The following is a 119,954-nucleotide window of genomic DNA, read 5'->3' as shown; positions in this document are numbered from 1 at the left end:
TGATCAGACACTCGGCATCTCCAGTCTTTCATTTCCTGCTGTTCAGGAAATTGCTTAGAACATCTTGATGTCCTTCTTGTTCTTCCTGGACAGGGGCTTTGGAGGAGTTTTTTCCCCACTATGTAATGTCATATCTACTTCAGAGTTTAAAAAAATCTTAACACATTTAGTAACTTGAACTTTTGTCAAGTTTTATTATAAAACTACTTGTTAAAACATACTGAAGAGTCTGAATTTCTGTCTAGCTCATTTTTGATGGGGAAGTAATAATACAGCACAGTGCTAGATAAAGTCTTAATGAGAGTCTACAAAATCCAGTTAGCAAATTCTATATAAACTTGAGTTACTGAGATTGCTAAAACAGGTAAGTCAGGTAAATTGGTTAGCCTAACTTCTTAAAGATTTATTTATTTCAGTTTTCACAAGATGTTCTGTTCGTACCCTGATAACATGTATAATAATATGCTTTATAATGTAATATTTAATGTTAAAATTTAAGTAATTCCTAATTTAACTGAGAGCCTGTGGGAAGCCTCTTTGCATTTAAGAACATCCCTATCTTGATTGTCTCATGCGCCTAGGACTCTTCTATCTCTTTGTATGTTAGGAACTTTAGTCTTGGTGATGACTAGAGCTTTTTTTGAATAAGGAAAAGAGCATTTTGGAATACATAGTTATTCTTGCTGAACCTGACCTTTCCAAAGATTTTATAGATGCGAACTAATTCTTATGGGATATTCATGTAATTATGTCCATCACTAAAGGTAGTTTATATAAAGTAACCCAGAACGTTTGTTGAAGAACTTAAAACTTTACCCGACTTGTATGTTACTTTGTAACCAGGTAATATCCTTCTAGCTTGGATTTCTTTACTTTCAGAGGATGTATGAACCTCTTACTATATTTGAAGTTTTGTATGCATATTTTTGCAGACAGGTCACATTGTTTTCTCCCAAGCATCCAGATGGTTCCCTGAAGTTAGAGAACTGCCATTATATATTGTATTTTATAGGGTAACATTTTGACTTACTGTCAGGTAGACCAGTCCCTGAGTTTTAAAAAAGTAGTTTCTTGATTTTCTAAGGTGGATCTGCCCTGGTTTGGGCCACCATTTTTAGTATAAAGTGATGATAGTTGTCATGGCCTATTTGAGGTAGACTTCCTTTTCCATTGTACATTTTGAAGAGAAACGTCCAGTATTACTTCGTTTCTAAACATGAAACAGGATTAAATTTAAAATGAAATCTGAGGTTTCCATCAGTATCTAATGTCATTACCTGATACCAAACATCTGTTCTTATCTGTACTTTTAATGTGAATACACTGCCATATGAATAATGCAATGTCTGTGACCTGTTCTCCTCTTGGGTTCTTATAATATGGGGATTTTAACTTGTAGATATTTGAGTATTGTTCTGATTACAAATAATTTTCTGTCTTGTAAACAGAGTCCTGTTTTTTAGGTTATCCATCTTGACATAGAGAAAAACATTGTGTTGCTCTTAGCAAAGGTAGGGTGGGGTAGGGCAATTAGACTGGACATACTTCTATAACTTTTTAGATATCCAAAGCACTTTTACACTATTTACAAACTCACTGTAAAGAAAAGCTGATTACAATCACAATCTTTTTCTCTAACAACTATCAGGAATCAGAAATATCATATTTGCTTAAATTAAGAATTGGAATGTTAGAATAGTAGGGGGCCAGCTATTATTCCTTCCCAAATATCTATATGGTATATTGCTTCTTATCTATGTGGGAAAGAAAACAGAATGAAAGAACATTCCAATAAGCTTAGCTGTGATCAATGACCAATCCGTTTGTGGTTCAGCTTTTTTAATTAAGAAGATGTATTAACCTCAGAGATGGGCTTTTGCTGTGATAGTCAATAAATAGATGTTTCCAACACCACACTAGTCCGATGTGGGGCATGAGACCCAATGGGTTAGTAGACTGCCTTAAAAACACAAATAGGGCTGTTTGTAGATTGTTTTAAATGTTGTATGGCCTGATTGTACAAGGGACTAGAATCTCTTTGATGAGTGTTACAGGCTCACTTTGTAAAGAAAATTGCTCTCCAGTGGAGAAGCCATCAAGGTACTTCTCAGTGCTCAGCAGTTACACTGTATGCTGCTGTCACTGTTGGGCACAACTATGCAGGATACACCCAGAGGAAATTTGGGCCACATGCTTTTTGTTAGCTGAGTCAAGTGTTAAATGAGCCAAATGGAGTATTTGCTGACTAGGAAGTCATTAGCAGTTAGCAGCATCTAACCCAAATAGACAACATGAAGACCAAATTGTTACATTTTCTGAGTAAAATTGTTTAAGTACTTTTACTTTTTGTGCTCGTAATAGACAAGCTATTAGAAACACATAGATGCTCCTATATCCTCTTCCAGAAAAAGGAAAAAAGTCAAGATACATTCTTTTACACCTATCAGGGTGTAAAGAAGTCTAAGAACTGAATTTTGTTAAATTGCTCAATTCAACTTCTGAATAACTTTGGGACAAATCCTTATTTCCTTTTGGTTTACAGAGCTTTTAAGGATTCTATATAAAGGCTAATGGACTTCCTAAAGGAGGGGAAATCCAGTCTTCTGGCTCTCGGTAGCTTCCTTCACGTCCTGTTACCTGGTTTTCCAATTAGCCTTTAAATTTTGGTGTTTAGTATGACTCATGCCAAAATTTTACTGATGGGTGAGAATAGAGGGGAGCAGAATCCTTTTCCATAGATATTTCATAACTAAGAAGGGTGACAAAAGAAACCCTAGCTTCATAAACTAGGACTTACAGAATGGGTAGGTTAGCCTTGGCATAGGAACATCTTTTCTTAGGGAATAATGCATAAGCTGGTAGCCAGCAGATTGAATTCAAGTGATGGGATGTTAGGGCCATCACAGCCTCAGCAGGGTACTTTCCCTAATCTATTCCCTTGGTCCTAACAGGGACCAAGGGAATGTCTCATTCCAGACATGAGACCCTAGTTCCCTTCTTTCTCTTTTCAAAGAACTTACGGAAAAGGAGAATTTTTTTTAAGTCTATTTAATTTTTTCCCTTTTTTCTCAAAGATTTTCATTTATTTGACACAGAGAGAAAGAACATAAGCAGGAATAGCAGGCAAAGGGAGAGGGAGAAGCAGGCTTCCCAAGGAGCAGGAAGCCTGATGCAGGACTTGATCCCAGGACTCTGGGATCATGACCTGAGGTGAAGGCAGTTGCCCAACCAACTGAGCCACCCAGGTGCCCCTATTTTATTTAATTTTTAAATTGCTTTATTTCATCATGATGAGAATACTCTCTAATCCCATCACTTATTTCCCCCATCTCCCCACCACCTCCCCTCTGGTAACCATCTGTTCTCTGTAGTTATGAGTCTGTTTCTTGGATTGTCTTTTAACTTTTGCTCTTTTTTTATTTTCATGTTTTAAATTTAAATTCAATTAATAAACATATAATGTATTATTTGTTTCAGAGGTGGAGGTCAGTGATTCATCAGTCTTCTATAATACCCAGTGCTCATTACATCATGTGCCCTTCTTAATGTCCATCACCCAGCCACCCCATGCCCTCACCCTTCCCCTCCAGCAACCCTCAGTTTGTTTCCTAAGATTAAGAGTCTCTTGTGGTTTGTCTCCCTGACTTCATCTTGTTTTATTTTTTCCTCTCTTCCCCTATGATCCTCTGTTTTTAAAAAATTTTGTTCAAGTTCCACATATGAGTGCAATCATATCATAATTTTCTCTAACTTAATTCTGCTCAGCATAATACCCTCTAGTTCCACCCACATTGTAGCAAATAGCAAGATTTTTTTTTTTTAAAGATTTTATTTATGTATTTGACAGCGAGAGAGACAGCGAGGGTGGGAACATTAGCAGGGGAAGCAGGAGCGGAAGAAGCAGGCTTCCTGCTGATCGAGGAACCCAAGGTGGGACTCGATCCCAGGACCCCAGGATCATGACCTGAGCAGAAGGCAGACACTCAACGACTGAGCCACCCAGGTGCCCCAAGATTTCATTTTTTGATGGCTGAGTAGTATTCCATTTTGTTTCTTAAATTCCACATATGAGTGAGATCATAAGGTATTTGTCTTTCTCTGACTTATTTTGCTTAGCATTATACTGTAGCTCCATCCATGCAAAAGTAAGCAAAAGTAAGATTTCTTTTTATGATTTTATTTTTATGGTTGAGTAATATTCTATTGAATATATATGCCATGTCTTTTTTTTTAAATTTTAAATTTTTAAATTAACGTATAATGTATTATTAGCCCCAGAGGTACAGGTCTGTGAAACATCAGGCTTACACATTTCACAGCACTCACCATACCACATACTCTCCCCAGTGTCCATAACCCAACCACCCTCTCCCTACCTCCCTCCCCCTGGCAACCCTCAGTTTGTTTTGTGAGATTAAGAGTCTCTTGTGGTTTATCTCCCTCCCGATCCCATCTTGTTTCATTTTTTCCTTCCCTACTCCCCAAACTCCCCACTTTGCCTCTCAAACTCCTCATATCAGGGAGAGCATATGATAATTGTCTTTCTCTGATTGGCTTATTTTGCTAAGCCCAATACCCTGTAGTTCCATCCACATCATTGCAAATGGCAGGATTTCATTTCTTTTGATTGCTGCATAGTATTCCATTGTATATATATACAACATCTTCTTTATCCATTCATCTGTTGATGGACATCTAGGTTCTTCCATTGTTTGGCTATTGTGGACATTACTGCTATAAACATTCAGGTGCATGTGCCCCTTTGGATCACAACGTTTGTATCTTTAGGGTAAATACCCAGTAGTGCGATTGCTGGTTATAGGGTAGCTCTATTTTCAACTTTTCAAGGAACCTTCATGCTGTTTTCCAGAGTAGCTGCACCAGCTTGCATTCCCACCAACAGTGTAGGAGGGTTCCCCTTTCTCTGCATCCTCGCCAGCATCTGTCGTTTCCTGACTTGTTAATTTTAGCCATTCTGACTGGTGTGAGGTGGTATCTCATTGTGGTTTTGATTTGTATTTCCCTGATGCCAAGTGATGTGGAGCACTTTTTCATGTGTCTGTTGGCCATCTGGATGTCTTCTTTGCCGAAATGTCTGTTCATGTCCTCTGCCCATTTCTTGATTGGATTATTTGTTCTTTGGGTGTTGAGTTTGATGAGTTCTTCATAGATTTTGGATACTAGCCCTTTATCTGATATGTTGTTTGCAAATATCTTCTCCCATTCTGTCAGTTGTCTTTTGGTTTTGTTGGCTGTTTCCTTTGCTGTGCAAAACTTTCGATCTTGTTAAAAGTCCCAATAGTTCATTTTTGCCCTTGTTTTCCTTGCCTTTGGTGATGTTCCTAGGAAGAAGTTGCTGTGGCTGACTGAGGTCGAAGAGGTTGCTGCCTGTGTTCTCCTCAAGGATTTTAATGGATTCCTGTCTCACATTGAGGTCTTTCATCCATTTTGAGTCGAATTTTGTATGTGGTGTAAGGAAATGGTCCAGTTTCATTCTTCTGCATGTGGCTGTCGAATTTTCCCAACACCATTTGTTGAAGAGACGTTTTTCCACTGGACATTCTTTCCTGCTTTGTCAAAGATTAGTTGACCACAGAGTTGAGGGTCTGTTTCTGGGCTCTCTTGTCCTGTTCCATTGATCTATATGTCTGTTTTTGTGCCAGGACCATACTGTCTTGAGGATGACAGCCTTGTAATAGAGCTTGAAGTCTGGAATTGTGATGCCACCAACTTTGGCTTTCTTTTTCAACATTCCTCTGGCCATTCAAGGTCTTTTCTGGTTCCATATAAATTTTAGAATTATTTGTTCCATTTCTTTGAAAAAAATTGATGGTATTTTGATAGGGATTGCATTAAATGTGTAGATTGCTTTCGGTAGCATAGACACTTCTTTCACAGTATTTGTTCTTCTAATCCATGAGCATGGAACATTTTTCCATTTATTTGTGTCTTCCTCAATTTCTTCTGTAAGTGCTTTATAGTTTTCTGAGTACAGGTTCTTTGCCTCTTTGGTTAGGTTTATTCCTAGGTATCTTATGGTTTTGGGTGCAATTGTAAATGGGATTGACTCCTTGATTTCCCTTTCTTCTGTCCTGTTGTTGGTGTAAAGAAATGCAACTGATTTCTGTGCATTGATTTTATATCCTGACACTTTACTGAATTCCTGTACAAGTTCTAGGAGATTTGGAGTGGAATCTTTGGGGTTTTTCCACATAAAGTATCATATCATCTGCAAAGAGTGGTAGTTTAACTTCTTCTTTGCCGATTTGGATGCCTTTTATTTCTTTTTGTTGTCTGATTGCTGAGGCTAGGACTTCTAGTACTATGTTGAATATAAATGGTGATAATGGACATTCCTGCTGTGTTCCTGACCTTAGTGGAAAAGCTGTCAGTTTTTCTCCATTGAGAATGATATTTGCTGTGGATTTTTCATAGATGGCTTTGATGATATTGAGGTATGTACCCTCTATCCCTACGCTTTGAAGAGTTTTGATGAAGAAAGGATGCTGTACTTTGTCAGATGCTTTTTCAGCATCTATTGAGAGTATCATATGGTTCTTGTCCTTTCTTTTATTAATGTATCTTATCACATTGATTGACTTGTGGATGTTGAACCAGGCTTGCAGCCCTGGAATAAATCCCACTTGGCCATGGTGAATAATCCTTTTAATGTGCTGTTGGATCCTATTGGCTAGTATTTTGGTGAGAATTTTCGCATCTGTGTTCATCAAAGATACTGGTCTGTAGTTCTCTTTTTTGATGGCATCTTTGTCTGTTTTTTGGGATCAAGGTGATGCTGGCCTCATAAAATGAGTTTGGAAGTTTTCCTTCCATTTCTATTTTTTAGAACAGTTTCAGAAGAACACGTATTAATTCTTTAAATGTTTGGTAGAATTCCCCTGGGAAGCCATCTGGCCCTGGGCTTTTGTTTGTTTGGAGATTTTTGAAGACTGTTCAAATCTCCTTACTGGTTATGGGTCTGTTCAGGTTTTCTATGTCTTCCTGGTTCAGTTTTGGTAGTTTATACGTCTCTAGGGATGCATCCATTTCTTCCAGATTGTTAAATTTGCTGGCATATTGTTGCTCATAATATGTTCTTACAATTGTTTGTATTTCTTTGGTGTTGGTTGTGATCTCTCCTCTCTCATTCATGATTTTATTTATTTGGGTCCTTTCTCTTTTCTTTTTGATAAGTCTGGCCAGGGATTTATCAATCTTATTCTTTTGAAGAACCAGCTCCTAGTTTCGTTGATTTGTTCTACTGGGTTTTTTTGTTTCTATTTCATTGATTTCTGCTCTGATCTTTATGATTTCTTTTCTCCTGCTGGGCTTAGGCTTTCTTTGCTGTTCTTTCTCCAGCTCCTTTAGGTGTAGGGTTAGATTGTGTGTTTGAGACCTTTCTTGTTTCTAGAGAAAGGCTTGTATCGCTATGTATTTTGACTGCCTTTGCTGTATCTCATAGATTTTGAACAGTTGTGTTTTCATTATCATTTGTTTCCATGAATTTTTTCAATTCTTCAATTTCCTGGTTGACCCATTCATTCTTTAGTAGGATGCTCTTTAGTCCATGTATTTGGGTTCTTTCCAAATTTCCTCTTGTGATTGAGTTCTAGCTTCAGAGCATTGTGGTCTGACAATATGCAGGGAATGATCCCAAACTTTTGGTACTGGTTGAGACCTGATTTGTGACCCAGGATGTGATCTATTCTGGAGAATGTTCCATGTGCACTAGAGAAGAAGGTGTATTCTGTTGCTTTGGGATGGAATGTTCTGAATATATCTGTGACATCCATCTGGTCCAGTGTGTCATTTAAGGCCTTTATTTCCTTGTTGATTTTTTACTTGGATGATGTGTCCATTTCTGTGAGGGGGGTGTTAAAGTCCCCTACTATTATTGTATTACTGTTTATGTGTTTTTTTTAATTTTGTTATTAATTGGTTTATATGGTTGGCTGTTCCCATGTTAGAGGCATAGATATTTAAAATTGTTAGATCTTGTTGGACAGACCCTTTAAGTATGATATAGTGTCCTTCCTCCTCTCTCTCTCTCTCTCTCTCTTTTTTTTTCTCTCCTCTCTTATTATAGTCTTTGGCTTAAAATCTAATTTATCTGATATAAGCTTTGCCACCTCATCTTTTTCTGTCCATTAGCATGGTAAATTGTTTTCCACTCCCTCACTTTAAGTTTGGAGGTGTCTTTGGGTCTGAAATGAGTTTCTTATAGACAGCATATCGATGGGTCTTGGTTTTTATCCATTCTAATACCCTGTGTCTTTTGATTGGGGCATTTAGCCCATTTACATTCAGGGTAACTATCGAAAGATATGAATTTAGTGCCATTGTATTGCCTGTAAGGTGACTGATACTGTATATTGTCTCTGTTCCTTTCTGTCTGTTACTTTTAGGCTCTCTCTTTGCTTAGAGGACCCCTTTCAATATTTCCTATAGGGCTGGTTTGGTGTTTGCAAATTCTTTTAATTTTTGTTTGTACTGGAAGCTTTTTATTTTTCCTTCTATTTTCACTGACAGCCTAGCTGGATATAGTATTCTTGGCTGCATGTTTTTCTCATTTAGTGCTATGAATATATCAAGCCAGTCCCTGCCAGGTCTCTGTGGATAGGTCTACTGCCAATCTAATATTTCTGCCATTGTATATTACAGACCTCTTGTCCCGGGCTGCTTTCAGGATTTTCTCTTTGTCACTGAAAATTTTAAGTTTTACTATTAGATGATGGGGGTGTGGATCTATTTTTATTGATTTTGAGGGGAGTTCTCTATGCCTTCTGGATTTTGATACTTGTTCCCTTCCCCAAATTAGGGAAGTTCTCTGCTATAATTTATTCCAATATACCTTCTGCCCCCCTTTTTCTTCTCCTGGGAACCCAATTATTCTAATATTGTTTCGTCTTATGGTATCACTTATCTTTCAAATTCTCCCCTCATGGTCCAGTCATTGTTTATCTCTCTTTTTCTCAGCTTCTTCATTCTCCATCATTCGGTCTTCTATATCACTAACTCTCTCTTCTGCCTCATTTATCCCAGCAATAAGAGCCTTCAGTTTTGAATGCACCTCATTACTAGCATTTTTTAGTTATTTTAGTTATTTGACAGAGATACAGTGAGAGAGGGAACACAAATGGGGAATGGGAGTGGGAGAGGGAGAGGCAGGCTGCCCACTGAGCAGGGGGCCCAATGTGGGGCTTGATCCCAGGACCCTGGGATCATCACCTAAGCTGCTAGCAGATGCTTAACAACTGAGCCACCCAGGCACCACTGCCTCCCAAAATTTTAAAGAAAGAAAAACTTATATATATACAAAAATATGGGCAAACATGATGTAGGGATGGAATATGACTGTAAAGATGAAAATTTAAAAAGATTTTTAAAAAAGATTTTATTTATTTGACGGAGAAAGAGAGATCACAAGTAGGCAGAGAGGCATGCAGAGGGGGTGGGGGAAGCAGGCTCCTTGCTGAGCAGAGAGCCTGATGTGGGGCTTGATACCAGGACCCTGAGACCATGATCTAAGCTGAAGGCAGAGGCTTAACCCACTAAGCTATCCAGGCACCCCAAAAATTAAAAAAGATTTTGAAAAATGAATTGATAAGTTCGTTGAAAGAAGGGGGGAAAAAAGGAGAGAATGTGATCAGGCTGGAGACTAGAACAAAGCCACAATCTATATTTAGGATATATTTTGGTCTGTTAGAAGAAACTGTATCCCAAAATTTTAAAGAAAGAAAAACTTTTATGTATAGAAATTATAAAGTTAAATACAATGAAAGGATAGAATATGACTATAACAATGAAAATTTGAAAAAAGATTTTTTAAAAGGTATGGATAAGATAAAATAGTTCAAAAAAGTTAAAATAGGAAAGAGGAAAAACTAAAGAATAAGAAAAAAATAAAATTTAAAAAATTTACTTTGAAAGACTAAAGAATCATGGGCAAAAAGCCATGATTTCTATGTGCAGTATTCCCATGGCTCTTAAGTTTTGCAGTTCTCATTGAACGCTGAACTTGGTCTTGGCTGGATGTTCTTGTTGATCTTCTGAGAGAGGGGCCTGTTGCAGTGATTCTCAAATGTCTTTGCCTGAGGCGGAACTGCACCACCCTTGCCAGGGGCCAGGCTAAGAAATCTGTTTAGGTTTGCTCTTGGAGCTTTTGTTCCCTGAATGCTTTCCATACAGCTTTGGAGAATGGAATGAAAATGGTGGCCTCCCTATCTCCAGCCCAGAGGAGAAAAGCACTCAATCACTCCCGTGTCCCTGGTCTCTGGCCGCACTCCACGTTCACCTGGCCTGTGATGGAACGTTTCTATCTCTGGTGCTGTTTGGAGTCTCCAAACCCAGCAGATTCCTGCTGTGAGCTCCTGTGCCACCTTCCTCTGGGGGAAGAAGGTGAGTCTCCCCAGATCTGCCACTTGTGGGGTCCCTGCTCGAAGAACAGTGGTCCGACTATGCCTTGGATCATGGTTTAAGGTAACCCCAAGCTGAAAGTCCACTCCTCAGCTATCTCTGTAACTGTTTCCCCACTCCAATACCTGGGTGCTCTGCCACACTCAGGCACCCCCAGTCTTTCTGTGATGCAAGGGACCTGAGACCACGCTGTCCCTGGGAGGGCTCCACCCCCACTTAGCTTCTGGAGCTACCTCCCTCAGTGGAGCAGACTTCTAAAGTTCCGATTTTGTCCTCTGCTACTCTACTGCTTGCTGGGAGCTGGCCCCTCCCCCCACAGTCTATCTTCCCCTTTGTCACCTTGGATTCATTTCTCTGTACATCCTGCCTTCCAGGAAGTGGTCACTTTTCTGTTCCTAGAATTGCTGCTATTCTTTTCTTTGATCTCTTGTTGAGTTTGTAGGTGTTCAGAATGGTTTGATAACTATCTAGATGAATGCCTGAGACCTGATGAAATTTAGGTCTCCTACTTCTCTGCCATCTTGCTTCTCCCCAGCATACCCTATTTTTCTTGTTATTTATCACCAATTCAAAGTTCCTTAGTCATAATTTAGAGTTACATACCTATGTAAAGACAAAGTATGAATCAATAGGTGGTACTTCTGGACAAATAGTATAGCTTGGTTGAGGCATTTTTTTCTTCAAGGAGCTCAAGGTGGCTTAGAGTAGGTTGTGGATGCTTTCGTCACCTCCTGCTTCATAAGGTTCATGCTGCAGACATAGGATTTATCCTATAAGCTCTTGGAGTCAGACGTCAGAAAAAAGATTCAGTCAAAGTGATTGAATTGTTCATACTAGAGAATGTCCACTGTCCTTAGGAATGGGCAACCAAAAAATTAAGCTACCTGGATAAGAGCACAGGTTTTGAAGTCTGGTGGTCATGGATTTGAGACCCGGCTCAGATGCTTCCTAGTTTTGTGACCATAACTATTCTCTCTGAACCCTCTGTTTCTCATCTGTAGGTGATGATAATACCCCAGTAGTGAGGAGTAAATGGAAAACAACATTTACACAATGTTTAATATGGTGTTTAATATGGTATATTAATATGGTATATTATTTAATGTGGCATGATTAAGCATTGATAAATGTTATCATTGTTAACTGATGACAACCAAATAGAGATTGCCACAGGTTGCCTTTTTTAATCTTAAAGGTCTGTGATTTATTTTTTTTTCCCCAAAACATACCTTCCTACAGGAATAGCCTTGGGGCACCATGTGGTGTGTTTCCCACTGACTGAGGTTACGTTGAGTTTAAATCTTGAACTATGTGTTCTGGTTTCATCTGAGTCCCTGCCTCACTGACTCCAAAATAAAGCACTATCTCCTCTGTGCTTCAGTTCTGTCCTCTTGTTCAAATTGTGCATAAATGTGTTCATCTTATCAATCTCCCTTTGTGAAAGTTGTTACAAAAATGTAGTAAGAACACCAGTGTATGATATTTCTCATATTTTGCTTATTAATGAAGTCTGAGAACTCTCAAGTTAACCCTCAATGTAGCAAATACAGCAATCATAAAAATTAAAAACAATCACAAGGCCTGTCTGCCGTAAGCATTTTTAGTAGTATGGGAAATTACAGTGTCTATTTAACAGTGAACATTTTATCAGGGAACAAATTGATGCCTAAGGTGGTGGGCTGCTGTTTTAGGTTATTTTTCAGCATTAGGTCAGTTCAGTCAGACTGATAGCAAATTGTCTTTTGTGATTTAATTTCAGATTATATTGTTTAGATATTTGGTGGGTTTAGACAACCTCCTTGCAAAGTTTAAATAGAACTTTATCTTTGTATATATTTTTCTCCCCTCGAAAAGATAGTTTCTGTGGTATTCAGGGGTACCCAATAGGAATAAACACATTTCCATTGTGTTATCAATCCCTTCATCTGGTGTAATATGAGTTGAAGTGGTGGAGGCCACTTGTGGGGTATTTGGAAATTTTCTTCATGTGAGCACAAGAGCATCACTCATGTTGACTATCATGATATCAATTTTATGAAGACTCAAAGGGTAGAATGAGGTTTTGTAAGATTTCAGTTGAACCTATGACTATTTTTTCAGACTGCTGGCTTTTTTTTTTTTTTTTAATCCTTCTATAGATATTTAAAGTACCAGATAGATGGCTGCTTCAGGCTATGTATATAATGTTTGTTTGTGAATACCTTGAAAAGAAAATGGTGGTGTGTATGGGCCTGGTTGGGCTTCCTAAGACTTATCTCATTTCCTTTTATTGATAAATTACTACTAAACCAAGGAACTACTTTAGTTACGGTATAAATTTATACTGGCATGGTATTCATATGGTTCAGTTGGAGGAACTAGGAATGGATGGTACTGACAAGGAACAATTCCTACCACAGAACCTGAAGTTCACCCTGTAAGATCTAGGAGTCAAAGTCAATGGGAAAAAAATCCAACCAAACTGATTATTAGGTTGGTTTTGTGCTATAAAGTTCAGCCTTTTCTTTTGCTTTGTTCAACATGAATTGAAGCACAAAAGGCATACATCATGTGACATAAACTTGATACACTGGAATGATGGCTTAAAACCCAAACAACAAGTTATTTAAGGGAAAGAAATCAGACTTTTGTTGGTTTCCAATTTTGACATAGTCACTATTGATTCTCTTTCAGTTATCTCCATGCTTTCCCATTCCATTTCTTTTCTTATCCTTTCTTTTCTTTTTAAGATTTTATTTGTTTATTTGAGAGAGAGAGAGAGCACAAGCAGGGTTAGGGGCAGAGAGAGAGGGAGAAGCAGACTCCCCTCTGAGCAAGGAGCCGGACCTGGGGCTCAATTCCAGGATCCCAGGATCATGACCTGAGCTGAAGGCAGATGCTTAACTGAGCCACCCAAACACCCATCTGACATTCCATTTTTGTTCTTTAATAACTTCATACCTGCTTTCTTCATTCACCCTGGGGAGTGGCTAGGAGAGCTCTTCCTTACTTTCAGTTTATTTCTTTTTATCATTTCCCCCAACACATTTCTTTGTGTGTCTAAAGCTTCTTTTTCTCTTGATGCCATTGTATTCCTGGATGGCTTTTCATTTGGCCAGAGTGATGGAGGTGAATGGTGAGGGAGAAGTAGGAAGTCCTCAGGTTCTCTCTCATCTTTTGCCTATAAAATTGAAGTATGTGTGTGTAATGGGAGAAGTTGATAGAGTAGTCTGTCCTCCAATTGTGAACTAGGTATAGTCCTTGGTTGCCTTAGTCTATATCACCTTTTCCATATCTTTATCCTGAGAGTCAAAAGCATCTCAGGACCCACTTCTATTTTCAGGTGATTAAAGGATGGCTTATATTATTTCTCCTGTTTTTACAACTGTCTTCAATGAGGACAAATACCTATGTTCAAGACTCACTGATATCCTTAACATAAAACTCACTTAGTTTTGTAGATCTTGTCTCATCTCTCAACTGTTTACTTCCATGACCATTCATGATTACATGTCCCTCTTCACTTGGTAAGATCTTGTATTTGGAGGTCTTCTTATCTGAGATTATCTCATTTTATATGTTCCCACTTCATTTTCCACTTTCTGACATGTGGGCTCTTTTAACTGCTTGGTCCAAACCATCTTATGACTGTTGGCTGCCTTCTTACCATGACTATAAGGACAGCTGCCCCATGAAAACATAGGTGTCCACATCTCTAAAATTTCTTCCAAAGATTCCAAACCAGTGCCCAAGTTTATATCACTCTTGTTTCAGAACCAATGAGGGATAGGGAAGAAATAACTGACATTTTGAGCATCTAATATCTATCAAACACTGTGGTAAGCACTGTAAACACATCCAATTTAATCGACATAACAGTCCTATAAAATGTAAATATTAATCACCCTATATGACAGAAATGGAAGCTGAGAAACGAAGTAACATGTCTTCAAGTATGGCTAGGTAAGTGGCCAAGCTAAGATTTAAACTCAGGTTTATCCAAAACCAATGTCCTATTTTGATGCAGCATAACTTATTTATTTTTTAATGCAGTAACATTTATTCTTAGAGTTTTTTAATTTTTTAATCAATGTCACACATGCACATGGTTTTCACAAGATGTGTTGTTATGAGAAACTTTTTCCTTTACTCCAATTCCTCTTCCCCAGTGGCAAGATTTTCAGCTTTCAGCCGATTCTTTTGGTATTCACTTCTGTATCTCTTGATGCCGTAATATGGTTGTGTTGCTCCTACTTTAATTCTCAGTTTTAAGCATTATCCACTGACTCCCCATCTTGGAAGATGTGGATTTATCCTGTCTTCCCCCCTCCCCAGCCCCTACTATAAACATGCAAACTTCTTTATCTTTGCACCTTCTTATATAGTTGATATCATAATATTGATTAGGTTAAAGCAATTAGCTCAGACAATTTAACCCCAACTTTCATATTCCTTTGGGACCTAATTCCTTTTTTTTTTCTTTTTTTTTTTTAACTTAATGTTTGTCAACTGTGGGCTTCACTGTAGGGTGATCTGATGGCTCCGTTTTGTTGAGATTCTCTAGGTTTTTTCCTTTGCCTGACTGGAGGGTAAATAAATGCCTGCTGGTCAGCCTCCTGAGGTTTGTGAGTCTCTGTGTCCAGCGCATATGTTCATTTCATCTCTCTCCTTTCAGGATGATACCCCTATTCTCAACTCTGTCTGGTGCCTGTCAGTTCAGAGGCCTCTATTTTACCCTGGAGAATAAGCTCCCTTCATTTACTGAGGGCGGGAAGGGAAGTGGATTGGCCCCATAGAATAGGGGAGGAAAATAATAGGGTTTTAAGTGCCTTTAAGAAAAAGCTTTATTAACATATAATTCATAGGCTATAAAAATCACCCTCTTAAAGTATACAGTCCAGTGTTTTCTCATATATTCACAAAGTTGTGCAGCCATCACCAGCATGTAATTTTAGAATATTTCATTACCTTGAAAAGAAACCCCTTAGTAGTCATTCCTCGCCACCCCCCAAAAAAAAACTTCCTTCCAGCCCTTAGCAACCACTAATCTACTTTCTATGTGTCTCTTTGTCTCTTTTTCCCCTCTCTTTTGGCCTCTTGTAGATATTGCATGTAAATGGAACCATAAAATATGTGGTCTTTTGTGACTGGCTTTTTTCACTGAGTATAACATTTTCAAAATTCATTTGCGTTGTTACACATATCAGTACTTCATTCTTTTGTGTTGCCATTTATGGACATACCATGTTTTGTTTTATCTTTTTGTCAGTTGATATTTGAGTTGTTCCCACTCTTGGCTATTATGGATAATGTTGCTATGAACAATCATGTACGGGTTTTTGTGGGGACATATATTTTCATTTTTCTAGGTGTATACCTAAGAGTGGGATTGTTGAGTCATATGGTAACTTTAGGTTTAATGTTTGGAGAAGCTATCAAACATTTTTCCAAAGTGACTACACCACTGCACATATACCTAGGAATAAAACTGCTGGGTCATACAGTAACTATGTTTTAACATTTTGAGAAACTACCAAACTTTTTCAAAATGGCTGTATCGTTTTTCAATCCCACCAACAATGTATGAGGGCTCCAGTTTTTCCATTTCTAACACTTGCGTGTTTTCTATTTTAGCCATCCTAGTGGTTTACAAAACCATGTCTCATTAAGCTTTTTGATTTGCATTTCTCTAATGGTTAATGATATTAAACTTTTTTTCATGTGCATATTGGCCATATATTCTTTGGAGATATGTCTATTCAGATCCTCTGCCCATTTAAAAATTGGTTTGTTTTTTCATTGTTGATTTGTAGGAATTTCTTATAGATTTGGGATACTGTCTCCTATGAGATACTTGATTTGCAAATATTTTCTTCCAAACTGTGGGTTGTCTTTTAATTTTTTTTTTTTTAGTCTTTTAATTTTATTGATGGTGTTCTTTGAAGAATAGAAATTTTGGGAACGCCTGGGTGGCTCAGCTGGTTGAGGATTGGACTCTTGGTTTCTGCTAAGGTCGTGATTTCAGGGTGGTAAGATTGAGCCCCGTATGAGGCTCTCTGCTGGGTATGGAGTCTCCTTGCGATTCTTTCTCCCTCCCTCTCCCTTCCCTCTGCTCCTTGCCCACTCTTGTGTATGCTCTCTCTCTTTCTCTCTCCAATAAATACATAAATAAATAAAATCTTAAAGAAAATGTTTTTCATTTACGAAATCTTATCTATTTTTTCTTTGGTTGCTTATGCTTTTGGTATCATATTTGAGAAACAATTGCCTAACACAAGGTTATTAAGTTATAATCCAGCATTTTCTTCTAAGAGTTTTATAGTTTCAGCTCTTATGTTTAGACCTGTGATCCATTTTGAGTTAACTTTTGTGTATGATGTAAGGTAGGAATCAACTTACTGCTTTTTCTGTGGATATCCAAAGTTTTCACAGAATCGTTTGTTAAAAAGATTGTTCTTTCCCCCATTGAATTGTCTTGGCACTTCAGTTGAAAAGCAGTTGACCATAAACATAAGGGTTTATTTCTGGACTCTAAATTTGATTCTGTTTATTTATATGTCTATCCTTTTGCAGTACCACACTGATTTTGTTACCAGATCCCCAGCACCGGGTTCTTGAGTCTCTATGTCACATAAATGAACACCGAACTCAAGAGAAAGAAAGCAGGCAGGGTTTATTAGAGAGAGCTTGCATACAAAGGAGCCAACAAGAAGAGGAATTTCACTCCCCAAAGGGGTAGTGAGCTAGGCTTATAAAGGCAGTTTTCCAAAGGGTGAGAGGCTGGGAGTGGGGAAGTGCCCTTCAGTCCCATGGTCATTATCTTGTGGTCCTTACTTTTTAGTGGACCCACGACAGTCACAGGATGCTTTTCTTCATTGTCAATGTTCTTTAGGGCTCCTGGAAAATAGAAATACTTTGCAAGCAGGCTTTAAATTGTTACTTCTAATTTTGATCTGACAACTATTACTTCCTAACAGCTGTTATCTCTCATTTGTTCTCTTTCCTAGAAGGAGGTATTTGTCTCCAAGCGAATGGAAACTTTTTTTTCCCCAAAGATTTTATTTATTTATTTGACAGACAGAGATCACAAGTAGGCAGAGAGGCAGGTGGGGGGTGGGCTGGTGGTGGGGAAGCAGGCTTCCTGCTGAGCAGAGAGCCCAAGGCAGAGCTTGATCCTAGGACCCTGGGATCATGACCTGAGCCAAAGGCAGAGGCTTTAACCCACTGAACTACCCAGGCGCCCTGAATGGAAACTTTTAACTCTTGCCTCAGACCAGTAGCTTTACAGGACTTAAGTCCCTCTTGCTGTCCCTATACCATCTTGATTTGATGACTATAACTTTACTAAGTTTTGAAATTAACTGCTTCATGAACAGACTTCCAACCACTCTTTGTCGGTCTCCTCCATTTACTCCCACTTCTAGAGGTGTTTGAACCTTTTGGGGATTCTACAATATAAACTGAGTTGCTTCTTAGTCTTTGATAGCTTAAGGTTTGGCTTTCTCCTGTCTGCAAAGTCTGATCACTCTTCATCTCCTTTTAGCTTTGAATTTCTGTTGATATTGTTTCTTGATTTTATGCTCTTCTTTTGTGCCTTAAAAAAGTAAAGGAAATCTTATACTACCACTCTAGTTGGATTTCTGGAAGGGTCAGAAGTGGTTAAGTACATTCTCAGGAAGAGTCTTTTGATATTGTATATAGATGATCTAGACCTGGGCCTACCCTTCAGCACCCCATCTTTCTAACTCCATAATCTAGGTTTTATGTTCCTCTTTGGCTAAAACTGCACTCTTTAAGGTCAGCAACGACAGTTTCATAGCCAGATCTCATGGTCCTCCTCTCATCCTCATTTCCTTCCTCTACTCTGCTGGATTCGAAACTACTGACCACAAGTCTTTCTTATCTCTTTCCTAAGCCTTCATGCGTCGCTTCCTTTTACTGTCTTGTCACCTGATGGCTTCTTTCTACCTTTAATTGTGAGTGTCTTCAATGGTTTAGTTCCTGGGTTCTCCTGGTTTTAATTTATTTATTCTTAATTTTTTTAATTGTAAAATTTAAGTAAAAATTTAAATAAAATTTACCACCTTCGTCTTTACCATTTTTAAGTGCATGGTTCAGTAGTGTTGAGCGTATTCACATTGCTGTGCAACCAATCTTCCGAAGTTTCTATCTTGTAAAACTGAAACTCTGTATCCCATTGTCCATCTATACCTCATTGTTTTTTCCCTTCAGCCCTTGGTAACCAACATTCCACTTGAGACTGACTATTCAAGATGACTCATGTACGTGGAATCATATAGTATTTGTCTCTTTGTGACTATCTTATTTCACTTAGCATTATATCCTCAAAGTTCATCCATGTTGTAGCATGTGTCAGAATTTCCTTTTTTATGGCTGAATAATATGCCATTGTATGTGTATACCAAATTTTGCTTATCCCCTCATCCATCAATGGACCCTTGGATTGCTTCAGCTTTTGGCTATTGTGAATCATGCTTCTATGAACATGGGTATACAACTATCTCTTTGAGACCCTGCTTTCAATTATTTGGCAAATATGTGTGTATGTGCGTGTGTGTGTGTGTGTGTGTGTGTGTACACGCATCCAGAAGTGGGGCTGCTAGATCATATGGTGATTCTGTTTTCACCTTTTTTGGGGAACTGCCATAGTGCTTTCCATGGCTGCTGTACCAGTTTACAGTTTCCCCAACCGTGTACAAGGGTTTCAGTCTTTCTTTCCTCTTTATTTTTTTTAATTTGTCAGCTAATGTTCACTGATTTACTTTAAACTTTCTATTTCCAGCTATGATCTATTTCCTAAACTCCAGTCCCACATTTATAATTGTACGCTATGTAAAGTTACTTGATATGGGGTTGGGGCATGGGGTAACTGGGTGATGGGCATTAAGGAGGAAGGCATGTGATGTCATGAGCACTGGGTGTTGTATACAGCTGATGAATCACTGAACTCTACCTCTGAAACTAAAAAATACTGTATGTTAATTGGTTGAATATAAATAAAATCAAATTAAATTTAAAAAATAAAAATACAGTAAAGAAATACATGACACAACACTCGTCACAATAGCTGAAAATTTAAAAAAATGCATCAATAAAAAAAATAAAGTCACTTGATAGTACAGTACTGCAGTCAACTCAAATTCCCTGTCCCTAAAATTCCTCTTTTATCCCAAAACTTATTTCTTCTTTGGAAATAATGGAAATGCCACTATTTCCAGCCTTGGGAGCTTGATAGTTTAATCTTTTGCTTATATATGACTTTGCCTTCTTTTTCTGGAGTCATATTCAGTGAGCCTCTAACTCCTTGTTGATTCTCATTTTGACATTCCTTTTTCTACTCATAACTGCCACCATCTAGTTCCAGCTTTTATCATTTTTCCTCCCTCTAACTGGTTGTTTTGCCTAGACTAAATCCCACTAACGTTTCACTTTCATAGGCTATAGTCCCAATACAAAAATAATAAATGCTTCCTCTTCAAATATAATTTTTGAAATCCTAGCATTTAAATTTCCAAATAATCAGTCTTTATCCTGTCTTTCAAATTTTATATTTGTCTTCTGGAAACTTATCTTCTTTTGACTTTTTTCCCCTACCTCTCTGAACTATTTTATTTTTTTTTTAAATTTTCCTTTTTTGGACTTATTTTAAATTGTTTCTTACATTTGGTCAGGATTCTTCTTCTCAGACAACCTACTCTCCATGAGTGAGGCTATACTCACATAAATTCAATTATTTGGCAATACCTTAACTTCTATATCCAGCTTAGGTCTCATTTCTACCATATATCTACCCATATATCTAAGTGGACATATATGGACATTGGACATCTTCACTTGGCCATTCACATGCAATCTGTATAAAATCTAACTTTTAGGAATTTCCTCCTAAATTGCTAGTATTTATGTGTGGTCTAGTTTAATGTATGGCATCTATCATTTACCCAGTTCCACAACTCAGAAACTTCAAAGTTGTTCTGGCATCTTTTTTCCTGCTCCCACATCCAAGTAGAGATGTCCTATGGATCTTACCCCTTGACACCTCTTGTTTTTTTCATGGCATCCTTAATGCCATTGCCTTAATCCTGGTCATCATCTCCTGGCTACATATTTCAGGTCCTAAGTGGTGTATGCCTTCAGTCTCGTAGTCCTCCTCCAAGCTACTGCTTTTCCAAATAACAATGAGGTTATATTATTGACTTGCATGAACCCCTTCCAATTGTTCTCTTTCACCACAGCAGAAGGTGATAAAGTACAAAGCCATTCAGGTTTAGCAGGATTTCATCCTGCTTTCCTCCTCAGCCTTCTTTCTCACCGGGCACCCTTGCCCCAAACCCATATGCCAGCATTGTTGAACAACAGTTCTCTGTATATTTTCTTATATTCTACCTAGAGTAGCCTTCTTTCTGTCTCCCTTTCCATTTTGGTTAACAAACACAAACACTTTTTTGGAAGCTTTTAAACTTTTATTTTATTTATTTAATTTTAAAAAGATTTTATTTCTTTATTTGAGAGAGAGAGAGACAGTAAGAGAGAGAAAGCATGAGTGGTGGGGCGGGGGGAGAGGGAGAAGTAGGCTCTCCACTGGGGAGGGAACCTGAAGCAGGGGCTCAATCCCAGGACCCTGGGATCTGGGACCATGACATGAACCAGAAGGCAGATACTTAACTACTGAGCCAGGCGGCCCTTAAATTTTTATTTTTAAATAACTGTATGGTAAAATCAATTTGTTGTACAGTTCTGTGAATTTTGACATGGATAAATCAGTGTAACCACCACCATAATCAGGATATAAAATACTGCCCCTCAAACACCCTCTTGCTATCCCTTTGAAGTCACACCTTCCCCCACCCACAAACCCTGGCAACTACTGATCAGTTAGTTCTCCATCACTATCGTTTTATCTTTTTGAGAGTGTCCGATAAGTGTACATGACCTTTTAAGCCTGGCTTCTTTCACTTGGCATAATGCCTTTGAGATTCATTTAGGTTGTATATGTTAATAGTTGGTTCTTTTTACTGCTTAGTATATCACATGTTGTGAATATCCCAGTTTGTGTATCCATTCACCCACTGAAGGACATTTGGTCTGTTTCCAGTATTTGACCTTATGAACGTGTGTACAGGTTTTTGTTTGAATATAAGCTCATTTCTCTAGAGTAAATACCCAGAACAAGCTCACTTTAAATATTCAGCTCAGGCAATGCCTCCTAGAAGCCTCTCCTGACTCTTGTAAGGTAGCCTTGAGCACTTTGTGTCTTGTGTTTCTAATGTCTTCTGTAGATAAGTCGATATATTTTGTTTCACTTGTTTATTTGCATGTGTGCTTCTTGCAGCTTTTGTGTGATTTCCTTGAAGGGAGACACTGTATCTCATTCATCTTTACATTGCCAGGACTCAGTTTCAATGCCTAACACAAAATGACCACTTAACAAATTTTGTTGAATTACACATCATCCCAAACCCTATTCTAGCTGAAATTATCTGTGTGTGGTCCCTTTAGCCTACTTATGTTTCCTTGTTTGGAATACTTAAGAGGCTGTAGAATGTAATAGTTGAGAACATGGAGTTTGGAGCCAGACTGCCTGAGTTTTAACTCCTGCTTTTTTAATTGCATGAACGCTTTGGCAAGTTACCTAAATTCTTCATGCCTCAGTGTCTCTTTATATAAAATAAAAATAATAGTTACTGTCTTGCAAGTGTTATTGTGATGATCAATCATGTTTTTACCTAAAAAATTTTCTTAGAGATTGGCAAATACTAAGCACTCAGTAATATTAGTTATTGTTATTATCATTACTTCAAGCAATGTATGTATTTATTTTATTTTTTAATAGAAAGAAGTAGCATGGTTTTGCTAAATGTTTTATTTTTATTTTTTTTTCGATTTATTTATTTATTTGACACACACAGAGAGAGAGATCACAAGTAGGCAAAGCAGCAGCCAGAGAGAAGGGGAAGCAGGCTCCCTGCTGAGCAGAGAGCCTGATGTGGGGCTCCATCCCAGGACCCTGAGATCATGACCTGAGCCAAAGGTAGAAGCGTAGCCCACTGAGCCACCCAGGTGCCCCTTACTAAATTGTTTAGTACAGCACTGGACAATCTTAAAATCCTATATTCTAAACCGCAATCGGTGTATTTAAACTTCACCTTTCTGGAGGCACCTGCCTGGCTCAGCCCATAGAGCAAGTGACTCTCGATCTTGGGGATGTAAGTTTGAGCCCCAAGTTGGATGTAGAGATTTCTTAAAAATAAAATATTTAAACACCCCCCCCAAAAAAAACAACCTTCACCTCCCTATTGTTCATCAGAGCTGATTTTTAGAGGAAATTCTTGCCAAATAATATTTCCAAAATTAGGTCAAATTATAATTATGTCCCCTCAAGATTCCAGAAACAATTAACATCCAGTTAACATTAAGTCATCCATTTTGGTTTTGAAAAAATTTCATCTTATTTTCTGTACAGAAAAGCAGTGCCAGCCCCAGGTTTTGTTTAGTTTTGTAGTCAAACAAGCACATTTGGTCAAGAGTCGTCCATCTTTTGGGAGATTGGTAAAATTTTCCTGTGACATGGTGATTTTTATCACTTACTAAAGTTTTGAGTAGTAAGTACTTCACTTAATCTATGCATTTCAAATTGTCGGGTTTGATCTAGTTACGAGTGGAGAGGAAAAATTCAGTAACCATCAATAATATCAAAGGAATGACTGATATATAGGCATTTAGTTTCCTTTTCCTTCCACGTAGTGAGGAGGATTCTAAGGTTAGTGTCTCAACTATATCTATACAGTGGCTAAATCAAAGCCTTACATTTCCTTTACAGTACAATTGCCTGAACATCACCACATAGCGGCATCACAGGATTGGGAAGCAGTGCCTTTTATGAAAGCCGTCACACACATCCAATCGTAACACATCAGAGCAGAAAACACTGATTAACTCAAAACAAAATGGCTTAAGGATTCAGTAACGCTGATCTTTCTAATTTTCCTCCTTTTGGGAAGAAGGCACAGAACCTTTGAACTCATAGTCACCTAAAGGCTGAGATTAGCTTGCCAGTAGCAGGTCTGAGAGATGAGAGCTAATATCAGGGGACAGATGTTTTGTTTTACGTTTAACACCCCATTATGTATTGTTCTCACCACCCACGCCCAAGCGTCTATTCGACCTATGAAACAGACTGCACCAGAAGCACAGATAACCCCAGGCTTTAGGTCTGTAATCTGATCGTGGCCATCGGCAGCCAGAAATGAATTTCTTTCTAATCAGCTTTCCATCAGTTCCCAGTCATTTATATAAAGGAGCCTGGGGAGAGGACGATTCCCATTGCTCTTTCTTCAGCACCAGGATTTTGGACAGAGCCTGGAGCCTGTTGCTATTCCTCCCCTCCCTTCCTCTCTCCGTCTCCGCGGGCGCGGCTGCTGCCCCGTTAGTACCCCCTGCTGGAGAGAAAGAAAATTACACCGGGATCCATGCAGCCGGCAATGATGATGTTTTCCAGTAAATACTGGGCAAGGAGAGGGTTTTCACTGGATTCAGCGGTACCCGAAGAGCATCAGCTCCTTGGCAGCTTAACAGTGAGTACTGAGTAGCTGGCACTATAGAGGAGTGCCTTTTAAGGTAGCGACTGTCTTATCCTTGCCCCGTGGACACCTGATGTAGAGTAAGCACACGCACACCTCAACTTGTTTCTCTAGCATCTGTCTGTATACCCTGCCTCCCTCCCGTCTGCCTCAGTCTTCCTTCTCTCTCCATAAAGTAAAGTGGGTGTCCTGTTCACTTTGTTCTAAACTGCCTTTCCTCAAAGTTTGTAAGTAGAAAGTAAAAGGAGTTCCTAAACACTAAGAGCAAGAGGTTGTATGAACCATTGTCTTACATCTACAACCAAAAAAAGTGTGTAGGATTTTGAAAGTCCACTTATTATGAGTAGGAACAGGGAGAAGAAATTAAATAGATTTCTATGGTTCCTGCAAGATGATTGTGTCTCTTATACCCTTTCCCAGTTACAAAGCCTGTTCTTTAAACACAGAGGTAATGTTTTTATCTTGTCTATAGGTGCTGATTATTGGGATAAAAGAAAGACTGGTTCCTTTAAAAAGTTTTCCTGCCTTCCTCACTACTCCATTTTTCATTTTAATTACCAGAGTAATGACAGCAATACATGACTTGTTTTAGTATTTAAGGCAGTTTTTTAATTTAAATATTAACAGGAAAAAAGTGAACATTTTGTAGGACTTTAGATCCTACGAAAAATTTGAGCGAATAGTGATGGGATTTAATGAAAAAGACAGTGAACAACAAAAAAATTCAGATTCCTAGTCAAGAAAAATAATGCTCTTTCATTGCTGTAACAGAGTTTACCAAACCAATTACAATTCAGTCTGTATCACAGAAAATTCTATTTTAATATCATAGTTCCAAACATGTGCCGGAAGGTTATATTGTACTGGTGTATTATTATTGCTCAAAATGTTGAAGAGTAATCAGGGCAAGTTTTGTAGAACTGTTTAAATCAATTTGCAGAAATGAGTCCAAAAATGTAAATAGATTTTTTAAATATCTAAACATCATGCATATTTGGATGAGATAGTACACTGAGGAATTTTGAAGTCATAATGAACTGCTAGAAGGAAAACAAAGAACTCAGAGTTATAGTTAATAGATGACCCTTTCATATAAAAAATTCTACTTAAATATAGAAGAGCTGTGTGTTATGTGGTGGGAAGAAGGCAGATGCTGGGAGTGCGGAGACATTTGAGCTTTTAATGACCAAACGTAGTGCCAATGTCTGCATTGTCTTCTTCAAGTCATAACTAATAAAATATTCATTTCCATGATACAAAAATCTAGTGAGTGAGACAATAGGAAAATGTGACACATGTGAAAATAAAGCCAGTGGGGGCATCAGAGGAAGACAGTGGTGAGTCCCTGTTCACTGTGTCCCATATCACATGTCTTTTTCTCAGTTTCATGAGGAAGTGATAGACTGGGTCTGATTGCACTGTGCTACTATTAGCCAGGGAGAAGCTTCTCTGTTTGCTCAAGTCTTTATTTGCATATAAAGAACACAAAAAAAGTACACCTGAACTTTGTCTTTTTTTTTTTTTTTTAAAGATTTTATTTATTTATTTGACAGACAGAGATCACAAGCAGGCAGAGAGGCAGGCGGAGAGAGAGGAGGAAGCAGGCTCTCTGCCGAGCAGAGAGCCCAATGCGGGGCTCGATCCCAGGACCCTGGGATCATGACCCGAGCCGAAGGCAGCGGCTTAACCCACTGAGCCACCCAGGCAGTTTCCAGCTTTTTTATTTGGTATTTCTGACAGTGTGATCCAAGTTTCCGAAATCTGCCCTTTTTGTTTTTAACCAATAAGACTAACAGTCATCACTTAGTTCTGTATTATAGTAACTTGAGTGGCTACTGAAGTGTTAATCCTTTTCAGTTTCTCAGATTTTACTCTAGCTCCTTAGCTAGTTTTCTTTTTCTCTTTTTCTTCCCCCCCCCCCCACTCCTTCCTTCCCCACTCCATCCCTCCCTTCTCTTTCTCCTTTTTCCCCTTCCTCCCTTCCTTCCCTCTCTTTTTTCTTCTATTTGGGGCTGGATATTAACAGCCACTTTTCAGGAATCCTCTGCTGACACAGATGGCCTTCATTGAATACGCTCCCTGGTGTTGAACTTCTGCAGATAGAGTCACGACAATGTGGATCTAATTGCAGAAAGGAGGGTTGTCAATTTCAGGGAGTGTCCTGACATATTTCAGGATGAAGTGAATATTTTGTTTTTAAGATTCAATTGAAGCCAAAGTCATTGTTGTGAACAATATGTTCAATAATTAATAGAGTTTCCATATTACGCAACTAGGCTAACAGACCAAATTTCATGCTGTAAAGCAAACCTAGAAAGTAAAACAGGAAGTAGTCATATATGAGACTTTATGATGGTCAGATTTTTGTTGCTATTAAATAAAGTGAAGCAAATCTGATCCCCCCACCCTTTAATTTCAACCACTGGCTACCTTAGAACACTGGAAAATAGTGTCCCAGAGTAAATTAGACTGGTATTTATGATCGAGAGTTATGAGTGATGTGGCAACCTCTCTTTGAGTTTATATGATTACTGAGGCTTCTAGCATATGAATGGACTATTTGACTGAAAATCTAGTTACGAGAACTCTGGGATCTAACCAATGTTTGTTGTGTGTGTGTTTCTACCTTCTTGAAGCTAAATAAAGCTAACTCTGGCAAAAAAGATGATAAAAAAGGCAGCAAGGGAAACAGCAAAAGTGAAACCAGTCCCGAAGGTGGCAAGACGGCTGTTGTATTCTCACTGAAAAACGAAGTTGGCGGATTGGTCAAAGTGCTGAACCTCTTCCAGGTGAATGTAAACATCATTACCAAACCTTACAAGTGACCGGGTGCCGGATGAGAAACCTGTCCTCTGCCGTGAAACGTTACTGAGACCATTTCTGGATAATGTGTTCAAAGTTCCAAAGAAAGCATATTTCATGAAGCTTTATAAGGGAAGTTTGTCTGCCCAAGGGGTGAAATAAGCAGATTTGTGTCAACTGTGTTTTATTAATTCCAAGGGAACCTGCTAGTAATTCCACAGACTATCGCCAGATAAGAAAGTCAGTAATTAAAAACTGGGAGCCTTACCCCTTTTGTTTGTCAAAAGGAGCCAAGGGGGGTATCTTTAGATATCAAGAGACTGCAGCCTGATTTGATTTGTTAACATCTGAATTGTGCACACGTCTGGGAGCTCATTTATTACATCTACCGAGATGCATGAGTAGAGGCATTTGGTACTCCCATAGCCTCACTGTTACATGAACTAGACATGTCTTTGTGGAGATGAGTCTCCTCCTATAGAAGGCAGGGTTAGCTCTCTCTCTTTATTTTATAGAAATGCAGGAGCCTTTTTTCCAGGTCCAGTTTGGTGGCTTGAACCCTGAAGAAAGAGCCCGGTTGAGGGTGAGGTTAAAGTACCCCAGAAAAACTGTTGCCCCCTGGCCAGGGCGAACCTGATGGCTACCTTACCCTACAGCAAGCGTCGTCCCTTACAAATGCATTTTGTTTGGAGGCTCTGGGTGCTGATTTGAGCTGTCAGATAGGGAGCCTCGCTCTGCGAGGTGCCTGGGGCAGCTGGTGCAGCGGGAAGATGATTGGAATTGCAGTCACAGGAGTCAGAGCTGTGTTCTCCTGGCTTGGCTAATCACTAGTTGCTTCCTAGCTTCCATTTCTTCATTTGTAAAATAGCGATCATAATTCCCACCTAACAAGGTAGTTGTGATGCAGTAATATGAGTGAAAGTGCCTTGTAAAGTGTACAGAGATGAGGCCCCTATTGTGAGGTCTCTTTGATGACCAGGGAGGGGGAATTAGCAGCCTGATTTGGCAAATATTTCCCTGTTCTCTCTTGACCTGGAAGAAAGGATCAGGCACCATAAACAGTGGTAATGGAAATCCGGGGAAATATTTTAAACATAATTATATCATCCAGTGCTGTCTCTGCTCGGTGCTCCAAGGCAGGCTGGAATCCCGGGAGAAGGAGTTAGCAGCCCAGAGCTTTCTCTTGGCCATCAGCTAGTCATGGGGTCTTAGCTAAACCACTTAACCCATCTGGACATCATTCCCTTGTCTAAAAATATCTACTCTGCTTCAACCGATGGACATTAAAAACCCAAAGTGACACAATGGGTGTGAAGACGCTTGACCTTAATATTAGTCTTACCTTTATTATCAGCCAATTTAGAAAATACAGTGTGACTGTAAAGGTTAATAAAAACAGAAATGGAGCATCTAGTTTCCTGGTCACAGGGCTGGTTTCTCTCTATCCAGAGGAGGAGCCTGTTGGATTTGATGTTACTCTGGCCCTGGAATCTACTTCTCCGGCTCCTCTGCTGAAAATTCCAAGACCATCCAGGATTGTATTAGGAATGTGAATTGATAATCACAGGATATCAGCCAGTGTGATGGAGAGATATGGGCTTATTCAGGGGTGGGTTAGGGTGGAGATGAGAACTTGGTCTTCAGTTAACTCAGGGGAAGGTTTAAACCTAATGTTTAAATATTAAATTGCTGGCTCTCCCCTCCCCCCCCCCCACCAAACGCCTTAGTGTAAGGAGACTTTTACCCCTGAAACCCATTGGGGGGTGATGGTTGCAATGATGTATCCTTGCATGAAGCTAGTCTGTTGTTGAAACAGAACAGTTAATGAATGGTCCCACTGAGGTGTGTTTTTTGATTGTTGTTTGTTGTTTTGTGGGTTTTTTTGCTCTTGTTTTTGCCTGTAGAGATACTTTCTTGGCTGCTTTTCTTCCTTTTCTTTGGCTTGTGTCTCCCAGCTATCAGTCCTTTGCAGACCACCTGCCCGATGTTTGCCTCATTTGCCTGCTATTTGTACTATTTACTTATTTTTTCAAAGGTTATTTTTAAACATTATTGTAGTGGAAACCACTATTAAATCAGGGTGTCGAGTTTTAGCTATGTTTTTTGGAAACATATGAAAATAAAAATATAAATTTGGGGATGATACGATGATGCGATAAGCTAATATTCCCCCCATGTAACTATGCACTTCCCTAGTGGGATGTGGACTGTGCAGGGAAATGATGATACTCATAATTATAATACATCTTATAGGTCTTTTATATGCTTTTATATACCCTCTTAAAAAAAAAGAGACAGGAAAACCTGCATACAGTCTCTACTCCTATGAATAGAGGAACTGGTTGGAAACATTTCCCTGTCTTAGTAACCAAAGAACAAGAAGATTGTCTTTTTCTCCGTTGTGGGCAGTTGGCACCTGTTCTTAAGAGCTGAACGAGAAGAGCCCTTGGAGTCCTTTTTATTGTGCTGTGAAGGTAATTTAGAGATGTTGCTTATATTTCTATAGGAAAAACATGTCAACATGGTTCATATTGAGTCCAGGAAATCCCGGCGAAGAAGTTCAGAGGTTGAAATCTTCGTGGACTGCGAGTGTGGCAAAACCGAATTCAACGAGCTCATTCAGTTGCTGAAATTTCAAACTACAATTGTGACGCTGAATCCGCCGGAGAACATTTGGACGGAGGAAGAAGGCAAGGCCAGCCTTTCCTTGTCGGGTGATTTAGCAATCTGACAAATGTTGCAAAAAGGAAAATACAATCTGTGAGCTAATATTTTTGAACCCACACTCTGTTTTCAACAGAACTAGAGGATGTGCCCTGGTTCCCCCGGAAGATCTCTGAATTAGACAGATGCTCTCACAGAGTTCTCATGTACGGTTCTGAGCTGGATGCCGACCACCCAGTAAGTGTCCAGTCAAATCCATTCCATACATGCTGGCCCAGCTCCGTGTGTGTGCCAGGCAGCGTGCCATATTGTGTGCCTCATTGTAGAGCAACTTATTATTTTTTCCCCATCACACACAGCAGGCTTTCCAATGATGAAGCTTTCCTATACATGTGCATTGGCTGGAAGTAGATTAGAAGGATGGCATTTCCATGTAACATTTGTTCCTAAAAGGGTTGGATAGAGGAGGAGATTCTAAACCTTGGAGAATATTTCTGTAGCATTAGACAGCATGAAATATACTTGCAGATGGTGACCCTTGGAAAAACGATGAACTGAAATTGATCACCCCTTTGGGAAATGAGGGAGGACTAGGCATTATGGGGCTCAGTGAGAGAATAAAATTCCCCTTGCTATTTTCCTTGACTGGAGGTAGTTAGGAATAGAGTAATGTGGTGGACTTCAGTCTCAATGGAAAGGCAGAGAGTTTTAGAATAAGGTCATGATGGAAAACACATCTCTTCCCACATCTACCCTGAATCTATTTACCACAATCTCTCTTCTCTTCCAATAAAAATGACCACCTTTAAAGAAATATGATACGTAGGTAAGCATTTCCCATTATTTCCTCCCTTCTCCTTTACATCAGTTTTTATTTAACACAAGAGACTTGGAAGTTCTTTATGGTCAGAATGAAGTACAGTTAAGAGTCTGCGAGAAGTAAGCAATATAATCATTTGTTACAAGCACTTCCCCCCCCGCCCCGCCCCAGTGCCCCTTTCTACAAATGGGCAGATGGAAGGGTGAAACCCAAGCAGATTGGCCAGGCTTATAGAAGGGCTTTGTGGTCTGAGGGTAATGATTTGCAGATATTCATTTTATTTAAATGGAGGAAATCTAGAAACCTGAAGTGTGACTACTACCCTATGCAGTGGTTCTCCAAGTGTGGTCCCCGGCTCGGCTGCCCCAGCATTACCTGCAAGTTTGTTTCAACAAGCTCACACGGAAGTTTGAGAACCACTCCTGTAGAGAAAACTGTGACAACCTCCAAAAGAGGACAAATTTCAATCGAATTAGTCATTTGGCATAATATACCAATTCAGACCAATTCATAACATACCACTCAAACAAATGGTCCAACAGACCTAACTCAATGGCATTATTTTCAAGAAGCTGAATTTACTCAAAGACATGGTGTGTTACATTTGCCAATCCAAAATTTCAGAATAACACAGTAAGTCACAGGGAAGGCTTCTGGACACTCTAAGTGCCTTAAAGGGTCATCCACTTGTTATCTCCCCACTGCCCCCCAAGCCAACCCAATGTTCAGAGGAGTCAGACTTAGCACAGAAGCTTGATTTAAGAGATTAGCAGTAGGGGCGCCTGGGTGGCTCAGTGGGTTAAGCCTCTACCTTCGGCTCAGGTCATGATCTCAGGGTCCTGGGATCGAGCCCCACATCGGGCTCTCTGCACAGCAGGGAGCCGGCTTCCCCCTCTCTCTCTGCCTGCTTCTCTGCCTACTTGTGATCTCTCTCTCTCTCTCTGTTGAATAAATCAATAAAATCTTAAAAAAAAAAAAAAAAAAAAAAGAGATTAGCAGTAATAGGACTTTCCAGATACCAGCTGTTAACTTGCAGGATGACCTTGGGCAAGTCCCCCTACCTCCATGCCTCAAATTCTTCATGTAAAAAGTGGAAATAAAATCCTTATTGACCTCCAAGGGGCATTTGAAAGTCTTCGTTAATAAAACAACTGGAAAGCATTTTGGCAAGAGTAAATGCCTAATCCCAGGAATGGAAATGCTGCAGTAAATCATTCAGATCAATGCCTGGATAGTAAGATTTCTTGCTTAACCTCCTATTTCCAAATGTTCCCCTTAGTCTAGTTCTTAAATTACTCAACCAGGAGAAAGAAGGTCAGCTTTGTTTAGAGGAACAACCATAGGAACCACTGACCTTGTGAAAAAATGGATTCCAATACCCAGTGTAAATTTCCCTGTGTTTATTTCTGATCCATTACTCCTAATTGTATCCACCTTATGATACCTTCTCTTATTTTTTGTGTGGTCAGTTGAAATAATTCCAAGTGCTTAGCAATCTCTGACCTTACTCACCATTTTTTTTAACCCCATGTACTTCTTTTACACACCAAATGTTCATGATGCAAAATCTGGTATTGGTAAGTGGGTGTTTTTTGAAAGTTATTATTTGGTGAGCATGGAGAAAGAGGGCTAAGGACTTTTGGTGCCTGGGAGTACTCCCCGTTCTGAGCTAGGGATTACTGTGTCAGGCTGGTGTCTTTGTACTTAGATGGCTCAGAAGGAGCCAGAATGGGAGAGGCAGGGTGCCGAGGCTTGCTGGAAGGGGCTAACCATCTCTCTAGGTCAGCGTCTGTCTGACTTTGCCAGACAAACCACCAGGAAGATCTTTTCAAAGTGCGGAGTGGGGCTCTGTATGCCTAGTGAGCTCCCAGTTGAGGCTGGCTCTGGAGGTCTGCTACCCCTTGAGTAGCAAGGATCTAGAGTGGGATGGTCTCTCAAAGGGTGGTTCAAGGCCCAGCCATAAAGTGCTTGTTAAAAATTCAGGTCCTTGGGCTTATCGGAAGCCCCCTGAATCAGAACTTTCAGGATGGACCCTGGAATCTGCATTTAAAAGGACTTGCAGGAGATTCTGGTGAGCGCTAGTGTTTGAGAATTAATGTTCTGGCTCAGTGATGCTCGACCTTAGCTTTCCATTCAAATAATCTGTGGGGAATTAAAAAAAAAAAAAATACTGAGGCCAGGGTCTCACCTCTGAGTGCTTAGAGAGTAACCTCTGGGAATGTGTCTAGTTTTGGAGTATCCTTTAAAACTCCTTGGAGGATTCTAATATTTCAGCAGGGCCGAACTGTTTGGGATAGCTACTTGAGTGCTGCTGCACACTTGGCTGAGTGTTTTAGGGTGCTGGGGGGCTCTTCAGTTCCTCTGGATTTAAATTGGAGGAAGCATGAGTGTGCTGCAGATACTCTGTGGGGATTAGGCTTACCAGATTTAGCAAAAAAAAAAAAAATTAAAAAAAATAAATATATATATATATAGGGTGCCCAGTTAAATGCGAATCTTAGGTAAACGAAGAATCATTTCTTAGTATAAGTATGCCCCACCTATTGCTTGGGGGTCCTCTCTGTTATCTGGTAACCTTATCCCAGCCTTCAGTCCAGATTCCATGGCCAAGGAGTGCTGTCTCTGTGATCACTGGTGTAGCCAGCGTCCCTGTTTTATTTTGCTAGTCCACAGTTCAATCCTGGCAGCTCTGGCTCGCCAACGACATTTGCATAATCACAGCCATACTAGGCTAATGAGGCATGATGAGTAAATCACTCTCTCGCATGCCTGGAAAAGGTACAGGTGTTTGCCAAGGAGAGACAGTCAAGAATCTTCAGGAAGCCCATCTGGTAACTATTCTTGCAGGATGGTGTCTGGTTTGGCAGGAGCTGGGGAACAGGTGCTGTGTTTTCACATGACTCTTCGCCTTTCGTCACGGCCTGCTTTCCTTCTGAGTCGTACAGGTGCTTGAAACTCTTCCGTTTTGCCGTCCTCGACTGTTTGGTACTCCTAGGAACTTGAAACTTGTACTTTCTCCTCTAGAGCGGAACTTTTTTTTAGGTCACAGACCCATCTGTGAATGCGGTAGCTTGGTCACAACATTTTGTGTAGACAGATTTTAAAGCCTCGTAAGCCTGCATGTGAACACCAGTTTGAAAACTACCAATTCATAGCAGAAGAAAGTGCTAGCTTCTCTGGCGGGCATACCTCATTTCTGCAGGATGTCTGGGTGATCTCGGGCTGCTCTCTCTGTGTCCCGCTAACAGAGATGCTCTTGCAAGAGAAAGGCCTTTGGCTATGGAAGTTCTTTACCTCAGCCCAGCGGACAGTCCTCAAAGCCAGTTCTCCGTCAACCATACAAGAGAACAGGGTGATTTTCTCTGTGTTTGAGGTTCCTCTTGAACAGCCTGCCTTGCAGAAGCGTGCAAGCCAGAGCAGAGGTAACCTGGGCCTTCGTGGGCCTGTCTCAGCTCTCCCCGAAGAGCCCATGATCCCAGAGGCCCATCTCATCTGGCCTCCATTCTCAGAGTGGCTGCTGCTTCCTGGTTACCTTTGAGGTTGCAGGGTTGCAGATGTAAGATGTTAAATGGAAACCATTCCTTCTGGGTTTCCAGCAGTTTGAAGAAACCAACCCAGAAAGAATTGATTGAAGGTACCTGAAAAAAGGAAAGTGGAAGGTCTGTTGACAAGAGGAGAGATTCTTGAGTAAACCGGAAAATTCCTCTGGGAAGTAATTGTACTTGACAAAACAATGACAGGATGTTTAACTTCCCAAGTGCATGACGATGGACAGAAGTCTTGAAGTTCCTAAAAACTAAACAGGATTGAGGGGGCCTCAGAGTGGAATGGAGCTCACTTGCTCTCCTGTGCATGAATCCCTCATAACCGATTTTGCATTATGTGGCTATACGCATAGAAAACAGCAAAACCTCTTTAATCCATGCTAATTTGGGGGATTCAATGATTATTCTGAATGATAGAAATTTTAACAAATGTGCGTTTATTGGCTGTGTACCCAAAGCAATTACATTTAGGTTAACTTACTGAATAACCATGTTAAAGGGACCTGTTTTAATGAACAGGATAAGATTAACTTGTGATTAACATCAATTACACATAGATGATACTTGAAAACCAAAGATACCGTTCACTGTAGCCTGAATTCCCACGCATCCTAAATGAGTGCAGCCCAAATGTAACGAGGTTTTACTGTAAGCCCGGTTCGCTTCTGCCTGTGCCATCAAGATGGTCGTCCAAGGACAAAATTCACATTTGACTCTGACACTCAGTAAACACCATGGCGATTTTCTTTCAGGACTACTGCGGTCGATTTTTCGGCACTTTGTTAAATAACTTAATCTCTTTTCTGTTTAAGGGATTTAAGGACAATGTCTATCGACAGAGAAGAAAGTATTTTGTGGATGTGGCCATGGGTTATAAATAGTAAGTACCTGTATAACTCTTCTCTGCGACTTGCGGCTGGCTAATTAGGGGAAGCCCGTGCCGTGTAAAACAGACCAGCCTTGTCTTCACTTTAACTTTTGCAGAAGGCAGACACGAACCATTTTAAACCCTCCCCAACTTGGTGGGGTTTAAATGCCAACACTGATTTTTCACCTGCTGGTCTAACTGTAACATAATGAGACCAGCAGGCCACATGCCAGGCGCTCCATTTTCACCATTGTGCTTGCTGCTCTACCAAGGCATGGGGCCATTTTTGTATATACTCTGCAGGGTCCAGAAAATGCATTTGAATTGTACTTGGGATTTGACTTGTCAGTAACCCCTTCAATGTCCAGCTTGCCCGGGGAAAGTAGGAAGGTACGCAGAAATGGTACGAGGGTTCATGGAAGCATCCTTAATAGAAAAGAAATGTGTTTGTTTTACATGGAAAGGGAAGTTCCCTGTAAGCTGGAGGGCTTGTGGGAGAGTTTCATGCCTAATCCCAGATCCCTGGTGGGATGAAGTCGGAGAACCTCCGGACTGGGGTTAGGACGGTGCCTGGTGCATGGCGTGCGACAGGATGTTTGAGACCGGCCATAAAGTCATGTGTTGATGCAGGAATGGGTTGTAGGCCTCTGTTTATTCTGTTCACATTAAGAAAACATGTAGACCATCACGGTGCAGCCTTTCCTTTGTCTGGTATGTGATCAGCAACATGAACTTTGTCTTCAGAACAAAATGTAAATCCATACCCCATAGGAAATGTTCTTTCTTATTTTAGTTGTGAACAGGTGAGAAGCTTGACTGTCCTGTGGGGCAGGTTTGTCCTTGGTGAGAGTTTCAGACATCTTGTGTGTTTTAGAGAGCATGTCTGCCTTTGCTTGTTTCTCTTCCTCTTTTTTTTTTTTTTTAAGGGAGTATGACACACAAAGGCTTAATGCCAAGTCAAAGGATCCCACATCACACCTCTGATTGTATCAGCTGTTTGCTCATTTCTAAGTCTCTTTCTTTCACACTTTGGGTCCTCTTCCTTTCCTCCTCCCAAGCCTCAGGCATCCTTCGTTCTTTCTCCCCTGTATTTATGATCCTAAACACCAGGACCACTTGCCATGTGCTTTTCCCACATGTTGTCTACTCCATTTTTGTTTTCCTCTGTTCCAGGCAGCTTCTTGACTGCCTTTAGCCTCCTGTGGCTTTCTACCCCCTCACAATGTCTGTGTGCCTGAAGCTCATCCCGGCCCAAGCGCCCTTCCCTCCCTCAGCACCATCACCCTTGAGACCCTTCTCCCGTTGTTTCCCAGTCAGATTACCAAGAAAGGACTCTTATGGGCTGGGCTCACTGTTTCACATCAGGGTCTGATCATTGATTGTGAGCCTTCAGCTTGGCTCCCCTTGGTTCACAGATTGTCCCCGGGGAATCAGGTCATAACAGGGGTCCTTGGAAGGGGTGTAGGCAGGACTGGCATTTGGGGCATCACCTGCCCATGACATGATAAAAGCTCAGTGCTTGGCAGAGCTTTTTTCTTTAGGTAGAACAGATGGATAAATATGTATTTTATGCATAGATGGTCATTTATGATACCTATGTGAAAAATATATGTATGTAGGTATGTGTGTCTTTTTTTTTTTTTTTTACGATTTTATGTATTTATTTGACACAGAGAGAGAGATCACAAGTAGGCAGAGAGGCAGGCAGGGAGAGAGGGGGGAAGCAGGCTCCCCGCTGAGCAGAGAGCCCGATGTGGGGCTCAATCCCAGGACCCTGAGATCATGACCTGAGCTGAAGGCAGAGGCTTAACCCATTGAGCCACCCAGGCGCCCCAAGGTATATGTGTCTTTAAAGAATTTTGTTAGCATGGTAATCAAGGAACTATCTCAAAGGTTACTTATTTCTTCTTGAGAGAGAGAGCGAGCCAGGAAGCAGGACAAGGCAAGCTGATATTGTGGGACACTAATTGAATTGGTATATCTGAGTCAAGCGCTCTCAAGGGTCACTGATCATGGGGAGTCTTTTGGTTCTAAAGAAAACATCCTGATAAGGGCAGAAGAGGAAAAGAGCATATAATGAAAATGATGGAGGGTAAAGTTCTCAAAGCATTAATAGGAGTTTGCATTTGCCACCTTCCCTTAGCTAAAGAGGAAAACCGGGGTACAGTGTCTGTGGAAAACAAAAGAATAAATTGGTGGATGGAAATGAAGATTATTTTTTTTTTCTTGCAAAAAGCTTTATTGTTTCTGTTTGGTCCACTACTTAGGAGAAGCCTCCAGGGTAGCTAAAAAGTTGCCTCACGGCTGCAGGGAGAGGCTCAGGCAGGAGTCCTGGGACCAGGGGGAGGCCAGAGGGGCCTCTCAAAGGGTGAACCTTTTGAAGAGACACCCACCCAGCCCAGCTTGGGGGCCGCCAGCCTGTGGAGTTAGCCAGGTGGTTGCTATCTCCTTGCTGAGTTCCACCTGCTCATGTAGGAAGTGGTTCTCTAGCAATCACAGAGCTGCGGGTCTGTGTGGGCAGAACCTGAGCAGGCAGATCCAGAAGGGCCTGCTTCAGGTTCTTCTCCAGAACCCCAGAAGCTTCCATGGGATGGATGGCTTCTGTGCGTCCTGGAGGAGGGCCTGGCTGCCGCATTTTTACCTCTACAAGAGGTGCTGGGCATCCTCATGCTTCTCCTCAGCCGATTTGGGGATGAGGTGGCTCACTCCTTCCAGAGCCACACCGGCATGGTAGAAATAGAAGCCCCAAGAGAGGTATGTGTGGGAGGCCTGCAGGTGCGTGCTGACCAGGCCGTCGACGGTGGCCTCCACCTTGGGGGAATAATTCTGACCAATTTGGGAGCTCATGGTTGGTGGCCAGTAATGAAGCTAAGCTCAAAAGATGGTGTTGGCTGGTTCCAGAGGCTGAGGGTGCTGAGAAGATGGCTCTGAACGTTGTGACTGGAAAAGAGGTTGGAGGGTCATGGGAGGCTGGAAAGGGCACTCCTGGTCTGTTCCATTCAAATACTGTTGGAGAGGAGACAGACCCACAGGATCCCCAGCTGGAAATGGTGGAGATTTTATTTTATTTTATTAATTTATTTATTTATAGATTTAAAGATTGTATTTATTTATTTGACAGAGAGATCACAAGTAGTCAGAGAGGCAGGCAGAGAGAGAGGGGGAAGTAGGCTCCCTGCTGAGCCGAGAGACCAATTCAGGGCTCGATCCCAGGAGCCTGAGATCATGACTTGAGCCAAGGGCAGTGGTTTAACCCACTGAGCCACCTAGGCGCCCCTATTTATTTTTTAAAAGATTTTATCTATGTACTTGAGAGAGAGAGTGAGCAAGTGAGAGCAAGCGTGTGTGCTAGCAGGAGCCGGGGCGAGGAGAGGGAGAAGCAGACTCTCCGTGGAGCAGGAGCCTGACATGGGGCTTGATCCTGGGACTCTGGGGTCAAGTCCTGAGCTGAAGGCAGATGCATAACTGACTGAGCCACCCAGGTGCCCCAGATGGTGGAGATTTTATACACAGAAGGCACTGGAGCGGCTGGAGTGTTCCAGGATCGGTCCCTATTTACAGAGCTGTGGAGTGCTTTGGTTCAAAGGCTCTGACTCAGTAACTGGATATTCAAGAGGCTGAGGTAGGCAGGAAACTGTCAATTCATCATTTACAGGGAGAAACCACTCTCAAGGGATTTACAAAACTCCCTATTGTCATGACCCCGGAGAGGCTAAACATTAACCCGATGGTGATTTGGTGGCTGTAGAGTGAAAGAAGAGGGTGTTTCCCAAAGAGAGTCTGGAATCCAGTGTGATCAACCTCACTGGGCCTGTTTCTTCATCCAGAAAGAGCATCTCAGCACATGTACGGCCCGTCTCCTGGGATTGTAGCAGGGATTGCCCGAGAGAAGGCATGTGCTGTGCCCAGTGCAGGGCCTGGCAGGCAATTTGTGATCGTGTCACTCCGTATCATTACATCTTCCCCTGCCCCTTTTCCACAGGCTGTCTTCAGTTTCCAGCTGACCTATTATTGAACTCTTTAGCTATGTTAATACCATGGTTTATGCTGCCACTTTAACAAATGTCCCTCAAAGTCATCCTTGGATGAAATGAAAACTCCTTCGGTTCCCCATTTAAAGACTGTTGCCCATACTGAAGCTTTTGCAGCAGACCAACATCCTTCTGTATGGAAATATTTCATAGAAAGCAATCACGTATCCCGTGCGTGTGTGTGTGTGTGTGTGTGTGTGTGTGTGTGTGTGTGTGTGTGTGAAGCTGCCAAAATACAGATAACCGATTGTCAGTTGCCTTGGTGTTTCTTGTAAGTTGACAGAGGGAGGAAGGTACCTAGCTGGGGTAGCTACCTTGGGAAAGCACAAACCTAGGGACTGTGGAAAGTAGAGAGGAAAGAGTCGTTCCGTAATGTCTTCTATGCCAATACTGCGGTGGCTTCTCTCCGAATGAGACTGAGGAGGTTAAGGGCTAGCTGTCCGTGTATGCGCGCACATGTGTGTGCTCACACAAGCATACGGAGCGCTGGAGGTCAAGGCTTGTGTTAGGGGCTGGTGGGTGCGGGGCACAGGTATTAGCAAATCCCAAGTGGGCCTGTCCCTGTCGTCTCCAGTGTGCCATGAAGTAAGTTAGGGGTTCTTTTCGTTCACAGAGAATAAAGATGCAATTTCTGATCAAAATAGGCGTTTTTCTTGTGCTGATGGCTTTCTGAGAGAGCAAAGGGAAAGGATGTGCACAATAATTACTTAAAATAAGCTCATTAGACTGGCTTCCGGCCGCATGTTGCACTCTGATTTTCCAAACCCATGCTTGGAAGCCCGGGTCAGAGAAGCAGATTATTGGAAATTGAGGCGGTCCTGAAAAATTTGGCACGCGAGGTCCCAGCGCACACAATTTTGGTGCTAAAACGGGGGATCATTCTGACACGTGGAGAACAATTCAGCTTCCTGCTAATAATTTGTTAAGGTTTTCTGGACCCCGAGCAGGTCAAAAAATGGTTGGAAAGAGAGACGAAGCTGGAGTCCAGATGTTTGGGGTTGTTCTAGAGATGGGCAGGCTGAGGTCTGGGGTGTCTGAAGGGAAGGACAGAGGGGAAGGAATGGAAGACTGATAGATACTGAAACCGTGGCCAAGAGGCCCTCCGGGGGATTCGTGTTGAATACTGTATTTTTTCTATGACAGTCCTGAAAGGAGAAGGCAGGGGGGAAGAATCAACACAAGCCGAGAAAATGAAAAAATTCCAGTCTCTGATGAAAAAACAGCAGGCTCGAGGTCTGTATTACCATGAACCTGAAGGAGGAGCGGGCGCGGGGGAGGCGGCCGCACGCTGAGAGCTGTCGATAGGGGGCACTCAGGCGCGGTTCTGATTGACAGCGCGGCTGAGAAACAGGATTGATTACCCAGGGGCCCTGCGATGCCCGCAGACGTGTCCGGCCACGTGTCGGGGAGGCCTGATTGCCTCAATAATGGCAAAGGAAACCTTCCTTAGTGCAAATACGTTCTCCATAGAAGACCCCAGAACGTCTACCCTGGCTTGAGAAGGCACTGATTCTGAATTCGCAGGGAAGAGGATGTGTATCCCACCCTGTCCGCCCAGACCCAAATAACAGAAATTCTTGGAGAAGCAGAGAAAGAAGTAGCCTGTGATTAGACGATGTGGAGCACACGTACAGACAGTTCAGAGACTACGCAAGTGTGTGGGGGGCAGATGGCGTGTGGAGGAACAGAAAATGATGACGGGGAGGGGGTGGCTGTTAGGTTTGTCTGCAGCCATCCAGCTTTCTGTCATTGGTACCTTCATATTTTAACCTTGGCATTTGCTTTGCTGCATTTCTGTAGGGTTCACAATTGCTATATTATTGGAGAAGAAGAATCAGTAATACATTTTTTTTTCAATTGGCTAGAAATAAACACATTTTTCTTTGAGGGCTATTATAATGATTATTCCTCAATAATACGCATACATATTTAATTATATTTTTGGTGAGGGTGGTGATAGTTATTTCAATCCATCTTACTCTCTTGGAAAGAGGCCCTGAGCTCTGACTTTAATTATGCCACTCTTGTTTGCTTCAATTGATTTTGAATATTATTGTGATTGTGTTTTGCTATGAATGTACTTTCTTCTGGCTGAAATTGAGGTGGTACATGAACCTCATGTCCTTCTCATGGGGCTGCTTCCTCTGATTTATTAGTTTTTTTAGTCCATGGAATCTGAAATGTAAATAGGTCAATGTGATGTCAATGAGTAAGTTAAACAAGGGAGTTTCAAAAGGCCAGAATTTGCTTGAAGTTGGAAAATTCCCCAACTTGCTAAGAAAACTCCTCTGACTTCAAATTCAGGGGGAACCACTTGAATCCGTCTCTCGGCCTCAGTTTTCTCTTCTGTGGAATGGGGAAAATAGTATATCTCCTCTGCCTTTCCCCTGGGAGTATTTTGAGGAGTAAATGAAATCAATAGAGCATTGCTACACAGTATACTTTATCCTTCTCTCTCTCAAAACAATAGTCAAAGAATCTAGACCAAAAGCCTGGGGTTTACTAGCCCCTGGCCCACTTGAAGGTCTTGGTTGCTTTATCCAGTTTTTCTTTCAATCTGAGAGGCAGGGCATGGTGTGTTTAAGAGGACAGAAGCTGGACTGGACTGCCTGGGATGAATTCCAACCTGAAACACTTGCCAGCTGAGTGACTCCTGCAAATGATTTGTCTTCTGTGCCTCCGTTTCCGTATCTGTACAATGGGAATAACTCTACTACTGCTTTATAGGCTTGTTATAAGAATTAAGTGAGCTAACATAATAACAGCACTTAGAACACTGCCTAGGAAATGCTATATAAGTATTTGCTAATATTATAATTTTTCTGACTTCAGCTGTCTCTCCTTTTTGTCTACCCTCATGCTCCACATCTTTTTTTTTTTTTTTAAGATTTTATTTATTTATTTTGGAGAGAGCACATGTGTGCGTGTGAGCTGGGGGAGGGGCAGAAGGAAAGACTCTCAAGCAGAGTCCCACTGAACATAGAGCCCAACGTGGGGCTCCATCTCACAACCCTGAGATCATGGCCTGAACCAAAATCAAGATTTGAATATGTATCCAACTGAACCATGCAGGCGCCCTTCCAAATCTTTTTATTACCTTTTGGTTAATATCTTTCTCCACTCCCCTTCACCAAGACTCTTTAAGTCCTAAAATTGTCTGATTTTTACACTGTTTTAGTTAATTATTTTTGTGTTATAAATTATTCCAAAATTGAGCAGCTTAAAACAACAAGCATTTCTTATCTTGCAAAGTTTTTTTTTTTAAGATTTTATTTATTTATTTGAGAGAACAAATGGGAGAGAGAGAGAAAGAGCATGAGAGGGGGAAAGGTCAGAGGGAAAAGTAGACCCCTGCTAAGCCAGGAGCCCAAGGCATGACTCAGTCCTGGGGCTCCAGGATCATGACCTGAGCTGAAGGCAGTCATCCAACCAACTGAGCCACCCAGGTGCCCAACTTTCACAAAGTTTCTGAGGGTCAGGATTTAGGGAATGGCTTAGCTGGTTGGTCTTGGGCCAGGGTCTCTCACGAGGCTGGAGTCAACGGGTTGACGAGAGAAGGCTAGGGCTGGAAGATCTGTTTCCAATATGGTCATGCACATGGCTGTTGGCAGGAGGCCAAATTTTCTTACAAAATGGGCCCTTCCAATAAGGCTGCCAAGTGTCCTCAAGATATGGCAGCTGGCTTCCCCCAGATCAAGTGGTCCCAAAGAAAGCAAGGTAGAATCTACCCTGCCTTTTATAACCTAGCCTCAGAAGTGGCATACCATCCCTCCTGATGGACTCTATTGGTTTCATAGCCAACCCTGCTATACTGTGGGAAGGCACTACACATGGGGATGAAAGCCAGGAGGCAGGCTTTCCTGGGGACCGTCTTGGAGGTTGGCTACCATATACATTTAAGTTGTGTTCAATTTTGTTTCTTCAAAACCCTCTCTATCAGCTCTACCACAATGGGCGCTAAGGTGTTATCCATAGAAGTAATCCTTATGGAGGCAGAGGTTGGCAGAACATGTGGCAGAATGTATAGACTTTGGAGCTAGACAGCATTGGGTTTGAATTCCTGCTCTGTAGCCATGAGCACTGACCCAGCTTCTCTGAGTCTCAGTGCTTTTTTTTTTTTTAAGTTAAGGTTTATTGATTTATTTTAGAGAGAGAGAGAGAGAGAGAGAGAGAGAGCGCGTATGGGCAGGGAGGGAAGAGGGACAGAGAGAGAAGGAGAGAGAAAATCTCAAGCAGACACCTTGCTGAGTGTGGAGCCTGATGCAGGGCTCAATCTCATGATCCTGAGATCATGACCTAAACTGAAATCAAGAGTCAGACCCTCAACCAACTGAGCCACCTAGGCGCTGCTGAGTCCCAGTGCCCTTACCTTAAAATGGGCACAGTATATTTCTACCATGTGTGGTTGGGAAGATTAGTGATTATAGGGCCCGGATGCTGGCTGGTACAAGCTGGGGTTGAATCTATGATAGATATGATTCTTATTATCATGTGTTAAGTAGCTAATGGTTCCTCAATTCCGTGTAATCATTTGTTAAGCTCATGTAAAATGAATAAAGGACCTTAAGGAGTGAATGAATTATGAAATTTCAGGCTCCATGGTGGGCTGGATTAAAGGAGATTTTCAAAAATATACGTGTGTGTGTGTTGGTGGGTGCGTGTGTGCGTGTGTACACGTGTGCATGCATGTGTGTACACTTTTCAGTTTCCTGTAACTCATGCATACAGCTTGCTTCTCAGTTAACAAAGCGGCCCTCTCCAAGGCCTTCCCAGGCCAGGAAGTCTCAGCGAAGGTCAGAGGATGTGGGTTGCAGGTGGGCTGTGTTGGATCAGTCCCTGAAGGGCTGAGGGTGGTAGAAATAGTCATCGTAGGGACCTCTCAGCTGGCATATTTGGGTAGTTTTAGCCTCCTTTAGTTAAATGCCTACCATGTGCTGAGCAGTGTGTTCAATACTTTGCTCATGTTTGCTCATTTAAGCTCACAAAGAGCTTTTGGGATAAGTGCCGTTCTTGGACTCATTTTGAAGACAAGGAAACTGAGCTGCAGAGACATTAGGAAACTTACTGAAGGCGACAGAGCTGACCATGTTACCTGCATAAACACCAGCGGTGGATGCTTTAATGTCTCTGAAATGGAGCAGTCGAAGAGTAGAACGAAAGCAAATACTGTTGGCCTCGGTTCATTTCCCAAATGACCAGAATAGTTTCTGGGTAAAGTCACTTCCGGGGCTGTCGTGTGCTTCTCTTGAAGAGTTCTCTCTCTCTTTGCCCAAGAAGCCACGTCTGGTCTTTTGTCTTTTGTGGCCCTTCTTCTTGACATAGACAGTATTGTACACCGGTTGAAAATAGCAGTCACAGAATGGAGACTCGGCATTTTAAAAAGTCATTCCCTTCACAGAATCTCCGCATATTTGAAATGCACGGTTCTTGTCTGTATTTAGTTCACTCCAGGCTTTAGGGAGCCAGGACTCAACTCAGCAGGGTGTGACTTTGAGTCTCTGGCACGTCCTTGGCAGGGTGGGGGGAGGGGCGGGGGCGGGGCTCGGCGGGGCAGAGCCACGCCCCAGCCTGCTCAGCCATTCTGCCTGGCTCTGCCCGGTCCTGCCCTCTTCTTGTCCTGCCTGTCAGGGCCTGAACCGGGTGGGATAAATGATGGATGGAAATAAACTGGGCTGACGCTTGAAAAACGACTGCCAGGGATTTGTCCCTCTCTGGCTTTTTCTAGTTACTAGACTATTCATTTCTTGATTTTTTGATTTAATAGAATCGCACCCTTTTGTGATTCATTTGCTGTGAGTGTAAGTACACAGCTAAACAGAGACCCTAAAACAAAACAGTCCCGAATGCGGACTGGCATATTTGAAAAGTGCGATCGCCAACCCAGCAGGCTCATTCAATTTGGGGGATCTTGTGAATATTCTACTCCGCTCCATCAGAGAGAGAGAGAGAGGCCTCTCATTCTGCACGGAGCAGAGAGGGTTCTAACTTCCTTTCCCTATCAAAGCAGAGGAAAGCCTTTTATTGCCACCCTCCTCTTCCTCCACCCACAGCCCCAGATGCTCCATGTCCACAGGAACCTCTCTGGGACAGAAGTGCCACGCACTCTAAGACACTGAATAGACACATAATAGGGAATGGATTTGCCTTCCACGCCAGCAGGAGGTCTTGTTTACAAGACTTGTGCTACAGGACTCTGCGGGAGTCACTCTAGTTTTGCAAAGAAGAGGAAGGAGGTGGATGATCGGCGGCAAACAAAGGTAGGCTCCAGACAGAGAGTAGGACTGATCCTGGGTAGCGCGGATGCTGCCCGTGCACGCCCGTGGGCACGCGGGGGCCGTCCAGACTCCCAGGTTCTTGTGACCAGTTAGCTTTCGTTTGAGCTGCAGGATTACTGACGCCGAGCCTTTCCTAGGAGGCATGTGCAATTATTGCAACTTGCAGAACTGTAACTGGGGTGGCTCCACCTCTCCACCTTCAGAGAAATTTCCGTTGACCTTAGTATTTCTCATTTCATGCGAGAAGAGGCATGATTTATGGATCCTGCTTGGTTTCAGAAGCGAAAAGTGAAAAGAAATACATTACTAACAGGAGTTGTGAGTGCCACATTACCTATTTTTAGGTAGGCGAATCTTAATTGGAAACATCACAAACAGAAGGTGGAGGAAGGATGAAAGGGAAAAGTTACGCTTTCTTCCCAGGGAAGAAAACTTAACTGGGATGTTGCAAGTTTTTGTCTTTAATTCTATTTTTCTCATCGGTTTCATTGGCAGATGGGCACCTTGATGAATTGTGGGTTCTTGTGAGGTGGGACTGAGATTTAATTTTTTTCCCCTCTTCCGCCTTTTTGAGAAGACGGCACCTTAGAAGGCAAATATGTTTTCTCCCCCGACGGAGCTAATTTTATCCCATTCCATTATCCCCCATTGATTTGCTTTCCCAGGTTTTGAATGAAACTGAGATATATGTGGCTGTTTGGGTTCTTGTGACTCCTGCATAAACACCAGTTGTTGATGCTTTAATTTCTCTGAAATGGAGCGGTAAATTGAAAAGTAGAACAAAACCAAATATTTGTTGTGCTGGGGTCATTTCCCAGATGACTGGAATGGTTTCTGAGGAAGGTCACATTAGGGTTTTCCAGAGGGCCTCTTCCATAGAACCTGAGTATCTTTTTCCACTCAAGAGGCCACACCCCCGCCACCCCCGCCCTTTTTTTCAATACACATAGCAACTTCCCTTTGACATAGGTGGTATCATCCTCAAGTTAAAAAACGAGAGCAACAGAATTAAATGACCGGGTTTTATAAAAGCTATTCTGTTCTCTACAGAATTCTCAGTATATTTGAAATGCACAGTTCTTCAAAGTATTTAAAAGATGTCAGGCTTTATGGAAGAATCATTTTCATGCCAAATGTTTCTTTTTACCTGAAGTTTAGCTCAATGGCTGAAAGGAAGCGAGCCTGAGAATTGAAAGAAAGACAAAAGGGAAAATTGATTTGGAAAAGGTTTCTCTTTTTCATTTTTTGAGCTTGGCGGGTTTTTTAGATGTGTGTGAATGCCTCAGTAGGATGTTGTCTGATTATAAGGCGGCTCCTACAGCTGGGGAAAACCTTAGCACAGTATGGCCTGGTGTCACTTCCTGACAAGGACAGGGGTTGCACCAGATTCTAATGCCGTTCTCGGGGAATGAGGTAGGGGCATTTTACTTTAAAATGATTTCCATGAATGTGAAGGACTGAAATTACTTTCCACAAGTTCTGTCTGAGAGGTGAATGGATTCACACAGAAGAGCACTGTTTTGTCATCTCCAGGCCTATTCCCGATCCTGCAGGGAAGGGATGAAATTGCATCCCTTCCTCATGGAGGAAGGGATCCAGCTAAGCTGAGTAGCTGTTAGGTGTTAGGCATCGGGGTGGGGGGCGGGGCGGTTGCAGATGACGTCACCTGATCTTCTCAGTGTTGTGTGGTTGTCTTATTTCCCTGAGTTTCAAATGGGGAAACAGAGGCCAAACTCAATGCTTCATACACATTAGGTACTCAGTACCTTGCACTGAGGTGTGTTGGTTAAGAGTGGGGGTTCTCTAGAGCTTGCCCTCCGTAATCCGAGTCCCAGCTGTGCCTCTTACTAGCTGTTTGATCTTAGATTACTGTGCGTGAGCCTCAGTTTCCTTCACCATAAAATAGGGAGACTAATAGTTATTTAATCACTCTGTAAGGTGAGCAGTATATGACATTCTCCAGGTGAAGTGCTATTATATTGTTATTGTTTATATTGTTATTGTTTATATTGTTACTGTTACAGGTAGATGAATGGATGGATGCTATTATTAATTTCCTTAGGGCCATGACCTGTAGGGTAACCACACTCCCTCGCCCACCACTTTATATAAGACATCGCGGGGGCCCAGTAGTTAGCAACATCCGGTCCCTGTTGGTCAGGGTGCAAGATGGGTGGGATTAAATCTGGAGGCCTTGGAGCCCCCAGCCTGGGTCTCTCCCTATCCATGCCCCGAGATTGTTGGCCACTATTGCATTTCAGCTCGTTTCTGGATTGCATTTTTTTGAGTTCCCCTTCCTTTTGTGTGTTGAACACGCACGTAGCGATGGATGTGAGACCCATTGTTGTGGCTGTTCATAGTTAATTTCATGATGTTTTTTGCAGAAGAAAATCACTCCTCTAGAATGTGAAGAGGGCTTTCTGCAAGGTGAGAAAATAGTGGGAAGCTCTATCTTGGGGGTGCACGGGACAAATAAAAACAAATAATTTCCAGGAGTTAAATTTTCACTCTCCCTGAGGCTCCCAAGGTGTAGTAGTTTATTTTCATTATGTCTTCTGTAAAGGCAGCACCAATATTAACAATGTGAACAAAACAAACTAACGTTTTTGTTTGCTACCATCTGAAAGTTCCTTAGGGCCCATAGACTCATTTGCGAAAATTCATGTGTGCAAAACTCATTTGCAAAAACAAATAAAATATGTGATCACAAATGCTCTTTACCTGACTGGCCTAGGGGACTAGCTGAAAATGAGTTTGTGCCTTTACGTCTACCCTGTGGTGTGGCATAGCTGTCTGGGGCTGCCTGATCTCCTTACCAAATAACCCTCATCGAGCCACTTTATTTATGTCAGACAACTCAACGGTTTGAAATCTGGATATAACTCAGACGGCTGTTATGTCACTGTACTGATTTGTGAGTTTCCTTTTTGAAAAATTGCATTTGATCATCACGTTCTGTAGCTTTGGAAACATCTTTGCAAGTTCATTCCGTAAGAAGTCCAGCAAAGGAAACATCTCTGTGTTCAGCCAAGTTTGGCTTTTATGTCCCTTTGGGTTTGCATATGCTGCTTTCTCTCCTCATAAAAACCGTGGCTACAAGTATAGGATATGCCTAGGAAGACTGAGTTAAGAAAATTAGAAAAAAAGAAACACTTACATATAAAGTATGTAGTACATGAGGATAATCAGGAGCTACCAGAACTTACAAATATCTCAAAGTCTTTGGACTTGCTTCTTCCATAGCAATTAAAATACGAGGCAGGGACGAAGCAAAACAAATGTATATCTGTCTGGCTTTGTGATACACCACTATAATTCTTTTTTTTTTTTTTAATTCTTCTTAACCTTTGTTTTTTTTTAAAAGATTTTATTTATTTATTTGACGGAGAGAGAGATCACAAGTAGGCAGAGAGGCAGGCAGAAAGAGGAGGGAAGCAGGCTCCCTGCCGAGCAGAGAGCCCAATGTGGGGCTTGATCCCAGGACCCAGGGATCATGACCTGAGCTGAAGGCAGAGGCTCAACCCACTGAGCCACTCAGGCACCCCTCTTCTTAACCTTTAAATATGTGGCTTGTTTCAGCTGGATTGATTTACTTATTTGACAAATAATATTTGTTGGACACCTACATATTCCAGACTCTGGTCTGGGTAGCAGGGATATAAAAATGAACGAGCAAACAAAAATCCCCTGCCTTGAAGGAACATACCTGGTAATGGGGGGATAGATTTAGCAGACTAATATTTTGGATATATTACTCCCCGTGCCCTGCCCCGCCTGTATTATTGACACTGTTTCATCATAAAGTTATTGACTGTCCTTTATGGTCTGAATTCTGAAGTGTAACTTCAGTGTAATCAAATGCAGGAGCCTTACACTTTTCTCATTGACTTTTAGAAATCAGTAGAAAAAATGGCATTTGCTTTCTCGTTAAACTTTAATGGAATCCATGGACTCCACTTAGGTTTTGTTTTGTTTTTCCTGGCTTGTGTCAACATAGTTTCTAGTCTCAGAGGTGTCAGCCATCTTCCTGCTGAACTCCCACTGACCAGACAGCTCTCTGCTCGAGACACCTGGTTGCAGGTGATACTGTTTCATGAAGGTGGGACCAACTGGCACGGTACTAGGTGACATTATGGTCACCAGCTACATGAGGTTACAAGTACTGATGGAAACTTCTGTGTACTAGTATGTCACTTCAGTTGTGAGACGTGTAACAAATGCTTGGTAACAATCGATAGTAAATTTTGTGAATGATGAATATTTCTTTAAAAAGTATCACATGGTGGGAGGCACCTGAGTGGCTCCAATTCCTTAAGCATCTGCCTTCAGCTCAGGTCATGATCTTGGGGTCCTTCATGGAGCTCCACACCTGGCCCTCTGCTCAGCGGGCAGTCTGCTTCTTCCTCTCCCTCTGCCTCTCCCTTCTGCTCATGCTCTCCCTCTCTCAAATAAATAAAATCTTTAAAAAATAACATTGGATTGAAATAAAGGCTATTCTTATGATGTTAGAATAACATCAATCTCCTCTTCTATATTCTTATGTTTCCTTGCATGGCAAGGAAAGAGGATGAATTACAGATAGCTCCCTGAAAATTATGCAGAATTCAGGGTATGCTCATTGGGGAGGCAGCACGTGCATGTGTCATAAGTCAAGAAGGGACAAAGATAGAGACCTCCTGCCTTCATGTTGCCATGCTCTTTCTCCAAAGGCCCTGTCCAGACCCTTAGAGGAGCTGCTAATTGCTAATGAGTTGCAAGGTTGATGGGGTTTTACATTTCATCTCTTCTCATTTCCCTTCTGCAAACCCCCAGGTGGAAGTGTCAGTCAAGAGAGAACTGCCTAAGGTGGGGAAGGAAGAAAAGATGAGGCAGAGGTAGAGGGACAGTCTATTCCAGGCAGATAAACAGCTGTTGAATAAGTGAGGCGTCCCCTGGCCCGAGGAACATGTAATGAAATCAAATAAAAAATGAGTTCATTCCTAACTGCTTCTATCAGATTCACCCATCCCCTTAACGGATTCTCTGTTTACCTTGTGCTCTGGTTGGGTCTTGCCACTGAGGAGACCCAACTGTTTAAAAGAACACAGTCTGCCTTGTGCTGCAGCCAGTAGTCTTTTTTTTTTTTTTTTTTAAAGATTTTATTTATTTATTTGACAGAGAGAGATCACAAGTAGGCAGAGAGGCAGGCAGAGAGAGAGGAGGAAGCAGGCTTCCTGCCGAGCAGAGAGCCCGATGCGGGGCTCGATCCCAGGACCCCGGGACCATGACCTGAGCCGAAGGCAGAGGCCTCAACCCACTGAGCCACCCAGGCGCCCCTGCAGCCAGTAGTCTTGCCATCTCCATGTAAATACTGTCAACTGCAGCCTGTCACATTGTCCTCCACGGACTATGTGAATTGCTTCCCAACGCTGGGGTTCTTCTAACCATAATGCAAACAAAGAAACTGCATCTCACCTGTGAAATTCTAGCAACAAGGCCTCCAGCAGACAGCCAGGATGTACCACTGTAACCAAATATTTTCCAATCTCCCAAATTAGGGGGAAAAAAAAAGGCAGAAGAAAAGTCCAGCCTTGTGGTTGGACCTGCTGGAGGAGAAGATCAAAGAAATCGTTAAATAAAACAAAAGGGTTACTGCTTATTCATCTGGCTAGAGAAAGAACTCCTGCAATTTCAGCCTTAGTGGGGTACATGTCCTTGGAGGTCAGGATCCACAACATATTTGTTAAACAACTTGAACAAGCTCGGAACTTAGAACTATAAAGGTACCTTTGCCCCTGCAATGTCTACTTTGTTCCATCTGGCGGGGACAGGGCAGGTTTTTCAGGATCATCCCCCTGCCTCCAGGAAGAGTAGCGTTTCACTTCGCAGGCAGAAAGACGCCTCCCACAGCCTTCAGTATTTCCCAAGAAAGTTCTTCGTCCTCTCTGAGTAACCTACTGCATCGGGGATTTTTCCCATTGTCAAGCCTCGATTTCTGTGGTGACCACTGTTGTGCTTTTTCCAGTTCCATCTTCACTGAACACTGGGTCCCTGTCGTGTTTCTAAAGCCTTAGTTTACCATTCTTTGGCACAAGGGCTGAGTCTGCAGTGAGTAGAAGCTACTGAAAGTTGCATCTGTTTCCCTCCAGTGATTTAGGGATCTGTGAATAATAATTTTGGTGGTTATTGAGAATTCTGGAATCCCAACTAATTCCATATAAATGGAGGAGACTCCCTAAAGATCTAATTATAATATTTACATGTCATTAGTTTGTTGAGAAGTCTCATGTTGTTGGGGTTTATTCCAACGGCAAAATGGTTTTATTTTTCCCACTTGCTGCTTTCAACTGTATTGTGTTGAATTCTACTTTCCTGCTGGGAAGCAAGTTCCTTAGCAACATCTAATTTGCTGTCATTTTCAATTATTAGTGTAGTCTCATTTGGGTATTTAAGGCCTCGTCCCATTCATTTAAAAAAAAGATTAATCTCAAATTTGATTCAAAGTGTATCCTCCTCCCCCACCCTCTGTTATCTGGAGGGAATGCGTATGTGTGTAAGATGAGTGTGTGTGCTGGTTCTGAGACATCCTCCCTTCTCTCTTCTATGACCTCGCTTCCCTGGAGTTGGAAGCTGAGAGGAGCTGAGAGCTTTTTACAGGGTTGTTAGAATATCAGTGGTGGGCAGACTGCAGGCCACACTCAAGCTGGCTTAGACAGATTCTTTCTGATGGGCTGGTCTCTGTGGAAATGGTCTCTGCAGAGTGTTTTTTATAGCTTCTTAGGCAGCACCCTTCCCTCTACCTCTCTATAGACATGCACCCTGCATCCCCATGGCCTTGGCAGTGGTCATGCCACTGACCCTTTCTCTAGGTTGTGTACCCTATAGAGCTTGGGAACCCCTCACAAAGCAGGAGTGATGGGAGTTTTGGGAGCCCCTTCTGTCTCCTGAGAGGTGAGCAGAACAGCTCCCTTTTCCTCCCAGGCACATCATATTGGATTCCACAGAAATCTCTAGAGTTTACAAGGCATCTGACTTCATGTTCATGTGAACCTCAAATGTCAGAGGACGCATGTCAAACTTCCTCTTCTACCTCTACCTTCTACCTCAGAGCCCTATATTCCTAGCTTCCTGATACTCTCATGTCTTTCTCCTACTTCAGTCTGGTGGCCATAGTAGGAGGGTTCCAGGTCCTGCTGCTCAGCTGTGGTCCAGGTTGGAAATGCGATATCAGGCCCCACTTCTCCTGGGCAGTCCCCCTAAATGATTGTCATGGTGCAATCTACTCTCCTCACTGTGGGGAGGGGAAAGAACCTGCCCTCTCCCTCAAACACTGGCCCTCCCCGAAATCCTGTGCCTCTCTTATCTCCTGTTAGACTAGTGGGGGAGTTTGTGGGTGGGTGGGAAGGGTGGTTGGACAGAATTTATTTTTTTAAATATTTTATCTTGAAGTAATCTCTACACCCAGTGTGGGGCTTGAATTTACAACCCTGAGAACAAGAGTCACATGTTCTAGCCAGGTACCCATGAGAGAATTTATTTAGTGGTAGGGCCATTCCTGCGGTCTCCTTTTTTTTTTTTTTTAAATTTTTAAGGTTTATTTATTTGAGAGAGAGAGCAAGCACATACATGAGCAGAGGGAAAGGCAGAGGGACATGGAGAGAGAGAATCCTCAAGCAGACTCCCCACTGAGCATGGAGACTGAGACAGGGCTTGATCTCACTGGCCTAAGCTGAAATCAAGAGTTGGCCGCTTAACCGACTGAGCCACCCAGGAGTTTCTCTGCTGACTCTTTTTAAAAAATTTTATTTATTTATTTGACACAGAGAGAGAGAGAGAGAGATCCCAAGTAGGCAGAGCAGCAGTCAGAGAGAGAGGGGGAAGCAGGCTCCCTGCTGAGCAGAGAGCCCGATGCGGGGCTCAATCCCAGGACCCTGAGATCATGACTTGAGCTGAAGGCAGAGGCTTAACCCACTGAGCCACTCAGGCACCCTTTGCTCTGCTGACTCTTAATAACCTGGCTGACTCTAGCTGCTGGGGGCTTTCTCTAAAATGTGAAGTACTTGAGTGACTTCGATTTTGGGCCAGAGGAGAGTTTTAGGATGCTGAACTATGACACCTATGACATATACATTATAACATGTACCCCCAGATAGACGTGAAATGATTATGGGTATATATCCTAGGCCCTGAAAAGATCAGGAGACCCTCCTGTCATTCTTCTCATATACAATTCACACCAAAACACCTTAATCCATGACAAGGGCAAAGAAGGGCAATGCATTCTGTTTTTCCCATGACCACAATTTTTATGTTTCCAAATGTCAAATCTCAATGTTTTAAAAACATATATGCATTTCTAGTGCCCCAACCACTATCTCTGATCTTACTGAGAGGAATTAATAAATGAATAAATATGGAAGTACTTTCCATGATCTATAAATGCATGCAAGTACCATGATTACATGTGATTATATGAGATTTTCTATGTATAAAAACACGTACCTATAAGCCTTATTCAGTTTGGTATATGAAAATAAGTTGGTTTCTGGAATACATAATTTATTTCTTTGGTATACACCAAACAATTAAGACTACAACCAGTCTTGAACCAGACTGACTGGGTTTTAAGCCTGGCCCCATGATTTTAGGCACACACCTTAATTTCTCTGAGCCTCAATTTCTTCATGTGTAAATGGGGATAATAATAGTGTGTACCTCACAGAGTTGTTGTGAGAATCAAATGGATTAATTCATAAAAACAATACTTAAAAAGCCTTAGAAAAATGGCCCATAGTAAACTCTCAAAGATGGGTTTTTATTATATATAATCTTATTAGCTGCAGAGAAAAATAGGAAATTTCTTATTTTTTCTTCAATCTTGGTATTTTGGCTATTAATCAGGGAAATAAAATGGATAAAGTTAGCATTTACTTTGTGATGAAGTTGACTTTTAAACATCTGCCTTCAATAGTGACCCGGGGCTAGGGGCTGGAGTGGAATGAGAAAGCTCCAGACGGCCAGAGTCAGACTTACCTGCCATCAGGGTAGCAGTCACATACACAGGCATCGAGACTCAGATACCAGGCCAGTGAGCCACTCAGGCAGGACAGACAAGGGTTGCGGGGGTGGGGGGTGGGGGAGTGGTGGGGATGAAAAGGTACCATGACCATGCTGGAAATTCGTTATTAAGTAACAGATCTGTAAAGCTCTTTGCTCCCATTCTAGCTCTCACTTGCTTTCCTTCTGTTGCTTGCTGTTGGATATATTCAGCTCCCCTTCGAAATGCTGAAGGTTTGAAGATTCATATCCAGGGGAAAAGTTTGACCTAACGATTCTTTTCAAATGGCTTCTCAATATTTCATTTACTGTTTCAGCCTCATCGCCTTCCTGCCTCGTGCTCGTGCCCAGCTCTTATTAGCTTTATTGGCTTACCTGACTCCAATTGATTTCGTTGAATTTTCTGGAACTGGAGGCAGACCGTTTATATATTTATTTCCTTGCATCCTTTCTATTTTTATCTTCCCATTTCAAGCTTTCATTCTAAACTTATCACAGATGCTAAGCCTTAGCAGTCTTGATCTTCTCAGCAAATATTTGCCAGGTTGTAATTTTTTATTTGTTATCAACAGCCAAATTTAAACAAGGCTAATCTCTTTCTAATTTGGTTTGCATGAGCCCCAGTCTTGGTACTTAGAGAAAGCAAAGGCTAATTTCTTGTTCTTTCTTAAGTGTGTTCTTCCCTTATCCCTCATATACTGCAGTTCTATTTTTTTTTTTTTAATAAAAATAATTTGGGGCAGTAGGAACCACATTTGGACTTAAAGATTAAACAGAAAGCATTTTGGCACGAGCACCCTGAAGTATAGAGATGGTTGGGGGGTGGGGGATCTGTGTGTTAGCTTAATCTTGTTAATGTCCTCTTTCCCTTTTCCACTGCCTTGGTGGGGGAAGGTGTGGGGGCCGGTCGCTGGGTGGGGGGAGGTGGGGCGGTGGGAGGCGGGGTACTCTGGGTGGTCCCAGCTTGTTGAAGGGGTCCTGCAGCTGCTGCAGCCGTGAGTGGCAGTTGGTGCCCGCGCTTGGGTTCCTGTGGCAGCTGCCTGCTGCAGGCTGGGTTCTGTAGACGGCCGAGGTAGTATTCCTAGTTTCATGTGTGTATATTTGGACTTCCGTATGTTGTATGTATATATCTGCTGAAGGCAGGGGCAGAACTTCTGTCCGATGGCCAGGGTAGGCAGCGGGGGAGGGGAGGAGTGCTGCAGGTGGCTGTTGAGGATGTCTTGAGAGGTTTTTCAAAACCCTAATTTCACTTTTAAAATAGGTTTCTTAATCAGAGGCTAAATTCAGATTCAGGTCTGTCAAACAATAGCTTGCAAAAGCACATGTCCATACTGCCTTTGTTCTATTGTCACCCCCCCCCCCCCTCCCCCCCTCCCCCCCCCCCCCCCCCCCGCCCCCGCTCTTCCCCCTGCCTCTGGAAGCTGTTTCCTGCTCATGGCTGCTGGTTGCTATTAAAACAGCATTTCCTCCATCACCTTTCTGTCCAGGAACTTGCAGATCCTACCTGGCCCATGAAGCTCAGCCTCCTCCAGGAAGCTCTCCGTGCCCTTTCCAGTCTCGAGCCACCTCTCACTATTCTGACCTAGGAGTCTGCACACTGTGGCTTGTAGGTCAACTCTAGCCAACTGTCTGTTTTTTGTAATGAAGCTTTGATGAGGATACAACGATGTTCATTTGTTTACATGTCATCTCTGGCTGTCTTTGAGATACAATGGCAGAATTCAACAGTTGTGACAGAGACCATGTGGCACACAAAAACTTAAGATATTTAATTTACTTTCTGAACCTTTGCAGAAGAGGTTTTCTGACCCCTCTGCTAAAGTGAGAAAGCTTAATGTATGACCCTCCCAGCATGATGGGTAATGAATTCCCCTATTGTGCATTGCGCAAAGCTCTCACTTTAGAATTCAATATAGTTTATTTTATTTTTTTTTAAAGATTGTATTTATTTGACAGACAGAGAGAGAACACAACCAGGGGGAGCGGCAGGCAGAGGGAGAGAGAGAAGCAGGCTCCCTGCCAAGCAGGGAGCTTGATGTGGGACTCGATACCAGGACCCTGGGATCATGACCTGAGCTGAAGGCAGTGGCTTAACTGAGATACCCAGGCACCCCAGTTTTTTTATTTTTAAGATTTTATATTTATATACCCTCCACACCCAATGTGGAGCTCAAATTCACAACCCTGAATTCAAGAGTCACATGCTCTACTGACTGAGCCAGCCAGGCACCCCAAGAATTCAGTATAGTTTTTTTTTTTTCCCCCTGTAGTTCCCAGACATTTTACTCACTGAACGAAAAATCTCAAAATTACACTTGGAGATTGGGGCAGTTTCCCCACAAGGACAAAGAGAACCCACAGGCAATTTCATTTTCTAGAGGCAACATCCGTTTATTGACTTCAGTAGATGACTACAGAAAAGGCTTCCAGAGCATAGCTTTGTACCCAAACCAGTTTCTTCCAACCCAGAGCTCTTATTCATTACTGATCTCAGTGTAAGTACATAAGTCTTGTCAAATTTCCATAAGGTTGTGTGAAGATGTAACTTAACCAGATCATTTGTATGGAAGTCCAAATATACAAAATTAAAAGTTACCATTTATTAAAAAAATAATTCTGCATGGGATCCTTTTGGACACTCAGGTGTCCCGCTTTACAAGAACTTGACTAATGGCAGGTATGAAATGAGATGTTTAACTCCGTTCCAGAGCTAGAGTCATTCACTGGTCTTCTCTCCCGTCCAGCGGCCAGCCCATCCCCAGGGTGGAGTACACAGAGGAAGAAACGAAGACGTGGGGCGTCGTGTTCCGCGAGCTCTCCAAGCTCTACCCCACTCATGCTTGCCGGGAGTATTTGAAAAACTTCCCTCTGCTGACTAAATACTGTGGCTACAGGGAGGACAATGTGCCTCAACTCCAAGATGTCTCCGTATTTCTGAAAGGTAGGGCTTCACACAGGCTGTCTCTTGCCTTCCTAGCCAGCATCCTTGCTTGCCTCCCAAGGATACATGGTGCGGGAAACGGCCCTTTCTACAAAAAAAGAAACACTCCCTTTGATTTAAAGAGAGGAGCACTGAGCCATTGACTCCCCAGGGCCACCTGCGGGAAGCAGAGCAGAGACCGTGGGCAGGGAGAGGGACTCCGCTGTTCACACCGCTCAGGGGCTTTGGTGGGCTCTCTCGTGGTTGGCTGTTCTAGGCGGTAAACCCCAAAGGTTATTGGCAAGTTCAGCTTTGAGCTCTTTCTGATCCAGGAACTACTCTGTGGGGCTACATGGGGATGGAATGACCTCAAAGGTGACATTTTAATTGCTTTGTTAAAAATTAGTATTGCATAAGAAATATCATGGATAATGTTGAACACTAGTGACTTTCCTTTGGGGGAAACCAGTCAATTAATCAAAGAAATATTTTTATATATACGTGATATGCCAGGGGCTATACTCATGTCTGATACAGTAGGCAACTAGATGAGACACAGTGTCAGCTCAAGTTCATGTCCTTGTGTGGTCACTCTCCTCACTGGCTCTCCTGGGACAGCAACGGGGGAAACTTGTAGGAGTGGCAGCAGGAAGCCCGGTTTCTTGGTCGCCCTGCTTCCTCCTCTGAGCTTCCCTGGGGTTGAGTCCCGGGTTCTCCATTCTTTCCTCTACCCTGTCTCAAGTGTAGCAGTTGTAAAAGCAAAACCTTCGCTGCCCTTCTTCTTTCCTGGAACTGCCTTCCTTGCCTGCCTACCCTCTATCCGTGACACTTTATTTTCTAGACTCTTCAGGCCCACCTCTCAGGAACCCCTCTGAATTCCTCCCCACCCTCCCCACCCTCCCCACTAGGTAATCAGTCTTTGTATTAGGTTCCTATTGCTGCTCTAAGACAACACCACAAACTTCGTGACTTAAAATAAGAGAAACGTATTATCTTACTGCGCTGGAGATGGGAAGTCTAATACCAAGGTCTTGGCTGGGCTGCATTCCTTCTGGAGGGTTCTGTTTCCTTGCCTCTTTCAGCTTCTGGAGTCTACCTGCCTTCCTTGGCTCCTGGCCTTTTCCTTACATGGCTCCATCCTCTTGCTTCCTTCGTCATGTCTCCTTCTCTGATTCTGACCCTCCTGTGTCCCTTTTATAAGGATCCTCGTGATTATCTCAGACCTCCCCTGAGTAATCCAGGATAATCACCCCATCTGAAAACCCTTAACTTAATCACACCTGCAAAGCCTATTTGGCTGCATAGTCCCAGGTTCAGGCTGTGAGGTCATGGGTACCTTCGGAGGCTATGCCTCAGCTTGCAACAGCCCCCACGTCGGGCCACTTCTAGCTTTGCTACCCATCGTCAGCCTGCCAACTGCCACCACCCAGACTGAGGTCCCTGTTCTACAACCTTGATGTCCGTATTTTCTCCCCGACACTCTCTTGTCCTCTGCTTCCAGATGAAGCTTCCTAAAGCATCACTTCCTTCCAGACATCTCTGCTCAGAAGCTACCAGGGGTTCCCCTTTGATTTTTACTGGGGTTAGACATTTTTTTTTTTTGTAAAGGCCAGATAATGACTGTTTCTGTTCTTGCGGGCCAAGAGACAAATGGAGGCTCTTCTGTCAGTACTTCAATAACTATTGAAGTGTGACCATTAAAAAAAATCTAAAAAGTATTCTTAGCTCGTGGGGTGCACACAACAAACTGGATTTGGACTACAGGCCACAGTTTGCTGATCTCTGGTTTATATGATCCCGTTCTGAACTGCTCAGCCTCAACTCAAGGCTCCAACCTGGCTTTCCCAGATGGTGCGCTGTGACGATTGTGCTGTGCAAACCCTCCATTCTACCTGTGGGATCTCCATACCTTTGCCCAGGTTCTGTGGTTCTGTCCCTTGCTAGAAAAATCCTCCCTCCTCCACCTATCAAATTCTTCCTATTCTTTAAGACTCAGAGCAAGTCCTGTCTCCTCTCCAAATCCTGATCCTACCAGTCCCCACAACCTTTCCCTCTCGGAGTTCCTGTGTGTATCAGGGGAGAAGGAGGCATGGTCTGAGAGCGGGTATACGGAACCACGTCCAGCGCAATGGGACAGCCCCATGTGTAAACATCATCCATGATATTTCTTACTACAGGAAAAAGACTGAGACCACTAATCAGTGTTGCTTAATTATTTTCTAATTACATAATGCCTTATGTTGTTTAAGTGGCTCATGTTCTCCCTAATGGCCTTGCCTTTGGCATGTCCCTTTTTGTTTCCTACAGTTATGTGCATATTATAGATTTACCATGGGCTTGATTACTCATGTATGGGAATTGCTTTTTACTACGTTGTTTCCCAAACTCCAGTAATTAGAATACCATCCCATAATTTTTGCCACGTCTGTCTCCCAACTTAATATTTTTATGAGAGGCTATGTGGTATAGCGTGGACTCTGGCTGCAGAATGCCTGTGCTGGGTCCCCACTCTGCCAGTTCTTGGCTGTGTGACCTCAGATGAGTTCTCGTAACCTCTCTGTGCCTCAGTTTCTTCTCTGCAAATGGAGATTGTCATTTTATCTACCTCAAAATGTGGTTGGGAAGGGACACTAACTGATATTGATATTCCTAGAAGCCCTAAAGTTATTTCTTTAAAAAATCTTAATTTCCTTTTTTTGGGGGGGGGATTTTATTTATCTATTTGACAGACAGAGTTCACAAGTAGGCAGAGCAGCAGACAGAGAGAGAGGGAGAGGCAGGCTCCCTGCTGAGCAGAGAGCCCAATGCGGGGCTCCATCCGGGGACCCTGAGATCATGATCTGAGCCGAAGGCAGAGGCTTAACCCACTGAGCCACCCAGGTGCCCCATTAATTTCCTTTTTTAATTTTTAACTTTTTAAAGATTTTATTTATTTGTTTGACAGAGAGAGAGAGAGAGAGAAAGAACACAAGTAGTGGGAGCATCAGGGAGAGGGAGAAGCAGGCTTCCTGCCGAGCAGGGAGTCCAATGAGGGGCTCAATCCCAGGACCCTGGGATCATTACTGAGCCTAAGGCAGACACTTAACTGACTGAGCCATGCAGGTGACCCTATATCTTTCTTTTTTTTTTTTTTAAACATTTTATTTATTTATTGAGAGAGTGTGAGAGCATGTGTGTGCAAGGAGTTAGAAGAAAGGCAGAGGGAGAGAATCTCAAGCAGATTCCTCAAAGAACAAGGCAAGGCTCTGTCTCATGACCTGTGAGATCATGACCTGAGACCAAAGCAAGAGTTAGAGACTTAACACACTGAGCCACCCAGGCGCCCCCTAAAGTTATTTCTTGACACATTTTAAGCATAGCAGAGTCTTAGTTATTACTGCTATTGTTCTTGCTGTTATTTTTCAAGACCTCTGTGAACTGGACACTGGGAGCTCAGTCTGCATCATTCATTGGCACAGAGCAAGTAAATGTACGTGTTGTTTTTTTTTTATTATTTCATTTTATTATTTTTTGACTGACTCGCTTTTAAATGCCTAATGTATTTTAAAAGGAAACTTCTAAAGCAATGATATCCACACATTCTAAGTTCTTGATGTGTTAGTTACATATTTTTAAAAAAAATTATGTAAAAATAAGATATATAACTTCAAATAAAGAACATTTCTCTTTGTATCACCCTTCAGGTTCCTCACGTGGGATATACTGGTTTAATTGACATAAAAGAGAAAAAGAAGAAAGTACACTTATCTTTTTGATATTCAGTAGGGAACAATCCAAAGTAAAAGCTTTTAGAATGAACATAATATTGTTAGAATTATGGGTCTGAGGAGGCCTGAGAACAGGGATATTTTTCACGTAGATACCAGAAATCCCAGGACGGGATTTATAAGCTTAATTGGTCCTTGCCTTTTAAAACCATTCTAACCATTCTGAGGTGCTCTCCTAATGAGACGAGGTGTTCAGAATGGGAGCCTTCACGATGCTGGTGTCAGAGATAAGGGTAGCCCTCCTGTTGTAAATTTCCGGGGCTGTCACCACAAGCGAGCGTTAGGTAGCCCTTAAACCGAGGACACTGATGACCCCCAGCCTAATTGGGTTAGAGGTATAGGGCAGCTTCATACATCGTGTTGAGTTCTGCTTATTTTGTCTCCTCCTCCCAGAAGCCAATAAAGCATGTAGAGCTTTAGTGTACCTCTTCAAATGATAGTAATTAATATGATTTTTTTCATAATATCACAGAAAACAGCAACGTGGAATGAGGGAGGTAGGGGGTGTTGACAATAGAAAGCCTTAGTGTGAACTGATTCCACAAGGCTCGTGACGGGGCTGATTTAGCTGTGGGTGAACTGAACATAGACAGACAGTATGGTTGTGTCTTTGAGAAAGATACAAGGTAATACGTGGTAAACATCACTTTAATTGTAATCTTGTCCTGTGAATTTGAGCTTTCTTATCCTAATTCAGCTTCTGAATTTAAATCTTTAAATCTTTTTTTTTCACCTTTCTTTCCATTTTAATGAATGTCTTGTTCCCCTGGAAACCATCATGCCGGAGTATATTTTAGTAATCAGAAGCCACAAATGTGATAGCTATTAACCGTAGATGTCCTTCAACTGTCAAGGGTTTTAAAGACCTTGATTACTTTGTTTCTAGGATGTCCTTATAAATAATAGGACACCCTGCTTGGGCCCTCAAGTCTTGTTCAGTTAATGTTTAGTTGGCTCTTTCCGTTGTCATTTCAGAAAGATCGGGCTTCACTGTGAGGCCGGTGGCTGGATACCTGAGTCCGCGAGACTTTCTGGCGGGACTGGCCTACAGGGTGTTCCACTGTACCCAGTACGTCCGGCATGGCTCGGACCCCCTCTACACCCCGGAACCGTGAGTACCCACATGGCATTCCTAGGCTGGATGGGGCCCACCGTTCTGTTAAGCGGCCCATGCTCACTCTACTTGAAAGCTACTTAGGCCCTCTTTTACCTGCAAAATAATTTCATCTGAGAGCCAGCGTGCTGAAAAGATTGGATTCCTCAGTGGGGGACACAGTCCTCCAATAGTCTCACTTCGGTTTGTCTCTCTAACTTTATCCCAACACGGAACCTTTTGCTTTGGCCAAGCTGTTGATGATACTGCTCCTTAAAATGTGTAATTTGTATAAAGCTACTATCCATAGAAACCATTAAATCAATGTTGAGTTTAAAGAATCAGGGCTCCCAAAATCCTAATGATAAGGACAATCCTGACATGCCAGGGGCTGTTCTCATCAACCCACTTAATCCCCATGGTAGTCCCATCGTGTAAATTATTTATTATTTCCGGTTTTACTGACGAGGAGAGGCAGGCACAAAGGGATAAGTCAACGTTGGCCCAGCCAGGACTCATGCCCTCTCTCCTGAGTTAAGGGCATTCATACAGGCCCAACAAGGCACTTCTCAAGGCTCATTACTGATTTCTTCTCCCTTATTGTTTCTCATCCCTCCCCAAAACTAAGAACGTTGTGCTGTGCTCTTCCTGCCATCTTTGTTTCTTGAGCACTCCTCTAGTCCCATCCATCACTTCTAGATATATATGGGATTTGTGATTCTTCTTTGACTCTGTCAGCTTTTCTTGAGAGAATCTACCTCAGGGGCTTTTATCCTTTCCCTCCTGGACGGTGGGTGGCCAAGTGTTGGATAAGCTGTGAACCCTCATGTGTTAATCATTTGGCCTTATCACACATGGACTGTATCATCTCCCAAGGTGAAACACTGGCCTGCTTTCTTAAGCTTACTGAACTTTCCAGTGCCTTTGAGCTCGACATGAATCTCATCTTCTCTGGGAAATACTCCCTTGCCATCCCCATGCACAACCACTCCTTCCTCAGCAAATCTGTCATTTGCTTTCCTCCTCATCCATCTATCACATGTATTTAGCCTTGCTAGCTTTAAACATTTTAACTTGGGTCTTATGTTTTTGCTGAAATCATCAGCTACTTGAATATTTCTTTGTATGCTTTTTTAAACAAAATGAAGGAACCTTTATGGGGAGATTACTATGTGCTTGGATGGTCTAGGAACAAGACAAGGTCTCTGCTCTCTGGGGTGAATGAGTGGGAGTGGGAGACAGTGGGCAGCATACAAACACATAGGCAAGATGGTATCAGTTACCAGTGCTTTGATATGCTCAAGATGCTGAAAGACAGATAAAGCAGGGTGAGGAGATGACCAGTAATGGACGGTGCTCTTTTGGATTGAGTCATCAGGGAAGCCTCTTGGGAGGTCACCTTCAAGCAGAGACCTCAATGTAAATATCTCCCGGTAGAATATTCCTGGTAGAGCAAGAGCCAAAGACTCTGAGGCTGGAAGTTGTCATTGGATCTCTGCCCCCTTGGGCTCCATCTGAATGAGTCTCTACCCCTAATCATACCCAAATTTGTTACCTACTGTTCTTCAGGACACTGGGGTTATCACTTCCCTTGTGATGCTTACTAGAATAATTTTGTATTAATGGACTGCCACGATCTTCCCTGGGGAGCAGAGAGTCCTTGGAGGTTCAAGTGGTTGAGTAGCTTCTGGTGGTGGAAGTAGAGTCCCTGAATCTCCCCTTCTCCTCTTAGGTAGGCCAGAAGCTCACAGACCAGATAGGTCCCTGCCAGGTCACTACATTGCTTTTTTTTTTTTTTTTTTTTTTGCCTACTTTCAGCTTCCCGGAAAGTGTTTTCAGGATAAACAAAGGTTACTTATAGGACTCAAGACATTCTGAAAAGAAATGCTTCTTATAGTGGAGTGAGTACTCAAAGGAGCATTGTCAGAGTTAGAAAGGCAATCTCTAAATCTAGCCCAGAGGGTTTACAAATAGCAAGCACTTTGTTAGTTCCTTTTGAATAACTGGCCCCCTGGGGACCTGTGATAGCGTGCCAATAGGTATGCAGAGAGAGAGGGCAAAGAAATGAGATTTTAGCCACAGAGGTCTATAAAATTTTGGGATAATGTGTTACATTCTTACCAAAGTACTTTCAGCCAATTCATTCAGCAAACATTTATGGGCAGTGTTAGCAGGGAGGTGCAGTGGATTCAAAGATGAATAAAATATAGCAGCTGTTTCTTAAAGCAGCTCACATTCTGGCATGGGAGAAAGAAACATAAATAATTACGAAAGAGTGTGGTTGGGGTGATGATGAGGGTGTGTGCAAAGTGTTAGAGGAGTACGGAGGAGGAAGCAGTCCTGAAAAGGCTTTTCAGAGAGGGTATAAACTGAGTAGGGGTCTGGAAGGGGGAGAATAGGAAATTGTTTTTGCCTAAGGCAGGGCCGGGAGGGAGGGGAAAGCTTTCAAGTCAAGGAAACAGCAAGTGAAAGTTTGGAGGCTCGAAAGAGGCATAAATGAGCAAGGCTGGTGACACCAGAGTGGCCAGAGCATAGGGTATGTGTTAGGGGTGGCATGTTTTTTTCAGGTCACAGGTAAGGGATCATTTGTCAAACTAGGACATGTGGGCTAAATTCCGGAGGCACTAGGGAGCTATCCAAGTTTCTGAAGCATGATCGGATAATTGTGTCTGAGAAAGATGACGGGGGCGGGGAATTGTAAAGAATGAACTAGGGGCACCTGGGTGGCTCAGTGGGTTAAAGCCTCTGCCTTCAGCTCGGGTCATGATCCTGGGGTCCTGGGATTGAGCCCTAAATCAGGCTCTCTGCTCAGCAGGGAGCCTGCTTCCTCTTCTCTCTGCCTGCCTCTCTGCCTACTTGTGACTCTCTCTGTCTCTGTCAAATAAATAAATAAAATCTTAAAAAAAAAAAAAGAATGAACTAGCTGGAAAACCAGCAGGTGTTCCCATTTCAGTGAAGGAATGTAGTTATAGTATCTTAAACTAGAAAAGGTCAGTGAGATAGGACAAGAGGTCATCTATTTGAAAAACAGCATCGTGATGGAATTAACAATATTTGGTGACTATAACAAGGGTGAGGAGAGGGTCCTCAAGGTAACACTGAGGTTTTTAGATTGAGAAGCTGAATGGTAGTTTGGTTTTTTTTTCTTCTTTCTTTCTAATAATGACTGAGGCTATTGGAGCAGGATCAGGGTTGGAGAGAAGAGGGTAGGAAAGAGGGAAGAGAAGAGGAGGATTTGGGTTTGGGATGTGTTATTTTTGAGGGATAGGGTGTCCTGGAAAAGTCCCTGATAGTGGAAATAAGTGTCGGGAGTTCCAGAAGTGAATTTAAAGCTCCCACTGTAGATGTGAGTGTTTTCCTCTTCCATGACTCCCATGACTACCCAGACACGACGAGGCTTAAGTCAGAGGGTGGAAACATGGGATTCACCTACTTGGGTTTTTTTGAACAGACTCTTTTTTTGGGAGAGCGGATTTTATGACATTCATCTGTTTTGTGTGTGTGTAAGTTCCATTCGTTCTTTAAAATTATTATTTTATGAGTAGGTAATACACGTACATGACTCCGAATTCCAAGTATACCATGAACAACCTTCCCTGCTCCCTTGACACCCACTTCACTTCCCCAGAGGTGACCACTGCTGCCAGTTTCCCCTGCATCCTTCCAGAAATACACTATGCAGACACAATTCTCTGTAAAGACCCCTTTAATCCAGATGTATGACCAAGTCCTAAATCCCTTCCCAGCTGCAGCGTTGAATGGATGGGACCCCATGCTGGGAGTGCTGTTTCCTGCCCAAGCACTTTTCCAGGCATTGTCTTTGTAATGAAATCCCATTTCTTCGATTGAAAACCAAGGAGAGAGCAGATTCTTCAATTTGCGAAGTTCAATTTGGCCCCTGTGTTTGGTGCTTGTACTCTGCTTCCAAGTAACTGCCTTCAATTGCTGAACTGTTGTCCTGGAGGCAGCGCTAATGGGACATAGGTGAGCTGTCAAAGACACCTGACACCGGTAGAAATGAGAGGGAAAGCCCCAAAAAGACATTATTTGCAAAAATTTTATTTTCCTTTTCAGTCTGGGGAGAATGTATTTTGAGATCCTAGCTTTCAACAAATACTGGGTTTTAAATGTGTCTTTGGCCTGTTTTTTACAATTTACATTTGAAAGACTCTTGTATTCCCTAAAATTGGCCAGAGAGTGAGACTTTAATTTAAAAAAGTGATGGCAGATTGGATTGGTTCCCTGGGGAAAGTTTTCTGGCCTGGTGGACAGCAGTGAAAGTTGTGGAGAGTCCATGACTCTTGGTTTTCTTGGTGGGAGGACTTGCTTTTCCATGTGTTTCTACCTGGATTGAAAGGCCACTGATTTTGCTAGAAGTGGAGAGCCATCTTTACCCCCTTCCTTGGCGCGCGAGGCCAGGGCTGCGATTCTGCACTTTGCTGTTGCATGGCTGCCTGCTTTGATCAGCTGTGATCACATGCAACTTTGTCCCTAATGGAGTATTGAAGTGTGTAAATAATTTCCTTTATGTAAATCAATTGGGTCAAATTCAAGGTTATTCCAGAAGTAATAATATTATTGTTAGGTCCATAATCAAAGGAGCGAGACTGATAGAAAGCGAAGGTCAAGCAAAGCTTTATTTCTCGCCAACCATCGAGAAATCAAACCGACCTCTTACAGAGAGGGCGACCCCTCCCTGCCTTACAGACTAACTTTTATAGAGCAAAGGCCATGTGGTTGGGCCTGGCCACACACAACTGGCCAATAAGATTGCAACACACAGAGAAAGCTGCACAGTCATGGTTGGTCACACACGGGTGGCCAACTTAATTACAATTCACCCCATAGTAGCTATTTGAACTAGCCTATCACCTTGGTCAGAATTGGTGCCCAAAAGACGCCCAAAAGGCAGGGCCCACACTCCTTGGTAGCGAGGGAGACAGTATGCGCGTCCCACTGATTGGGGCGATTGGATGTCTCCCCCTGGCCTGACTCATCTCTGCATCCGGGCTCTGTTATCTCTGCCTGAGCTGACCCACCCTTGTATTTGGGCTCTGTTTTCTGGGACTGGTGACCATATTTTACTGGTTTCCTGGACTTGCTTTTAAGTAGGTTCCCCTGGGTGGGGTGGGGGGGCAAGGTCAGTTTAAGTTTTACTGCACAAACAACAAAATCACTGTTTAACCGGATGGAATCGCTCTGGGTAAATAGGCCCGTACAATTATTATTCCAGAATATATAATATTATATATATATATATAATATAATAATGTTCCAGAAATAATAATAAAAGTGAGTCCTTCTCACTCTGAAGAATGAGAGGGAAAGATATAGAGTTCCAAGTCGCCTGGGTGTGTGAGCATGACCCGGCCCATGAATGGTAGCAGAAGGGTCATTTGAGAAGGTCCACCATCTCCACGTCTCCTCTCTGCCTTTTGGGGAAATCCACAGTGGCTGTGTCTTCTCACTCCCTCTGGCCACCTCATCTTTTAGAACAGGATTTCTCTTCCTCAGCCCTATTGATATTTTGGGCCAGCTAATTCTTTGTTGTGGGGGCTGTCTTGTGCATTGTAGGATGATAAAGAGCATGTCTGGCCCCTAGCCACTAGATGTCAAGAGCACCCTTCCACTTAACCACAGATGTCTGCACGTATTGCCAAATGTCCCCTGATGGGGGCAACACTGCCCCCAGGGAGAACCACTGTTCTAGAAGAAATTTGATGGGTCATGTTAATGTTGTTGGTCTGTCTACCAATTATTGCTTTCTTTCTTTTTTTTTCCAAAGATTTTATTTATTTATTTGAGAGAGAGAGAGAGAGAGAGAGCCCACAAGCAGGGGGACAGAGAGGGAGAGTGGGTCAGGGAAGGACAGAGGGAGAAGCAGTCTCCCTGCTGAGCAGGAAGCCCAATGTGGGGCTCTATCCCAGGACCCTGGGATCATGACCTGAGCCAAAGGCAGACCCTTAACTGATGGAGCCACCCAGGTACCCCTAATTACTGCTTTATTTTCTCTTTGAAGCAGTCTGTAGACCCTGTTTCCTTTCTGAAACACAAATGTAGTATAGAATTCCCTTGTTTAACTTGTTCTTTGTTGCAAATAGAAAATAAAGTCTGATCTCATCAAACCATATCTTCTGCTTCTCTTTTGCGTCCTCCAAAACCTCATGCCCTAGCCACACTGAACTTCTCACCATCCCAGTGATCCTCCTGGTTCATGCCTTCACCCTTTTGTGCAGGGGGTTCATTCGGCCTGGAGTGACTCCAGTAAAATCCTCTTAATTCTCTAGGGTTAGAGCTCAGTCACAGCCTTCTCTGTGGAAATTTGTCTGGGCAGAGCTCCGTGTTCCTGTAACACTTTGCCTTCTTCTATGTTAGTACTTACAATGTGGAGTAGTAATTATCTGTTCGTGTCTCAGTCTCCTTCTTGAGACTATAATGAACCCAAAGTCAGTTAACAAAGGCGATGCAGAAACAAGGAGATCAGACCAAGGTTGCAGGGGATCCCTAAACCTGGCACATAAGGTGAGAATTGAGTCCTTGGCGGGCGCAGCCGTGAACGACACCGCCACCAGGAGGCGTCAGGCTCAAGGTCTACTCAGAGACCCAACCTGAGATCCGTGGAGGGAGGGAGTACAGGGCACTAAATGCTGTGAAGTTATTTGAAGTCCTGGGCCTGCAGGCTGTGGTGGTCGGACCTCTTTCTGAAAGGCTGCAGTCCCGTATTGGGGAGTGCCCTCCACTCTCCCCAGTAGCTTTACTCTGATTTTAGGGACTGATCTGGACGCCTTTCCAGGATGAAGGCATTTTTGCACATTCAGTGTCTTCAGGTAAAATCCTGAATCTTGGCTGGTGGGATTATGGGCAGCAACTGTAGCTGTGAGGCCTGTGAGTCCTCTCCTCCATCGTGCCCAGTAAGGGGCAACCTATTCTGCTCCTCTATTTTGTTTTGGGATAAAGATGGTTTCAGAATAAAAAGGTGATTATTCACTGTGAAGCTGAAGAAGAGGGACAAAAGGAAATGTGCAAGGTGTCCCTACCTCCCCCTTAGTCAAACGAGAGAAAAAGAGTAAGGGAGAGAAGGAGGGAAAGAGCGAGAGAGGGAGAGAGAGAGAGAAGGAATGAAACTGCACTTTTCAGGGTGCTAAAAAAGTATATTTTCTCCCCTTTGGGTGACTAATCCTAAATATTGTCCCACTTGAAAGGCAGGGAAGTTCATGGCCCTAGCTTTAACAAGAATGTCCTTCTGTAACATGTTCTCAATTCTATTTGGACTAATACCTAACGTGCTGCATTGAGAAGTTCGCTGAGATTGACACCTCTGGCAAGCACTGATGCAGGCCCCCCAGGGGCAGCCACGTGCACGGGTGTGTCGCCCACATCTGGTACGAGTGGGTACCCCTCGCCCAGAGAGGAGTATGGACCAGAGAGGTAGTGGCATCTCTGGTTTTGTCTCTCAAAGCTTCTTGCTGGACTGGTGGTGAGTCAACTTAGGAGGCATCCTGGGAAGAGAAGCAAGTTGTAGGGAGGGACCTGTCCCTCCCTCTCTGGTTTGGTCTCTGACGTCAGGCTTCTGGTTTCCAGAAGGTGTTTTGGATTTTCAGATGTGGTCTATGTTCCCCTCTCTCTATTTCTGCTTTAAGTCTTTTGCCTTTTTTTCCCTGGGCCTTTCCTTTGAAGGGATTTGTGGTCTCTATTCTTCATAGTTCCTACAGATTTCTTGAATGTGTTTTGTGCAAGGTGGAGGTTGAGCACCTGCTAACTGAATTTGCCTGTGCACATGTACTTGTGTATATCATTTCCAGTGCCTTCTATAGTCCCAATACCCAGTGGTATCTTAGAAACACAGAGCTTGCTAATGAGATATATAGCTGAAGAAAACTGTTCTATTCTCCTGGGGCCAAATTTTATGCTTTCCTTCAGATGCTGTGTGGATTGACTGAAATCTTAGGAATGAAGAAGGGTAGGGCAAGCAGACCCTATTTTCTAAGGCATTCATCGTATATATATACATATATATAATATCATATATATAAAATATATATTTTAATATATATTATATATACTTATATAATAACATAATAATATAATTATATATTTATGAATATTATATATTTATATATAAAAACATATATAAATATATATATATATTTTCCTATATAATCTGGTTTTGTTCTTCTCAATATAGGCCAAATCTACTGTGATCTAGATTTCTGGATGGAGGTGGCCAGATTCCTCATGGTTCTGCACTGGGTGTCCTTTGAAACTTTAAAGTTTGCCCAGGGCAGTGGTGAAATACACATCCGTACCACAGGCCTTCCCCCATTGTCTATTGCTCAAGGAGAAGCAACCAGGAATTCTAAATAGAAACCTACATTCTTTGAGGTCAGTTTTTTGAGGTCAAGCCTGTACAATATCTGTCTTTCCAGAAGAACCCTTGCCGGAGTAATAATGTGATCCTGCACCAGGAATCCCTTTAAACAATGTTTCAGTGAAAACGTTTAAAAATATTCGTTCTATTTTGTTTTCCGATGTTGGGCTTGACATACTAGTAACAAAAATACACTTGGCTCAACATAGTATAATCTTCTTCAGTCAGGGAGTCCCTGATTCCGAGCTCTGTTGGTATGATTGATTATTCAGCACAGAGTGATGGGGGTTTATTTTCTTCTGCTCTTTCCTGGTTTGTCACTTTTCAAATTGAAGGGCAAACTTCCACCATTAGGAAATAATTTGTGACACCATTGACTAATATTGCAACGTCTGTTGCCATAATACCACTGAATGCGTTCGCATTAAAGAAATTCTTTCTTGTTGCCGTTGAACATTTTAGGGGCAGTTAATGTTATTTTTAAATATAACTGTTTTAAAGTTTAAAAACAGGCTTTGCCTTCAGGTGATTTTTCTTATAATTGGTGCTGCGTTTTAATTTTACAAGAAAAATAAAAGTGAATTATTTCTGACAGCATTTTTCATCTGTTTCTAAGTAAATGGATTTTATGTTTAGCCCTTGCTTATTAGAACAGAACCCTCCATAAAATTGGCAGAAGATGTCATTTATTTTCTTGTGGTTCAGACATGAATCCTCATTTGTTAAGTAATAATATCAGCAGGTAAAGATGTAGGCTTCCACATTTATAAGAAAATTTGGCTGCCCCTCTCGTGATCTAACAGATGCCTCTCACTAGGTCTGTAATGAGAGGAAAAAGAGGATCTTTCCAGTCTCAGTTTTCCCTCCTTGCTGCCATCTGAGAGATTCTGGGCATGTGGATTTGTCTGATGTAAGCCCTGACTTTCTCGGTTGTTTTTACTTTTTAAAAAAATTTTTATTATTTTTTTTAAAAGATTTTATTTATTTATTTGACAGAGAGCGACACAGTGAGAGAGGGAACACAAGCAGGGGCAGAGGGAGAGGGAGAAGCAGGCTCCCCGCTGAGCAGGGAACTCGGTGTGGGGCTCGATTCTAGGACTCCCAGATCATGACCTGAGCCGAAGGCAGATGCTTAACGACTGAGCCACCCAGGTGCCCCTCTGGTGTTTTTAATATCTGGCCTTGCTGAAGGCAAGTCTGGGTAAGGTCTTACTGCGGCACTGGGACGATAAACTAGAACTTTAGAGAGTTTAACCTTCATTCCTATGAGCTCAGTTTAGCTTCAACTTGCTCTTTCCCAGCGGACACGTGGGCACAGCCCCGAGCTCCCTGCCTGGCCACCTGGACTCCTCTGCGCTCTATTCTCATCGCTGCCATTTGGGATTGCAGAGAAGCGTAAGGATTAGCGAGTTTCAGAGGATGGCATGCTCTCAGAGAGCCGATCCCATCTGGCTTCCTTTTCCTGAGTTTTAACCCAGAGCTCACACCCTCAGCACAGCAGCCATTGTCCCCCTCAGGAGACATTTGGTTTGAGCTCTACCCGGGCCAGTTAAGTCATTAGGCAGAGGCCCTAAGACCTAAAATATTGTCGTCCCTTCTAGACTAACGGATAACTTCCACAACAATATCGGTAGAGCAGAAGTGACAACAGTATTTTTTTTCTCTTAACAACATGTATGTATTTATTGACTATGATGGACAAGGCACGATTTTCAGTGTTGTATATGGATTGAACTCATTTAATATAACAGCGCTCTGAGGAGTTGTTGCTGTTATTGTTCTGAGTTTATGGATGAGGAAACCGAGGCCCAGAAAGGTTAAGCAACTTGCCCAAGGTCACCCAGCTGGTGGGGAGCAAGGAAGTCAGGATTTAAACTCAAGTAGTCGGTGTCCGCGACTGTGAGATTAGCCACTATTCCATGTTAAAGGGTACCATTAAACAGGAAAACTCAAAACCTGTTACATGTGAAGTTGAATAGCTCCTTTCTTGGTTTTTCTAATTTACAAATGTTATGTAAGAGAGTCAACAGTAACACCCTTCCTTTAATTTGGTGGCCCTTGCTTTGCTAGAACCCTAAGCCCTGTCTGTGTCTCTCGGGTGGTTTAGAGCTATGCAGGTCCCATCTAGAATTTGGTCCCCCTACCAGTCTTTGTTAGAAGCCCTCCTTCTCCTTTGATCTTCACAGGGGCGGAACCTGCCCTATTTATCAAGAGGAGGCATCTCCTCTTTCACTGGGAAAAAGAGGCTAGCTCCTCTCTGCAGGGTAGAAATGTAGATAGGAGGCTGCTGTGTCCATGTCCTCAGGCAGAAGGACCCGTGGGCTGCTTGCTGGAAATCCAGGCCCTGCTATCAGGTCTCAGTGTGACTGTCGGCCAGCCACTTAACCTCTCTGTGTGAGGGATAATGAAATAATGCTTTGATCTTTGCAGAGAGAAAAAAAGCTTTATATAAATACCAAATAGGTCCACTCTTTCTTGGTTCCTCTTAAATTCATTAGGAGGCTGATGGACCTCATAAAATTCCAGCCTAGTTACAAGGCCACGTATGTTCCTAGACCTGGACTCCTGAGTTTTCAATCATAAAATTGTGTCTCGTTTTGTGAGGTGCCTAAAAACAGAAATAACCCCCAAGACTTTTTACAGGGCCTTTTGTCTCAAGAGCCCCAAGCACTCTAACAATACATATTCTATGGGGAAAAAAAAAAAAAAAGCACTATACATTATTTAAAACCTGTGCATTTTGAAACCAAGCTTATATCTAAGTGCTTGCTGGGGCTGTTTCTGTTCTTCTAGGCTGTTACCCACCATGATTGGGGTTTCGGATATAAATACGTATATATTTGCAGATTCAAAGCAGGATCCCTTGCCCACCTCCACCCTCCAAGGTTTGCCTTCCTTGCGTGGTGCTCGTCATCTAGAAATTAATGCCGCACCCGAATCACAGTTCTCATTCCCTCAGTGCCGTGTAGTCAGGGGGAGCCCATTTCTGTGCCTTCAGGTGTGGAAGACTGAGATGACCTGGGAGAATTTTTTTTTTTCCGGGAATATTTGTATTTTTAAATTGCAAGTTTAGAAGAAGACATTTAAAGTGATTGAATTTTAGGCAAGGAAGAGGCAACCACTGGTCAGACGTCTTCACTGCTGGGCAGAGAATTACGTCTGTTGACAGGTACAGAAGATACCGCAAAAGAGAAGGAAGGAGGGATCCGACCTCTTCCACACATGTTCTGTTGGGCTGGCATCGTTCCGCTCATCTTTATGAGGTAGGCAGGACTGTCACCATTTAACAGGTTGCAAATCCATAGTTCAAGGCAGTCAGGTAATTTCCTTATGGTCACACAACTAGGATATAGCAAAACCCAGACCTAGTCTGATGCCCCGATACTACACCGGAAATTAAGAAAACTGTACTTGGGATGCACTTGGATTTACCTCTTTATGGAGCCATGGAATCCCATCATCCCTGCTTTGTTTGGTTGGGTTAAATGACAGTTAAATTGGGCATCCAAAGATGACCACGGCATGACATCTGTCCTGGAGAAGATTACAAATTCTTGTTTAAGTGAGAAAATATCTTCCAAAAGGGCAACCTTACTGAAGTACAAAATAGATGTTGGTGTAAGTATAATTTAATGTAATATGATGAATAATACATAACTTGTTGGGAACTGATGTTTTCGATGTGTTATCTTACTACATTGTTTAAGAACTCCATGAGAGGGGCACCGGGTGGCTCAGTCATTAAGTATGTGCCTTCAGCTCAGGTCATGATCCCAGAGTCCTGAGATCAAGCCCTGCATTGGGCTCCCTGCTCAGCAGGAAGCCTGCTTCTCCCTCTCCCACTTCCCCTGCTTTTGTTCCCTCTCTTGCTGTCTCTCTCTCTGTCAAATAAATAAATAAAATCTTAAAAAAAAAAAAGATAAAATCTAATTTCTTCAAAAAAAACCCCAAAAAACAAAAAACCTCCATGTGATAGGGACCCATGTAATTTCCATTCCAAAGATGAGAAAAACAAGACATCTGTGCTGTCCAATATGGTAGAGACGTGGCTATTTAAATTTATTAATTAAAATCAAATTCACTATAAATGTAGTTCCTCAGTAGTGCAAGCCACATTTCCAGTGTCCAGGAGCCACCTGTGCCAAAGGGCTACCATAATGGACAATGCAGAGATAAAATATTTCCATCGATGAAGAAAGTCCTTTTACACAGAACTTGTCTAAGTCCTTTGCCTGTGCAGAATATGGAACATGGACTTGGATCTGACTTCAGATAGACTTTTAACCATTCTGTTATATTGCGCCCTTAATCTTTAGTGCGATTTGGGAGGCGTCAGGGAAAGAATTAAAAATCTCTTATTTATTCCAGAAATAAGAACTATCTGATATGATAGGGGAACTAGAGACATAGCCACGGTTTCCCTTGCAGCCCTTTTATGGGACTTGTAAGAGCTAGAAAGTATGTCTCTCCCTGGATCAGGAAAGTTAGTATTTGCTGTTTGCCCTTTTATGAAACCATAACATGACTCTGCTAAGAGTTATTCTAGGATTATGTCTTATTTACTTTTACGTATCGTTTCCTAACATAGTGCTTGGTACAATAGGCATATGATAAATGCTTCTTGAAGGAAATTTCAAGAAAGATCACTACAATATCTTCTGTCAGTCTCAAAAGAATTGTAGTGAAGGAAAGTAACACTGGTGGCCTTCCGTATGATTCCTAGAGGGAAAAAAATCAAGAAGATTTCCTCCAGGACGATATCTAAGTGCTCAGCTTCTTAGAAAGAGGGCCACATATCTATTTATCTGCACGGTGATAGAGATAGAAGAGGGAGTGATCATAAGGGCTGTCTAGAATTTTATCTGGGCCAGATTTTGCAGTATGCTATTTTAAATCTAAACCAAAGTAACTCTGTATATGGGTCCAAGGCAAGCGCTGAAGAAAAATTGCCTCGATACCAAATTAATTCCCATTATCATCTCCTTGGTGCCGTGAAAACAAACCAAGTCACCCCCTTCTCAGTACGTCCCGGAGTGTTATCCCAGATACTTGCACTCACCCACCAAATGTTGTGTGAAAGCTGAAAGAGATACCCGATTTTGCCTCCCAGCTCTTCCTCCTGCTTCTTTTCACCCGTGCGAACTCCCCACCCCTGCCGCTCGTCTTGCTTTCCTTCTCTTCATGATTTAGCTACTGTGTTGGCTTCTGTGTCATTTAGAACAAACAAAACCTATAGAAATATGATTTAAAAGACAGATGCACTGATTTGGGATAAGAAGCCAATGTCGGATGCTGGCTCACTGCTTCTTAAAGGCTTTAATTTACAGCAGAAATAAAACGGAGTTGTTCAACATGTAGCGTGAGGAGTCAGCTTTGAAAACTGATAAGAGGAGAAAAAATGCCAGACTCATTTTGAATGTGAACTTAACAACCAGGACCCTTATTTCCCCACAGCAAGATGATCGCAACTTTCTTAGAATGATTTAAGATTTCCCCGCAGGCATTTTGCCCAGGTCCTTCTGTGGGCCCATTTCAGCAGGCTTTAAAATCCTCCTAACAGGGCTTATCAGAAAAGATTCCAATTTAGAGCAGCAAAAGTTTAGAGTCTGATATCAGCTCTAGCTTTTCTTTTTCTTTCTTTCTTTCTTTTTTTTTTTTCCTCAAAAGGAGACATGATGTTTTACAGTGTTAACAGTTTTGAAAGGTCCTACATTTCCAGTGAACAGAGCGCTTTTGTGTAAAGGCTTCTGAAAGCATTATTCAGGCGAAAATGCATCAAAGGGATGCGAGTTAAAAAGAGAAAAGTTTGCCGATGTAGAGATTGGAGGCAGCATGTGCTGACAGGTGCAATTATAGCCAAATAATTGAATCTTTTAAGAGCGATCTGGTGTGATAAGGCAATAGTTGTGGACTCACCTCGGAAACCTGTTCATAATTAGGTACTCAGGGGTCCCAGCTGTGGACGACACAACCCACAGAGGGATCGTGAACTACTTTATATGCGGGACATAATAACAGCTGTGCTTTGTAAAATAGGGCGAAACCGCGTGATTTCAGCCCACCAGAACCTGACTGATACAAAGGTTGGAGAAAAGATTCAGCCTTTTTCCTTCAGATTCCCAAAAGTCTGGAGCCTCTTTCAGTCTCTGAGTCAGAATCAACTCCAGCTTCTAAATCCTTCGGTGTCAGAGAAACTATTGAGACTTACTGAAGTTAAGTAATTGCTTTTGTTAGTAACATTAAACATCTTTCTTTGCTGTTTGGTTGAAGGGTTTCTTGGCACTTCAGTTTCCTTTGTCTACATCCCATGTCTAAGCCAAAGACTCCGGGATAGAGTTTATTTCTGAGACGGCTTCACCAGTCATAAAAGACGATAACCTTGCTTCTGGTCTTGAAATACAGGCGCTTAAAGCCTCGGCTCCTTGAGAGGCGAGCTCACTGTCCACGCTGTGCACACACACTTGCTGAGCCTGAATGGTGGTTTTTAGGGTCTCTGCAGGGACATGGAGCTGAGAAGAGGACACAAACTAGTGAGATGCTATCATTTCTATTTATAACAGGGTGAAAGGCATCCCTCCTGTTCCATCAGTAATTTTATTAGACACCTTGCTTCAGGCTTTCATTCTTTTTTTTTTTAAGATTTTCTTTATTTATTTGACAGACAGAGATCTCAAGTAGGCAGAGAGACAGGCAGAGAGAGGAGGGTAGAGGGAAGCAGGCTCCCTGCTGAGCAGAGAGCCTGATGCAAGGCTTGATTCCAGGACCCTGAGATCATGACCTGAGCTGAAGGCAGAGGCTTAACCCACTGAGCCATCCAGGTGCCCTCTTTTTTTTTTTTTTTTTTTAATTTACTTATTTATTTTAGAGAGAGAGAGAGTGCAAGCATGGGCGGAAGTGAGGGAAGGGGCAGAGAGAGAGAGAGGAGAGAGAACCTCAAGCAGATTCCCTACTGAACATGGAGCCGGGGATAGGGTTTGATTTCATTGCCCTGAAATCAAGATGTGAGCCAAAATTGAGTTGGATGCTTAACTGTTTGAGCCATCCAGGCACCCCGAGACTTTCAATCTTAACGAAACAGTATATTCTGCCATATTGCATGATTTCATTCTTTCAAATTCCTTTCTTTCATCCTCTCTCACGAATAGTTGGATTACCTTATCATTGGGATGCTATTAAACCTTCTTAGGTTGGCTGTGAGTTACAGGTTTCAGATAATGACACCTTGACTTAAAATCTAGGTGATAGCTCCCTTTTTTATTCCAGAGAATGAACCCCTTAATGTCTTTGGATCTTTTCCTTCTTTTTTCCTTTTTGACTGCCACTTTCTCTCTTTTCCTTCTACCTGTACGTTTTCGAATTCCGTTAGTACCTAGGTAGATATAAGACTGTGTGCAGCAGCCTTCCTCAAGGATTTGACAAGCTCAAAAGTAAATCCGGTATTGCACCCTGAATGCACTGCCACGGAAGCTGTGACCTGTCTTGCGCTCACACGACGAAGCCCTTAGCACACTGCCTGGCTCATAGCAAGCGTTCTATATGTTTTGGTCACAATACCTGCTATTTTAGTTTCTGCTTACCTACTTTCTTTACGCCGTCTTCAGTGTTTCCCTAAAGTTTGACATCTGGTCTAATTTTGGAATGATCATTGTCATATTTTCTGCCTGGATGGGTAGGGGTGCTTTAGTATTTACATTACAGGCTACAATGGAGGTATTCAAATTTATCCATGGTGGGCCACTTGATTGTGATCCCAACATCCGTGCGGACTGCACGGCCTTTTAAAAAACTCATCACAGGAGTGCATCGATGGGGTCCACTCCCAGCATAGAGTATTAGATGCTTTCACTGAATCAAATGCACACGGAGGAGTAATTAGCTATCTAGTGAACTTTCTTTCACCACCTTTCATTATGCCCCAGGATTCTGATGTAATTTCAGTGGAATTAAATTTGGGCAGCTCAAAATTACAAAATCACCTTTGGCTTTCATTCCAGTTCCTTGCTGTTTGAAGCCTCTAGGAGAGCTCCTAGTATCATCTGTTATGACAGTGAGTCTCTACCTTGGCTGTGTCTTATTAGCACCCTCAGAGCTCTGGAAACAATACAGATGCTTTGGTCTGTCCCTGAGAGTCAGATTGAATTGGTTTTACATGGGACCCGGTCACTGGTATTTTTAAAAATACTGCTCAAGTAATTTAGAAGATTGAGGGCCACTGAGTAGCAGGAAAAGAAACTTGTAACATACTGACTACATTTTCACTTGTGCTGACCAGCTTCGTTAAACGCTCTCCCTACAATGTAAGCGGCACCCCCTGACCTATCCCTTCCCATTTTCTCCACATCTGCTAGTTAAAACAATGGAGAGGAAGAGCACAGCTTTAAGTCAGAGGAAATTGATTTTGAATCTTGTCTGTCTCTTATTAAGAGTGTGACCTTGGAAAGATGCTTACATTACTGAATTATAGTTTCCTCATCTATCAAACGGGAATCGTAAGACTTTTTTGTGGATAAGGATAAATTACTGATATGATATGAGAACATTTAGTACAGTACCCAGCACATAACAAGAGCTCAGAATATGTTAGCTCTCTTTCTTTCTTTCTTCCTGTCTATCTTTAATATGAAGGACTCAGATAATATTTAAATTCTCTTTTTACCCTAAAATTCAATGAGTCTGAATCTCTGCCTTAAGTAATAGGATTGGAGAGCAACAAGCATGTATTTTCTTCCATGCATTCAGTCTTGTGTAAAAAGAAAGCTATTGGCACGCAGTTGACAGGGAATACGTTGGGAATTTCTTGTAGCGTCCTGTCTCCACATTCTCATTTGGCTACCCATTCTACCCGATGTACCTGTGAAGTGGCTGGCCAAGGCTGGGGATGTGGTTTGAGTGGTGGGAACAAGATGTTTAGACTGAGTAATACCATCTGTTGTATGTGGGCATCGATCTTGTGCCTTTGACCACCATTCATTTGCTTCAACCACAGAACCACCCTGCATACTTCATACTTTTAATCATAGTGGCAGCCCCTGGCATGTATATTCTAGCATCTACTTGAAGTGAAACACTTGAGAGGAGCCCAGGTGAAGTGAGGAAACATCTTTCAAATACTACCTGGCTGATTACTTTTTGCCAGGAAAATAAAATATTGCAGCTTCTTGATCCATTCCCAGAGAATCATAGGGGGATTCATTCCAATATAGCTCGGGATCAGGGAACACTTTGTGATTCATGGCAGTGACTCAGGAAGGCATCTGCCTTGCTTCCCTGTGACACGTACCTGTCTTTGCCTAATCATTTGGCTCCAAATAGAAGCATGGGCAAATGAGAGCAGATCTAAGTGTCTGTTGTTTCCTAGTTCAGGTTAACCAAAGCAGAGGACTGGGAGGGTTTTCCACTGGGCAGGTTCGAGGGAGTTGCTTGTGTTATGGGCAGAAAACTCTTTGATGGGAAAGGCACTTTGATGATGATGACATGATCCTCCGCTATATGCCAGTGTCTGCAAAGTGTAACACGGCAGGCTGTGCAACTTCAGCGTTAAAAGCGACAGTTTCGAGTCACCATAAGCTGGATTCAAATTTTGGGTTGATCACCACAGGGCGAGCTAGTAAATATTTTAGGCTCTGCCGGCCATATGGTCTTAGTCACAGCTATTCAACCCTGCAGTTTTAGTTAAAAAGAGCCCTAGATAGTACATAAATAAAAAGGCTATGGCTGTATTCCGATGAACTTTACTTATAAATGGGTGGTGGGCCTGATTTGTCCTGTGACTGTAGATTGCCCACCCCTTCTTATAGGATCTTGCACTATTAAAGTACTTTAATTTCCTAAGTTTTTCTTGAGGATCACGAGGGATAGTGTATGTCATAAAACACTTACAGTGGGGTGCCTGGGTGGCTCAGCTGGTTGGTTGTCTGCCTTCAGCTCGGGTCATGATCCCAGGGTCCTGGGGTCAAGTCCTGCATTGGGCTCCCTGCTTGGCAGGGAGTCTGCTTGTCCCTCTCCTCCCCGATCATGCTCTCTCTCTCTTATAAAATCTTAAAAAGAACCCCAACTTACTGTGTGGTTGACATATGGTAAGCCCTTGAAAATAGTTGCTGTTATTTATTATAGATATTGGATATCATATAACTGAAGATGTCATGGATTGTGAGGTGCGTCTGGGTGTCAGAGCTGTTGAAAGGTGATAAAAGAAGTCTTAGACTTGATGAAATTTGGTCACAGCGATTAATTATAATATCCAGGTTACAGTTAGGATTTTAAGCTTGTTCTACCGGTGATAGTTTAAAGCCTTTCGTATAATACTTTTTTACAATGTTTTTCTTGTCAGAGACACATGTCACGAACTCCTGGGACATGTTCCACTACTTGCGGATCCTAAGTTTGCTCAGTTTTCACAAGAAATAGGCCTGGCCTCTCTGGGAGCATCTGATGAAGATGTTCAGAAACTAGCCACTGTGAGTTCATTTTCAATTTAAAACACTGTCTTATTTATGTCTCTTTGTAAGGTAAAGCAAGCTTTAGAGTTATTGACAAGGAATTAGAAGGCAAATATTCCGGAGAGGGTATGGTGACTTCACTGTTTCCCATGTTGTGTTCCTTTGAAGAAAAATGTGTTCTTAGTTTATTAACTATCAAAATATTTGTATTTTATCCTTCTTGTTCAAAGATTAGCTACATATTAAATTTTTTTCTGAGGATTTTATTTATTAATTTGTCAGAGAGAGAGAGTGAGTGTGTATGTCATCAGGGGGAGCGGCAGGCAGAGGGAGAAACAGACTCCCCGCTGAGCAGGGAGCCCAATTGGGGGTTCCATCCCAGGACCCTGGGATCATGACCTGAGCTGAAGGCAGATGCTTAACTGACTGAGCCACGTAAGTGTCTCTAGATGGTGAAATTTAGGCTTGCAGGTCATAAGGTCTCTGTCATAACACTTAGTTCAGTCACTATGGGGCAAAAGCAGCCGCGGACAACATGGAAATGAACGAGTGTGGCTGTGTTCCAATAAAACTTTATTTATTAGAGCCGGCAGTGGGCCAGATTTGGCTTGTGTGCTGAAATTTGTTGACTCTTGTTCTAGTTCAGTGTTTATTTTCTAGAGACATCAGGAAAAATAATATATGCATTTATGGAAAAGCAGGGGTTGTGCTTGAGGTTATTTCTGATTAGTCAATCTGGATGTGGTCAGACACGATGTGAGTCAGCTATAAGAAGTTGAAGCTAAGCAATTACTGTTAGTACAACACCAGAAGATTTGATAGCTCTCATGTTCTCAACAACAAACAGTATGAGAGGAGAAGTGTCCTGTTGGTGGCTTCTTTTAAGATGCTCAAAGCCAAGTCTAGCAAACTCATCATCCTTACCTTCACCCCATTTCAAAGAGCCCAAGGTGAGAAAGAGCCGCTTCACCCAATGCATTTACGGGGGCCCGTCCATTTGCCTAAATGAACAAAGCTTCTAGAATCTTAGGTTGTGTGTATTTGATACAGACGTTCAGTCATGGCATATTAGGCGTGCAGGGAGATTCTTCTCTCCCACCGAGAAGTAAGTGTTCTCCTAGACTTCTTTCTTTCTTTTTTAATTTTTAAAGATTTTATTATTTATATGAGAGAGAGAGAGCACGTATGAGTGAGGGGGAGATAAGGAGAAGCAGGCTTCCCACTGAGCAGAGAGCCCAATGTGGGGCTCGCTCCCAGGACCCTGAGATCATGACCTGAGCCAAAGTCAGATGCTTAACCAATTGAGCCACCTGGGCACCCCTGTTCTCCCAGATTTCTTAAGACACATAAGCCCTTTCAGTTTATCTTTTGCTTCCTAGTTTTTTCAGAGGTTTAAGACATGAGAAATGTTTTTCTAATACAAGAGAAAGAGCAGTACAAAAGCCATGCTGTTAGTGTTGGTGGCGTAGAGATGAATAGCTAACGGGGTTAGTGGGGGCTCCGGGGAGCTTGGGAGAGCCTAGAGCAGAAGGCCGGTCCTCAGTTCTCACTCACAGCTGCCAGACTAGTGCTCAGGCCTTTGTGTTGCCAGATTTCCACATCTTTGAGAGAGACTGGAAACCTAGATTTCTAAATGAATTTAAATGATTTTTAAATTTTGGCTCATAAAAAACATGATGAGCTGAGGAAAATATATTTGCAGACTGAATCAGGATCTTGACTTCCAATCTGCAACCTCTGCCCGAGGGATTGTGTCTCATGTATATTGGCTATCTATTACTGCATAACAAATAACTCTAAAACTTAGTGGCTGGAAACAGCGAACATTTATTATCTCATAGACTCTGTATTTGGAAATTTGAAAGCAACTTAGCTGAGTGGTTCTGGCTCAGGGACTCATCCAGTGGTTTCTTTCAAGATGTGGGCTGGTTGCGGGGGAGGGTGGTGCCTGAGTGGCTCGGTCCGTTAAGCTTCTGCCTTTGGCTCAGGTCATGATCCCAAGGTCCTGAGATCGAGCCCCATATCAGGCTCCTTGCTCAGCAGGGAACCTCCTTCTTCCCTGCTGGCTGCTCCCCCTGCTTGTGCTTGCTTTCTCCTCTCTCTCTGTCAAATAAAGAAATAAAAATCTTAAAAAAAAAAAAGATGTAAGCTGGGTCTGCAGTTGTCTGAAGATTTAGGAATCTTCTACCAAGACAGTTCACTCATGTGGCCATTGGCAAACCACTTCCTCTAGAGCAAGTAATGAGGGGGTCAGGGGTGGGGAAGAGAAGAGAGAGATCGAGGGAAGGAAGTTGTAATGACTTTCGGTGACGTGATCACATGTTGTTCATGTCATCCATACTGTGTTCATGAGAAGGGACTCCCTTTAGCCCATATTCAAGGGGAGGGAAATTAGTTTCCACCTTTTGAAGGAAGGAGTGTTGGAGTATCTGTAGACATATTTTAAAACCAGCATACTGCTGAGTTCTGTTATTTCATTCTCAAACCTTAACTCTGTCTTTAATCTCCACATTTTAAGAAACTTTTCCATGCCTTAGAAATTTCCCTTGCAACTTTCTGGTTTCAGTCTTTGACCCCTGACAGCTTGTCATCAGGGATACATGTATTCTTTACTTATCTGACTCTGAACAGTCACTGGGATTCAACTCTGCCAGGCTGTGTGTGTGTGTGTGTGTGTGTGTGTGTGTCCATCCAAAGAGAGGAGGAGAAGGAATAAGGTAGGACTTCATGGATGTGAATGTAGGTGGGTCCTAGCAAGGGATCTTATTCCTTTCGTAAAAGCAGTGACAAGAAATTAGTTTTACTGGGCCTTATTTTTACACTCCATCAAATGATACTTAAGTCCATCATTTAAACGAACATTCACCAAGAATATAACATGGGCCTCACATCTGGGAAATTTATAGCCTATATTGGTAAAACTAAGACTTTTCACAGGAGAGAAAGTTGGTGCAGAATCTTGAAAGATGACCAAGTCAGCCAAGTGGCAAAGGGGGAAAGGGGCCTGAAGAGACTGTTTCAGCCAGAGTAAGACACCTCTCTGGTTTGGGGGTCTGGCGGTAAATTCCCACTCACCATTTTACAGGGCCTGCTGAAAACGAGGATTGCCTTTTGTATTAATTTTCTATCACTACCATTAACAAATTATAGGTGACTTAAAACATCACAAATTTGTTATATTACAGTTTCATAAGCTTAGAAGTCTGAGCTACAATTAAGGTGTGAGCAGGACTGGGTTCCTCTCTGGAGGCCCCTCAGGGGGAATCTGTTTCTTTGCTTCTCTCAGCATCTAGAGGTCTGCATTCCTTGGCTCGTGGCCCTCTTCCTTGTCTTCAAGCCACCCATGTTGCATTTCTCTGATCTTTCTTCCACTGTCACATCTTTCTTCACTGGCTAAGGTTGGGAAAGATTTTTTGCTTTTAAGGGCTTACGTGATTAGATTAGGACCCCCCCCACCCCGCCCTTGGATAATTCACAATTACCTCCCCATTTCAAGGTCCTTTTTCTTTCTTTCTTTTTTTTTTGTAGATTTTATTTATTTATTTGACAGACAGAGATCACAAGTAGGCAGAGAGGCAGGCAGAGAGAGAGAGAGAGAGGAAGAAGCAGATTCCCCGTGGAACGAGAGCCCAATTCGGGGCTCGATCCCAGGACCCTGGCATCATGACCTGAGCCAAAGGCAGAGGCTTTAACCCAGTGAGCCACCCAGGCACCGGCACCCCCAAGGTCTGTATTCTTAACTATATATGGAAAGAGAATATATTCTAGGGATGAGGGCAGGACAACTTTGGGGGGGGGCATTATTTTTTGTTTCTATTTCTTACACTGGCAAGAAAGAACAAACACTTGTACCTTGAAACCTGTTCTGCTAGGACCAGTACATTGTAGTATGAGTAAGTTTTCTTTTGGGACTTAAATTCCTTAGCATAATTCCAGTACCATTGGCTATGGATTGCCCTAGCTCCAACAGCCAAAAATGCTTCCATCTGTTAGAGATCATTAGGTCATTAATCATGTCTCTCTCTCTCTCTGTTTTTTCATTGCCTTCTTCCTGGAATATACCTGCATCTCTGAAAAACCAATCAATGGTTAGTCTATAAATGGCTAAAGAGCCCTAGGTACCATGTGGTAGGAATAGAAAAAGGACAAAAAGGTAGTACTTGCATCAAGGAACACATGACCTTGTACACAAAAATATGGAAAACCCAGAGTCACTGTCAGCTTTTTTCTTTTTAAGATTTAATTAACTAATTAATTAAGAGAGTGCAAGCAGGGGGAGGGGCAGAGGCAGAGGAGGAGAGAGAATCTCAAGCAGACTCTGAGTTGAGCGTGGAGCTCGGCATGGGGTTTGATTCTGTGACCCTGAGATCATGACCTGAGCCAAAATCCAGAGTCAGATGCCCAACCAACTGAGCCACTCAGGCGCCCCCAGCTGTTATTAAGAGAGCTATGCAGCAGTGGATTTAAGGTGAACCTTAGGAATGTGTTTGAGTTCTGAGTTCAGTGGTGGAGACTAGGATCCAGAATTGGGAGCAGGGGCCAGCAGACAGATTCATTTGTATGTAAGAAGTAACTGGTGGAGCTCCTGGGTGCTCATCACAGTTTTGCCTGATCCACTCATTCCTCTTTTGCCCGTATTGTCTGAGCGGTCCCCAGCCCCACTCCCGGTGAGTTCCTGCCTCGCCCAAGCCTTGCAGTTCCGGTTCCTCTCGTTCCTTTGCAGTTCCGGTTCCTCCAGTTCCTTCCGGTGTTAGAGACTGCCCATTTACTTTGAAAAGCGGTTTGCAGGCCGAAGAGAAATTTGGAAAGCTTTATTCTGTGTGATATGGGGAGTCCGGAAGGGAAACTCACAGGGTGAGGAGGCTAGGGAGATTTTCCCTGAAACGCTACTAAAACTCCTCTTGAATTCTGAAACCACATCCCGTCTCTCAGCAAAAAACAAAGTGAACGGAAAACTACTGGAAGGTGGTTTTGAAAGAAAACACAGATTCCAGCCAGGCAATTGCAAAGTAAACCCTGAGATAAATAACCTATCTGATAACTGTATATTAATGACCCTCAAGCCATATACTGTAGCTAAAAGCCCAGTTTAGTGACCCAAGTACAAAGACTGAGAGATCATGAGCTAACTAAGGCATTGCTGGGAAGTGTGGAAAGTCCAGTGGTGGGGGGATGGTGATGGTTGGCGAGGCCTCATAGCTGTCCAGATGAGAAATGGAGGTGTTACTAGCTGATTTCCTCAGAGTTGTTCCCATTAAGTCCCCTGAAGAAGTACTGGAGTAAAATAAGAGACGAGATGTACCAAAGGAGAAAAATCCATAGAGAGGACAAATGGAAAACCACGGAAATCAGTATTTATGCAGCACAGTGAGACAGCCCATATTATTCTTTCCCTTTAGGTGAGATTTATATTATTAATGACTCTGTTTAGGTAGTGCCTGCTTTTCCTTGTTGAGTGAATTTAAGTGCTTATAAAACGGGGAGTCACACCTGTGAAGACAGATGCTTGAGAACTTTCTGTGATGTGCTGTCAACAAGTCCATCCAAGGAAGAAAGCAACGTCCACTAGGACGGATTGGCCCCACTACACTCTGTCTTGTCAGAGCCGCTTTTGGACTCCTGGGTTTGGTTTCAGAGGGACCCGGCTATTGCCTATCACTAGAGTGCTTCTTCTTACTGTATTTCTGCATGATATTTATTTTGACATTTCCGTAATGCTCAGTGTTGAGAATGAAGCTATCTCTGCTGTTTCTGCGAGCAGTGGTTTCTATGCTTGGAGAGCCATTTAAATGAAACTCTTCTGTATCTGGAGAAATTGATGATGATGCTTAGTAAATGTATTTCAAATGCATTGTTATACCTGTAAATAATTTGCCCTCCGGTGGATAATGAATAAGGCCACTGGTTCTGGCAGCTGCACTCTTTTTATACTTGTCATAGCTGTCCAGAGTCTGCATATGATAGATATGCAAAAATATTCCCAATAAGGGCTCCTACGAGTATGCTCTGATTTCGAGGCAAGCCATTTCCCACCGTAGTGCTGGCTTAAGTGGATTTAATAGATTAGTGCCTTCTTTAAGGGGTGTAAACTTCTATGCCTTCAGGGGCCAGCTAGGTAGCAAACATGTGTGAAACAGCCTGATATACGATAATAAGGAGGATAGGAGCCTGTGGAGAACTGGAGAATACATATTACACATAAAGGCCTTCAGATCCAAAAATTAAAAACAAAACAAAATGTTCTTCAGCTGCACACCATGTCTGCAAGGCGGAACAGAACTATAGGCTCTCAGTTGCCAGCCCTTGTATCTGAAGTTAGATTATACATTAAACCTACCATCCTTGAGGGACAAACCCATGCTAGATTCATCTCTCTGTCAGAGCGGATGTTCTTAATTACTGTTTGCTGACAATTTTTCCCAAGAAAGGGTGGCTGTTGCGGTGTTCACTGGAGATAAGTATTCCTTCTCTGTCAAGAGATGATTGGGTTTGAATTAAACTGTCAACAGTTACAAGCATGCTTGTCATGTGTGTGTGCGGAGCACGTGTCAAAGGTTTATTTAACTCATTAATGAGGGAAAAGCAGGATGATAAATTGGGGGGCTGAGATCATGTCTTCACCGAAAGAGAATTCTGGAATAGGTGCAAAATGGTTTATATTCTACAGGGCAGCACCCGCCCCCATAACCTTAAGGGTGTCTTTCCTACTGGACAGAAAGCATTTGCATGTCTAGTAGACAAAAATAACTTGCCGTTTAGCCATCTTCGCAAGTGAACATCTAGCTTCACAACATCCGGGCCCCAATGAGTCATAATCGGGAAGTCAGAAAATGCTGCTCAAACCATAATGTCTATAAAATAACCTACAGATCTTGCAAAGAGGCAGATTCTGATCAAGTAGGTCTGGAATGGGTCCTGAGATCTGGCGTTTCTTTTTTTTTTTTTTTTAAGATTTTATTTATTTATTTGACAGACAGAGATCACAAGTAGGCAGAGAGGCAGGCAGAGAGAGAGGAAGGGAAGCAGGCTCCCTGCTGAGCAGAGAGCCCGATGCGGGACTCGATCCCAGGACCATGGGATCATGACCTGAGCCGAAGGCAGCGGCTTAACCCACTGAGCCACCCAGGCACCCAGATCTGGCGTTTCTGACAAGATCCCATGCAATGTCAATGCTACTAGTCCAAGAGAATCAGTTGGCCTTCTAGACAGGTGGGCCTGTTAGACAGTGCTTGAGTCTGTCTTTCAAAAGGCACATGGTAATCTTCCAGTCCTATTTCCATATTTCAATACTTTTTCTACAAACTAGATAAATAGGGTATTGGCAGATAAATATTGTGTGGAAGGAGATGCATTTCTTTAAGACTTAGTATGGGCCTAAAGATGGGCGCTTGCATCAGTTAGAGCCATGTCATTGGTCCATTTTGAGTGTCTGTGCTCAAACTCTCCTGCTGCCTGCTCTGTGGCCGTATGACTTATTTTATTCAATTTTATGGGCATGCATAAACAGTAACTTGCTGATGAAGTAAATTTAGGAACCGGTTCTGGAAAAATAATGATTTCTCTTTCCTCCAAATGTTGGGCAAGGTGCAGGGGTGTCTCTCACCCAATGGTGCATCCCATCCTATGGTGCATCCCATGCTACCACACAGATGGCTTCAATTCTGTCTATTCATTTCTCACGTCATAAAGGCATTTGAAACAGACAAAGCTGTGCATCATTTGTGGAGAAAGCAATCAGTATGAATACACCACAGATGTTTCCAAGCAGAATAAATCGGCCTCTGGCCTAGTTGGAATGTTCTCTCTACAGAGAGTTCTGGGTCATCCATTTAGTTCTGTCGACCCTGAAACACGTTTACCTTCACTTTTGATTGAAGGTTCCTGTCACTGGGTCTTGGAAAGCTGATGAGCAAAGAGTCTTGGCCAAGGGTAATAAAAGAATCAGTAGTCTTTCCCAGAATGTGTTCCCAGAACATTAGTCTCAGGAAATGTTATTATGAGTTCTAGAAAAGAAGGGATCTATGGGTAAATATGTTTGGGAGACATTGAGTCAAACAAAGAAAACAGCTTTGTTTGTAGAGTGTAGGACTTTTCAGAGACTTTAATGTGGTAAAGTGCAGGGTGAATCTTTACAAGTAATAAAAAAATTATTTCTCCAAACTTACCATGTTTCATCCATTTTAAGAGGTCATTGGTTATAAAATATACCCTTAATTTAATAGTTTTTTTCTTCTAAGGGGAAAACAGATTTAGTTAACATTTTTTAACATTGTAAGATTAAGCTCCATTTTGGAAATGTTAAAATGTGAAAACAGTGAACTTGAGAATTAAGGAAATACATTATATGGATGGTTGCAGACGTCTCTCTCTCTCTCTCTTTAAGATTTTATTTATCTATTTGACAGAGATCACAAGTAGGCAGAGAGGCAGGCGGTGGGCGGGAGGTGGGTGGTGGATGGTGGCGGGGAGGAGCAGGCTTCCTGCTGAGCAGAGAGTCTGATGCGGGGCTTGATCCCAGGACCATGAGGTCATGATCTGAGCCAAAGGCAGTGGCTTAACCCACTGAACCACCCAGCTGCCCCACAGAAGTCTCTTTATGGAACGCATATTAGCATCCCAAGCTTTTAATATTCCAAGGATCAAAGTTTAGGAGATACAGGTCTAGAATGATTTTTGAAAGGGTAGAATTCATTGTGAACACAGAACTGGTCACCAACTTAATTCCCCCCCCCCCCCAGAATAGGATTGTCAGGAAATTAATAATATAAGGTTCTGTTTGTACTTTATCAAAAGAAATAATTTATTTGTTCCAAGTAAAAGAGTTTGCATTGATTGGGGCTTTTGATGGTCATGAATCAAGTGTGTTTGAATTTCCAGTTACAACCAGGACTTTCTCATGCTGAGAGTGGTAATGAAATGTACAGTTGGTCTTAAACTAATAATCGACTGTAATTCATACTAGAAGTGCACTTGTAAAGGTAACCTTAGTTTATGAATTGCTAATTAATATTTTCCTCCCTGCGGGAGGACATTAGCTTGTTTCCTGGTATCTAGTCTTTGACTACCTGGCTGGGAGGGGGAAACTTATGTATGCTTTTAAGAGACTTATGCCCAGTTCTAGTTGTTTCTGAAAATGGATGACATTAAAAATGACCATTTCAGTATCTCTACGGAAAGCTTGAAATAAGCCCCAGGCTTATTTCTTCCATGTAGAGTCTTTGAACTAGTTCAGCTATTTGGATCATTTGATACAGAGCTGACAAAAAGCTGGAAGGAATGCACTTTTATACATTCTTAATTGAGATGTTTGGGCAGATGACCAGTGTGTGTGTTATTTCTAAGAGTAACTTAATTAAAAGCTAATAGTATCTATTCCAACTCATTACTTTCACTTCCATGTCTATGCATATAGAAAAATTGTAACACCTTGTAGGAACACTGTATTTCTTTGGCTGGCCCCATAAAACTTAACTTTTTGAGTGTTTTCCCTTGGTGTTCTTTTGCCTGGGCACGCTTCCTTCTGACTATAGCTCTCTTCTGGGAACTGGGAAGGTTATTTTCTCTCTGTGTATGTTAGATATTCATCCTTGCCATTATGAGGGGATTGCCATCTATTTATATTATCATGAGGACACCACTGTAATTTGGAATTCAAAAGTGAGCTCTAGGGACGCCTGGGTGGCTCAGTCATTGTCTGACTTCAGCTCAGGTCATGATCCCAGGGTTCTGGGATTGAGCCCTGCATCGGGCTCCCTACTCAATAGGAAGTCTGCTTCTCCTTTCCCACTCCCCCTGCTTGTATTCCCTCTCACTGTCTCTTTCTCAAATAAATAAAATCTTAAAAAAAAAAAAAAAAACGAAAAAAAACCCAGTGAGCTCTACATTGTTCGCTATGGTTAAAAACAAATTGATTTGCAGTCTAGAATGGTTGTATATTTTTGCAACCCCAGTCTTTCATTTATCATTTAAAACTGTATCCTCAGGGCTTCAGAGAGCCATCGCATACCTGTGGATGAGGGGGAGACAAGCCCAACTACCGACTTTAGACATTTGGAGACTCATTCACATAGAGTTGCTTTGGCAGCAGTTCATTCTGTCTGTGGGCTGAGTTCGTGCGGAGCCCACTTAATTTTATCTGGGCAGGAGCACCGCAAGCCAGCGGCTGGAGTCCCTCAGCACTTGATGAAGCTGCTTTTGGGGGTGTCTGATGGGCAGTGTGTGGTGTGGTATGATGTGATGGAAAGGGCCTGAACCTGAAGTTAGTCTCTGTGGGCCTGAGTGCCAGTTTTTTTTTTTTCTTTTCCCAGCTTTATTGAGATATGATTGACATAGAACATTGTGGAAGTTTAAGGTGTGTAGTGTGCTGACTTGATATACTTCTATATCGCAATATGAGTGAGTAGTTAGCTGATGCCTGTGTCATATCACATAATTACCATCTCTTTTTCTTGTGATGATGTATTCGCTTAGCGACTTCCAAGTGTGTAATTCAGTATTCTTAACTCTAATGTTCATGCTGGACATTAAGATCCCAGAACTTTTTCGTCTTCTATCTGGAGATTTGTACCCTTTGAGCAAGTCCTCTTCCTCTCCCTCACTCCTTAGCCCCTGGTAACCACCATTCTAGTCTCTGTTCCTATGAGTTTCACTTTTTTATATTCCATATGTAAGTGAGATCTTACTGTTTTCTTCTTTCTCTGACTTATTTCACTTAGAATAATGCCCTCCAGGTCCATCCATGTTCTCGCAAATGGCGGAATTTTCTTCTTCCTCAGGGCTGAGTCCTGTTCCGTTGAATACCACGTCTCTGTGCATTTTATCCATCGATGGGCACTTACGTTGTTTCTGTATCTTGGCTATTTTGAATAATGCTGCAGTAGGCATGGGAGCATAGATATCTTTCTCACGTGTCATCCTTGTGCAGGGGCCATGCTAATCTTCTCTTTATTGTCCCAATTTTAGTACATGTGCTGCCGAAGTGAGCACTAGATATCTTTTTTAATAGCCTATATTCATTCCTTTTGGATATGTATTCAGAAGTAGGACTGTTCAATCATAAGGTAGCTCCGTTTTTTTACTTTTTGCGGAAACTCCATACTACTTTCCATAGTGGCTGTACAAATTTACATTCCTAACAGGGCAAAAGAGTCCTGTTGTCTTCACCTCCTTGCCGACATTTGTTATCTCTTGTCTTCTCCTTCTCCTTCTTCTTTTAATATTTTATTTATTTATTTGAGAGAGAGAGAGAGAGACAGATGGTGACAGAGATAGTGAGAGAGAGCACAAGCAGATGGGAGAGGGAGAAGACAGCTCCCCACTGAGCAGGGAGCCCAACGTGGGACTCGATCCCAGGACCCTGGGATCATGACCTGAGCTGAAGGCAGACGCTTAGCAGACTGAGCCACCCAGGCGCCCCTCTCTCTTGTCTTCTTGCTAAGAGTACCAGCTTGGTTACTTCCTAAACTTGTATTCCGGGACAAATTACATCACCACTTCATGCCTCCAATGTCTTCTTTAAAGTGAGGATATTTTCCTACCACCTGAAACTGAATGAGGAGCAAATGAAATGAAATACTTCTGTGACGTATACCCCATGCGGTTATCTACGTCATACTCAGATAGGAGGGTACTTCATCCTACCTTTACCCAAGAAATCCCACTGCACCAAAGGTTCTGTATTATTGATTTCCTAATTTTAGAGTCATTTTAAGGCCCTAAATCCTCCAGCTCTTCATCTAGAGAAAACTTCTTCCTGTGATTCAAAAACCCTGACATTGAACCCTTCTTTCTTTTTCTCCTCAAAGTAAGCTAGTATGCATTCATCAAGCACAGAAGATTTCTGCAGTCATTTTAATTTTCATAAAGATGTACAAAAGAGGGAGTTTTCTGGTTTAACTACAGTGGAGTAGGCTCTTAAAGTCTAGACTTGTATTAACAGAAATATCTGTGGTGTAATTCTATTTCTAGCAAAAGCAGGAAGAAGATGGTTGGGATTTTTTTTTTTTTATGAGCTAGAATAGCAGAGGTAATATTATATCGAACTATAGGAATTTAATTACCCCATTCTACAAATGTAGTTTTCAAATAAAAGAGTCAAAAGGATTTTCGAAGCTATTCTTCTGAACTGTGATATAAAAACCCAGAATGCATTTAGTAGATGTAAAATGTATTACTGTACATTATGAGCCACCACAGTGAATGGAAACACGACGTGAGACTGAACACATGGTGATTAAAAATCTCTTTGTTTCCTTCATAGAAATCTTGTAATTTGCTTAGAGTTTTATATGCTTGTCACTGTAAAGATGGGCATTTCTGGAATATTTCTGATGAGTGGATTTCCTAGTGGGGAAAGGTTTCCCAGAGAAGGAAATGCTGTCATTTGAGGGTTTAAATCCACAGTGGGTGTAAGTAAGAAATGCTAGAAGGGTGGAGGGGAATAAATCACCCACTGGGCTTCATTGTTGTTTTCAGAGCCTGCCAGTCTGTCCTTTATAGTGTCCATAAACAGTCATTCCCTTGGCGATGAAGGGAGGGCTGAGGCAGGGTGACTTGGGGACTCCTTTATGAAAAAGTCTTTACAAAAACTCTTTGTTTCTCTTCGTTCTGACAAAAGTGACATATATTCACTGTAGGAAAAAGAATGTTAAAAAATGGATAAGGAAGGGAGAGAGTCTACAGATCGTTTGTAATATCAGAGCAGCGATCACCGCTGTTAACACTGGGTATATAGCTTCTGGTTTTTCCAAAGTCATTTTGCCACGCCAAATAAGAACTTAGGAAAGGGAGTCATGCCTTCGGAAAAAGGAGCAACAAGGTGATCCTCCATTTATCAAACACCTGTGCTGTACTGTATCTTTTACATCTCCAGAAGCAAGAATAAATTGGAAGTACTCTGGAAATACAGGGCTTATGACTTTTCACTCAGGTAAGTTGCAGAGTATTTTGGTAGACATCCTCTGTCACTAATGAGCTTTGTTGGCTTTTCCTTTTTCTTTTATGTCAGAGAAAAAAGTTAGCAGATTCGACTTTTTAACTAAAAATTGGTTTCCTTCCATATTTTTAAAAAAATGTTTTATTTATTTGACACACAGGGAGAGATAGTGAGAAACAGAGCACAAGCAGGGGGAGTTGCAGGCAGGCAAGCACAGGGAGAGGGAGAAGCAGGCTCCCTGCTGATCGAGGAGCCTGATGTGGGGCTCGATCCCAGGACCCTGGGATCATGACCTGAACTGAAGGCAGACGCTTAACTGACTGAGCCACCCAGGAGCCCCTCCCTCCATATTTTAATCTTCATTTTCTGACTCTGCATTAGGTTGTCCCTATCAGTGAAGGCTACTTTTATCTAATCCATATTCATCCCTCCTATTATTCTTTTTGTGTAAAGTCATCAGTATCCTTCCCCTTAGTGCTCCAGCTCAGAGAAGCATTCTGGTAGGGAGCACAAGGGAAAGCTGGAATAAAATAGAGTGAACCCCACCCCGTACAACACTGTGTGGTCTTCCTTGAGCCAGTGCACCTTACGGACCTGCTAGCGAGGCTGTCCTGTGAGTGGGTAATTCAGGGTGCAAGCTTTAGGGTCAGATCACCTAGGTTCACATCCAGGCTCCGTCACTGGTTTGCTGGGCAACATTGGATAAGTTAATTAAACTTTCTGTGCCCTCCTTTCTTCATCTTTTAAAGTGAGGATAGAAATACGATTGAGTCTTGCAGAGCTGTTGAGGACTAATGCATTGCCAAGCTGCTTTAGCCCAGGGCCGGGTGTTCAATTCCTGCTAGCTAGCATATTCGACGTGACCCTACACTTAGATATCAAGGTGGCCAAATCGGTAAGACTCAAGGGCGGAAAGGACCCCCGTGTGACCTTGAGTAATTCTCTACCTTGCAACAACTCAGGTTTTCCCTTCCGAAATGCAGACTATGCAGTTTATATCACAAAGGGGTTTTAGATGGAGGTAGCATGCCACTTTGCAATGTAAAGCATTTTAACCATAAATAATAACGGTAAGGCCTCCCCTAAAAGATGTCAGGCTTCTCCCTGGAGATGGAGGAGGCCTCCCTGGAGTTAATAGCACACCTCCCCTGAGTGAACAACGGGAAGGGCTGGTTGCAGGGAGCAGCTTCGGAGAACAAATGAATAAATATTGTTGTGCCGGTGAAAGCACATGAAATAGGAATTCCTGATTAAACTTTGCAAGCGGATGAGGAGTGATGCTGCTCACTGATACGTGCTGTACTCCCTTAATAACTAAAGAAAGCAATACATTTGGGGTTTCACATCTTTGGCTGCTCCTCCCAATGAGTTCAAGTTTCTGAGAATGCATGCCAGGTGTTTGCAGTTTGGCTGTTTTGGCTGTAAGACCATTGCATTAACATAAGAGTATGCACAGAGGCTCTTGGAAGAGTTCCAAAAGATGTCGTTTGCTCTACTTTGGATGCATTTTGGATGTGTCTGTGTTTGTACACAGGGGTCCTATGTCGGTGTCTAATTAGCAAGGTTTAAAGGTTCTCTGTGATAAAACATGGGGAGATACCTTAAAATAGCATACTTTAGAAAAATTTAAATGCTCAGCGCTCCCCTAACCTTTTTTTGGGCTGTTCACCTTTTCCTCCCCCAACTCAAACGAAGAAGACTTAGTTCCTCCAAGATAAAAGCCAAAGCTCTAATTGGTGAGAAAAGGGACATTGGATTCCCCTTCTTTGCAAAGGTGTTTTAACCAAGGTGTGACCTTGCTGTGTCCCTACCAAAACATTTCCACGACTCTGACAGAATCAATTGTGGCCCATTCGTTTATTTATTCAGTAAATATTTACTGAACATCTATTATGTGTCAGGCAGTGGGGATTCTACCGGGAAGCAGGCAGACATGGTCCTGCTCCTTGGGGACTTAGAGTCTAGTGAGGGATACACACAGTGAACAGGGATTAAATATAACTTGGTAAGTTCAAAGAGAAGGAAAGGAGGGCACTTACTTCAGGTTGGGGATGATCAGGGGTGGTTTCTGAGGGGAAGACTTTCCCAGCAGTCGGATAATTTTTTATTTGCTGTTGTAAATGGTTATTGATGGAAGAGATACTAGTACTTTAGGAAGCTTCTGCATCTTAGTGGATTGTCTGCATATCAGAAAGCTCCTCTGATTGGGTTTCAGGAACTGTTGACCTGTGATTAAGCCCACAGTTGCCTATCTGGAAGGCAATTTCTCTGTGGAGATGACTGTGTAGATAGAATCAGAGCCCTGAGATGGGACGAGTCAGCCATGAAGACATCTGTGGTCTTCATCGCCTCAGAGCAAGGAAGCTTCGTCTGAGTTATAGCTCTTGCATTGCTTGAGCATTGGACGTGTGTATCCATTTGAGTCTCACAATGAGAATTCAGGATGGGCGGGACTCCTTTACCCCTGAACACAGTCCCTGGCGTCCACACAATGGGCGCTCAATTAAAATTTGGTGAGGAAAGGTATCCCCGTTATACAGATGAACGAAGGGAGGTTCAGATAAGTGAAATGACTTGTCCAAGACCATCCAGTAAAATAGTGCCAGGGTCTGAGCTACGAGACTTTTCGAGTCCCCATCTAGTGCACCCAAACGTTTCTCAGGAGTTTAGGATGTCAGAGCAAGGTGTGACCAGGTGAGGCAGCAGAGACATGTGCTTGGTGTCCTAGAGGCAAGTTATTGTTACAGAATCAGGATTCAGGCTAATGTGGGGTAGTGGGGAAGGGGGTAGTGTGGGGGGGAATGGGACAGGGAGTGAGGGGGGGATATATATAGATATACAGACTGCCCTTTAATTAAATTTAAAAAGGGGTATGAATTTACACATCAGAGACTAGCACACGAACATCCGGATTCCTAGCTTTTCTTAAAAAAAAGACCAGAGTCTCCAGGAGTCTGACTGCTTTTACCCAAGGAGACAATTGGCCAGAGCGGGCTTGCTGTTCTGTTAGGAGGGGTACCTGATCCTGAACTGAGAAGTAAAAGTTCATCTTTGGTCACCTGCCTGTCCCCCCACCTTTATGATTAGGGGAATCTACTGACTAGAGGAAGGCAAAGGAACAGAGGAATTTGTGCTCTGGGCACAATGTATTTTATGTCCTTGCCTAATGGATTGTAGTCTCAGGTCTCCCGAGCCAGGCTATTAGCAGTACCATTTCCCCCTTGCAGGACTGAGAAGACATGGCTTCCTATAATGACTAGTTATGACTGTGCGCTCTTCTCTGGCTCTCGACAGGCATGTGCTGTGTTTCTTGTGTGATTCTGGGGCCACTGAGGAGTTGAAGGCTCTTAGCCCAGTGCAAGCCATGGAAGGATGGCAGCAGGCAAGCTAGACAGCTTTCCTGGCATATGCCATGCCCGGCTCTTAAGAACATCAATTCTAGGGGCCTGTAGCGTTCCGTCACTGACAAAAGCGGGCAAACAGTATGAAATTGTGGGCAAACGTCACTGACTTGGGGGGTTGGGTCCAACCGATTCCAATCCAGCTCTGTCACCCCTACTTGCCCAAGTTATTGAACCTAAGTGTCGGTTTCCCCAGCTGTAAAATGGCGGATTTAGCACTGGCAAATAGTAAGAATTCAAGATATGTTAGTTATTCATTTTATTTTCTCCATTTTATGGACTACCTAAGACTCAGAAAGGCTAAATAACTTTCCTAAGTCAAGTAAATGGCAGAGTCTGCCCTTGAAGCTTGATCTTTCACTCCAACATCAAAGTGCTCAAGCTACCATATTACATTACCGTCACAGTGCCTGCCTCTCGGAGTTGTTGTGAGCACGATGTAATGTGCTTAGTGCCATGGTAGACAGTAGCTTTCAGTAACGGGCAGTGGTTATTACTAGAGAGGGGGAGCTCAACTGAGCTGAAATGCTATCTGGAGGTTCAATTACCTGTAGACCCTCACTGTGACAGGGACCCCAATTCACAGGTAAATCTTCTCAGCCCCATTTACACATACAGATGGTTAGTGTCGACTCTGAGTGTGAGAGATGATGATGGTAGTGCTGACGGTTAGTGCCTAGAAAAGAAACATGACTTCAATAATAAAAACCTAAAATAGAAGACGGCTTGCTGCAGTGGAGGGGCGAGAATGGCTCTTCCCACTAAACATACTTTTCTCGTCAGTTTTCAGACATAGAATCGTCTCTAGGATTTCGGGGCTTTGCCCGGAAAGAAATAGTTGAGCAAGTGCAAGCTCTTAGCCCTAATGTCTGGGAGGGTGTTGCTTTTAGTAATGCAGAGATAAAAATAAAATGACCCTCTAAAGGCAGCGACGACTGCCCACAGCTTACTGGGGAGTCGGTAAAAACCTCATTTTTCATACCAGCCTCCGAGAGCTGACCTTTAAAATCACCACATCTGGGGAGAATGTGTGATTTGATGCAGAACATTTTAGGACATGCCATAGGATGAATGGCTGAGAATGTGCTCATCAGTTTTCTTCTCATTCAAGGAGCTCAGAATTGCTTAGGTTACAAAAGTCAGTTCTTGGACCCTTCCAAACCTATAGCATTTCCTTAAATAGGTCTTCCGTGCAGGATATATATAAATGGAATGCTGATCTGTGCAGCTGGTATGAAAATAATTCGGGTGTGTGCGTGTGTGTCTGTGTGTCTGTCTGTCCTCAAGGTGAAGTTTAGGCATTTCAAGGTAGCTAGTTGTATGATAAGTTCAGTAGATGGTCGTTTGGAAAAAAGATGGAATTGCTTTAAAAAGAGAGCCAAACTATGTGAACGGCTTTGTTGTGGAGATGTATCGAGACTTGTGTACTACACCTAGGGTCCAAGGAGTAATGCTGCTGAATATAAAGCCAGCTTTTGATTTGTGAAACTCAAAATACCTGTAGGTCCAGAGGGCATTAAAGAGAAGCCTAGTTTGTATTCATAATACCTTTTAAAGAGCCACCAGAACTTTGTGGAAAATAGCATTGGATGGGTGGTCAATCTCACAAATTCATCTCTGGGAGAAAATAACGTCTGTCGGATCTCACGTGTCATCATCTGCTGAAAGAAGGTCTGGGAAGTGATGCCAGTAGAACTCTCTCATGGCTGCTACTTCTGAGCGGCCTGGGCCGTGAGGCCCCTCAGGGCCGGGGTCTGTCACAGTCGGACTCTCCCTACTCTGACAAAGCGCAGTCAGCGCTTTTCCTGGCAAGTCTCCAGCTGGCTGCAGGGTTCAGACATGGCCAGCTCCCAAAGGCCTGCGAGTAGGACAGCTCTTCCCATCCTCGCTGGCTTGGAGAGCCATTGGCTGTTGTTGAAGAGAGGTCAGGGGACAGGTCCACTTCTGAAGCTATAAGTGAAAATTGATGTGATGGCTACTGTAGAAGGGTTTTCATCTTACGGAAAAGTCTATAATATTGGAGAATTTGCTGAGGGTAGTAGTTACTGCTTGGAAGATTGGCACTTACTCTGTTGCTTGGGCCACTGGGAAACTCTTCTTGTTTAACCATTTCCTTCCTCCTTCAAAATTTGCTGAGAACCTGCTACATGTCCGGCACGATGCTAGAGATCAGATATTAAACAATAAGAACAACCAAAACAAGTCGGTCAGAGCCTGGTGGAGAGGACAGGCAAGAAGACTGGCGATTTCCACGCAGACCCGTCAGTGCCGCACTGGGAGAGAGAAGAGAGCCGCCTACACCCAGCAGGAATTAGGCAGGGGAGCTGGACAATGACCAGAGCATTCCATGCAGGGGGAAGGCAGCATGCAAAGGCTTAGATGGGGAGCTGAAGAGAGCATGGCCCACTGCCCAGCAGCAAATCGTTCCCTGAGGGATGGACAATAGGGAGGAAGGAAGAAGGTTGAGAGACGAGGCTGGAGGAGGCAGGGGCTGGGTCGTGGAGGGTCTTTTTCTGCCATATGGAGAAGGAGTGTAATTGGTGAAGGTCTGTAATTGGGCCAGGACACGGCCACTGTGACCTGATATTTAGCTCTGGGGATAGAGAGTCTTAGACTGAATTTTGCCAGGGTTTCGAGGCTGGTCCAATTGCTCTGGCGGCTCTGATGTTAAGTGAATGCTCACCATTCCTGTTAGTCCACGATACATCTTTTTTTTCTATTTCTTCTCCTTTGTTATAATTAAAAAAAAAAACCCATTAAAGCCTGATGTAAAAATGTGTAAATGTTAAGTGATAAGTAAGGTGGCCTTCTCAGAAGTTGAAAATGCTCAGAGATAAGCTGAAGGACGGACAATAAAACTGAAATGGCCAGAGGGCTCTTAAACAAAATCATCCAATTGTTCTTGAAAGCAACCAGAAAGATATGGGAAGCAGTAGTTACGAAACGCACAGAAAAAATCCCAATGAAAGCAGTGCTGCTGAAATCGCCTGTGTCGATGTGTTCTTCAATAAAAGTTGTTTTCTGCTGACACTTTTCTTCCCCCATGGATGTTCCTCTTATATTTGATGATCAATTTTCCACAAGATTTGCTATAATGTTTCCTCAGAGCTTAGGTTTTTACATTTTAATTCATTCAATGGCAGTTCTTATCCTAAGACAATATATGCCGGTTCCACAACTCAGGATCACTGTTTTCTAGCTGACAAGATGCTACTCAAATCCGAACTGTCCTCTTTTTCTCTACTTGTTTTTGTCTGTCGTGATTTGAGGAGAACCCCTGGCAAAAGAAGCCGTCTCTGTCGGTTCAAGTGGATCCTGTGATCTAGTACATTCCATAATTTGACTCACCTCTTCCTTCCTTTGATGCTCATTTTGGATCCCCAGAAGTCACCCCCCGACCCAGCCTCTTGATACAACTCTTTCCAGTAACTTCCACACTTCCCAAAGCCCTTGTAAGATCCTATTAATCCTTCAAAAGTCCAGTACAGACTTTATATTCTTTGTGCTCTGAGACAGATAAGCACAGTGCAGTTTCAAGACAGAGTGAGTTTGCAGCAAGAGAAAAACAGCAGGTTTTCTTTAATTATTATTTTTATATTAATCTGGTCTCCCCAGCCATATTGCACATTTCTCGAGCACAGGGACCACAGCTTTCCCTATTTTTGGAATCTCACCTGGAGTTTAGCACAGGAGAATTGAGTAAATATCAATTCAGAAAGTGTGTCTGGATTAGGTTGTGGCTTGCCAAGAGCCACAGAGACGTTCAGTTAGAAGCTTGCGGTAAAATGAATGCAGAGATCAGGGTGTAGCTACCATGACACAAGGCATCAGGACAGTAGTCTTTGGAATCTGCACAGCCACTGAGCCGCCACTCCCTGCCCCCAGGTCTGTGAACATGGGAGCAGCGGCTTCCTTCTGCCGGAGGGGCTTTGAGCTGTGCCTGTAACCCCAGGACTGCAGCTGACGGATGGGTTCTAGCTCTCAGTTCCGAGTGTCTCTTACACTTGTATTTTACACAGGACTAGCTGGGGCCAAATACCAAAACACACGAAATCCGCCTTTCTGCTGTCTCTTGAAACTCTGTCCCTGAGTCCTTCCCCACTCCGGACACCTTGCTCTGGGGACACCACCCTGGGGTAGTCACAGCCTCCTAGTGGGATGTGGCTTTCTGCGCTGCTCTGGGGAGTGTTTGCAGACTAAATGGTCAAAGAAACGACAACAGAAACGGAGATCTGGTGATTTGCAGGGTCGGGGGGGGGGGGGGGACACATTTCAGGGGCTGAAACAGTGCAGTCCCTGTGTTCACTTCTGATCGCCGATGGTGATTGTATTGTCTTGACATTTCTATCCCAAAGCTTCTGGCTTAGCTATCACAGCAATCCTGTTGTCATTTGCAATTTAATTGAGATGAAGGGAATTGGGGTCAAAGGAGAGAAGTTACCTGCTGCTGCTTGTAAACTGAAATGTTGATGGAACTAAAATTCAAACCCCAATAGCTGGGGCTGGGTGGGAGAGGGGTGAATTTGAGGGGACCTGGAATGGTTCCACCTTTCAAGCAGTCCTCAAGTGTATATTTTGATGTGCTACTTGTTTGAGCTAAGATGGAAAGCTGTTAGAGAAAGCACTGTGAATGGGAGGTTTAAAAAAAAAATTTTTTTGCACCTATTAGAGGTGCAGACCCCGATGTTAGAACATCTTTGAAGAGCATTCTTCCTTTATTCGTTTGTCAGGATCCAGACACCAAATAGAACAGATGCATGCAATACTTGTAAGAGAATGGGGTTCTGAGGTCCCAGCTCTATAGGCAGGCACTGAGTATTATGTGCCAGGTTATAGAGCAGTGGTGATGGTGGTATAGGGAGGGTGTGAGGGATGGAACCTAGAAGCTGGGGCAGCATGGGAGTAGGGAATTTGGCGAGGGCAGGGTTATAGCTCTACACCCACTCTGGGATTTCATTATTTCAACAGCAGGAACTGCTGTGCCCCTGTGACTGACTGACCGGCACCCTACATTCATAAGTGTGCTTTGTTGATGGAGAAAGAACTTTGGATTTGAAGTTAGGAAATGAGCTTAATTCCTAGCTCTGCCTACTATGAGTTGTGGAATCTAGGAAAATCACTGGAATGTTGAGTCTTAGTCTTCCCATCTATAAAATGGGAACATGTAGTAATAACTGCTCTATCTCAAGTTACAGTAAGATAATGAGTTTGTAGTAAAGTGAAATCCATGAGAATGCATCATTAAACTGGGACATCTTCTGGCTAAGTTTCCTGTTATCTTGATGTTTTAGCATCATTGCTGAACTGTTTAGTGATAACTTCAAGTATGGAAATGTTTAGGTTTGTATGCTCAAGTGTCAAATTTTATATTTTTGTGTTTTCTGAGTTGTTTGGTCTGAATTTTATGTATTTTTTCATGTTCTCCTGTTATGTTAGGGTATAGGCTTAACACTACATAAGTAAACTTTGGACTGTGTACAAGATAAGGATAAAAAAGATTTCAGTGAGGGCCTGAGATTCTTTTAGATATAAAGTAATTCGAATTTAACATGGAACTTTTTGTTATGTTTAGCATATCTCAGGGCTTTTCTAAACATTCTTTGCTAGTTTGTGCTTTGTGCCTGTGTCCTGGATATGTGGATAACTGAATTCAATATGTGGAAGGATATATGTGATTATTTAAGAATGTATACTACCTGTATGTAAAGATCAGATTTTTAGTCAAAGTGGTAGAGAAAATATATCATTTACTCCCTCCTTCAGGCACTTACTAAGTGACGTGTGGAAACCACTTTCCTGGAGAAAGTGAAAGAAGTAGACAACTGGGCTACTTTCTAGAAGTTTGTGGGCACTCTTTCAATCCAATTTAAGAATACAGAAGGACTCTCAGGAAGAGGAGGTATAATTATTTCAAGGGACGCAGGTAGTGGGGGGGAAGTGGGAAGCAAAAGGGCCCTTTCGAAGGGTGATTGGAATACTAAATGTCTTTTTCATCAAGAGTTCTTTGAGGGGTTCCTGGATGGCTCAGTCGGTTAAGCAGCTGCCTACTGCTCAGGTCATAATCTCAGGTCCTGAGATCGAGTCCCGCATTGGGCTCCCTGCTCAACTGGGAGTCTGCTTCTCCCTCTGTGATTTCCCTCTCTCTCTCTCTCTCAAATAAGTACACAAAATCGTAAAAAATAAAAAAGAGTTCTTTGAAAAAGTTGTGTTTCTCTTTCATTGGAATATGTGCCTTAGCAAAAGCTTCAGGCAGACACACCAGACAGCAAAAAGATGTTGCAGCATTTGATTTTGGAAGTCACCATGTCAGGCCAGTGTGTATTTGCTGGTCTGTCCAGTGTCTATGAACTTGGTTCCCTCAAGTTTGCACCACAGCCCGCTTGGCTAGACCTGATCTGTTGAGAGAGTGCTGTACTACCAGTAGTGACCTGAAGATGGCAGCATTGGGTGCCCTATCTCATTTTCCTAAGCACCTGCTCTGCCTGGTACATTCTGTAGCTCTGTTCCATAGCAGTGTTTGGATTTCAGATTGTCAGTCAGACTTTTTTTCTGCTTAATGACTGCATATATGTAAATGATTCTGCTTTTCTTCTGTGGAAGATGTCCGCTCTATCACTCCTGTTTTGGTTTTGAGCTAATGATTATATGTAATTATATTCAAGTAAAATATTTAGAAATAATTACATATATTAGTGGTATGTAAAATTTGGAATTCATGAACATCGGCTTTGACGAAAGGTACCTCTTAATTGGGAGCTGATAATCTCAATATTATTTGTTTCTGTTTGAAAGACGTTAGTGGCCAATAATCTGCAATTCTCTTTTACAGGTGTTCTTGGAACGTTCCTGGTTTTTTTTTTTTTTTTTTGTGGTTTTTGTTTTTGTTTTGTTTTGCTAATAGGTAGGATATTTATTTGGCAAATCTCTAGGGAATATATTATAGATCCACATCTGGAGAATGTTCTAAGGAAAACAAATTGTATTTTCTTAAAATTTGGGGACGCAATTAGTTATCCTTGAATTCCAAAAGGTCTCCAAGGGGTAAGCCAGTCCAACTCTAAGCAGGCTTTGCATTTAAAACCAGACAGAAGAAAGATGCATTTGTCCTGGCTTCTCAGTCAGTGATCACGCCCAGGGCACTGTCTTGTGAGATCTCCACTAGTCTTGAAAACAGAAAAGAATTGTACTGAGCATGTCCATAATTAAAATTTTGCCAACATCTGAGGTTCAGGTACATTTTGCCATTTCTCTTTATCTGTTAGCCACACATGGAGCTGCAAATGGAAATCCATCTTAAAGCCAAAGGTCTAATTCTCTCGGGGGAAGAGGCTGTAGAAGTTAGCATGTAGGCTTTCCTTGGTTGAGGACAACAGAGAGTAAAAGAGCAGATGGAGCTTTGTAAGGTCAAAGTTTCTGGAAGGACTCCCAGACCAGGTATGGGGCCAGAGAGCATTCTGAATAATGCGAAGGAAGATTCACAGTGGCTCTTTCCTCTGAGCTTGCCCTGATTCTAGAAGCACATGGACCAAAGACACACTGATAGAAGTAACTTTGAACCTTTAGTTGAGTTGGTGCAGACCTTTAAATTCCTGTTTTAAAATAGGTTAGGGATGCCAGATCTATGTGATGACCATGCGTGTGGCTCCCCGGACATTCTTAGGGGCTCTCTCAGCCTGTTTTGATTTAGATCATTCTGTATGCACTGATGTAGCGTAAGGAAAATTAAAAATACCCTTACTAGGCTGACCTGAATGCTTCTGTGGCTGGCTCCATATGGCTATTTTGGAGGCTTTTGAACATTACCGCTCTCTCTCTCTTTCTTTCTTTATTTTTCTTTCTCTCTCTCTCTCTCTCTCTCTCTTTTTTTTTTTTTTTCAAAATCTTCTGTATTTAATGTTAAGCCTCCAAGGGTTTTACCTCATACACTATAAATGGAATATATATTAGGGCAATCAACCAAAAACACACTAAGAAGTTGCCATGAAACTCTAGTTTTCCTCTTTTAGACTTTTATTTCTCCATTTTGGTGGTAAGGGAGAATCATGCATCTATTAATCTTTTATCTAGAAACTTTCCAATGTGACAGAGGTTGAGCTCTTTCAAATTTGGAGCTCTGGATCTCTTAAATGTCACCATCTAGACTTGTCCTGGGATGAATCACTTTATCTCCTTAAACTTGAATTTTCCTTTTGGTGAAATGGGAGGTTAAACTTCCAGAACTCTTGTTCTATGACAATACAATCACTTCTCTTCATTGTGCCCAGGATTGTGCAAGATTTTTTTGGAGGATGGGTGTGCCTGAGGGGCTCTGTCGGTTAAGCCTCCGACTCTTGATTTCAGCTCAGGTATTGATCTCAGTGTTGTGAGTTCAAGCCTCATGTTGGGCTCCTCACTGGCCATGGAGCCTACTTTAAAAAATAAAAACATTATATATATATAAAAATTTGGGATGGGGGAGACAGACTTGAGGGCTGTATTTTAACTTTTCGACACATACTCAGATATCTTATTTTGGTTCTTCTGCTGAGGTCTTTGTGACACTGACTTCTCCCCAAGCCCTGCTCCCCCTGGCCCAAGTCCTTTTCCAGGTCACTCACCTCCTAGCTCCTTGGCTGCCTCTGCCTTCTCACTGATCTCTGTGCTTCTACTCTTGCCCCACCAACGGCCTGTTCTGTACCCAGCACCAGCACAGTCTTCTGAAATGAAATCAGAACATGTCTGTCTCTTGCCTGAAACCCCTCCCATGACTTCCCACTGCCCTTAGAAATACAAATCTGTTCCTGCCTTTGCACCTGCCTCCTCAGCTGGGAATGCTCTTTCTCGAAGATCTTGCACAAAGGGCTGCTTTTCAAGTGGGTTGCGGCTTAGATATCACTCCCTCAGAGAGGCCTTCCTTGACCACTTTGTCTAAAGCAGTCATCTCTACTGCTTAATACCAGACACATTATGTGGATTTATTATTTATATAGCATATCCCACCTGCAACTATCCTGTATATTGATTTTTGTTGTTGTTATATATCATCCCAGTAGCAAATAGGCTTCATGGGATTAAGGACTTTGCTGCTGTGTGCATTGCATATCCTTAGCAGCTAAAGCAAATTCTGGAATATAATAGGTGCTTAAGGAGTGTTTATAGAATGAATGAATGAATGGATGGATGTCATGGGTAGAAAAACTACATGCCAGAGAGGTTATGGTCACAGAGCTAATTAGAAGAAGGGCCAAAGAAGACATGAATAGACATTTCTCTAAAGAAGACATCTAGATGGCCAACAGACACATGAAAAAATGCTCAACATTACTCAGCATCAGGGAAATACCCATCAAAACCACTATGAGATACCACCACACCAGTCAGAATGGCTAAAATTAACAAGGCAGGAAATAACAGATGTTGGTGAGGATGCAGAGAAAGGGGATCCCTCTTGCACTGCTGGTGGGAACACAGACCAGTGCAGCCACTCTGGAAAACAGTAGAGAGGTTCCTCAAAAAGTTAGAAATAGAGCTACCCTATGACCCAGCAAATTGCACTAGTAGGTATTTACCCAAAGGATACAAACATAGTGATTTGAAGGGGCAACTGCCTCCCAGTGTTTATAGCAGCAATGTCCACAATAGTCAAACCATGGAACGAGCCCAGATATCTGTCAACAGATATATGGATAAAGAAGATATGGTGTGTATACACACACACACACACACACACACATATAATGGAACATTCCTCAGCCATCAAAAAGAATGAAATCTTACCATTTGCAACAACATGGAACTAGAGGGCATTAGGCTAAGTGAAACAAGTCAGTCAGAGAAAGACAAATATCATATGATTTCACTCATATGTGGAATTTAAGAAACAAAACAGATAAACATAGGGGAAGGGAGGGAAAAATAAAATAAGGCAAAATCAGAGAGGGAGACAAACCGTGAAACTCTTAACTATATGGAACAAACTTGAGTGTGTCTGGTGATGGACATTAAGGGGGACATGGGATTTAATGAGCCCTGGGTGTTATACACAACTGATGAATCACTAAACTTGACACCTGAAACTAGTAATACACTATGTGTTAATTAATAGAAAAAAAAAAAAAGAAGCAGGGCCAAGACTAGAGCTCAGGCCCCTTCCTGTCTTTCCTCCTGGTCACACTGCCACACAGCAAACCTGACTTAGAGATAATTCTCTCATTTGCTAGTTATTCACCAACTATTTATTGCACCCTTATTATGTTTCAGACACAATTCTGTATCAGTGGTTCTGAGGCAGAAGAGATGTTGGTCCCCTGGGAACATTTTTTAATGTCTAGAGACATTTTTAGCTGTTACAAGCAGGGTGGAGGCTGCTGCTGACATCTCGTCGGTGGAGGTCAGGGGTGCTGTCCTACAAAGCACGGAGTTTAGGGTGGGGAGACACATGACTATGGGGAACATACATACGGAAATTAAAGACCATGTCAAAAAGAGGGTATGATGGAAAAGAGAGAAAAGTCAGAACAGGGTAAGCAGGAGAGCTGGCGGGCATTGCGGGTGCTGATGGGGGTAGGAAGGACTCTAATTTTAGCCCTCTGCGGAGGTGAATCAGGAAAGGAAGTTTTCCTCGAGAGGTTGAGCGCCACGACCTGCAAGGACCAGTCCTTCGGGGTCAACCCGCTCGACCTCCCAGATCCTCCTCACACCTAAAAAGTATAAAACCCTTCTGAACCAGGGGACATCTCAACCTCCAAATGAAAATAGAGCAAACTGCGGTGGGCCAGAAATAATTACCATTTTCCACTTTCCAGGGGTGTGTAAATTCTTCCTTCTCAACACTGTCAGTGCTCTGTCGTCACTCATGCAGGACAGTGTTAATTTGATGCAGTTTGTATTGCTCATTGTCAACTTCTCACTTTTCTCTTGGGCAAGAGTAGTGTGATTTCAGCCTCTCCAAGAGCATCCTGAGATTATTGGTTGTACAGAGGTTTCTGTCTGTCTAGGTTGGTTTCCTAAAATCAACAGAAACAGTTATAGATTTCAGTTTCTTGGGAAAGCTGTGGTAGTTGATGCTGGCAAAACTCAGTCAATGAGTGGTTCTTAATATATATATATATATATATATAATATATATATATATTTACATATACATACATATACGTGTATCTATGTGTGTAGTATATGTAGATATACATGTAAGATCTTGCTAAAAAAAATCATACTAAAATTTTGGTTGGGTAACTTGGTAAGCATGTACTTGCTCTTTTGGTCTCACTCATGTTTCTTTACCACGATTCTTTGCATAGCATTGGTACCTGGTAGGTACTCACCAAATGCTTACTGAATGAATAAACAAACTGCAAAAATCAGTTTGGAATTACTGGGTTCCAAGTTATTTTTCCACATTTCCATGAACTTTGTTTATGTCAGCTGAAACACAACTTGGTAAACACAGTAACATGTTCTTTTTTTTTTTTTTTAAGATTAATTTATTTATTTTAGAGAGATAGAGAGTGTGAGTGGGAGGAGCGGCAGAGGGAGCGGCAGACTCCTGCTGAGCATGGAGCCCTGTGCGCTGCTCGATCCCATGACCCATGAGATCAGGATCTGAGCCAAAACCAAGAGTCAGATGCTTAAGAGACTAAGCCACCCAGGTGCCCCAACAGTAGCATATTCTTACAGTGTTATGATTATATCATATTCATTTATTTCTAAGTCTGTGATTTTTTTTTTTTAATTATTGCCAGGGATATGATTTGACTTATGGGGTTTCTGAATCTGCTAAGCATAAATCTCTTAGTAATTAATACATTTTCCATACACATTTAGCCTAGGGAGGGATTATTAAGCAAGTGAATAGATTTCAATGAATGTTCTTTTTTTTTTTTTTTTTAAAGATTTTATTTATTTATTTGACAGAGCGAGATCACAAGTAGGCAGAGAGGCAGGCAGAGAGAGAGAGGAGGAAGCAGGCTCCCTGCCAAGCAGAGAGCCCGATGCGGGACTCGATCCCAGGACCCTGAGATCATGACCTGAGCTGAAGGCAGAGGCCTAACCCACTGAGCCACCCAGGCGCCCTCAGTGAATGTTCTTAATTCAAATGTGTTTAAATTGACACTGGTGAAGAAATTATGCCCAGTGCACCATTTTATTTTGGGTGCCATTTTATTCTATATAAGAACAACGTTGACTAGTTTGCTGGATGTATGTCCATGTCTTTTTCTTTTTTTTTTTTTTTTCAGTGCTATTTTTTCACAATCGAGTTTGGCCTTTGCAAGCAAGAAGGGCAGCTGCGGGCATATGGAGCAGGACTCCTTTCCTCCATTGGAGAATTAAAGGTACGAAGCTGTGAATAAAAACATCCTTCCCAGGCAAACTGGTTCAAAGTCATGGAAATATTGATTTGTTTGTCTGAACAGTTCTATTCGTAGGTACCCCATAAATATTTAATACAGAGGATTTGGCACCTCAGATGTGGGTACTGACCTAACTTTTTGCGCTTCTGAAAATGGATCACGCCTTTCTAGGTTTGTAGTGTGACTCAGATGGTCAAGCAGCCATGTGCACAGATCAACAGGAAGGACAAATGTATGCTCAAATGTTGGATAACATATGACTGGCCTAAATTGAGTGCTGAAAAGTGGGCAGCCAAGTTAGCAGTGATCCTCCTGATTGAAATTTCCTTGCAAGGATATCTTGGGTATTTTTACTTCTGTTATCCCCATGGCTCCCATGGGTACCCTAGAATTTACTCCTCCAAGAGGAATTTGAGATTATTTTAGCCTCTTCAAAATTAATGTGTATTAAAACGTTTGTGGACATATACAATTTGGAAAAAAAAAACCCTAAATGAACCTACATTCAGAGGGGTAGCTAATATGTATAGTAATGCCTAAGGAATGCTATTTTTTTTTTTTTTTGGGTCTTAAAAGACAATAAAGGGATGCTGGGTGGCTCAGTTGGTTAAAATACAGTAAATTGGTCATTTATTCAGAAATGTTGGGGCCTGGATCATTTGATAATTTAAATATCCTGGTTACTTAAGAATTGCTGTGCATATACCACAGGAGGGTAACAAGTTTTGGTGAATTTAGAATACAATATGATGTATAATGTGGAAATGGTACTAAACATAGTTTAATCTTTCTTTGATTACTGAGACTAAGATCAGGATTATTGACTAAGCAGAGGTTATTTGGGGTATTGATTATCCTTATATAATATAGTTGGGAAATAGATGATTATTGGAACTTTTTGGTTGTTTATATTCTTGAAAGGTACAGTGTAACTGTAGTCTTACTGAGTGTTCACTTTATGATTCCATTCATGCATTCATTAATTCCTCAAACATTTGATTGAGTACCGACTATGTGCCATGTACTGTGCCAGTCACTGGGGATATAAATAATGAAGAAGGAGGAGTAGAGGAGGAGGAGAAGGAGAGGGAGAAGAAAGAAGAGGAGGAGGAGGGGGAGGAGTGGGAGGGAGAAGAAGGAGAAGAACAACATAATGGCAACCTCAGTGGACACTTAAGCAGACCTCAATTAGTATTGTGGGTGCTTTAAACATATTAACTCACTTATTTCTCATAACAACCCCATGAGATAATCAGTATTATTATCACAGATGAGAAAACGGAAGCACAAAGACATTAAGGAGCTTGCCCAAGATCACACAGCTAATGCGTGTTGGAGCTGGACCCAAGTCCAGGTGGCCTATCCTGCAGGATCCCAGACCTTAACCAGTAGGCTGTACTTCCTGGGGTCCCTGTTATCAGAGGGTTTACTTTCTAGTGCAAGGGCTAAGCAGCCAATCAGATAATGCCAAGTGTGACACGTGGGCCTGGCACTTACTAGGTCATGCCAGGGAAGGCTCCGGACAAGGGCCTTGCTGCCCACGCTGACTCCTGAGGAGTGGAAAAGATGAATGAGGAGAGGATGAGATGCACAGAACAGTTGAGTGGACAGCAGCATGTGTGCTCTTGTCAAATCCTGGCCTGTTTGGGGAGCTGCTGGAGCTCCATGTAGTTGGAATAGATAACATTTCACATGACAGAAGCCTGATGTAATGTGTTAATTTTTTTTTTTTTTTTAAACAAAGTTCTGTACAGCAACAAAAAAGCTACTTGGCGTTAATTTTAGTACAGCGGCCAAAGCCCACAGCAATAGCATGATGTCATATCCCTAGAAGACCCATGCCTTCTATAGAATGCTTCTTGATTTCCATGAGAAAAGAATTAGAAAATGATTTAGCTCTTTGAGCTACATCTATTTACATTCTCAGAAAGTTTATAAATGATACCAGAAACAAAAGAAACAAATCTCTCTCATTGCCCCGACTTTCGACAGGGTCCTCTAATCGGGTTAATGGGGCATGTATAGGCACCATTGGGTTGAGTGTGTTGTTTTTGTTCCTATTGGTGTGGACAGAAATGTCTGGAAATGGAAATCAGCCAGGGCTACATACACCAAAGGGCATTGTCTGCCGTGAATCTTGTTCTGGTCCATCACCTCTGGTCATTAGCATTCTTCCATTCTCAAACTTCTCCACTCCAACTTCCCAGTGATTGCTACTTTGGACCATTTTTACAATTCAGAAATTCTTGCTATGAGAAGTATCTTCTGATTACTCACAGAGAATACATAACACAAGAGGCTTCCCATACCCGCTTCCCTCTCCTCATCTCTGCTGTGCTCTCTGCAAATGTCCAGAATCCTCTCACAGCTTTTGAGTACTTCTGTCTAATTTCTAATTGAATGGATACATGATAATTCTGAACTCAGGATAGGGAGATAGCTTTAGTGATAGCACTATAAAAATTCCTGTGTAAAACACACTTAACAATTTTGAAAGGAGTTACGTTTTGCAGTGGAAGATCTCTTGTTTCCAACTGTAGCCTAAATGTAGGTCCCAGCTAAGCTGTGGGAGGTTTTGGTGTAATCTTTATTACTTTTACATAAATATCCATAATGCACCTTCTTTCCTTGAACAGAACACTTTTTAAAATTTGTGCTTTAAGAGGCTAAATTTTCCTGGGCGTAGGTGTTGTACTTCAGAGCTGACCAAGTACTCCCAAGGGGTGTATGTATACTTTGGAGGATAACTTTCATTTTCCCTCTTATTTTTTCAATGACTACAATGCTTGTTTTTTGACAGTCTTTGGAGAGAGAAACTAAATATGGAAAAGCTTGTACAAGCTACATCTGATAGCCACAAAGACTTCTTTTAACCTCATCAGTGGTTGCCCTCTCTCTTCTTTGTTCTGTGATATATTTTTGGGAATTCTAAAAGTGTGTTTTGGTAGGGCCTCTACCATACCTTCATCACTCTGGGGAGCAGCTGATAATGAGCTAACTCATTTGGAAGTCTGACTTTAAAAAAAGGTTGAAAGTAGGATGATCGATTGGTGTTTATCCATAGTCAGCGTATGTCTTTCACACTTTTTCTATCTCAGAATTGACCCTACTATATTATGTCTCATTTTTAAATTTATTATGCACTCATTTATTTATTCACTTTATTCAACAAACCCACAATTAAAGTTCTAATGTTTCAAGGAACTTGGAGTCTCTAGTAGGGAGATTCTAAGAAAGTGGTTGATAGGAGTCTCTGTCGAATCCAAGTGTCATGGGCAAGCAACAGTGAAGTTTGTTCCTGGTGGTGGTAAGGAAATGATTGCTAACTGATGAAATGGCTGAATCTTATCCTAAAAAGTTAATATGTCTAAAAAGCAAAAAGCAATTTCTCCTCTTTTTATGGGTAAAGGTAAAGTCTAGTTCTTTATTTCCTTAAGGGCATGGATTAGATTTTTTTGTAAACAGCCTTTGCACCTACCCTGTAGTAGTTGCTGATATAGTACATACAAATCCATCTGTTCTGCTTTTCAGGTTTTTACAAAGCTGATGGTTTTAAAATTTTTAATTATTATTATTTTTTCAGCTCTAGTTTTAGGATCTCCTTGCACAGTGACTTTATCATACTGCCTTTTTAGTAGACTAATTAGCATTCAAAGAACAGACTTGGTTTATTACAATCATTCATGTTTACAGCCATTTGCAGCAGCTCTGTCCAGTGGCTAGAATTCCCACTAGGCCCATATAGAAGAGGCTGGAGGCACCTGTGGATCCTGTCACCAGTATGGCTAGAGTTAGGACTCACCACTGCAGAGCTCTCCCACCTTTCCTCTGTACGGATGGCTCATACCTTCCCCCACCCCCCAACTCTTTTTCCTGAAACCAGCACTGTTAGTAAAGACAGAGAAAACTCTGGAGCATGGGGAGTTGGAAACAGGTCTTTGGCTTTTACAAAGAGATTGTTTGAAGAGGGAGTTTTTTCCCCTTATGCCTGCAGCTTATTCAAATTGATGAAACTTGCAACATCACTGATTTAAAAAAAAAAAAAAAAAGGTGTGATGCCATTATCACCTGATTGAGCAATAGCAATGTTGATGTCACTTTGTACTTGGTTAGTAGGAGGGACATTTGAGGGAAGTTCAAAAAATATTATCTACATGCATTCATATGTACATATATAAATGTACATATTTGCTGTTCTGATGGGGGAAAAGGAGATTACAATGTGAATATGGGAGTGTTTGCAAATTCTTATTTAGAATCTAGGGCCCAAATTACCTCTAAACCTGACTTCACACTTGACTCTTTTCCCAACTTAAACCAGTCCTAATATAGAGGGTGATGATCACAAGATTTACATGGAGAATAGTTGAGATAGTAACTTAGTGCCTACAAAGGCAGGTGGTTGGGAGGAAGGAAGATTTTAAATTGAACTTAGGGCAGACACTGTTGTAGTCTGAAACCTGGAAGCCTCATAGCTAGGGCCATGTTATTTTCTCTGTGGGTTCTGGACCCCTGGGGGAGAAGAGCTGCACCAGTGGTGACAGGCGGTGCCACTCGATCTCACGACCTGAGCTGAAATCAAGAGTCGGCCACTCAACTGATGGAGCCACTCAGGTGCCCCTCGTTTCTTACCACAACTGGCTTACAGATACTATTCGTATCCCCATTTCCAAGATGAATACTAGACTAGACTTATAGGGTGGGATAACTTACCCAGAGTCATGCAGAAACTTTAGATAACAACTGGTTCTAGGCAACTTGATGTTGGAAAAAGATTTTTGTATTTAAAAGGCTGGAATGACAAATAAGCCTTAATTTGTGCACTGAAGCCGATTAATTGCTAATGGCCACTTCTGTTGGGAAGGATGGGAAGGCCATGCTGAGGCCAGTGGGAGAGGCTGCCACGGCCAGTCTGTGCCACCTGGGGTAGAGGGAGGAGAGGCCGAGAAGTGCAATGTATCTGCAGGCCCTTTTCAAATGATACTGCAAGGAGAGCTTTGGAACTCATGTAGATCGGTCCTTTCAGTTTCTGAAAGAGGAAATTCTATCCCCACCTGGGGAAGTTTCACTCCTCTAATATCATGTCTCTGGGACAATGTGTTTAGGACCCGAGTATCGCAGCTTCCAGTCCTGCCTATTGACTTTAGCACTCTGGGTAAATCCAAAATAGTCTTTTTAGAGAGACTTTGGATGACGGCAGCTGATTCTCAAGCACTCCTGCACTTTTAAAGTGGTGTAAGACTAAAGGACTGTCAGCCACATTCTCTCAGCCTTAGAAGGCCTCTGTCTGCTGAAGCTGGATGAGTTCTTGTGGACTTCAGGATACCAGACTGTTAACACTTTGGGAAGGAGTCACCACAGAGTTCCCTGGGGACATCAAGCAGTGTGGCTCAATGTGTCACCACAGAGAATCCACTGTGGACATAGAGGGGAGGGCTGCTCCCTCAAGTCGAGGCAGTGGAGAGAGAGACGTGATAGGAGCTCAGCAGGGCTTCGCCCCCTGGGGCATCAGTAGAGACATGGACCTTTCCTAGCCTTGGGGCCACACTCTAGTATTCAGGCTGCATGGATGTCCCTGGCAGGCAGCCCGCAGAAGAGCTTGCTGTCAGGGAGATGCGACCCCTCACAGGTGTGAGCACCCCCTCATTTGTCGGCCTCACTTGGCGGTTGCCCCCTGAACTCCAGGCTTTTGTCATGCTGCAGGCTAATACAGGTACCACTATCATTCCCTTTTGGAATAGCCGACGAGCAGCGTTGGTCCCACACCCCATGGGTGGAGAGTCCCCAGTAGGTAGTTAGCATGTTGGACCCAGCAGGCTCCGGAGGGTAGACTGCCTTGTTGAGAGCTTTCGACAATCAGCTCCCAGTTTCTCCTTGGAATATTACATTCAGCAAGTGTGAAATGCATTGCCTGATGGTCTTTGCCTCAGGTTTCTTGAAGCCTGTCCTTGACTGTCTTTGAAGTCTGGGGCAGAGCACTCTGCCCTCTGGGCTCTTTCCTGGTCCCCTCTCCTCCTCTTTACTAGTTAAAATGACTACATGGGCTCATCTGAGTACCCAGTGGAATGTCACATGACAGTTCTTTCTACAGCTACACTGATTTCCGTCCCTGTTACTGTAGACACACATTCGGGAGGCCTCCGTTGTACATGGTTGCTGCCAAGCCTGCTAATGGCCCATCAAAGCATCTCAGACCCAAGCAGATGAGTTTCACCTCCTTCTCATCAGCAGTGGTTTAAGTGTTCTCACAGTCTATCCGGCTGTTGCTCTGCCCACGTCCCTGATTGTGAGGATGAGAAAACAGAAAGATCAAGGACACTGAGTCAGTCACTGTCCTTCCTTTCCTACGTGCTGGTGGGGGACCGCACACTTAGAACGATGCACCAAAGTCAAGCACGCCCCGAGTCCACGGCCGTGAAGGAAGCTGCTTCTAATTCTGAGCACCACAGCAAGTCGGTAGGAAGCCTGTTATTTGCAGAGTGGCGCCAGTTCTCCAAAAAAGACATTTGTTTCTCGAAACTGTGAAGTTGTTTTTAAAATGTGGACAGAATTATTAGTCATGTGGAACCCAAATCCCCTGATGTTCACTGCCCGGGACTGAATCTAGCACAAACGCATTTGCAGGTATAGTGACCTTCTTACTTCTAATGAAACTGTCCTGTGGGCCAAAAAGAATGCGTTCATTCCCAGAGGCCCTCCGCGTCCCCTGATTCACCGATGCATCGATGTGGACAACACAACTTTGCGGGAATGCAAATCACATGTGGGCTAGGGCCGCGTGCCCTTTCTCAGACATCCCAGTTTTTTTGGTTTGCAGTTACATTTTCAGACGTAGGGAACCTCAGCCTTATTCGTGGAAGGGTGCAAATCATGCCGTGCATTTTGAAATTGTTGGGGAATATACCAAGAAATGGAACGGGAAAGGTTTGTGGCATTTCTCTGGTTAACTCAGCAATCCACCTCTTACACTGGAAGGTGGAAAAGTACTTAGGGTGAAACCCATGTCTTCAGGAATCATCCAGCCCAAGCCTCTCCTTTACAGTTAGGGAAACAGAGGCACAGAGAGGTGAAAGACCACGGCGCGGTTACCCAGTGTGACAGCAGTAACATCTTGAGTGAAGCCCCTTTTCTCTCAGATCAGGGAGGTTCCTGCTGCCTCTTCTTTCAGTCTGCCCCTCTCCCCCAGCTAATTGAACCTTTCAGGAAAACACAACTTCTAGAGGAGTATTTCTCAAAATAGACTTCACAACCCCTAGGGTCGGAATCACCTTGGATGCCTCTACCATGCAGATTTCTGGGACTTACCCAGACCTGCTAAATAAAATTGAGGCCAGGTATCTGTATTTTTTTTTTTTTCACAAGCCCCTCAGTCATTCTTATGCACATGAGGGTTGAGAACCATTAACCCAGGGCTTATAAAAAGGCAGGTGGCACGTGGCAGGAAGTGACCACTCACCTTTAGCCTAGCTGGACTAATCTCGAGGAGATAATCATTCACTGTTCCTTGCTGTTCTCTGTGCCAGTCATGTAGTGAGTTGAATGGAGCTAATGATGGTTCAAAGAGTCATTGCACTGGCTTCCCTGTTTTCTTAACGCCTGGTCTGAGCATAACTATAACTATTAATATTAGTTCTTTTTGCCTACCTGACAATATTTATCTGCAGCATTTTGCTCTGCTCTGCTTGCTGGAAGGGAAATGAATGCTTTGCAAGTATCCTTAAAATATTCAAGCCCACTCCAGACTCTGTTGATACACAGTACCTGGCCTTAAAATGTCTCGTAATGAGGCCACAAATAGTTCAGTCAGAGTCCCAATTACTTTTCCATGCAGGTAATTATTACTTCTGCCATTTGAGTGAAATTTCAGTACATTGCTTATGGCAATAAATTGAGGGCCATATTTATGTTCTCTCCTTGCTTCTATTCATAGCATAGTTTTAAAATTCCATTTCTTTTGGGATATAGCTCCAAACTGTCCTTCCCTACGAATTTGTCTGATAATAAATAAAGTAATACCATAATCTCATTCCCCCCCCGCCTCAGCTTCTAACAGACTTGAACAAAAGCAAACAAAAACACAAACACTCAATTTACCCTGCATATGGGAAAGTACCATATTTCATGGCCGACTAGCAACTGAGCAGTTCTGTAAAAATACTGATCTGTGTTATAGAAACACGACATCATGGCACTTTGGAAGTCTCATTACGGAGTTTAATAGGTTTTGTGGTATGTTTTGCAGCATGCTCTTTCTGACAAGGCATGTGTGAAAGCCTTTGACCCAAAGACAACTTGCTTACAGGAATGCCTTATCACCACTTTCCAGGAAGCCTACTTTGTTTCAGAAAGTTTTGAAGAAGCCAAAGAAAAGATGAGGTAGACTTGTTTTTCTTCCATCTACAGAAAGTAACTTTTTATTTCTTCTGGCTCTGTTCCTTCCTTTCTCTCTGTGTCTCTTCTACCAGTGAGAGTTGATCACATATCCTTCTATCTCCATTTATTTTGCAGGGACTTTGCAAAGTCAATTACCCGTCCCTTCTCCGTGTACTTCAATCCCTACACACAGAGTATTGAAATTCTGAAAGACACCCGAAGTATTGAAAATGTGGTGCAGGACCTTCGCAGTGATTTGAACACAGTGTGTGATGCCTTGAACAAAATGAACCAGTATCTGGGGATTTGATGCCTGGAACCAGTGTCGTTGCCAGCGTGATCTTTTGGGGGCTTAGCAGCAATTCAGTCAATGTCATGTAACACTGATAACTTTCTGTGTTGTGTCATGGCTTGGCTAGTAAGCATGCAATTCTGTATATCTCTATCTATGTGTAATTTACTGTGTTAATGTGTGAAACACCATAAGGAACCCAGTGACTACAGATAACCACTCATTGTTTGATATGTAACCTGTTTAAACGTCTTCAATAGATTTGACCTTTCCTGCTTGGTGTCCTTAACCAAACTGCAGCTCTTTAAAATTTGTTACAAATAGCCCTCTTCTGATTCTAGCTTATTACTTTTTCCTTCTTAGATCTGAGCTTTTCCCCATGTTCATTAGATAAAATGAAAATAGCAGTGAAACTGTTTCTATAGCCCCAGTGTTTCCACAGCATTATTTGAGATAAACCCAGAATTGTGTGAAACCTCCCATCACATTAACAAAGGATTCAGTATTCTGTTTCAAAAGGGAAAACTAGTGAGCACACTAGTTGGAATGGGTTTTCAATTGAGTATTTATACAATGTAAGAAAAGAGAACATCTTACAAATGGGACAGATAGGGGACATTGACTGTGTAGAAACTGAGGGGTGACATGCTTTCCAAATAATTTTGGAAGAAAATGCTTCCAGAGGAGCCATTAGGAAACACTAAACGGTGGGCAAAAAAATCTTGAGACTATGAATTTTATGCTACAATAAAGTAGATTATCATGCTCAATTGTTTAGCCCATTTTTCTTAGAGAACACTAATATCAGAGAGCTTGGATTTCAGAGCTGTGGAAATGGATCTCAGAGAGCTGAAGTGCTAGGCACAGTCAGCGTGCACTAACATGTTTACAGACCGCTGCACCCCACTTTTGGATCACTGAGAAGTTCAACTTGGTGGATTTGTGTGTAGTCAGAGAAGGGAAACCAATACTTATCAAAACTAAGGTTTATCACTAAAGAGGATTTGGTTTGTGATCAAGGGCTGCCAGTAGTATAGCTGTCTCCCCCCACAGCTCCAAGCCAAGCCAGGTCTCTTGAGGGCTTGTCCGGTTTGCCCAGAGTTTGGGGAGATTTGGGCAAATGGTAGTGATACACCACACATGTCTGATTATCTCTGCCCTAAGAGGTATCATCAGGTGGTTAAGTGAACAAATAAAAAACTACTGAATGAGTGAATAAGTTTCTTCTGATTCTCTGAACAAACACAACCACGGTTCCTCTCATGCTCCTTTTGTCATACAGAATGCTGGGTGGAGGGAAGAGGGGCTGGGGAAAAGAAGAGAAGAAAAAGATGACCAAATGATTTTTAAGTTAACAGCTCTAAAATATTTACTTATGCAATTTCCAAGGTGTTCTTTTAATAACAAATTGCATGTAATTTCAAACTAATTGGTACTCACACGGGGCCATTTGGAGTCAGAAATTTTTGGACTACATATACTCAGGGAGGACATGACAAAAAGTAAAAATATGACTCAGAGAGAGGTAGATGAAAATAAATCAGAGGTTTGAATAGAGGTCCCTTAACCCCTGAGGATCTTTCATTTCTGAAGGATTCTTGGAACAACTGAGTTTTGGAAGGGGATTTGGTAGACAGAATGTGAGAGTCATGCGACTTAAAATGCAATTTTGTAAATTATGTTCAGTTAGACACCGTATAGTACATAATTAGTTTTTGATGTAGTGTTCAATGTTTCATTAGTTAAGTATAACACCTAGTACTTCAATTCTATTTTAGATGAAAGAGATAGTGCCTTGAAAAATTATTGGTGTTAGAGAAATGTTGAGCTAGCTGAACCAAGAGGACCTAGAATGATCTCGTAGTTGTGTATTTCAATAATTTTATAGGTCCCCAAATACATAATTTTTTATATCTTGTTTCACTAGATTTAGATGACCCTGAGTAATCTAATTATTTACTTACAAATACTAACCTAGAACAATAACCCAGAACAATAAAT

The 119,954-nt window shown here is 42.4% G+C and overlaps 1 protein-coding gene across 2 annotated transcripts; it reads left to right on the top strand.

Moving 5' to 3' along the window:
- Nucleotides 1-23,885: 23,885 nt before the first annotated feature.
- On the top strand, nt 23,886-118,433 carry LOC111142174 (tryptophan hydroxylase 2). Of its 2 annotated transcripts, none has more exons than XM_022495179.1 (11): nt 23,886-23,989; nt 26,614-26,785; nt 29,305-29,488; nt 29,599-29,699; nt 34,640-34,707; nt 56,782-56,978; nt 61,700-61,835; nt 80,516-80,642; nt 109,175-109,270; nt 117,531-117,664; nt 117,797-118,433. In XM_022495179.1, the coding sequence occupies exons 1-11, from the start codon at nt 23,886-23,888 to the stop codon at nt 117,969-117,971; spliced, it is 1,494 nt and encodes a 497-aa protein (XP_022350887.1). In that variant the 3' UTR covers nt 117,972-118,433. The 2 variants fall into 2 exon arrangements, with proteins under 2 accessions (XP_022350887.1, XP_022350886.1); XM_022495178.1 differs by having other exon boundaries at nt 23,886-23,990; nt 26,633-26,785.
- The last annotated feature ends 1,521 nt before the right edge of the window (nt 118,434-119,954 follow it).

Source organism: Enhydra lutris, unplaced genomic scaffold (assembly GCF_002288905.1).
Source record: "Enhydra lutris kenyoni isolate GAN:26980312 unplaced genomic scaffold, ASM228890v2 scaffoldscaffold7, whole genome shotgun sequence".
Lineage (NCBI taxonomy): Eukaryota > Metazoa > Chordata > Mammalia > Carnivora > Mustelidae > Enhydra > Enhydra lutris.
Note: the sequence above shows the minus strand (reverse complement) of the source record. Positions and strands in the feature narration are given on the sequence as shown.

What these genes read in the sequence shown, in the direction of transcription:
- LOC111142174 (XM_022495179.1), top strand. Translation starts at nt 23,886, where the DNA reads ATGCAGCCGGCAATGATGATGTTTTCCAGTAAATACTGGGCAAGGAGA. An exon ending in CCCCTCTACACCCCGGAACC is followed by an intron (nt 61,836 to 80,515) that starts GTGAGTACCCAC and finishes TTTTCTTGTCAG; the next exon opens with AGACACATGTCACGAACTCC. An exon ending in CCTCCATTGGAGAATTAAAG is followed by an intron (nt 109,271 to 117,530) that starts GTACGAAGCTGT and finishes TATGTTTTGCAG; the next exon opens with CATGCTCTTTCTGACAAGGC.